Source organism: Pavona decussata, unplaced genomic scaffold, assembly GCF_977016875.1.
Source record: "Pavona decussata unplaced genomic scaffold, jaPavDecu1.1 SCAFFOLD_195, whole genome shotgun sequence".
Taxonomy (NCBI): Eukaryota; Metazoa; Cnidaria; class Anthozoa; order Scleractinia; family Agariciidae; genus Pavona; species Pavona decussata.
The window spans coordinates 2,732,945-2,854,840 of record NW_028145604.1 but is presented as its reverse complement, the minus strand read 5'-3'; the positions used below and the strand labels follow the sequence as shown (position 1 = coordinate 2,854,840).

General features: G+C 39.8%; 5 protein-coding genes across 7 annotated transcripts; 4 read left to right on the top strand and 1 right to left on the bottom strand.

Moving 5' to 3' along the window:
* The first annotated feature begins 6,764 nt into the window (after positions 1-6,764).
* On the top strand, positions 6,765-48,688 carry LOC146461769 (vacuolar protein sorting-associated protein 41 homolog). Of its 2 annotated transcripts, XM_085086678.1 has the most exons (38): positions 6,765-6,840; positions 6,945-7,103; positions 7,860-7,943; positions 8,479-8,553; positions 16,314-16,379; positions 16,478-16,543; positions 16,800-16,916; positions 17,339-17,403; positions 18,144-18,225; positions 18,315-18,378; positions 18,861-18,919; positions 19,052-19,096; positions 19,547-19,685; positions 21,011-21,058; positions 30,081-30,142; positions 30,946-30,999; positions 32,845-32,901; positions 34,787-34,848; positions 36,735-36,816; positions 37,284-37,376; positions 39,043-39,114; positions 39,190-39,245; positions 39,324-39,371; positions 40,795-40,891; positions 41,208-41,249; positions 42,397-42,447; positions 42,539-42,598; positions 43,056-43,133; positions 43,790-43,844; positions 43,968-44,032; positions 44,302-44,377; positions 44,519-44,580; positions 44,900-44,974; positions 45,845-45,888; positions 46,171-46,226; positions 46,453-46,497; positions 46,868-46,947; positions 47,076-48,688. In XM_085086678.1, the coding sequence occupies exons 1-38, from the start codon at positions 6,778-6,780 to the stop codon at positions 47,160-47,162; spliced, it is 2,691 nt and encodes an 896-aa protein (XP_084942804.1). In that variant the 5' UTR covers positions 6,765-6,777; the 3' UTR covers positions 47,163-48,688. The 2 variants fall into 2 exon arrangements, with proteins under 2 accessions (XP_084942804.1, XP_084942805.1); XM_085086679.1 differs by lacking the exon at positions 21,011-21,058.
* On the top strand, positions 21,199-24,274 carry LOC146461770 (uncharacterized). The gene has a single exon (XM_085086682.1). It carries the CDS (start codon positions 22,564-22,566, stop codon positions 24,265-24,267), a length of 1,704 nt encoding a protein of 567 aa, XP_084942808.1. The 5' UTR covers positions 21,199-22,563; the 3' UTR covers positions 24,268-24,274.
* Positions 48,241-58,637, bottom strand: LOC146461768 (enhancer of polycomb homolog 1-like). Its single transcript, XM_085086680.1, has 15 exons — positions 58,255-58,637; positions 56,676-56,835; positions 55,981-56,063; positions 55,756-55,821; positions 55,449-55,547; positions 54,898-55,014; positions 54,577-54,725; positions 53,894-54,071; positions 53,569-53,612; positions 53,331-53,442; positions 52,341-52,430; positions 52,114-52,262; positions 51,568-51,711; positions 50,520-50,999; positions 48,241-49,840 (listed from the first exon to the last, which is right to left on the bottom strand). Exons 1-15 carry the CDS (start codon positions 58,405-58,407, stop codon positions 49,750-49,752), a joined length of 2,115 nt encoding a protein of 704 aa, XP_084942806.1. The 5' UTR covers positions 58,408-58,637; the 3' UTR covers positions 48,241-49,749.
* Positions 58,638-62,513: 3,876 nt separating this feature from the next.
* LOC146461767 (uncharacterized) lies at positions 62,514-67,300 on the top strand. 2 transcript variants are annotated; one of them, XM_085086576.1, is made up of 5 exons: positions 62,514-62,645; positions 63,612-63,960; positions 65,405-65,505; positions 66,161-66,262; positions 66,813-67,300. In XM_085086576.1, the coding sequence occupies exons 2-5, from the start codon at positions 63,614-63,616 to the stop codon at positions 66,899-66,901; spliced, it is 639 nt and encodes a 212-aa protein (XP_084942702.1). In that variant the 5' UTR covers positions 62,514-62,645; positions 63,612-63,613; the 3' UTR covers positions 66,902-67,300. The 2 variants fall into 2 exon arrangements, with proteins under 2 accessions (XP_084942702.1, XP_084942703.1); XM_085086577.1 differs by having other exon boundaries at positions 62,535-62,645; positions 63,609-63,960; positions 66,813-67,013.
* A 1,737-nt stretch (positions 67,301-69,037) lies between these two features.
* LOC146461766 (uncharacterized) lies at positions 69,038-84,113 on the top strand. The gene is made up of 9 exons (XM_085086677.1): positions 69,038-69,558; positions 71,267-71,565; positions 72,388-75,747; positions 76,472-76,588; positions 77,818-78,041; positions 79,062-79,177; positions 80,578-80,641; positions 81,512-81,536; positions 81,977-84,113. Exons 1-9 carry the CDS (start codon positions 69,452-69,454, stop codon positions 82,012-82,014), a joined length of 4,350 nt encoding a protein of 1,449 aa, XP_084942803.1. The 5' UTR covers positions 69,038-69,451; the 3' UTR covers positions 82,015-84,113.
* The last annotated feature ends 37,783 nt before the right edge of the window (positions 84,114-121,896 follow it).

The following is a 121,896-nucleotide window of genomic DNA, read 5'->3' as shown; positions in this document are numbered from 1 at the left end:
TTAACTCAGATCTTGGTTTATGAACGAAAGTGAGTGCTGTTCTCGACTGTTCGATTCGCAAAGTTGAAAGTCACCAGTGAATCCATCGCGTTCACCGGCCTTCCGTGATCCAGTATATCAAAGAAAGATAAGTAGTTTTTCTGTTGTTGTTGTTGTTGTTTTATCCAGTTTTATAGGATATATCTTGAGTATGTTATAATGTCGTTGCAGGCTAACGATCTTGGTTTCCTTGGATTTCGCTCAGCATCCCTTGCAAGTGTCCTTCTTCTAGACCAGGCAGCCACACCGATAGACACTCTACATTCACCAAAACATTTGATACTGGAATCTGTTGTGGAATTACATGATTCGTGTCGATCCTACCGTCCCAGTGAAGTGTTAACAGCCAACTCTGCGAGAGCAGTTGTGATGTTTGCTGCGGACTCGATTAACGCGGCACATGACGTGGTTTCCGGCTGGATCCTCAGTTGCAAAGAGAACAGAAGAACGGTTCTCTAAATAATAAAACATACTGGAAACGTGCAGCCCGTGGGCTGCCTCAGGTCTCTTCATTTGTCTACAGGAATCGCCAGCAGATCTCATGTGACAGCCTCGAGAGTGATGCACAATGGCAGGTTTTCCTTAAAGAGTTTCTATAAAAAAAGTGTGTTTTTGTTCGATCTTGTGCTGATTCAGGTGCATGGCCAAATTCTTAACTTGTTGATGGTTTTAATTGGATATTCTTTGCTCGTGTGAACAGTGACTAAGTTTTCCTTGTGGCATACAAAACGAAAACAAAACAGACAGAACAATAATTCAGAGCTAAAACATGCTGTTGTGCATCACATTGAAAAGAACGAATATACTATGGAGTAGGTACAGGAAAAAATGGCAAATTAGACGCGCTTTCCATTTGTCCGAACTGGCTGGCCAAAAACTGGTTATGCCGCTGAATTAAAGCACAGTTTTCAAGGACTGGCTCTTGTGCTAGACCTTCAAGCTCCTTCAAATTGGTGCAAACCATTTCCAAAATGTGCATTATGTAGAATCTTTAGAGCTAACTTTTCAAGATTTCTTGTTCTATTTTCAAATTGATTGGCCGAGCTGGCCAGTTCTGGCAAATGGAAAGCACTCTAGTATACAAGGAAAAATCAGCGCTTTAATAACAATAAAAAAAGATTGGGAAGAAAGAGTACTCGGAGATATTAGTGACGGGGAGGTGCAAAGACCTTCATGGGAGTTTGAAATAGGCGATAAGGAACTATTTTGGTGTTAGAAATTTTCTAACGAACTAGTTTTTGGACAAAACATTTATATAGTGACCTCTATCAAGGGCTTTATGCAGAAAATTATGAACCCTATTCCGTTAAGTATTGGGAAGTTGGACGTTTTGGGGATTCCCTTTTAGTACGTTTGCAACAAGCTGCCCGTCACTAATATACCTGAGTACCCACTCAAAAACAGCCAACATTGCTCCATGGTGACCCTAACTGGCAATTGTCGACCCTACAATATGGGTACTCATGGACCAGTATTGGCATATATGGGTACGTATGGACCAATATTGGCCAATATGGGTATCTATGAACTAATATTGGTCAATAAAGGCACCCATAAAACATTATTGGTCAATATGGGTACCCAGACATCAATAATGGCCAATATCGGTTGCCATACAACAATATTGACCAATATGGGAAGCCATCCACCAATATTGGCCAATATGAGTACCCAGGGACCAATATTGGCCAATATGGGTACCAAGGGTCCAATATGGGTAACCATGGACAATTATTGGCCAATATAGATCCCTAGGTAACTATACTGGCCAATATGGGTCCCTGGGTACCTATATTGGCCAATACGCGTACCAAGGGACCAATATTGGCCAATATGGGTAACCATGGATCAATATTGGCCAATATTGGTCAATGGGTACCAATATTGGCCAATATTGGTACCCATTGACCATATTAGCCAATATTGGTCCATGGTTACCCATATCGGCCAATATGGGTACCCAGGGACCAATATTGGCCAATATGGGTCCCTCGGTACCTATATTGGCCAATAATGGTACCAGGGACCAATATTGGCCAATATAGGTACCCAGGAACCAATATTGGCCAATATGGGTACCCAGGAACCAATATTGGCCAGTATAGGTACCCAGGGACCAATATTGGTCAATATGGGTACCCAGGGACCCATGTTGACCAGTATAGATATCCAGGGATTAATATTGGCTAATATAGGTACCCAGAGACCCATATTGACCAATATTGGTGCCTAGGGACCCATATTGGCCAGTAGAGGTACCCTGGGACCAATATTGGCCAATATGGGTACCCAAGGACCTATATTGGCCAATATTGGTGCCTGGGGACCAATATTGGCCGATATGGGTCCCTGAGTACTTACATTGGCCAATATTGGTCTCTGGTACCCATATTGGCCAATGTGGGTACCTAGGGACCAATATTGGCCAATATTGTTCCCTGGCTACCTATACTGGCCAATATGGGTCCCTGGGTACCCATATTGGCCAACATGGGTCCCTGGGTATCCATATTGGCCAATATTGTTCCTTAGGTACCTATACTAGCCAATATGGGTCTCTGGGTACCCATATTGGCCAATATTGTTCCCTGGGTACCTATACTGACCAACATGGGTCTCTGGGTACCTATATTGGCCAATATGGTTTCCTGGAGACCCATATTGGCCAATATTGATCCCTGGGTACCTATATTGGCCAATATGGGTATCCAGGGACCACTATTGGCCAATATGGGAACCCAGCGACCGATATTGGCCAATATTGGTCCCTAGGTACCCATAATTGCCAACATTGGTCTCTGGGTACCTATCTTGGCCAATATAGGTCCCTGGTACCCATATAGGCCAATATGGGTCCATTCGTACCTATATTGGCCAATATTATTCTTTGGCCACTCATATTGGCCTATATTGGTCCCTGGGTACCTATATTGGCCAATATTAGTGTATGGCAACCGATACTGGCCAATATTGGTGTCTGGGTACCCATATTGGCCAATACGTTTCGATGGGTGCCTCTACTGACCAATATTAGTTTATGGGTTCCCATATTGGCCAATGTTGGTCCATGCCTACCCACATATGCCAATATTGGTTCATTCGTGCCTATGTTGGTTAATATTGGTCCATGGGTACCCATACTGTAGGGTCAATAATTGTCAGTATGGGTCACCATGGAGCAATGTTGGCTCTTCTTGAGTGGGTACTCAGGTATATTAGTGACGGGTGGCTTGTTGCAAACGTACTAAAAGTGAATCCCCTAAACGTCCAACTTCCCAATACTTAACCGGAAAAGGGTTCATAATTTTCCGCATAAAGCCCTTGATAGAGGTCACTATTATAATGTTTTTCCAAAAAACTAGTTCGTTAGAAAATTTTTAACACCAAAATAGTTTTTCTTATCGCCAATTTCAAACTCCCATGAAGGTCTTTCAGGCACCTCCCCGTCACTAATATCTCCGAGTACTCTTTCTTCCCAATCTTTTTTATTATTATTAAAGCGCTGATTTTTCCTTGTATACTAGAGTGCTTTCCATTTGCCAGAACTGACCAGCTCGGCCAATCAGTTTGAAAATATAACGAGAAATTTTGAAGAGTTAGCTCTAAAGATTCTTCATAATGTAGAATTTGGAAATGGTCTGCCCCATTTTGAAGGAGCTTGAAGGTCTAGCACCAGAGCAAGTTGTCGAAAACTGTGCTTTTATTCAGCGGAATAACCAGTTTTTGGCCAGCCAGTTCGGACAAATGGAAAGCGCCTCTAGTTTTACATTCTTTCCTGTACCTACTCCATAGTATATTCTTTCTTTTCAACGTGATGCACAACAGCATGTTTTAGCTCTGTTTTATTGTTCTGTCTGTTTTCGTTTCGTTTGTATGCCACAAGGAACACTTAGTCACTGTTCACACAAGCAAAGAAGATCCAATTAAAACTATCAACAAGAATTTGGCCATGCACCTGAATCAGCACAAAATCGAACAAAAACACACTTTTTAATAGAAACTTTTCAGTAAAGGAAAACCTGCCGTTGTGCATCACTCTCGAGCCTGTCACATGAGATCTGCTGGCGATTCCTGTAGACAAATGAAGAGACCTGAGGCAGCCCACGGGCTGCACGTTTCCAGTATGTTTTATTATTTAGAGAAACGTCGTTCTGTTCTTTTTGCTACTCAGGATCGAGCCCGAAACCACGTCATGTGCTGCGTTAATCGAGTCCACAGCAAACATCACAACTGCTCCTGCGGAGTTGGCTGTTAACGTAGGACGCGAATCATGTAATTCCACCACAGATTCCGCGGTTTAAAACTTTTGATGCAGAGTGTCATTTACGTCTACCGGTGTGCCTGCCTGGTCAAGAATAAGGAGACTTGGAAGTGACGCCAAACGAAATCCAAGTAAACCAAGACCGTTAGCCTGCAATGTACATCGTAACATACTCAAGATTAAACCTATAAAACTGGATAACGACAACACAAAAATACTTATCTTCCTTTGATGTATTGAATCACGGAAACTGAACGCAATGGATTCACTGATGACTTTCAACTTTGCGAATCGAACAGCACTCACGTTCGATCGTAAACCAAGATCTAAGTTAACCGTCAATCTGAATGAATAACTTTTCAAATTCGAATACTGGTAAATTTGAATATATAATATGCTAAAAACTTCATGTTTCGTGCATTCCGACACGCCATGCAGGCTAATTTGCCTTTTTATTGATACTGTTACGTCGAACGATTAGTGTGAACAAAGTTTGTCAAATGATTAGTAATAATTCGATAACCTTTACAAAGGAAACTTACGGAATGACAGGTATGATTAGGGTTGGTTGCAATTGAAAGAAACGAATAAAAACAAAAGGCGACAAGTGAACACAAAAGAAACGATTCTATTGAGAAAACGAAAAGGATGGTGTATACGAATGTGCTTTTACACCGCCTTTTTTCCGCCACCCTTTTTTAATTAAAGTGGCGCTGAATGGATACTCGTCCCCAGAGCTCTTTCCTGACTCGCAGGATAACTCCAGAGAACTACAGTTCATGGAAATACCTTACTCCGATGTTGGAATGTTAACGGCCCAGCTGGAAATTTTGAAAGTGCTACTAGAGGAAGGTGACTTTTTATGTTTTGACGACATCGTAGTTAAAATCAAAGAGTTGCCTACCCCAGGAAGAAAAATGATAAACGAAGTTATTTCATCGTGCAAACTTTATTGGAAAATCCGGCAACAAGTGCATCTGGTGAAAGATCGTTTTCCACTGCCCGAAGATTGAAAACATGGCTCCGCTCCGCAATGACACAAGAGCACTTTAGCAACCTAACAATATTAAACAGTCATAAAGAAAGAACGTTAACAGAGAGACTTTCTCTTGTAGATATTGGTAACGAATTTGCCGACCGTAACGATAACAGAAAGAGAAATTTTGGTATTCTTAAGAAATCTGATACACAGTAAACATCAGCTGCTTCCTCAGTTTTTTTTTTTTTTTTTTGCTTTGTTTTCATTCTGATTGATGCACCATTTATACATCGTTGTGTTGAATGCAGTGGAAGTTAAATCGTTTGGATTCCTGGGTTATTTTAGAGTTGGTGCCAGTAAAGGAGATATCATTGTATGATGGTGAATTTAAAGATCGGAGAAAATAAAGTTATATCAGTTGAGGTAACAGTATAGTAATTAAGGAATTCATTGATTGATTTAAAATGCATTTCTCGGCATTTTAGAGGAGTTAAAATCAAAATTATCCGGGGAAGCATGCCCCCCCCCCCTTTCCTGTAGTTGGCCCATTTACTCGTTACCTTTCAAGCCCCCCCCCCCCCCTTCCCCCCCTCACTTCAAAACTTGCTGCGCGGGCCCTGTGTTATCAGGGAATATTTTCTATTTAACAAATCGACGGCGGTTTTCTATGGTCTATACTCTTTTAGCATACCTCAGCGACCGACTATCGCGTAACGCGCAATCTGATTGGCTACACAGGTGCCGTCTATCGATCGATAGACGGCAGTTTGTCAGAGAGCGCGCGATTTAGCGTGCATCATTGCACAAATATATCAAAATTAATGAAATAAAAAGATTTTTTTTGCTTGATAGATCGATCACTGAGGTATGCTAAAACAATTAGACGGCTCGCTCTCGGTTTCTATCGCCTTTGATAGTTGGCTCGGGGCTTTGCCCCTCGCCAACTATCAGCCGATAGAAACCTCGAGCTCGCCGTCTAATTGTTAAATAGACCATAAAATGACGTCAAAACATGTTCAAAACTCAAGTGGAACCACGAGCCGCAGGCGAGTGGTTTCACTGCCAAGTTTTGGACATTTTATGGCGTCATTTTATGGTCTATAAGAGTATAAACCATAGAAAACTGCTGTCTATTTGTTTTTTACAATAACATGGAAAAAGTACGAGCGGAATTGGCTATTTTTTTCGTTGAGAAAACGCGGGCGTTACATCTGACGTCATTTTTTATTGCCTGTACTCTTATAGACAATAGCTACGAACCAATCAGCGCGCGGGAATTTGGACAGTTGTTGTAGAATTTATTTGTGTTGAAGGAAAAAGCCCTCTTCTTAAATTAAATTGCAAATATAGTGCTTTTACAAAGCAAAACCCTTTTCTTCCTCCCAAGGGGTACCCTGACGTAAGTAACTCTATGATTGCTTGACATGAAGTACTTACCCGAGGATTGCTCGTGAGCCCTGCCCATGAGCCTTTGTGGACAGGACAGAAGAGAAACAAAATGTCGGACAAACAAGATTCGAGGGAGCAGGAAAAAAACATGAAATCCGAGACAAATAGCCCGGTAATTTTAACTGAAACACTTGCTTAGGGTTTGTTAACAATGTAAAGCTTTGTTTGAGATAAGAAATTGTCTCTGTTTGACACAGTTTGGTGATTAATTTTTAGGAAGCTGATGAAGATGACGACGACGATGAAGACGACGAAGGATCTGAAGAAGACGAAGACGAGGACGAACCCAAATTAAAATACGAAAGAATCGGAAATGCTATGAACACTATTCTTAATGGAGAAGAATGTGCTAGTTGTATGGCTGTGCACACGAAGGTATCAAAAATCTGCAAAAATCGGTTGTGACGCTTTCAGAATTCCGAACTCAAAACGTATTACAAAGCTCACGCTTATTGCCGTAGGTCTTTGAAATGGGCTTTATAAAGTGATCAAAATCCGCTTATGTGTTGGGGCACAATCCATATAGATGTTTGGAAAGCTTTTCAAGAGTTTTTTGATAACATGTAGGTATGCCCCGCCCTCTCCCCCCCCCCCCCCTCTCCTGGGTGGAAGGAAGTACTTCTTGGTAAACACTGGGGCAGGGGCTCTCCCCTACATGGCTTATACAAGGACGTTCCACGGTTTTTGGCCCCACTGCCCTGAACAGGGTACAGTATATAATTTCAAGCTAGTCTACTCTAATCAGGGTCTGTATCCGTCCTAGACAGGATATGGCTGAAAGACTGTTGTCGATTTCACACAAAGTGGAAGGAGAAAATACAATGGAGAAACATTGGAGGGTGTTCAGAGCTTCTTATATTAACTGAAATAGTAAACTTGGAAAGGTAAAAACTAACCAGAATCCAGGTCTCCATGGGGCATTGGTCATTACATTATCATAAGCAACTTTTGGTATGACGTCGAGTAGTGTAACGGAAGGTCAGCAAAACAATATCATGCTATCTTTCTGACTTAAACCTTTCGTTGAGCTCAATCGCACTGGGAGAAAAAGTTTAAAAGTTTTACAAGGGGTACAGTCGGAATAAATGAGGCTGCTTATTTAGCCTATCAGTTACTTCTTGTCTTTTTTAGTTTCTTGCTCTGGGGACTCACTATGGAGTTGTTCATATACTGGATCACCAAGGAAACCCAAGCAGTAGCAAAAAATACCCATCAGTAAGTACAGTGGACAGAACAAAATATTAATAACAATATAATAATAACAACTTAATTCATCCACGGAATCCTTATCACTAAAAAGTGGTCTTCTAAAGAGAGAGATCATCTATGGGAGATCATTTATGTACAGTAAGAATAGCAGGGGGGCAAGAATTGAACCTATAGGCACCCCACAACCAATGGAGCTAGTTTCAGAATTTAAGTCGTTTATAACTGTAACCTGAGTTCTATCAGAGAGGTAGTCTCGGAAAAGATTGAGACTTGCACCTTTAAACCCAGACAGGTCCAATTTTGATAGGAGGATCTCATGGTCAATATTATCAAATGCCTTTTTAAGTCAATAAACAGAATGGCATTTGTCAAACCGTCGTCGATGTTACAATACCAATAATCTGTGATATCAATAAGAGCTGTAAGAGTAGAGTGCGTAAGTCTAAAGCCAGTTCATCCAGTTGTAGTTAATGTATGAGCTTTAAACTGGAATGGCAGAAGGCAAAAACATCAAAATGTCTTTTAACCTTTTGTTTTTCAGCACACTACAGCCATAAATCAGATTAGTATTGACCAAAGTGGAGACTACATAGCCAGCTGTTCAGATGATGGTCGTGTAAGTAATGATTGAAGGCCTTGCTCAAAAATTGTGACATGGAAATCTGGCCTCAAAATCCACATTATTCTAATTAGTTCCAGTTTGGCATACAGATTGGTTCATGGTTTTGTGTTCATTTTCACCTTTACATGTAGGTTTAAATTCCAAGAAACAGCCTATGTCATATCAAAAAGTCGAGTAACTGAAAACAAAAGAGGACCTGATGCTTGGTTGATTCCTCTTGTTTCAGTTCAACAGAAAACAAAAATAAATCATCCATGCTTTACTTCACTGTTTCAAGTCCAGGGATAATTCTTTTAATTTAACCCTCGTGATAACAGAATAGACATGGAACTAATGTCTTATACCATAACAAGTTTGTGTGCCAAATTAGAGCTTACAGATTTGGACAAATTTGGATTTCACATTCAAATTTCCAACTTACTTATTGAAGGTGGAGGAAAAAACAAATTCTTAAGAACATGTTTTTTTCAACCCCTACAATTAGTAAGGTCATTATCTTGAACAATAACAAGGTTTGAAATGAACATTCATGATCAGAACCACCTTGTACAGGACAATAAACAGTACAATGTACCACAGAAAAGTACTGCTCAGTAGCTTTCATTTGAATGGTCACACATTGGGATTTCACACGCAGACTGAAAAGTTAGAACCACCTTGTACAGCATACTAAACAGCACCACAGGAAAGTACTGCTCAGTAGCTTTCATTTGAATGGTCACACGTTGGGATTTCATACACAGACTGAAAAGTTAGAACCACCTTGTACAGCTCAATAAACAACACCACAGGAAAGTGCTGCTCAGTGCTTTTATTTGAATGGTCACACTTAAGCATTTCATCTACAGTCTCAAAACTCAGAATGAGCCTGTTTTCTACAGCATAATAAACAGCACCACAGCAAGTCTTGATTTGAGTGACCTCATGTTAGAATCTTATCCTTAGACTACGTGTATGTTCAGTTCATGATGTGTAAATCTATCACAATAGTTAGTTTTACCAACTTATTTACAGCTGTAGTTTTTACTGACTTTAATTTTTATAAACAACAACTGCAACAACTTTATTGAATAAATAATAAAATTACAATCAAGGACTTGAGAACCCACGGGTACCTAACAAGCTTATTCAAGGTGGGCTCAAGGAGAGGAAGAAAGAAAGAACAAGAAATACAAAAGCATTGATCCTAAGACTCCTAGACACACTCTAGTGTTTAGCATGGTCACATATCTATATTTATATTTATATGCAATAGTTCAAACTTGTTTGCGTTAGTATCTGGATCTCACTGTTTCAGTGTTGTTTATACCTGCCCTTATAATAATTTGAGTACATTTTTATTAATTTACCCAAGTTATTATAAGGAGGCAGGTATAAATATACTTTATACACACTTTATGTATACTTTATATAAGCGTTATATACACTTTATGTATACTTTATATACACTTTATATATAGTTTATATACACTTTATGCATACTTTATATACACTTTATATATACTTTACATACACTTTATGAATACTTTATATATACTTTATATACACTTTATGTATACTTTATGTACACTTTATATATACTTTATTTATACTTTTATGTGCCAAATTAGAGCTTACAGATTTGGACAAATTTGAATTTCACATTCAAATTTCCACCTTACTAATTGAAGGTTGAGGAAAAAACAAATTCTTAAGAATTTGTTTTTTTCAACCCCTACAATTAGTAAGGTTATTATCTTGAACAACGACAAGGTTTGAAATGAACATAGATACAAATTCATGATCAGAACCACCTTGTACAGGACAATAAACAGTACAATGTACCACAGAAAAGTACTGCGAGTAGCTTTCATATGAATGGTCACACATTGGGATTTCACACACAGACTGAAAAGTTAGAACCACCTTGGACAGCATACTAAACAGCACCACAGGAAAGTACTGCTCAGTAGTTTTCATTTGAATGGTCACACGTTGGGATTTCACACACAGACTGAAAAGTTAGAACCACCTTGTACAGCTTAATAAACAACACCACAGGAAAGTACTGCTCAGTAGCTTTCATTTGAATGGTCACACGTTGGGATTTCACACACAGACTGAAAAGTTAAAACCACCTTGTACAGCTTAATAAGCAACACCACAGGAAAGTGCTGCTCAGTGCTTTTATTTGAATGGTCACACTTAAGCATTCCATCATAATAAACAGCTCTACAGGAAGTTTTGATTTGAGTCACCTCACGTTAGAACCTTATCCTTAGACTACATGTATGTTCAGGTCATGACGTGTAAATATATCACAATAGTTAGTTTTACCAACTAATTTACAGCTGTAGTTTTAACTGACTGTAGCCATGAATTTGACTGTTTGTTATAAACAACAACAGCAACAACTTTATTGAATAAATAATAAATTACAATCAAGGACTTGAGAACCCACGGGTACCTATCGAGCTTATTCAAAGTGGGCTCAAGGAAAGGAAGAAAGAAAGAACAAGAAATACAAAAGCATTGATCCTAAGACTCCTAGACACACTCTAGTGCTTAGCATAGTCACATATCTATATTTATATTTATATGCAATAGTTCAAACTTGTTTGCGTTAGTATCTGGATCTCACTGTTTCAGTGTTGTTTATACCTGCCCTTATAATAATTTGAGTACATTTTTATTAATTTACCCAAGTTATTATAAGGAGGCAGGTATAAATATGCTTTATATGCACTTTATGTATACTTTTTATAAACTTTATATATACTTTATTACAGTTTATATATACTTTATTATATATTATTTCCACCTTACTAATTGAAGGTGGAAGAAAAAACAAATTCTTAAGAATATGTTTTTTTCAACCCCTACAATTAGTAATGTTATTATCTTGAACAACAACAAGGTTTGAAATGAGCATAGATGCAAATTCATGATCAGAACCACCTTGTACAGGACAATAAACAGTACAATGTACCACAGAAAAGTACTGCTCAGTAGCTTTCATTTGAATGGTCACATGTTGGGATTTTATTATATATACTTTATTTATGGGTTAGAGACTGTTGTGAGTGTTTTGTTTCCAAATACACGCACGCGCTGACTGTACAATGAACGAGAAATTTTCAATACTGCACGAGGCCTTCTTAGGCCGAGTGCAGTATTGAAAATTTCGAGTTCATTGTACAGCCAGCAAGTGCGTAAATTTGTAAACAAAACACGAACTAACAGTCTCTAACCCTTTTAATATACAATCTGAGTTCACTGCACGCGATTTACATTAAAGGGAAAACATAAAACGATAACAATTATTATGACAAGACAATTTTAATATATAAAGAATCCGTGTATTTCAATAATAAGCAAATTACAATTCACAAATACCCTGTACACAAGTCACTGATGATTTGAGGGATTTCCTCTTCTCCAACCTGTGCAACCTCGAAGCCATTTGCAATAACGCACGATTTTGACGAGTTATCGCCAACACTGCACTTTTTGAATGTGGTGTCGTGACGTAAATTAAAATCACGTGATTGATTTTAAGCAATGGGCGCGCGCATATTTTTATAGAGAACTCAGATGGTATATTAATATGTATTTACAGTCTGATGATCGCTTAGTGCGTGAAACGCGAGTAACTGTGTTGCATTTTCTATCTTAAATTTATATATACTTTATATATAGTTTATATACACTTTATGTATACTTTATATACACTTCATATATAGTTTATATACACTTTATTTATACTTTATGTTTTAACCCATTATGCACCAGCCGTTTCCAGAGGTTTTCCAAAATTCATCAAAATTGACAAAGTGGTTATTTCCTACCCCATGTGCAGTAAAAATACATAACTTACAGGGCAAAAAAAAAACAACACCCCTTTAGTCTAAGATAGTTAAAATTACTAATTATGGAATAAAATACACTAGTTGCTAATTAAAATTTTTCCAGAAAACAAACTTTCCGAAATTGGGGAGAAATTTGATCCGTCTCGAGAGCATGTGTTTGTTTACGCAAGATTACACAGTTTTCACGTTTTGTCAATGAAAATAGAAAGAAAAACACACAGAAAGCTTTCCTATTTATTCAGAAAAGTCTTTGTTTGCACCTTAGAAAGAAACGCGTATAGTTATAAATGTGAGATGAGAGATGCGCAAGCGTTTTGAAGGAACTACAAGTCCATTGCGAAGCGAATTTATCAACCCGTGTGGGGCGCGTTTTTCAAAAATTTCACAAAAGAATCAGTCAATTAGAATAGTATTTTAGAATAGTATTTTAGTACAAATTTACAATCAAAACAGTCCTGTAATTTTTTGGCTGTTGAATTCCCAGAGGTACTCAAAAATTTTGCAGGAAGTCTGTGGCATGAATAATGATTTGAGCTGTCTGCTCGCTCGTCGCCTGGATAAAACAACAATTTGTACTTGAAGCGCAATTTCTTCGCTGTTATTTCTCGTATTTCCGCTGTCGAAACTGTTGAGTATTCCTTAGTAGTTCTTCTTTCGATTTACCATTTCAAAAAGGTGTGTTTTCCTTTGGAAAATGCGAAAATCGGCGACTAAAAATTTAGCCGCGTGGCCCTCAAGGCAACAAAAATTGAAATTTGACTCGGCTTACTATAGATAAAAAGCTCTTTTGTCTAGGTCCCCCTAAGACCTAAAAATATATGCACAGTAAGTGGATTCTGATCAATTGGTCAGTCTTTTCTGAAGACAATGAGAACAATAGGGGACAAAAAATCTCTTCCAGGGAGGGGTAGGACCTGAACACGAGGCGAGCGCGATCTTGCCCAAAATCACGGCGGGTTTTGGCCGGCACGGTGCATGCCGGGTTAATATACTTTATATACAGTTTATGAATACTTTATATATACTTTATATACACTTTATGTATACTTTATAATTATATACTGTTATATATATTTTATTTTCCTCATGAATAAATATTATGTTATGTTATGTTATGTTACAGCGAACAATAATTGTTCACCATGTAATATTTTTAATAATCTCTTTCCTGTTTAAGTCAATCTTATTCTTTTTTGCATTTCGCTGTAATGTTATTTGCAAGAATGTCAGCAATGTTTAGGGGTGGCCTGCACTGTTTTTATAACAACCTGTGCCGAGGCTATTGTGAGCATTTTAAAATTACTCATCATAGCCATCGACAATGTTGCTATAAACATGTACACTGAGAAATAGTTCTGTCAATAAAATACCTTAACCTTAAAACAAATGTGAAAACATACATTATGTAGACATGATTTCCAATACTGGTGAAAAGGTATTCATGAGACATTTTTCGATTAAACAACCATAAAATTAAATCACTAATTTACGTGGTCTGGGATCTTAATGTAGTATCAGAGGAGCAAAGGAATGCAAGAGCCATTTAAAGAGTTGTTAAAAGCTCCCTCCTGGCACAACACTCAATGCATAACACTAATGAATTTGATGTTGACAATGTGAAAAATACATTTATCTATTTCCAGTGGTCATGTAGTTTGTTTGGGAAGCATAATAATAATGCTATTCCTGGACTGAGTTCTTTCAATGACTAAGTTATACACATTTTGAACATTTATGAGGTTTTATCCAATGCTGAGTAGGTTTTATGTTCTCATCAACATCTGGATGCCGTGTCACTGTTACAGAAGAAGGTTGCATTTACAATGTAACTGAAACATCTTACTGTTTACATATTTCAACAGTTATTTCCCATTCAGCCCTCTTGTGTAATAAGTAGTTCAAAATTTAGCTATGATTCAATAAGAAAGAGCATAGTATATTTATACCACGGTTATCACAGTTTGGGAGAATTTTACTCATTCCCCAAGTTGTTATAACTGTTGCTATGGATGTGCTTATCAACAACAAAAATAGACCGTAAATGTTGGTATGTGTGAACTTGTTTACTGGAAAAAATGTTCAACAGTTGTGTTATTTCAATAGTGATTCAGTGACCTTGATGCAAATAATATTTATATATATCAAGCTTAGCATACTAATTTAGGAATAGTGTTTAAATATCATTGGGCAATTCCAGAAAATATCCATACCCAACAACGGACGGCTTCCATGTTTTAACCCCCCCTTGCCTTTGGAAATTCCAAAATGCGTAACCCCCCCCCCCCCCATGCCCTCAGAATTCCATAATCGTGAACCCCCCCTCCCCTTCAGAATTTCCGGTTTTTCTGGGAAGTACGTTTTCGACTTTAGCAACGCCTATATGAACAAACGAACATGAATATATGCCTCCTCAGGGCTGTGATCTAGCGGCACTAGGCAACTAGCTTTACTCTTCAGCAACAAGAAGAACCTACCACTAGTGGCCAGGCTGTGAAAACTTCTTTTTAAGTCCGAATTTGGCTATAATAATAAACACCATTAATGGCAGTTTCACTCCTCTTTGTTTTCTTGTGCTGTTTTGTTGTTACAAAGCAGAATAGCTCAAATTCAGACAGTTAAAATCTTTCAGTGATCAAATATACCGTCGAGTCTTGTTGCGTCCTTTTATATGTCATGTAGTGTGCACGAAAAGTGTTCTCAACCCATATGCGTCATGTAATGTACATGACATGTATCATGATCTATTGATGCTTGTTTTCTGCTTCCGCGGTCATACGTTCGTGGATAATTTTATTTACAAACTACAAAAAACCACTACAACAGCGTTTTCAAGGAACTCACTCTACACTTTCTACTCCAGAAATCCCACCTGTGGAATTCACCAGTGCCTTCGGATATCCAATTGTAAATACCTCCCATGCCCTCAGAATTCCATAATCGTGAACCCCCCCTCCCCTTTGGAAATCCTAAAAGCTGTCTGTGGTATGGTATGGATATTTTCTGGAATCGCCCATTACACTTGTAGGTCAAGGCTAGACTGGACTAAATTGAATGTGGATATAACTACCAAAAAAAAATATTAAGCTACTATTTTAATGACTTGAACATAAGTTCTTGATAAAGTATGTATTATATTTTGTTAAAATATTAGTCCATAGGCTGATATTCAGGAAGGCTTATTATCAGAACCATGTTGATATCTGAGATTTGAGGTCTTATCTTTGGAATGGCTTTTTATCTAGAAGTATTTTATGTCAATTTTCATTTGATTGAACTTTAACTTCTGTGTGCTTGTACTAAAGCAAGGAGCCTGTACATCATTTTGCTGTCTGCTCTGGGATTTATACCAGGGTCTACTAAGATTTTGATTGAATATTTGTATTCAGTCATGTCACAGTAGACTGTGGTATGAATACATTCATTCTTTGGTCAACAAATATATAGCTAAGATTGATATTAATTTCATCCCTAAGTTGCAAGTAAATATGTATTCTTACATAAAAAAGTCCTTAAATTTTTAACCTCTTAACCTTGTAACAGTAAGATTTCATGTTTACCAAATATAATTATGTAAAGGTGGGCTGTTCTTTGAAATGCTTGGGAAGGTATTTTAGGACAGAAGTAAGGATGTGATGTGCAAATCAGATTTTTATTATTATTTAAACATATTTGTTGGCAAATTTTGCCCCAAGAGTGAAAACATTCATTGAGAGGTCTCACTGAAGTATGGTGGTAGAAGTATAATTGAACTTGTTCTGTGAACTTTCTCATTATCAAACAACACTTGTAGAACAAATACAATTGGTAGTACTGAGGTTATTCATTATAATAATATTTTTTGAGTTAACTCCATACCACTAAAATTGTTGACAACAGGGAATCTATTGCTTCTCTTCCCTCATCAAGGTTGTAATAAATGGCCTTTACAGTTCAGAGAATAATGTCCAAGCCAGTTTTGACTCCCCAGTGAAGGTAAGTACCATTGTATAATGTAATTTTTCAATTGGCAATTTTTATTTAATAATGAAATAGTTAATAAATATTTCTTACTTTAATGCTTCTTGTCACAGTCAGTTGCTTTAGATCCCGAGTTTTCCAAGAAAAGAACAAAGATGTATGTTACTGGAGGAACAAAGGTTTGTTAGTTTTTCTTAGGCATTGTAAAAGACTGGAACCTACTCTCCTTGCATGGAAAAACATAGGCATATAATACTTTCTGTTCTTTATTTGTTATACGTTCTGTCTGAAGGGGTTTGCTCTCTTGTTGTAGTCACTGGTAGGGGATAATAATATAAAGTATTTTACTATTTATATTTCATTAATTTTTATTAACATTTGGTATTGGGGTAAACTAGGGTGTTTTAATTTCAAGCACTGTTTTTGTGTCCTTAGTTAATTCTGACAGAGAGAGGCTGGTTCAGAAACAAGGCTACTGTCTTACATGAAGGGGAAGGAAGCATCAGAACAATCAAATGGAGATCAAGTCTCATAGCATGGGCAAATGATACTGTAAGATGAAATGATGTAGCATTAACCTTTTAACCCCTAATATCAAGGAACAAATTCTCCTTTCTCGTCCCCATACCTTTCTTATAAAAGTACTGGGGAGACATTATTAGAATATCAAAAAATGGTCATGTCAAAAAACCTGATCATATCCTTAATTCTCATGTCCTTAAGGTTTGAACAAGCATTGATATTACAAGGAGAAATTTCATGCTGATCACTGTTAGGGCTTTCATGCTCCCTGGGTTTTAAAGACTGTGATCCATTAATCTTGCACATAAGTGTTCTTTGCAACAAAGTAAACATTCGCAATGATTTTGAGTTTAGTACCTAGGTACTGCTCTTTTGGTCTTAATAGGTTCAAGAGACAATATTCAAAGAAACTCTGCAAATGATAAGTGTTCTTTTCTTGTTCTCTTTTTCAGGAAGTGAAGGTGTTTGATATGAATTCCCAGCGAGTAATAACCCACATTAAAAGAGAATCTGGAAAGTAGGTGTACATAATTTCCTGTGGATCGTATAGTTACAGAACTAATCCTCCACCCCTCCCCCACCCTAAAGAAGAGATTGGAAGTTGCAGAGGTGGGAGGTTCTTTCAAAGGCCCAAAAATTTAAAGGGAAGTATGAAGCTAAATTGAAAATTTCCAGAAGGGTAATGGAGTCATAGAAGAGAAAGAAGCTGTTCTGTTGAAGAGGGGAGGGTGGGGTGGGAGGATGCATGGATATTTTCTGGAACTGCACATTAAGGTTACAGTGTATGTTTTGATGAAACAAGAAACTATCTCACTCTCTCTCCCCCACTACAGAATCGGACAGGAGTAATCTAACAGGGAACACTTAGGAAACGCAAAGAGGAACGCTTAGAGAACGCTTAAGGAACACAAAGGGAAAGCTAAGAGAATGCTGGAAATTAAGCATTCCATTTTAAGGGGAACATGTTCTTGGGAATACATTCTCAAGGCCCACAAAATCCAGTGGAACGAAGCAAAAGATGATACGTAAAAATGGCGCACGATAATCCATACGCGCGGCAAAAAAATTATCAAAAAAAAAGTACCAAGTACCAAAAAAGTGTCAAGTACAATACAGTGAATCAGACCAAAGTGCTAAATCCTCCTTTTGTGAGGTGGCTTATTTATTCTGTACGTTCTAATACAAGGTTTGCTCTGAGATGCAATCTTTAGATAGCGTTTTTGTCAATTTATTGAACATGCCCAATTTTTTTTCCAGGTATAGACCTGAGCTTTATCGTTGCTGTTTATGTTGGAAAGATGACATAACCCTTCTGATAGGCTGGGCAGACATGGTTCAGGTATGATCGCGTACCATGATCATTCAGTAACTCCTTAAACTTACCATGAGTACTGTTGGTTTTATTTATTTACGGAATTTTTCTTTCAGATTTGTGTTGTGAAGGAAAGGTTGGTTCAAAGATCAGACCTTCCACCTCTGGTTGTGGAAATAGGTTAGTCTGTGTTTCCATGACAATTATTTGTAGCCCCCTTTTTCCCCTTGTGATCACAAAGATCCTATGCTTTGATCAAACACCTGCCATCTTGGTCTTAAAATAATATTTGCACTCACGCCAGGTCGCACTTGCCATTAGAAATTACCAAGATGGTGAGTGTACAATCTCAGTAATCACACAGATGACAGGACTGTAAACAGTTTCATGTTACAATCTATTTGAAGGACTTGGTGGAGAAACATCATCAGTAATGATTTGGCCTTGAACTCCTCATTTCTCTAAATAGTGTTTAATATTAGAAACATAGTTCCATATTTAGTTTTTGGCCTTGTGGCCAAAAATTTGGACAATTTGCATACAGTATTTTTACCAAAAATCTGAACCAGCTAATTCAGAGACTATTGTTACTGAACCTTTCCAATGTTTTTGATGGAAACAATTATTGTTACTCAACTTCCATGTCTTTATTCATTTTGCAGTTGCTAGATTTAAGACAGATTATTACATTTCTGGAATTGCATACCTTAAAAATGACTTGGTAAGCTCTTTTGATGTTATTGTTTTAGGCCTTAAGAGCTAGTAAACTTAACATATTTTCCATAGGATGTCAGATCAAGTTCACTTTAAGAAAATACAGAATGTATTAAATTCAACTTGGGTCTATTTACAGGTGATTCTGTCTTACATGACTAATATTGAAGCTGGCACAAGTAAGGTAATCTTTTAGAGTAATTGTAAGTTGTTGTTAGGGAGGTGAATAAATCACTAAGATTACAATGACTATTTTGAATTTGACATGGTTACTCTTCATAAATTTGGCAATTAGAAAACAAAGTTAAGCTGACTGTTTGTGACACTTTCCAAGGTTGCATTCATTGACAATTTAATTAAAAGAAATCTTCTCCATGAATCTTTCAAAATATATGTCCAATCTGTTTATGGGATTATTATTTTGTCTTACTGCTTTCAAACCAAATCAGATGGCAGAAGGTTGCCTTGACTCCTGATACTCTGCCCGACATCCTTCTATCAACTTGTCTCTGCCTATTCTCTACTCCCCACCTGCAGTTTCTTTAGAAACTAACCCCCTTTTTTCTATCCTTTCTTACCATGCAAGACATTTTCTTTTTGTCATTCTAATTTATCATTCTGTTTGATCAAACAGAAGGGTCAGCAAGTAGTTGCAAACAGACCACAGCTGAGGATTGTCACACCACGTGGCCTTGACGAACCTGAGGAAATATCTGCTGATGCTCTGTCAGTCAGAGGCTTTGAGCAATACCGTTGTGATGACTATCATTTGGGTAGGGCTTTGTTGTCTTGGTGATCCACTTGGATGACTGATTAATGGAGTAACTGGCTGCTTTGACTGGCTGACTGACTGAATAACTACCTGACTGGTTTGCTGACTGACTAACTGACTGACTGACTGACTGACTGGTTGACTGACTTACTGACTGACTGACTCACTGACTGACTTACTGACTGACTCACTGACTGACTGATTGATTGACTGACTGACTGACTGACTGACTGTCTGGCTTACTGACCGGCTGCGATTGACTGGATGACTGACTGACTGTCTGGCTGACTAACTGACTGTCTGGCTAACTGACTGACTGACTGCCAAATGAGTGGCTGACTGCCCCCCCCCCCCCCCCCCCTTCCCCCAACCCAAATTCAATAATGATCACATGCAAAGCAAAATACACCATTTTTCCATCATGGAAATGTGGGGAGGGGTGGTCTTAGTCCAAGATTGTAGCTGCTTGACTGACTTACTGACTGACTAATATTATTAACTGGGTGATCCTTATTATCTTAATTTCCCTCTAAAATTAATATAAAATACATAAACCTGTCTGATTCAGTTGCCAAAGGTTAGTGCTACAGATAACTTGTTTTGTTAAGGACCACTAACAAGAAAAGGAATGGACAAAATTATCACCAAAGTCTGTTATAAAGCAAAATAAAAATGGTCTCACCATAATGTACTAAATGTTACTTAATAAATAATATAGACTTAAATCCCAGGCAAAAAGTAAAAGAAAACACAAAAAAGTTTAAGTTGCCCAATGTAAAATTATCCTAATAGATTTAAGTAAAACTGGAAAACCTGAGTTACAAGTGCTGTTAAGTGCAGAAGTTAAAATTAATCACAGCTTGAGTTATCAGCAAAAGTTTATTTATCCACTGACAATAATATTATAAAAGTTAATCGTTGCTTCATATGTTTTTGTTTCTTTGTAATAATCTGAACTACATTCTTGCTGATTTGCTAATTGTTTCAATAAACTTTTGAATATTTATTTGGTTGTGTTTATTCAACAATCAACACATCTTTCCTGAGAGGGACACTTTCAAAAGCTCGCTTTTGATTCAAAGGTGAATTTTTTCTGAGAAACTTGGGTCTTGGCTTATATCAGAGAGTTTTCCAGATTTTTTTAACAAGCTTAAGCCCATTACCAGGTCTCTCAAGTTTGGCGTCCCGGCTTATAGGCAAATAAATGTAGTTTATGTCAATTGTTATTCTTCCTTCAAGACAGTAACAAGTTAAACAATAGCATAAATTGAGTGCAATAAACTGACCCATTAATGATTGATAACTGAATTATTGCACCTCTATCAGCATTTCTTCACGATGATCTTGACTGTCAAGCTTCTCCCTTTAATCAGGGTAGGTAACGCCCATTCCAAGTGTGTGTTTTATAGTAGGTCTACATCAACCCTTTGGCTGCCTTTTGTAAAACATTCTTATCAGATAAAGTGTGATGATGATGATGATGATGATGATTGCAATGATGACGGCGCTGATGATCATCATCATCATTATTGTTACAGCGAGTTATAGCTTTTTCTGCGCGGCTAATTTTTCACTTACTTTTGTTTTATTTGTGTGTGCTACATCTTTCATACCTTTCGCCCCCACACCTTTATAGTTCATTATGTATGTAAATAGCCTTTCTGTCACTCCTTTTTACCCTTTTTTAGCCAGTTTTCTTTGCATAAGTTTTCAGTGTACGCATCATTTTCAGTATTGTATAGTTGTGTCTCGCCGTTCTTCCCGTCTTGGTTAATTTTCTGTAGAATCACCGATAAGGTACGTTCTTGTGTTAGTCGTTCGTTTTCTATTGTTTCTCAGTTGCTTATTCCATGTCGTTTACTTGTAGTATTATTTTTAACATCTTTTATTTAATCTTTGTATTTCAAGAACCGTTCTGGTACGGATTTGTTTACCGTCGGGATGAGTTTGCAATGGTGAAGATATCAAATAAAGTGTTAAAGTAGAGCTGAGTGTAATTAGCAGCGGCTACATGGTTCTTATCGATACGACGGATTATTAGCGGAGTTTCCCTTCCTTGCTGAATCAAGTTCCATTATGGCAGAGGGCGGGTCAGGATTTACGCGGCGAACGTCGAGTTGCGCGTTGTTGGATGAGGGTCAGATTAATCAACTTAGACGATCGTTATCAGCCTACAGAGGTCACTTAACGAGGTCATACAAAGAATTGGAGTGGTTGTTTTCGAATAGTGGAGGTCTTGTGGAAGTTTTAGACAAGAAATGTACGCTGGACGGTTTATTTATGAGGTATAACGCGAAGGCAAAAGATTTGTTACAGTTATTGACAGTTTCAGACGAACACGAACGGGCGTTGCAAGATCATATGCGTGAAATAGAAACGAAAGGCCTTTTTGACGAGGAATTTGCTCGGTGGTTTAGTAAGTCGTGCGAATCAGCAACTTCACGTCCCGAATTGGATCCCGCTCCGCGCGAGAGCCCACGCGTGGTTCATCGTGACAGTGTGTTCGTGGGAAATCAGCCACACCCACACCCTTCTTCGTGCGAGAGTCCTCGCGGGGGATACCCACGGGAGGGTATCCCACGCCCTTCCCTCGAGATGCAGCACCACAGAGTTCACGCAATATTGCGCATGATACGTTTCCAGATGACGATTCAGTTTGGCTTACCCGTTCTTTCACCGGGGATTCACGTGGTAGCTCGAGAGTTAGCAAAGCTTCGCAGTCGTCCAAGGTAAAGCTTGCGAAGGCCAGACTTCAAGTGAAGAAAGTTGAAGAGGAACTGAGGCTCCTAAGTCGTCTGCAACAGTTAGAGCACGAGAGGCAGCGTCTAGACAAGGAAAAGGAGCTGTTTAAGGCTAGATTTGAGGCTGACCAGGCACAGATGGAGGTGGATTTTTGCAGTGATTCCGAGCGCGTATTTGAGTCCTTTAATCAATTGCCAAAACAGACGCCTGATGAGGCCATTGGAAAATATCTTCAGTCTTGTGAAAGGGATCCTGGACAAGCTCATGAATTCTCGTCTGGTTTTCTAACTAAGTCATGCGAGCTACCAGCAGTCGTACCAAATAAAGAGTCCAGAGATCATAAGAAAAACGAAGCAGTTATTGAAGCCTCAGACCTTCAGCGCCTTTTGAGCCAACAGCAGGAAAAAACAGTCCGCTACTTGTCCTCTGGCCTCGAAAGGCTCGAAATGCCGAAAAGAGAAGTTATCTCCTTTGATGGCGATCCTAGGAAGTATCCTCGATTTATAAAGAGCTTTGAAATCAATGTGGAACGTAGAGTTAACGCGGACGATGAAAGACTGTCCTACCTGATCCAGTTTTGCTCAGGTGTCGCAAAAGATGCCATCGAGAACTGTGTTATCTTGCCTCCGGGGCAAGGATACCGCGAAGCAAAAGATATCTTGCAAAAGAATTTTGGCCAGAAACACATCATTGTGCGTGCGTTTATTGAAAGAGTTGTTATGGGACCTCAAATCCGAGTGTCGGATGCCGAGAAGCTGTCACAGCTAGCGAGAGACATGAGAAATTGCGTTATGAGCTCTGAGCATATGCGATACAAAGCAGATATAAATTCGATGGACACTCTCAGAAAGGTTGTAATGCGCCTGCCACCTCACATCCAGGCGAAGTGGGCAGAAGTGTCAAGCAAGTTGATTGAAGCTGATATCGAACCTGAGTTCTCTCACCTAACAGATTTCGTGGAAAAGAGAGCCGCTGTAGCCAATACTGCCTTCGGAAAATTGGTTGGTACTAGACCGAATGAAGACAAAGGGATTACACAAAGAGCAAGAAGAAAATCAGACGATGCCCCTGCGGTGAAAGTAACAACTCTCGCGACTCAAGGTTCAAATGGTACCTCGTCTATCCCGAGTCCACAGAAAGCTCTTGGCTCGAAGCAGCATGCAAACAAGCAAGCTCCTGTGACTACGTGTTTGTTCTGCAATGGCAATCATGATCTCGAGAGATGCTTCAAATTTAGAGACAAATCCTATGAAGAACGTAGAAAGTTTGTGTTGGACAAAAGATTATGCATCAACTGCCTGAGAAGCAACCACTTTGTAAGGCGCTGCAGGCAATTTAGGGCTTGCCTCTTCAGTGGATGTGGGAAACGTCACCACTCGTTGCTGCATCCTCCTGGCGACATAGTCCTTGAAGAAACGAACCAACCCGCTGACAGGGCCACAGTGGATACCCCTGAGAAGGTAAACGTTGATAGAGCTAGTGATGAAGGCCAGTGTGCAGCCATTGGTACCGGAAAACCTCGTGTGAGCCTGCGTATAGTTCCCGTGAGAGTCAGTGGTGCGGATGGCGGTCCCGAGGTAGAGACATACGCTTTCCTAGATGATGGCTCGGATATCACTCTCTGCTCCAATAGTTTGGCAGAAACCCTGGGCTTGTCAGGGAAACCTATGACGTTCTCTCTTACAACCGTAAACGAGAAAGACCGATCCAGAAGCGGTTTTGAGGTGGAATTGAACGTCAAGGCTCTCAAGTCAGATGACAGTATACATTTGAACAAAGTGTGGACAGTGGAGCATCTCCTGGTTTCAAGACGGAGCATACCAACCGATGAAGATGTTTGAGGATGGTCTCATTTACACGGCATTGAGTTTCCAAAGCTTGAAGACCAAAAGGTGGAGATCCTGATCGGTAATGACAACCCTGAAGCCCATTGGGTATTTGAACAAAGATGCGGTAAAAGAAAGCAGCCTTATGCAGCCCGTACGCTACTTGGCTGGACACTCATTGGTCCTTTAGAACATAGCAAGAGTTCAGAAGTGCATGTCAACTTTATTAGTGGCGGCCAAGAGATGATCTCAAGCCAGCTTAAGAGGTTATATGACGCAGACTTCAATGAGTCCTTATCTAGTGTGAAGCAAGCCGTGTCAATTGAAGACCAACGAGCCCTGGCCATTCTGGAGAGTTCCGCCTGCCTTAGAAATGGTCACTATCAGGTACCTCTCCCATGGCGCTTCAAGTCTCCTTGCCTACCGAATAACCGAGATGTTGCTGTACGAAGAATGAGGTTCCTAGAAAGACGTTTCCAAAAGGACACCCCCCCTTTTGAAAAGTACAGATCGACTGTTGAAGACTACATCTCAAGGGGCCTCGCCAGGAGAGTTCCTGAAGACCAAGTCTACGTTGATGACAAACCACTGTGGTACTTGCCTCATCATCCAGTTTTTCATCCCCAAAAACCTGGGAAAGTAAGAGTTGTTTTCGATTGCGCAACAAGATTCCGTGATACTTCTTTGAACGATCAACTCCTCCAAGGTCCGGATCTTACGAATAATCTCGCAGGTGTTCTACTCAGATTCCGGCAAGAACCCATAGCACTAATGTCGGACATAGAGCGGATGTTCCACCAGGTACTTGTGGCACCGGACGACTGTCATGCCCTGCGGTTTCTTTGGTGGGAAGATGGCAATCCTTCAAACAACCTTGTTGATCATCAGATGTTAGTACATCTATTTGGCACCAAATCATCGCCATGTTGTGCCAGTTTCGCCCTCAGGAAAACGGCACGTGATAATCAAAGTGAATTTGACGTCCAGACCGTTGACACAGTTTATCGCAACTTCTACGTCGATGATTGCTTGAAGTCGGTGGTCTCAGTTCCTGATGCGAAAAGATTGGTGCACGAATTGACGGACTTGCTTTCCAAAGGCGGGTTTCATCTTACAAAGTGGATAAGCAATTGCCGAGAAGTTCTTGAGTTTATACCGGCTTCAGAGCGGGCACCGTCTGTGATGACTCTAGATTTTGAAGATTTGCCTATTGATCGAGCCTTGGGAACCCAGTGAAATGTCGAGAAGGACACATTAAGCTTCCGTGTCTCCGAGAAAGAAGTCGCTGATACTAGAAGGGGGATATTGTCCTTGGTTTCTGGTGTGTATGATCTGCTAGGATTCGGAGCCCCTCTTGTATTGCCGGCCAAGATGATCCTTCAAGAACTGTGCAAGCAAGACTTCGGCTGGGACGATCAAATTCCTGATGAGAAGCTAACGGAGTGGCGTGGTTGGGTTGATAATCTTCCAAAACTGAAGCTTGTTAGCTGGCCACGTTGTATGAAGCCTCGAGGGTTTGGCAACCTCCTTAATGTTCAACTGCACCACTTCAGCGATGCATCGGAGAAAGGATACGGTGCAGCATCGTATATCCGGCTTGTAGATGTTTCAGGTCATATTCACAGTGGATTACTCCTTGGAAAGGCACGGGTAGCACCCTTGAAAACTATCACAATTCCTCGAATGGAGCTGACCGCTGCAACCGTAGCTGTGAAATTGCATAAGTTCCTCGAAGACGAGTTTGACCTTCAAGTTCACAAAACTGTGTTCTGGACAGACTCTACTATAGTCCTTCAGTACATCCGTAACGAGGCAAGGAGGTTCCAGACTTTTGTGGCTAACAGATTGTCGATAATTCACGATGCGCCCTCACCATGTCAGTGGCGGTACGTGGACTCGCAGTCCAATCCTGCAGACTACGCTTCCCGTGGTTTGTCAATTCTAGAGACAGAGAAGTTTGAAAGTTGGCTTAATGGTCCAGCCTTCCTCCGCAGACATGAGAGTGAATGGCCACAATCCCCTTTCCAGATACTTGATTGTTGTGAAGAGGATCCAGAATTGAAAAGGAAAAAGCCACAAATCCACTTAGTGTTAAGAGAAGACATCCTCGAGCGCCTACCTCAGACACACTCCTCCTTTAACAAGCTTCAGGCATCCGTCGCCTGGTTGTTACGTTTCCGAGAATACCTTCAGTCACGTGTGTCCCAGAAAGCACCACGAGCGGGCAATTTGACGGTTGGAGAAATTTCCCGTGCGACAAGACAAATAGTTCAAGTCATTCAAGCCCAATCTTTCCCGAAAGAGATAGAAATTCTGTCCAAGGAGCGTTCAGCAAGTTCTCTAGATTCAAGCCTCTCACGTCCATCCAGAAAGAGATTCGCATGCGTGGGTTACCTCAGTCCTCTACGTAAGCTGAGTCCGTTCATCCATAATGGTATCACATGCGTCGGAGGACGTCTTGTAAGGGCACCTATTAGTTTCGACGCCAAACACCCAATGATTCTGCCTGGCAAGAATTACGTCACCGACCTAATTGTTAAAGAGTATCACGAAGCAGAAGGCCATGTGGGTGCAAACCAAGTCCTCTCCAGCATTAGACGAAAATTTTGGATCCTTCAGGGGCATTCAGCTGTTCGTCGTGTTTTTGGGAAGTGTTTGAAATGTCGTCAATGGAATGCTCCTCCATGTCAGCAAGTAATGGCACCTCTTCCCAGAGCAAGGGTAACCCCACAGTCGCCTCCGTTCTCTTCAGTGGGAGTGGATTACTTCGGCCCAATTCTTGTCAAGTTAAAACGAAGTCATGTGAAGAGATACGGGTGTCTGTTCACGTGTTTAGCTGTCCGAGCAGTACATATCGAGATTGCACACGACCTTACCAGCGATGCCTTTATACAAGCGTTCTCTAGATTCGTCAGCAGACGCGGTTCACCAGTTGAAGTCTTTAGTGACAATGGACCAACTTCAGAGGAGCAGAAGTAGAAATTAAGACCGCCTTGGAGAAATGGAACATCGACCGAATTGACAATTGTCTCAGAAGACGAGGTGTTACTTGGCACTTCAATGCACCATTAGCAAGTCATGCTGGCGGAGTCTGGGAAAGAATAATCCGTTCCATACGCAAGATTTTCCGCTCACTCTTAGGCGTTCAACTGGTCGTTGACGAGACTCTCCTTACTTTCATGGCAGAAGTTGAGAAGATCCTTAACGATCGCCCTCTCACGCCACCGTCTAGTGACCCGCAGGACCTCGAACCCTTGACCCCGAGCAAGTTGCTATTGCTTCGTCCAAATGTCTGTCAGTCTCCAACAGAAACCAGTGATGTCGTGTCTTATGCATCTAAGCGTTGGAAATAAGCACATTATTTAGCTGATGTGCTTTGGAAGCGTTGGATACGCGAATACATACCGGCTCTTCAGCTAAAACAGAAATGGCTCCGTCCACGCCCAAGCTTGGCTGTTGGTGACTTGGTTCTAGTCGTTGACGAAGCTTCGCCTCGCGGATTTTGGCCGAAGGGTATTGTTCAAGAAGTATTTCCTGACAAGCACGGTTTCGTGAGACAGGTCTTTGTCAGGACGGCCTCCTCGGTTCTACGACGCGACGTGCGGAAACTTTGCCTTTTAGAAGGGGCTTTATTTGAAAGAGACTAACCTGGACAGTGATGTTAAATAACTGAACTCAGACAATATGAACACCTTAGTTTTTTTGGAAAGGGCTTTCTTATATGCGCCTTTCGGGGGCCGGTGTGTTACAGCGAGTTATAGCTTTTTCTGCGCGGCTAATTTTTCACTTACTTTTGTTTTATTTGTGTGTGCTACATCTTTCATACCTTTCGCCCCCACACCTTTATAGTTCATTATGTATGTAAATAGCCTTTCTGTCACTCCTTTTTACCCTTTTTTAGCCAGTTTTCTTTGCATAAGTTTTCAGTGTACGCATCATTTTCAGTATTGTATAGTTGTGTCTCGCCGTTCTTCCCGTCTTGGTTAATTTTCTGTAGAATCACCGATAAGGTACGTTCTTGTGTTAGTCGTTCGTTTTCTATTGTTTCTCAGTTGCTTATTCCATGTCGTTTACTTGTAGTATTATTTTTAACATCTTTTATTTAATCTTTGTATTTCAAGAACCGTTCTGGTACGGATTTGTTTACCGTCGGGATGAGTTTGCAATGGTGAAGATATCAAGTAAAGTGTTAAAGTAGAGCTGAGTGTAATTAGCAGCGGCTACAATTATACTTGTACATTATTGTACAGGAATATTCTTTAAAACAGAAAACTTTTGAAAATGCCCTCTGGGGTGGAATCCTTTGAAAGCACAAACGTCTGAAAACAGTTCTAACTGTTTGAAAACTCCTCCTCGTAATCAGCCAGAAATGAAAACAGCAAACTGAAAAAGGAACCTTTTCTCTGCATGTTTGTGTTCCATCCATATGAATGTGCTTTGAAGACATAACCTTTGGAAAATCGTCTCCATTCAAAGTTTTTAAAATTGTATCCATACCGACTGGATGCGCAAACATTTGAAAATGCATCCATGTGGATGGGGCCTAAAACTCACTAAAACGTATTCACTTTGTCGCAAGCATTGGGCTCAAAAATAAAGTTCTTGGTGAGAGTCAAACTTCAGACTGCCCACATTGACTTGTTTTTCAGTACTCCCTTGCTCTAACCTTATTGCCCTTGCCCTTATTACCTTGCCTTAACCTTATAATAATAATAATAATAATAATAATAATAATAATAATAATAATAATAATAATAGAGTTGAAAATATTAATAATAATAATAATAATTGTCTGCTTATATTTTGATGTTTGTTGTTGTCTCTGCTGTTGCTGCTGATGATGTGTTGTCCTTTTCCTTTCCTTTTGTTTGTTGTTGTTGTTTGTATGTTGCTTGCTTTTTTGTGTGTGTGCTCTTTTTTTTGTTTTTATTTATTTTTCGCTTTGTTCTTCTTTTATTAAGCTTGTCCTGGTTAGATCTCTTGCTCGGTTCAGTATATCTTTAACATACCTTAATTTACACAAATGTAATTCTCTCCTGTACATTAATCCTAGGCTCTAAAAACATCTCCTACGTCTTCTAATATTCAATAAAGCTCAGTGTCATTCCCTTGTTTACTTTAAAGTAGGTGGTGGTGAACTGGAAAGCCTTTGCTACTTTGACCACCACACACATTTTATAATCTGTAGTGTATTTATTTTTATCTTGTAATTATCTGTTGCAATACTTTACTTTCTATGTTAATGTTGTGTAAATAGTGTGAAATAAATGAACCTTGAACCTTAAATGAACCTTGAACCTAACAGACTGAATAATGTTTACTAATATTTACTACTAACATGACTAAGCTTAACATAAACTTTTTACCGTCTTTTTTGCCTGGTCTTTATACTAATAGTCTTTTATAATCAGTTTTCTAAGGGTTTTAAATTTGTATAACTTCTGAGGTACACCATTCACAATGCACGGTGCACTAAAACAAATATAAATTTCATAAAAACAATAACATCATAAAAAATAAATTGTTCACTTATTGTAAATTTTTTCACAAATAGTACTGAAAGTCTTTCAACTATTAAAAATGGTTTTGTTGTCCAGTTAATAAATTGGTCTTTTCAACTGCAGAATTTTACTACTTTTCCATCCAAGATGAGTGTTTTGAAAATACAAAATCCACAGTGGATACTAAAACAGGGCAACTGGAACATTTTTCTACCTATTGGGCCAAAAATAGTGGTATACGCTCCTTTTTGCAGGAAACCTTACAAGAGACATCTTACACTTGCAAGATTTCGAGTTGATAGAAGTGTTTTCTGTTCCTTTCTACAGAAAATGTTGCAGAGGAGAACTTGTTTTACATTGTTAGTCCTAAAGACCTTGTGCTGGCCAAGGTTTGTTTTTAAAAATAAATGATGGGAGATTCTAAAACGGTATTGTAATATTGTGGCTTCAAGTCACACTGCGTCATGATGTGCATTGTGCATGGAGAGACCAGGCTTTTTAAAAACTTCCTCATCAACTGCAGCATTTCTGTATCGTTAGTTTGGAGGTGGTGTGGCCCAATCGTTACGGCGGCGGACTTGCAGTCTGGAGTCCCAGTCAACTGGTCTGCCTCCCACCAGTTGGCATCTTGTTTACTTCCATGCTTTCAAATTCTGTCTTAAATCTGTTTTGTTTGTGAAATCATTCTGTTAACTTAATTTTTTGTCTTTTTATTTTAAGCCATCGACATCAACAACATGCAACTTACAAGGGATTTTTATTACAATTGTTAGCAAAATTTTGATATCTTGCCTTCAAAAACCTCGATCTTAGCTGCATCTTTAGTGCCTTTCGGAATTGCACTTTCTTTCATCCTATTTACTTCTTCCTCAGAAACATCAACAAATCACTAAGCGGCCATTTTGAAAATTAGTGCTCCCGCTATAATCACCTCGGGCTAGGTGATTATAGTAGGACATGAGGCAATCCTCAACCAATCAGATCAACAGAATCTATATAATCACCTGAGCAATAATTACTCAGGTGATTATATAGATTCTGTACTAACAAAATAATATTAAGGGCAATTTTTATATTTTTTCACAGATTTATATAATATGTCCCTTATTGTCCCCAACTTGCACTGCAGCGCCAAATACTGTGACACTCAAGTACAGTTTTTTTTAAGTACTCACTGGGACAATTTTTTTAGCCTAGGAACATTGACGATCACATCAAGTGGCTTATTGACCATGGCCAATATGAGGTAACTACAGCAATATACTATTGTAGAGAATTTGTTTTCATGAAAAAACCCTTGTTTGTTGTGGCTTTGGGCATTTTTAGGAGTAAAGGATTTGTGTGGTATTTAGGGCAAAAATAGTGGAGGCGCGGTGGTGTACTGGTTAGCGCGTCGGACTTTCGATCGGACGGTCTGAGGGTCGTTGGTTTGAGGCCAGGTTGGTCTCTTCATTGCTGTGTTGTTTCCTTAGACAAAAAACTTTGCTCCACATTGTCTCTCTTCACCCAGGTGTATAAATGGGTACCGGCGACATACTGCTGGGGGTAACCCTGCGATGGACTAGCATCTCATCCTGGGGGGAGTAGCAATACTCCTAGTTGCTTCATGCTACAGAAACCAGGCTAAGCTCCGGCAGTGTGGGCCACTTAGGCTCTTGTGCGACTTTACCTTTACCTTTTAGGGCAAAAATATAGAAGCATTGTTGTGAAGTGGTTTGGACACTGGAAAAGATTTTAGTTGTGGAAGTTACCCCTTGAATTCCCAAACGTGACCAGGAGCTCATTTCTCTTTAAAATATAGTCTGTGTAACAGCCGTTTATTTAGCCAAGTGCAAGGCGCAAGACTTCAAGCACGAAGTAGAGCACTGCACCAGTATCGCTGAGGTAATGGGTTCGAATCCCATTCAAGCTTGAACTTTTTTCAGGCTTCCTTTTCGCAACTGCTTTAGTTGCGTACACAACTGCAATGGTAATAATGAGAAAGTTTTTCTTGCAGATGGCCTGTCACATAATGTGGTTTTCAATAGGGCACTGCACAAAAAAAAATTACAAAATTTTAAAAATGGATGAACTAAGAAATGTCACACTAAGGGAAAACTTATGGAGATTTAAAATTTTCAAGTAATGAAATTTTAAAAGCATCAAAAGGTAAACATCTCATGTCTTCTGGAAGGGAATTTCAGTCTGGCAATGCACTATTAAAGAGTCTGAGTAGTCCGCAGTTCGTATTTGATCTAATATTTCTCAAACTCATTAATAATTCATCAAGAGAAAACACAGAAAATCACTACCGTGACCGTGGTTTGGATATGTGATCCTAATTACCATAAAATTTTGCCAACTTTAGCCTTGAATTTCTCCAAGAATTATTGATCATTTGAGAAGCCATATCAAACACTCGAAAGTGTGTTTCATCAGATATCCAAACACCTCGAAGTCGCTTAAAAAAACTCGGCTGCGCCTAGTTTTTTCAACCTACTTCTCAGTATTTGGAAATCGGATGAAACACGCTTCCTCGTGTTTGATATATTACATCTACTAGTTTCCTTGGAGCGGGTGTTATGGCTGTGATAGTTATTCACTTATTCATTAAAAATAGCTTTATAGTCCCTATAAGAAAGATCTTCACCTGTCAAAATGCTGGAGGCAATGCAACCCTTTATTGGAACAGAAACTCATCTGGGGAGGGAGAGAGGGTATTGATACTCCTTGCTGCTCTGTGTTACGGAAGCTGTTTAATGCCCTGGGGCCCGTTTCTCAAAGGTCCCGGTAACTTACCGGGCCCGATAAGTTTATTTTTAAATGTTTTTTTCGCCGGTTACACAATGATTACAGACATGGTACTTGGCCAATGTTTTCACAGAATTATAAGATTTTAAAATTTAGTATTCAAAGCTAACAAAAATTGACTTCTTTTAAGAAACATTTATCACTAAAATCACTTATCGGGCCCGGAAGTTACCGGGTCTTTCGAGAAACGGGCCCCTGGTCACATGGATCGGGTGTCGGACATTTGTCTCTAGTGGCCTCCACCAGAAGCCGTACACTTGTGAAGAGTGTTGAGTTGATTTTGTTTTTGCTTGTTCCGTAGGATGCCCTGGTTGCAGCGGAGACCAACAGTAAAGAAGTCAAGAAACACAACCCACAGGTTCGTCTTACAGACTTTATTATTTTCAAAACAGTTTTAAGGAAAAATAGAGTTACGTGCCGGGGGTAAGTAATGCCAAAATTTATTTGAGTTGTTTACGAGTGAAAAACACTGCACTGTTACCGTAAAGTTCCGATAGTAACGACCCTTCGAAAATAACGTTAAAACTTTGTGGCTATCAAAAAATCCCGAAAATAGCGAGCCCCCGAAAGTAGCGAGTCCCCAAAAAGTAAGCGAGACCATGCAAGTTTTTTTTAATTATTTTATATAAATACCGAATGCCTCTATTGTTTTCCAATCCATAGTCAAATTTTTAATGTACAATACTAATATCTTCGTGCATTGACAAATTGATCACGATAAGGCACTTTACAACAACGGAAAGCCTTAAGCCATCATTCGTCCTTGATATCAGTTCACTGATGGCGTAATGTGAAAACTAAACTGGTAGAATTTCGTATTAATCAACAACAGGAACGTTTCTTCAAATTAAAACTGAAAACTCTCTATATACTGCAGTATAAAACCTATTGGTGTGTCATGGACTAAAAGCACTGAGTTTATCTTTCCTCCCCTGAGTCAGAGAAGAATTCGATTTTACATCGGCTGATTCATTCATGCGGTAGTCCGGTAGACCATCGATGTTTATTTCACTGTCCCTGCTACCAGAAATGGGTAGTGGTCTTAATTCTGTCTGTTATTTGAGCTCTGCGCGAATCATATAATTTTTCATTTCGGAGAAAAGAGCTAACGCTAGCTTGTTTCATGGTTTTTGTTCCCCGAAAATAACGACCCCCCGAAAGTAACGAGCCCCAAACGCTGCTAATTCCGGAAGTAACGAGGGTCGCTATTATCGGAACTTTACGGTATCACTTTAGTAGCGGTTGACTGTGAAAATATCAACAACTCCCCATCAAAACTGAAATTTAGTATTTTCGTTCACATTTGGTTTGAAGAAATCTTTCGCATTGGTGGATTATTTACGACAATTACAATCAAACTTTCCAAACAGTTTTTGTTATCGAGAATTCCGGCACAAGGTGACAAACCGTGTTCCCACCGTCTGACCGTAGCCTCCATTAAATTTTGCCGAGCTTTAGCACATTTTCCAACAGCTTGGGATCACAGACGGTAAACGATCTTTTTAGTTAAGTTGGGTATCGTTGTGAGAGCACAGGTGGTAAAAAAAAAGATCGCAGGAAGATGCATTTTATTATGTCGTTTTAAGAGCCCCAAGATTCCCATTATTAGCACTTTGGGAAACACTTGAAAATGTGTAACTTTGCTGGTGAAAATTTTGTCCTTGATGCGTCGGAATTTACCATAAAAATAATGTTATAGCAAAGTCTGTAATTGAGCTGTAATACATAATAAAACTCACTTGGATAATTTAAAAGCAACGGGTTAACGGATTAAACTTCTAGGGAATTTTTCGTATATTTTTGTTCCAAAATTACAGTTAGCTTTACAACGGTCATGCAAGTAAATTGGGTTAACATCTTCAAATGCATTTATTGTTTAAAACGTGTTAGCTCGTACTTGCTTTCATTTGCCTTTCCGAGCGATTAGAAAATGCACCAAATATTGGCAAAATTTAATGGTGGCTGCAACATGAGCATGGTATTTCACGTTGTACCGGGAGTTACGAAAACGAAACCTCGTGGGAAAGTTTGATTGTAATTTTCGTAAATAATTCACTAAAGAGTTGCTTCGGACCAAAAATGAAGAATTCCCAAAATTTCAGTTTGAGGCGAGTTGTTGAGATTTACAGGTAGCTGCGGCTTTTGCCACACATCAATTACATGCCTTCAAATGATGTGTTGATTCTTTCAAGTGGCATGTTGATACTTGTGTTGATACTTTTGGTGTGTTTCACGCATCTTAGGATATTGGAAGAGCTTATCTGAAATCTCTGATGGAAGAAGGAAAGTACGAGACAGCGGCCAGGTTTGTTTCAAATGACGGTTTCTTCTTAGTTTCACAAACTTTTACTAAGATAGATAAAGTCATCATCACATATTAGGGAGCTTAAGCAACGACGACGGCGACGACAACGACAACGCCGCAAAACAATAGGTTTAATAAGCAAAAACAATCGCTCTGCACGTGCGTTTACATTTTGGTACATTTCTTTGCCGTCCTCTGCAAAACAACAGCATGTAGCTCAGTGGTAGAGCATCCGAACTAGTAATCGGAAGGTCTTAGGTTCGACTCGGGGCACTCGGATTTCTTTTTTTTTTTAGTATGCCTGCGTCACTTTCTAGAATAAACATCATTCTCATCCATTCACCAGGCTGGAAATATACCATCACCTTTCTTTCATACAACAGCATGAAATGACCACATTTGAGGTTTTGTGGAGAACGTAAACGCACGACGGTGAATTTTTCATTTTCTTTCTTAACTTGTACCCCACTCCGACCAATTTGGTTCCTGGATAGTTCGCCATTTTTGTAAAAGTTGAGCGAGTTGAAATACTCGCGAAGTAGCGAAAATGAAATAAAGATATATTTTCAGGTGACGTTTTCGTTGCCGTTGCCGTCGTCTTTGCTTAAGCTCCCTATTATCACGTCACCTCCTTTGGCACAATTTTGCTTGAGTTGTAAGCACTTTGTTTTGTCCATGGCTTGCTCCCGTCAGGCCTCGTAACTAGGGAGCTTTAGCAACGACGACGGCGACGGCAACGAGAACGTCAAAAAAAAAAAAAAAAAAAAAAAAAAGCAGGCTTAATAACCAAAACAATGACTTTGCACGTGCATTACACTTGTTTGTAAATTTCTTTGACGTCACTGCACGACTAGCACGTGAAATTTCCTGATGAGACGTTTAATGGAGGACGTAAATTCACGACAACGAATTTTTCTTTCTCTTTCTAAACTTGGGTGCGGTCTCCAAAAATTCAACTCCAGGAAATTTCACCTACATTTGACATTTAAAGCGAGTTGGAATAATCGCGACGACGTTTGAGAAAACGCGAATTCGTTTTAATAGTGAAGTTTTCGCCGTCGTCGTTGCTTAAGCTACCTGCTCAGTCGGTAGACGGCAACGGACAATCAAATCCGAGCTCGTGGGTTCAATTTAACAAATCGACGGCAGTTTTCTATGGTCTATACTCTCATAGACCATAAAATGACGTCAGAAAATGTTCAAAACTCAAGTGGAACCACGAGCCGCAGGCGAGTGGTTTCACTGCCAAGTTTTGAACATTTTATGGCGTCATTTTATGGTCTATAAGAGTATAGACCATAGAAAACTGCTGTCGATTTGTTTTTTACAATAACATGGAAAAAGTACGAGCGGAATTGGCTATTTTTTTCGTTGAGAAAGCGCGCGCGTTACATCTGACGTCATTTTTATCGTCTGTACTCTTATAGACAATAGCTATCAGCCAATCAACGCGCCGGAATTTGGACAGTTATTGTAAAAAGCCCATTTTACAGTTGTGTGCTTAGTGACCTGGCCTTAGATTGGAAGCGAGGCTGGGGGTGACCTTGTCTTGATACAAACCTCACTTCTTTTCATATGTAGATCATGCTGTTCTTATGCTAACTAGTTGCATTAACATATAAAAAGCAGTGAGGTCTGTATCAAAACAAGGTCACCCCCAGCCTCGCCTCCAGTGCAAGGCCAGTTCACTAAGCACACAACTGTAAAATGGCCTATTCCCATTAAGGTCAAAGATGTTTTTCTTTGTCTCATGCGGTCTCCCATTCCCTTACTAAGGCTAACGCTCAGTGGGAAATTCATGGCTTCACTTTGACATACACTCAGAGTTATTTCTCTGATGCGTCACTGTTTTGTCCGTTGAGTTGTGTTCTTTCAAATTCTCACAGGGTGTGCGTGAAGGTTTTGGGTGATGATAAGAAACTTTGGGAAGATGAAGTGTACAAGTTTGCCAGAAAACACCAGTTAGAGGTAGGTTATATACAATAATTCCCTCGTTTGTTAGCGTTCTCCTTAGAGCGCTGGTTTTAGTTTCCTACGCACGTTGCTTCATGTTTTACTTTCAGAGAAGCACGTTGCATTGCTGCTATAAAAAGACCCCCCGTAATATTTCCATAAGAGCATTCCACGATCTTTCGGCGTAGCTTTACATACACAATACACAATTATGTAGGAAAAACACTTGATATTTCTCGTGTGGCGTTTCTAGAAAAGCGCTGCACGATTTCGGAGGAAAGCTTTATTGCATCTTTTAGAGAAAGCGTTGAATGACATTCATGACATTGAACTCACTTGAAAAGAACTTCTCTTCAAAGCCGTTCTAAATATTGTTTGGTATTTAGAAGCATTTCACTGCCCAAAGTCTGTGATCCTTTTTTTTGTGTGATGTAACGTGGTGTGTTTGATGACTCTTTGACTTTTTTATCCTTACCTATCAGGCTATTGCACCTTACATTCCAACAAGCACTGTGAAGCTGAGTTCGGCAATTTATGAAATGGTCCTGTATGACTTCCTAAAGAAGGATTACAAGGTAAGTACACCCGGTCTGATCCATAATACATACTCTTTGGAAAACGGGCCTTGAAAAATCAGTTGTACTGAAAGAGTATTAGGCCCTAAATAGCCACTATTTTGTGCTATAGGCCTGTATCTGCAAATTGCTCTTCAAAACGCGCTTGTAATGAACGGCTCGGCCCCACTAGCACTTGTGCTTTAAACACTGCCGAGGGTAAATAAAGGTTTTTTATTTATTTATTTATTTTTTTATGGATGATGTTTTAGCACAAATACTTTTATTAACAAAACTACGAAGCAAAGATTTCTTTCACTGTTCTTTTACCTACAACTTTTCAGCCCTAAAATTGTAGTCAAGGTGCTGTTCATTACAAAGTAGATCCTTTTTGTTCTGCCTTCAGCAAATTGAGGCTAAAAGCACGCTGCTCCTCGGTATAGAGAGTGACGGAATTTACTAACGCAGTCGATGAAAGTTTTCGTAGCAGTGGGCGTCGCACAAGTGGATTTTTTACGCCCTTAATTGACATTTTCGTCTGCCTCTTGTGCTCTTGTATGTATACACCCTAAATACTCTCATTCTCGCTGTACAAAAATTTGTCAAAAGCAGTTCTAAATATTTCAAATAAACCATCATGTATTCTTCTCACACAACCCAACACCACCAGTATGTGATGACATCACTTTGTGCGTGTCATCTGATTGGCTGTGGACAGTGTGTCACGTGATATCAGCTGGTGTTTTATTGGCTGATACTGCAGGGCACATTTTGTTCACTGCGGATGTGATAACACAGGCAGTCTGATACTGGTTCTTCCCTTTCAATCTCCTGATCAGTTGTTATTGGACTGTTAATTTATAGCAAGTTCTTTCTTTGTTTCAAGATGAAGTAATCTTCACAAACGTAACTAAGCCGATCATAATTCAAAGCATGCACCCGGTGCCAAGCGCGGGAAAATAAAAGGGAACTTAAGCAACGACGACCGCAACGGCAACGAAAACGCCACAAAGCAATAGGTTTAATGAGCAAAAACAATCGTTCTGCACGTGCGTTATATGTTTTTGTACATTTCTTTGCCGTCATCAGCAAAACAGCAACGTGAAATGACCAAATTCAAGGTTTTGTGAAGAACGTGAGCACACGACGGCGAATTTTTCATTTTCCTTCCTTACTTGAACGCCGTTCCTATCAATTTAGCTCCAGGATACTTCGCCCACCTTGTAGAAGGTGAATCAATTGGAATAATCGCGAAGTAATAGAAGTAACGTAAAGTTATATTTTCAAGTGACGTTTCAGTCGTTGCCGCTGCCGTCGTCGTTGCTTAAGTTCCCTAAAGGCAACGAAAAGGCAACCGGTGCCAAGCGCGGGAAAACATGCAGCTGCTGCCAAGCGCGGGAAAATAAACGCAACCGGTGCCAAGCGCGGGAAGACTAAAGCTGCTGCCGAGCGTGGGAAAACATCTAGCAGGCGCCAAGCGTGGGATGATTAACAATTTTACAATAACTGTCCAAATTCCCGCGCGCTGATTGGCTCGTAGCTATTGTCTATAAGAGTACAGACAATAAAAATGACGTCAGATGTAACGCACGCGCTTTCTCAACGAAAAAAAAAGCCAATTCCGCTCGCACTTTTTCCATGTTATTGTAAATATGCTTTAAACATTTTTTCCCTGTTTGTGTTGTAGAAATTTCAAGCACTTATCAAGGATTGGCCTGCAGATTTGTACAGTGTTCAGCCGATCATCAGTGCCGTGCAGGTGAGTGTATTAAAAACACCAACAGTTGTAATAATTCTTCTGTTGTAATCCGGCTGACCTTTCCCGTCTTTGTAGGATCAACTGCAAAAAGATCCAGATAACCGTGTTCTGCTGGAAACACTTGGAGAGCTGTAAGTCAACCGTGTTTGTTATTTTTCGTCCTCACGTATTGTATTAACTGACGTTTCCTCCTTCTTATTCCATTGCAGTTATACTCGACTGACAAGATACGACAAGGGACTCGCGATATATTTGAAGTAAGTTGTTAGTAATGACTTTTAATCTTGGGCCATCGTAGCTTGATCAGAAATAAAATACAAACAGCGGGATAAACATAATAAACTTGCGCATTTTATATAACTTGACGTTTCGTATGCTAGTCAACATACATTTTCAAAAAGTTGACTAGCATACGAAACGTCAAGTTATTTAAAATGCGCAAGTTTATTATGTTTATCACCGCTGTTTGCATTTTATTTTTGTTAGTAATGGTTGATGTAAATGCAACATTTCGGTAGTTGTTTTGAATGTAATTCCAGTGCCAGACAGCTCTTTGAGTCAGAATCACGGCACAAACAGCAGGTAAAACAACTCGCTTTCATCAAGCTTCTCCAGTCTTGCAAAGTTGTTAAATTGTAGATTAACTTTAAGGCCTTACGTTTCATAAAATGTTGTAGACTGTTTGAATTTAGTCACGTTACCCCGAAGTCTTTGAAGAACGAAAGAACCAAACTACAGGCGCCTTCCATTTGTGAAAACTCTCATCCAGACCGTTCAGTTCACAAACGGAACATGTCAGTTAGAAAGGCTTCTTATCACATTTCTCCAAAATCATGAATAGTTTTTTTTTTCACGATGTACCATTTTGAAGAATTCTATAACCATTTACAAAATGACCCGCACTATGGATAGCCTCCCACGCAGTCGTTTTTAGGGGACTCGTATTACCTCCTCCCTAATACGAGTCGCCTAAAAACGACTGCGTGGGAGGCTACACTATGGATGGCCAGTTCTGGCAAATGGAAGGCGAGCTAAAACAAACATCCTGGGTGGACTGTATCACAGTTGTTTATTCTCTTGAAATTCACGGAAGGAGACGGGAAATTAACGAAAGTGCGAACTCGCGAGACGTGGAAAGCGTGGATTCTCGCGCGCTCCATTCTTATCTTTCAAACATTGCGCGCTTTCGTATGACGGACGGTGCTTTCGTAAGAGGGTCGGGGACACTTTTAACGCTACCCAATTTTAATCTAGAATGGCGCCATAAGTCATTCTCATTTCCAGCCACAAAACTTTGGAATTCGTTGCCTACGTATGTTAGAAATGCCAAGGATATTTCTACGTTTAAATGTCTTTTGAAGAAGCAGGTTTTTAGATAGATTTAAGATTTAAGTACTTTAAGTAATTTTTAAATTATTTCTTTTCTTTTTGATGCTTTTCGTTTCACGCACATGTTTTAACGAGTTTTTATCACTCCTAGATGTAGCGTGGGTAAATAAAGTATTGTTGTTGTTGTTGTTGTTGTTGGACTTACGCAAACGATACAGACTGTTGTATACACCAACTGAACCCGAAAACATGATTCGCTCTCCTACTTGAAATCTTAAATCTCGCTTAGATTATCTCGAACTTACATCAGTTAGGTTTAAAATCAGTTGTTGCCGTATTTGTATTTTACAGACTAGGCCATAGTGATGTGTTTAACTTGATCCATAAACATAACTTGTTCAATTCCATCCAAGACAAGATCATCATGCTCATGGAGTTCGATAAAGAGGTATGTATGGTCTGAAATCTTTCTTGGTTTGCTTGAAGAACGGGCTACATTGAGGATTAACAAATGTTTCGAGTTCAGTCCAACAAATGTTGCGCAGTATACAATTGCGCCATGTTAATGTTTAAGCAGGCCATTCAATGAATGTGAACGGAATAAAGCAACGATTTTTTTCTCGTAATGTTCAGCAACGTTCAACATGTTGATGAAGAAATGAAAACGTTGAGCATTTTGTTGTGGTGCCAAAAACAAAATGTTCATCCAACCGTGTGCCATTGTTATTCGCTTTATAATGCGTTACGTACCGTTTGTTTTTCAGAAAGCCGTGAAGATGTTGATTGACAACGTAGACAAAGTTCCCGTAAGTATAGTTACTATTTGATCGTACACTCAACTAATAAACGTTTTATCAGCAAACTGGTAATTACGTTTACTTGAAGTGTGTTATATTTGAGAGCATTGTTAAAGTTTCACGAAAATAAAGCCCTCAGCCAGTATACAGAAAAGAAAAGTAAAGGTATTCTTATTGAGGACAGGCGATAAAGATTTCCTTTTCGCAATCGCGCCACTTTCTCAACTAAAAATTAATGAAGTAAATTCAGAACTAATTGTGAAGTGCTTTGCATTCGTTTTTCCCGCACTTGACGCGGTTTACTTGAATCTGCTTCCAGTTCCTATTGGTCCATTCTGTTGTATACGTTTGTTGTGATTGGCCAGGATGATTATCATTATCATCATCATCATCATCTTTATTTAATCACGGTATCACAATCTTGTACAAAAAGTGGCCTTCCTACGAGCCGTGCTAACTACCTTAATAATATGACTTAAAATTACAATGTTTTCAAAATATACCCGAAAATTATAATAATTTACTGAAAAATATTAATTTGTTTAAAACTCCTCTACTGACAAATGCTAGACCCGGCGAAATAAGGGCATGTACACTCAGGGTTTTTAACTGTTTTGTAAAGTGGCGAACATACTTCTGAAAGCACCGGACGTGAATGTTTTCTTGGCGCCGTAAGGCGTCTCGCGAGCGCCGAAGGCGCAAGGACCTTGGGGGGTCTGGGGCATGCTCCCCTAGGAAATTTTTAAAATAGAATACTCAGAAACGCCATTTCCAGCGTTTCTGGAACGAAATAGTCACTTCAATTCCGTTTAAATGAAGAGGGGAAACCAATAAAATATCCCGCCGCTCAATAAGCAAAGAAAAAAGAGTTATATGGCCGTTTTGAAGGATGTAATTGATTATTCTGTTATCTTCTAGTCAGTATGTTCATGAGATGCCTTAGTAAGAAAAATATATAATACAATAGTAAAAAAAAATCGCCAATATTGATCTCAAAGTACCGGACGTGGAATGGCAAACGACCGGACGAAACGTCCGGCCTCCGGCCTCAAATGAAAACCCTGTACACTGCTTTGCTCCTACTCTCTATTTCCCTCATAGCCTTTCAGTTTTTACCACCCAATAATTGTTCATGTTTTATCTGTGTTTGTTCCAGGTGGAAGACGTTGTGCGACAGCTGAACAAAAGATCAGAACTCCTACATGTGGTAAGTACTGAAGCAAAGTTGAGACATATTTTGTAAAATTCATACATGGCTTTTGATGTTGTCTTGATGTCATTGTTTGTCCTTGAATCAGTATCTGGACGCGCTATTTATCAAGGATCCACAAGCTGGAATGGATTACCACGAACTTCAGGTACAAAACTAGTTAAAGATACCTTGTTTGCGTCGGTTCTTTCTGTTTAACTCTATTTCGTCGTCACTGAGTATTTATGTTTTGTTATCATTGTTGGTTTGGTTTTTGCACGCGTCTCTGGTCGGTTGGAATACGAACATTTTACACTGTTACCAAGCGCGGGAAACCATGCAACCAGCGCCACACTAAGCGCGGGAAAACAATCAACCGGCGCCACATCCCAATAGCAGTAAAAGATGCAACCGCTACTAAGCGCCGGAAAACATGTACCCTTTGCCAAGTGCCATACTCCTGACCTGATTGGTTGATGAACGAAAATCATGTCTGTTTTGATTGGTAAGAGCACTTTGTACGAATGCGTTTTCATGCCAAATATGGGGCTCGCAGAATCAAGATAAAAGTAAACTGATGGGAACTTTCTACGCTTCATCAATCACTTCCCTTATCTTCTTTCCAGATTCCTCTTTATGCCGAATATGACCGTCCAAAGCTTCTTACATTTCTGCGAAACAGCAACTATTATCCTCTACAAAAGGTAACAGTAGACGTTCATTTGGTACACTTCTCCAAACAAAGAAACCGAGCACATTGCGTGAATTTCTGTAATATATTGTGTGTCCACCCTTGAAAATTTTAATCGTAATAATTCCGAAGAGAAAACTGGTGAAGTAGAATTGTCACATTATCTTGTGTCAGGACCTTAACCCTTTTAGCTACAGTATCAAAATGTATCTTCTTCTTACTCTGCTCCTATATTTTTAATGATATTTGTTGGGAGAATTTGTATGAACTTCAAAACTTTTGGTGATCATTTTCGTTGATCTCATAACCGTCCTGTTTGATTAAGCAGATGTACATTTAAGGAGAAATTGGATGGTGGTCAATAAGCGTAACGGAGACATGTCTCTGGTATTGGATGAAGGAAGCTTTTTACTAGTAATAGCTATTTCTAGTATGCCAACCAGCAAAGTAGGGGGATGTTGCTTCGTATTTTTCTGCCTTTTTCGCCAAAATGGCTCATTGGCAATAATTTAACCAACTTCTACATCAGTTCTGCTCGATTTTATTAAACCGTTAGTTTTAATCGTCTAAAGAAACCTTCACAGGTGTAGAGTTTTATTTGTCGTTGGTATTTATTATTAGACTTGCCCACGTTTCCACTGATTTGCAATTTTATCCATTTCTCTTTAGGCTTTAAACGAATGTGAACAGAGACATTTGGTGCCAGAGATGGTTTTCCTGCTTAGTGAGTACTCGGTCACGATACAGTGACGGTGTTTTATGAAGTAATGCGAGTTGTGTAATTGTGAATTGTTTGTGATTGCTAGATACTTCTGTTTTAATGTTTATTTTCCCTTGGATTTGCCAGGTCGTATGGGCAACAACAAGCAAGCGTTGCAGCTGATCATTGAAGAGGAAAAGGACGTTGAAAAGGTCAGTAACGTGTAATGCGTTATTACAGTTAACCAAAGTTAGCTACTAGCTGTTACGGACGGGGGTTAAGGGACACGCGTGTGTTTTCGATCACTTTTGTTTGAGAACGGTGGAGAGGTACAGAATAATCAAGATCACTGAAAGACAAAATCACTTGATACTTCTTTTCGATTTAACGTTTGGTCGCATCATTTGCAACGAGAATGGATAGTGCAAAGTGTTCGGACATGATTGGCAATTGATGACTGACGTTCTTTTTTTATCGATAGGCGATTGAATTCGCTAAGGACCAAGATGACGAGGAATTGTGGGACGACCTTATCAATTATTCTCTGGACAAACCAGGTATTTAACTTATTAATTCACCTTACATTGGTTTTAAACGCCCGCCCCGTGGACCTTTGGTAATCAATCGTTTTGTCGTAGACGACGCTTTTATCATCATGTACTGTAACAATCTATTTCTTTTCGTCTTTCTCCTTTTAGAGTTTATCACAGGTCTCTTGCAAAATATCGGCACCCATGTCGATCCCATCAAACTCATCCAGGTATGGAGGCATCGATGAGGTTCATAGCAAAGCGCAAAGTAGCAACAGGAAAGTTTATGCTCTTAAGCTCTTCTCGAGTAATCATAGCGCGCATTTCTTCGAACATCTTATAAATGGTTTAATGCAGTAGATTCGCTCAACGTTAACAAACATTTACCAAAAAAAAAAAAAACGAAAGTTCAAGATAGCCAGTAGTAAATTACTGTAAATATTGTCTAATGAACTGAAAATGAATTTGTGTTCGAGTGAGATAGCGGTAGTCAACTGTCAAAGCAAATCTTGGCTCGATTTCTAAGTTACGGCTCTTTTTCTTCCACAGAGGATACCAGAAGGAATGAAGATTCCTGGTCTGAGAGACTCCTTGGTGAAAATTCTTCATGATTTCAATTTGCAGGTTAATGTTCACTCTCGTCGTTGTAGTTTGTCTTTGTTAAAGTGAAACCACTTCGTTCTTCAGCCATCGTTAGTAATTCTCACTTCCTGGTTAGTGGTAGCATCGTTTCATTGTTGTTATATAGGTCCTTTCCGAGTACGCCTGTGTTATTTACTGATTAATACATCATTTTCATTTATTCACCAGGCCCCAGTTCAAAGGCCGGATAACTTTATCCGCTGGACAAGGCACTATTCGGGGTCTAAAATATACTTCACGTTAAACGTTGTCCAAGGTTTTCGTACACTCCTAAACTAGACTGTGGTTAGAGTGTGCATATTCGCTTGTACACGATGAAATACTGAAATCTTTGCACAGATTGAAACCGTCGGATAGTGACTTATCCACTGGATAAAGTTATCCGGCCTTTGAACAACTGGGGCCAGGCTTAAGATATTCCATCACATTATTTCCATTGCGCATATGCCACATATGACGTTCCAATCCTCCAATCCTAGCAGTGTGCAGGATGTTTGTCAAATGAACCTAGTTTAATGGCCTTAGCTCCCGCGAGTCTCCTGTAGCTCAGTGGTTAAGAGCATCCGAACTAGTAATCGGAAGGTCTTAGGTTCGACTCCTGGTAGGAGCACTCGGATTTTTTTCCGAGTATGCCTGTGTCATTTACTGATTAATACATCATTCTCAGGTCCTTTCATGTTTTTGAAATTGAGTAGTTACGGCAATCTATATTTGTGGTACTTTTATTTATAGCAGCAAGGTTTTGACTGAAATGTGTAGTTTTTTCCCTTGTCCAGATCTGGGATGATGGTCATGTCGTCCTTTTATCTTTCCTGAAAGCTCTGAATTTAAGTATTTTTTTTCTCGTGTCAGATCTCTCTTCGAGAAGGCTGTAAAAAGATTCTTGTCAAAGACAGGTAAGAGACCAAAGAGCAAAATTATCTACCTCATCCCTATATCTCATCGGAAGTCTTTGGTGATTTGCGTAATCTTCGGAAATGTCCCAAGTTTTCGGGGGAGCTTCGGAAATTTTCGGATGTGTTCGAGTAATCGTGGGAGATTGAAGTTTTCGGTTGTTTCCTGGTAAATGTGTAAAGATGTTGGGTATTTTAAGATCTGTTCGCTGTAACTGGCCCTCAAATACACTCCATTTTGGCCAATCGGAATTGAGTAGCGTTAATTCTTTTTGTTTTCTGTAGTGTCTCGTTGCTGCAACGGCTGAGCAAGGTTCAGCAAAAAGGAGTGTCTATAGATGGTACGTATTTAAGAAGTAGAGCTTTTATGCAGCATATTACTTACATTGAAAGATGAACACCTGAAGTGCACAATATGCATACCACTGGTAACAGCTAATAAAGCTGTTAATAAAGAGACCAAGATGATAAGAGACGATGGTGATAGGAGAAGAATTTCGATTTGAGAGGGTGGAGAGGGTGGGGTGTCTGTCTGGAGTTACCTATTGTTTTTTTTTTTTTTTGCAGACGAAACCAAGTGTCCCGTGTGTCAGGGAACCGTCATCGCTGAAGGTTTGTGTTAAGTCACGCCGGCAACCTTTTTGGTAGTCAGGAAATCTTTTAGTGATGTCCCAATCTTTTCGGTATCGAGTCCTGAAATCTTTTTTTGTAGACAAGGAATGCTTAAGTTACCATTAGCGAACATGGGGGAGGCGGGGGGAATGCATGACGAGTCCAAAGAGCGTCTCTTGTTGGAGGCTGAAGTCTTCATATGACGAAATCGTTTGAGTAGTCACACAAGCTTTCAGTAATCGTGTAATATTTCTTGGTAGTCACGCAATCTTTTAGTCATGTAATCGCTGCCCCTAAGGGAGTAATGCCGTTCTCTTCATTCGGCTGTTTGCTGCTTCCCACTAACTTATCTCTTTCGTTGTTTTATTAGATGCAAGAAGAGCCTCTCATGTTGTCGTGTTCTTCTGTAAACATGTTTATCATGAAGACTGCCTTCCGGCGCGTGATGTGGTGAGTGATCAATCCACTGCTTCATATTCCCTTCTTTACCCTAGCCTGAGAAAACGGTAATTTTTACTACGAAATAGCCAATACTTTTGTCCGCAGCTGAAACGTAATTTTTCTGTTTTCCTTTACAGGAACCATTTTGCCACATCTGCACGGCACACAGCCAGGTAAAGAGACTGCGGTCTCGACACGTGGAAAGAACTGAAACACGTCCATAACAACTAAATAGTAACAGCAAACAAACAGGACGAGGGAAGAATCAAATAGTTGCCTCAAAAGAGGCCACCCTCTCTCCTTCTGTTTAATTAAAAAATCACAAGAAATCACAATTGTACGATTCAGAAATTCAGTGGTGATGAACAGAATGAGTTCCGACAAGGAACGTATGGGAAATGAATGAAAACCTTCATGGCAATTTAATGAATCGAGTAGCAGAGTTGTGCTCTATGAAACTACAGAGAGGACTGGTGTACGAAGCCGACATTCTGACCGGAAATTAAGGTAGATGCTTCGGGCGGATGGTCGCCAGCAACGCAACGCACCAATCACATCTGGAAAGTGGGACAGAGGCGACAGGAAGTGAAAGCAATAGCACATTGTGTAAAAAAATACCAAACTTCCAGAGGCAGTGGCCGCCAAGGAAGAGAGGAATCTGAGTAAAAGTTATACCAAGAGGGAGGTCTGGACCCCCTTAAAACAGTGCGGGAAATGCGACGCGAGCTGGTTTTATTAACTCGGGCCAAACTTAGCAAGTCTCCCATTTCCAAGCAGGAAAATAGAAGACGTTTGCGCACAGGCGTCTAGAGTCGGCGAGTTCATTTAATAGACTGTCTCGTTCGTTAATGAATTAAAATTTACTTAGATTTTCATTCTCTTTCGTTCTGTTTGGCCTTGCGGCTGATTAGCTGAGGTAACTTACCCCTGGTTGGTTGGAACTGCAGCATGTTGCATCATGCAAGCTTACTGAATCATTTGCAGAGTTTTGTTAATCGAAAACATAAATTGCAATTCTTTTGTCAAAAAAAGAAAAGTTTGTCTCACCGGATTGTGCAGCAGAAAGGTGATCGCGACGTTTCGACTGCTATACAGCTGGTCTTCATCAGAGATGATGTCGACTGGCTGTGTAAGCAGTGAATGCAAGTGGCACCGTGGCAGGTGGTGATTGGTGCATTTTGATGCTGGCATTTCCAGTAACTAACCCCAAAGCGAGGATCCAAATGTACCAATCACCACCAGCCCCCCTCCTGAAAGCCGCGAGATGACTGGGACGAGTCACATGAAAACAGAAAACTGGAGAATTGTTATGTCGTCGGCGATTTATTGTACACAAATACGTTAGAAGGAAATATGAAAGTCACTTGTACAAAGAGTGTATTGGTTCCACATTGATTGCTATATAAAATATAGGCCTTTGTTTCATCTAAGGAGAACAATTCAATTAAAACTTTGCCATGTACTGAGTACGCTGGACAAAGAGCGCTGCCTCGATTTAATTAGCTTAGCAGCTATTCATAAACGATGTAATCTCCTTGGCAGGTGTTGCGTTACTTGGCTTGTCACGTAACGTTCCTCACAAAGCGCGATTCGTGACGAGCCGAGTAACGCAACTTCTGCCAAGGAGAATACAGTACTCAACAACGCTGCCTCTGGTAATTATCGCATCGTGGTTATCACGGGAAAGAGGTGAGATGCGCGAATAATCTTCCTATAATTTGTAACAATAAATAATGTCTTAAAAACGGAACGCAGATCGTTTATTTACTTTGTACAATGATCGGTCCCGTTGGCAATAACACAAAGCGATCGCACTTTTCTTCTTGTGGAAAGACTGGTCACTGCCGACCTTTTACCTCGGAAGATCACGGAAGAGGCACGAAGCGCCGAAGTGCTGCGAGGATTCCCGAACAACAAAGCAAGAAACTTCGGCGCTTTACGAAGAACACAAAAAGCCGAAGCGTTCCAAACTTTCCAGAAAAGCCAAGTAGGCAACCTGGACGATTCACGACTTTTCCATGATCTTCTTGATTCAAGAATGGCAGTCTGACAAAACATTTCACTGCGATTTTGTGTTCCTATTTTACTTTTCTAGGGTTACGAATGAATCTGGTCGCTCTCCATAACTACAGCCTTTTTAAAAGTTAATGTTATCGGTAGAAAAAACAAACGGCAAGATAACTTGGATAATATACAAACCTATACGAAAAACGTTCGGAAAAAAGGAACTCGATATACATAAAAAAAAAACCAAAGTTGTTTCTGTACAGCGATAATTGAGAAGGGATACCCATTAAAATTTAAGTATACATGTTAACTTGTTCATGGCTGCAGTTACAGAGAACGGACAGCAAACCTCGTTCAGATTTATTAACCAGTTTAATTTCCATGACTAAAATTATTCTAAAGAGGAAACGTCTGCATTGGTGAGTGATTGCTGCTGGACATGTCCTAGAAGCCAAGAAATTCGGTATACCGCGCCGTGATCTACAAACCCACAACTACCTCTCGGAAAAGCCAAGACTCTCCTTTACGATGATAACATTGTGACAAATTTTCAAAGGTCTCCTTGTTGGTTGTTCTCATAGCTCCAGCTTTGCTATCTATCGTGGAGTCAAGACTTCCCAGTTGACAAATTCTTAAAATCCACGGCAGTTTTTGCTACTTCAATTCATTTTTCTCACGGAATCGCACCATATTCTCAATCACTGATCCTTCGCCCTTTACTGGCATCTTGCAACGGACCAGACTGCTTGCTCTACGGAGAAATTCCCCATTAAATATTATATCCATTTGTTTTCACAGCCGATATCACGTGGCGTTAGGTACGCTACTGAGTGAAGTTCCTAACCCATCGAGTGTGCTTAGGATACCATCAGATCTATTGACTACATCTAAATCCCTACCGAAAAAAAAAAGAAGACGCATAAGAGACAGAATAACTTCGTCGTTTGCAAAAATACACAGAATAATAATAACACTAATAATGATGATAATAATAAAAGTAGTAGCCTCTGTGTTTCCGTTGGCGTTTTTGTGCGGTTTTTCGTTGTTTGAACGCGCGGTCAAAAATCGAAAAACGCACAAATCCTCAACGGAATCGCTTGCTACACAAGCTATCAAAGTGGTTGTAATATCTAAAAAAATGTTAAATTTGTACAAAAAATTTTGGTTGAAAAGAGCTGGAAACGAACAGAACTAAGGGTAAACCCGAGGAAGTATCTTGCTTTTTAAATCATTTAACGACAAATTTTATAGCACGTCAAAACAACGACAGGGCGCGAATTAAGGAACACGCAAGGAGTGCGCAGGCCCTCGACCCAGGCACGACCCTGAAAACTAGAAGCCGATAACAACTATTGCGATTGCAACGGGGAACACGACATGCACCGAGGAACAATTTTTGTGAGCGTTCGCGCTTTTTGGCCCCTCGTCTCGCTCCACTGTCCTTGAGCCGAGAGGGTCCGCAAGCATTTGTCATAGGTACAACTCGCGCGTGTAGCCGCGACAAAACGCAACTAACAAAAACAGCGAGTCTTGTCTGACTGACATCACATTAGCGAACATCAAAACTCACTTACATTTGTTCCACTCCCGAACTCTCAACAGCGTTTGCCCTCAACGCAGCACTTGCCGACGATGATGAACTCAGCGCAGTAGGTGAAAACGGCGCGCTGCCCCGTGCCAACGCGTGCCCAGAAATGTTCGAGTTTACCGGAAAGTTCATTGCGTACACTGCCTTCATGGGTGCTGTAGAGTACGCGGAGTTCTTAGTGAGAATTGTTCCTGTGGTGTAACCACCTTGATTTGATAACGGTCCGTTTGATAACGAGCTCCGGCTCATGTTTGTGTGCGTAAAGTTCGGCCCCACTACCCCATTTGTTGGGGTGGGGTTAAGCGAGAATTTCGATCTTGGTTGCGTAGAGAAGCTTCTGTGAAGGCGTGGTCTGGGCTCCCCACTCTGTTTACTGGCAGACTGGGGTTCGTTTAATGATACTGGAGAGGATGAATGTGACGAGAGCGATATTTGCGTGGGTGGAGATTTCGGTCTGTAATGCGGCCTGGTGAAGAAAAAAAAAAGATGGAAATGTAACAAAAGAACACTGAAGAGAACTGTGAGAAAATAGACTATAGCGGTTTTAGTTTGGGGAGGGTTTACAACAGGAAGGACGTTTGCGCCTGAAAGTTGCTGAGGTTCAGTTGTTTTTGAAAGGGGCTTCTTTTCTTGGACGGGGTTGAATCTACTCGTGACCAATGGATCCAGTGCACTCCGATGGACGACATTTTAATGGTCTCCCCCACAACATGCATGGGATTTTTTCTACTGAAGTCTCTCACGGATAGACTTCCGGTGAGTCCACTGGACTCCCACGAGTCTCCTTACATGCTATTTTTAACACTAGACTTCGGGTAATTCAGTCGATCAGGGAGATACATGACTGGACTCTATTCGTCTATATTGGACAACCCTCGCGGTCCGTACAAGCTTTGAGACAAATCTCATTTTGCAATGAAGGTAGTCAAAGGTACGAAGAACTAACACTAGCAGTAGAAAGTAATACTCGATGCTTTCATAAGAATTTAAGGTTTATCCACAGACATAAAAGGTACATGTACAGCCTGACTTACAGTAAGGGTTTCTTCCAGCCTGTGAGGTGATCGTACGGGAATAAACCATTCGGTAACGAGAAGGAAGAGGTTGAGGAGTTGAGGCGAGTATCTAATTCATCCAAATCTTCAGATAAAGGACTATAGGCTCGATCCATGTATATTCTGTTGAGAAAGAAGTGAGACACTCACATTAATTTTAGTATATTTACCACAAACCACTACACTCCGACAAGCTACCAAACTTAACTCTAGAAGTGTTTGTTTCTTCCCTCACCGTAAACACGCGAAAGTTGTTAATTTTGGATTTACTTCCAACAGGTCGCTACTTTCGCGGGATAAACGTGTACGCAGAGCGCGTGAAGTGAAGTGAGATGAACACGCGAATACACACAAACTCGATTGCTGCGTGGAAACGCGACGCGCGGGTGGGAAGACGTCGCATTTTTCACACGCGCGCGGAAGGAGGGACTCCCACGGCTCGTAGAATATTAAACGTTTGTTCCTTCTAGGATTTCACTGTACTTTATCATAACGACAAGACACAAGACAATTTCTCTGTTTTACCTTCCTCCTCGTCCGACTCTTCTCCGCGCAAACCCTATCACTCTCTGCGGCGATGATATCGACGTACAACTGAAGCGAAATCTCCTGTCACCCAGGCCTCCCTCGGCTGGATCTACCCACGGAAGAGGCTGGGGCGAATCGAATCGCGGCTAAGGAAGAATAAGAAAATTCAATTTTAAATTTAGTTGACTGATAGAAACAACTTTGGTGCTTATGAACGAACTAACCGCCAAGTATTTGACGCCAAGCTTTCTTTTGAAACCAAATCTCCCATCTGGATCTTCCTCGTCATCTTCAGGTTCTGAAGGAATATCAACCTGCAGATAGAAAATGTTGATAACATTACCCCAACAACAACAACAACAACAAAAACAGCAACATTTTAACTGATGAACCATTTCAAATCTGGCAAACGAAATTGCAACAAAATCTGCTCTGCTCAATAGTTTGATCAAGAAGGTTCCAGTGCAACCTACAGAAGAAGAAATCAGACGTTGAGCAAAAACTAAGTGTGCTTTCCATTTGTCACAACTGGCCAGCCACAATGGTCAGTTCGTAAACAGATTGTACCAATTCGAAGGATAAGTTTTATTCTAGTCTTTTGAATTGCTTCAACATAGCGCGTACCATTTTCGGAGTGATTATTCGTCAAGATTTTGCAGCACCATCCCTTCAAAATGACACATTTGATTTACAGACTGGGCAGTGTGGCCGGCCAGTTCTGACAAGGAAAGTGCCCTAAGGGGGGCTGTTTACATGTAGGGAGGAAGATCCTAGCACTACAGCTGTAGGAAGATCCTAGAGGGCAGATCATCCTAGTGCCATATGTTTTCTCTATTTGGTTTACATGCAAATAGTTGTACTTGGCCGTAGTGCTAGGATCTTCCTAGAGATAGGATCTTCCTAGCTGAGAGATAGGAAGATCCTAGGACTAGGAAGATCCTAGCACCATGTAAACTACTTTCGCTCAGAAGATCCTAGTACTAGGGACAAAATGAACAAACATGGAGGCAGCCGGGCGTTCAGCTGCTCAAGGCCGACAGTTATTCTTCTTTTCCTTCCACTTGGTAACCACTTTGGCTGAAATTTCTGCATGTAAAGAAAACGAAAAGTTTTTTTGCCTTCTCGGATCTTCCTATTGCTAGGATCTTCCTCCCTCCATGTAAACAGCCCCTGAGACATTCTATGTATTTCTTTGTATTACAAAGTTCACTTACCGGAGGTGGTGACACATGTATGAGTTCTTCATCATCACTAAACACCACTTGATCACCAGTTGGCGGAATGAGAGGAACCTTTGCATGGTGATGGAGTTTCGGTCTCTTGATGCTGTGGGAAAGTTTAACAGTTAATGATTTGCAGCTTATAAATAGTTCAAAATGTATGATACATTCTTTAGCCTGTCTTACAAATATTTAGCAGTAAAGTGTATGAAGCATAAGTATTTACACTTACCCTAATTCATTGATAAAGTCATTCTTTCCTACTCTTGGTCTTTCCTGCAAAAACAAGTTTATAAAAAGTAACATAGTTAGGTATATTATATGAATTTTTATCTTTTCAGGAACAATACTATATGATACTAATCTGAGCTTATAAAAGTTCAAGACTTTCAATCATGACTTGCTAGAAGTTTTGTTTTGAGAAAAGGCAAAATAAACAGAGAAGTGTGGAAGGTTAAATAGTTCCCACATTGCCTTCAATGCAATTAAAAAATTAAACATTGTCAGCTACAGCTGTACATAACCATTCATATCATGAATGTAAAACAAAAGCTCACTTGTAACTGTCTTCTCCACAGTTCATGCTCCCTCTCCCCTCCCGTGACTGCACCGGGTGTGGCATTTTCACCATAGCCTGCAGATGTTGGCACAGTAAGGTTCGTCGCAGGAGGCTGATATCTGATCATATCCATACACTGTTGAAGGATTTGACCTGCATAATCTCCAGCAGTATATCTGGAACATAAATGCAAGTTAGTTAACATACTTCATAGTCTTTCTTTTTTTAACATTTCCTATCTGTTTTTATTTGTCTCACAGTTATTTGACATTAAAGGGAAGTATCACGTGAATTTGATGTCACTTCAAAACCCAAAAATGTTTGTTTGTCAACAGAAACAAAAACATAATTGTCTAGTTTTCTTATAAATTATTACCCCAGTGCAATAAAACTGTCAATTAGTGCCTCTGGCCTGAGACAGAGTAGGTCGGAATGGACTGAAACTTGAAAAATATTAGGCTAACATTTTTCAAGTTCTCACATTTTTGTTTCCAAAATGCGCTAGAACAGTTCCTTTCAAGAATTGAGTTGATTTCTTTCTTCTCATTTTTGCAGCTAAGTGAAAGTCTTATTACACTATTTTTAACAAAAGAGGTAATTAAAAACCCATGATACTTAAGTTACAATCACCATACAAAAAATGTGTAACAAAGGAAATGACAATTTTGTTGCTGAACTTGCCTTTTCTCAAAAACTTCAACAGTAAGCTGAAGGTGTTCCTTCTTAGATTGCTCTCTCCTCTTAACCATGTCCAGAATTGTACAAGCCCTATTCAAGTCTCTTCGGAGTTTGAGCATCTTCTCATATGAAGCCTCGTCATTCTTGCGATTCTGGAATGAAGAAAAAAAGAGTTATGGTAGTTCATACTCAAGGTAAGCATCAGTTGCTGATGACTACAAAAGAGTCAGAGATGCCTGGCATCAAGCGGGAAACATACTGTCTTTTGTCCTGATGGCAGTCGAATTTACTGAGTTGGAAAGCTCATGCATGTAAGAACTGTACCTTTCTCGTTTGCATCTTTTCTGTTCTTCGTCTGAATGCCACATATGGATCACTAGCAGATGACCCATCCCTCTTTTCTCCTTTGAGCTGTGGGATTAGTGAAGTCACCAAATCCTTCTGTAAGGAAGACAACAGAGAAACTTCACATGTCAGGCCCTTATCTAAAGCATCAACTGCATTCAGTGTTTTTAATCCGTCAATCGAGCCAGTAGCTAATTGACTGTTTCAACCTTTCAACTGTTTTTTTGTTTTTGCTTTTCTTCCAGATGGAAGCCCCATCCATGCATAATTATCCATTCTTAATTACGTTTATTTCAAAATGTATGCTTTTATCCATAAAGGTATTCCGTCCACATGAACAAAAATGATTCAAAATGCTCCAAAGACAGTGATTTTCAAAACTCTGCACAAAAGAAAGGTATTTTACTGAAAGCAGAGATTTCACATTACAAGTGGACAGCAAAAAACAGAGATATGATGGTATACAAACACAAGAGAAATCACCAGTGAAATAACACGCGAGCCAAGTGGTTCAAACATCAATATCTCACCAGCTTTTTCCTTTTGTTAATCCAATAGTCGTAAAGAGGCTTGATGACATCAGGGCCCAATTCCTTCAATAGAGACTTTGCTTCATTTAGAGACACAGCCTGGAAAGAACAAACAAATGTTCAACTCATTTCAATTTGCAAGTTGAAGGAATTACGCCTGGTAGGTGATTCAAAGGTGCCTTAGGAAATTTAGTAAATGAATCAAGCCCAGTAGCATTGATTCTCAAACTGTTCAGCCCTCAGAACCTACAACTATTTAGACAATGTTACCAAAACAAAAAGGTAAAACTTTAGTTATTTACTTTACCTGGTTTCCCGAATTTTTCTCCAACTGGTCAAGGCACTGCTCAAATTTTAATGGGGTCAAGAGCTCCTAAAACAAAAAACAAACCATTAATCATCCTTATAAAAAAAATAACCTGCAGATATAGTTGTTCAGGATTAACCAAAAGACTCCAGTGAGAAAATTCAGTACAGCTGAGTTTCACAAAACAGCTCATCCTGCAAAAATGAGGACAGCTATTGGTCTAACCTTCTTTTTGTTGAAATTGTTCAACCAGTCCTCGTCCTCAGTGTCCAGGTCATACTCAGGCAATTCCTCCTCAAAGTTGAAAGCTTAAAGTAAAAAGGTTTCATAATTGATGTTACCAAATTCTACAAACGATAGGCATGGGATAGGGTAAAAGAGAAATGGGGCAACTCCATCAAACCTCCAGTGGGTATTCTTTTGTGAGTACCGTCAATAATTCATGCATTCAATGCATTCTATTATGTTGCTGAACTTAATTACTATACAAATCAAATGTCACTATAACACGTAAAACAAAATAACAAATTCTCAGTGATTCTAATCTATTGGTTTGCTCAAAGTGTTGAAAAAAGTAATTCTAAACTATCTTGGTTTTCAACTTTAGTAGCAAATATTGTTACGCAGTAACAGGACACAGGAGCACTCAAACAGGTTTTTTTTTCTTGTTGTTACTTTCCACTGTTTCCATCAGTGAAAATCTCAAACCTTTGAGAAAGAAAGATCACATAAATTTTATAACCTGCAATTTTAATGCCATCATTTGATAAGTTTAACTGGTAACTGGACTTTGCATGGTACAACTCAGAGTTGCATGTAAACTATTTGTAATTTCAATTGGTCCTTGCATATTTGAAATTACTCAATTACTCCCTAAATTGTCCCCTACTTTGTCCAATCACCATTACTAATCAACTCACCTTGCACATGGATGTACTGTTTAGGTTGTTTGAAGTTATCATGGTAAAGCGTTTCAACCACTTTCTCCTTAAGCTCCTCAGTATCTGGTGTTGGTATCACTAGCTGCTGAGTGTCGCCATAAACCTGCTGCGCTGAAATTGCTCTCTGGAGATGGTGTTCCTATACAGCGAAAACATGTTTAGCAATGTTTATCATCACCATACTTTTCATTAAAATCAACCTCTGGAGTTCATGTTTGTGTTTTTCAATACTGTCAATCATGGTTGTGTAAGTCTCAAAAAGCAAAAAGGTTTAGCTCAACAAAATACATGTTCTTGCACTGAAATCCACGGATTTCAATCCATTTGAACAGCTCCTGTTTTCACAATCCATTAGCTGTTATTGCAGTTATGATGAACAGCCATACAAACACAATCTTTAGTTGGGTTTTCAAGATCATGATTTGTATGATATTGAAAGATGCAAAAAAACTGAATTTCAATACCAAAACGCCTTTTACTTACATACATTTTATTTATTATCTTAACAGATCCTTAAAGGTCTGCAAGAATTAACACTAACTCAAGATGATTATGTACACAAGTTTACTTTCACACATGTTTACTTTGTTTTAGCAAGTGTTACTGGCAAAAAAAAACATCATTCTTCTGAACAAATGAGTGAATTGATCACAAACAAATTATAGGTGAAAGATTTACTACTTAAAGATCCTTGCAGGGTGTTGATTGCAAAGTCATGTTGTTATGCCCAGTTCACGCCTGGATTTTTTCAGCCTTTTTTTGAAACTGCTCATTGTGCTAACAAAAATCCAAGGGTTTTTCAATCCAAAAACCCTTGGACTTTTCTCAGAGTTTTATTCAATTGACAAATTGAGTATTGAAAAAAATTATACCTGCTTATTTTAAACAGTTTTTGCAAAGCTATGACCAAACAAAAATTAAAGGTATTAAGAAAAATGAAAATCAAATTAACAGTCACAAAGCCTACTACTGTATATACATTTACATATGTTACACATAACATCAACAAATTTCTTTTCCATCTTTACAGTTAAATTGCACTCTAACAGAAGTTTAACTCAAAACAGTAACCAACAGAATTTCAAATGCCTTTCAACCAAATAACTGAATGATAAATTCCCCACCCACCCCCTCTACCATGAGTTCTGAGAAAGGAAATGGACAACACATAAATTTCCTAAACTCGGGAAAAACTAAAAATCGCACTGGAAAACCTATAAAACTGTCGCACTTTATCCTAAAGTGGGGAAAAAGTCACAAAAGTTTTACCACCGCGCTATTAGTTTCTAACTTCCGCCTTTCGCGGGCATTCACGATGGTTTCCCTCGCGTTCAAAAATGGCGGGTTTACGCAGACATCACGTGAACAAACTAGAAGTACATTTCACAAAGCTTGTAAACTCGATCAATCGTCCAAAAATAATTCTCACAAACGTTTCGATTTCTAAACTGATGGTCGGATTATTATGCGGCTGGAAATTATAATTGCTAGTCACACATGCCATAATTTCTAAAAGAAATGAGCATAATACTACGAGTTGACAACTTATTTTACTCACTGTTTCCTCTTCTTTCTCCATTCCAGTGGGCATTTGAGGTACAGCACGGTTTATGGTGCTGAATTCCGTCAAATCGGGTAGTTCCTCGGCCCGATACACTGGAAGAGCCTTGTTGGAATCGAGCTGCCGAGCTCTGAATGACAATTTACTCATCTTGACGCGCTGTTGAGTTTCCAAAGCGGCGCTCAAATTCAAAAATTTGAAACACTGCACAATGCGTGCAGGTTCAAGAAAATTTAAAAACAAACACTAGGGAAATCGTTTTAAAGCATTTTTAGCTTTTTGGCCTGTCAGGTTATCGTTCAAGACAGACTTGGACGAATTTTCTTCTTCGGATCCCATTTTCAGGATCCATCATGGCGGCAAAAACGCTCATAGGGGAAATATGTCCCAAAATGCAACATGAGGGACAGTGCGCGCGCATACTATTGAAAGGCGCAAGGGCGTGACAAGGCGTATGTCCTCTTTTTGCGTGCAAAATGTACATCCATTATTGGAACTTTTTAGTAACTCTGCTAATAAAATGGCGGTGTATGGACTTTTAAAAAACTTAAATACAGTTTGAACTTAATAGTTATTGCTGAAATTATTTAAAATTATTAAAAATGCTGCTATTGTACCACAGGTTACCCACGTTAACAATGAGAAGTTAAATTTGCACCTTGCTTGGAAATTTACTTTGATTATATAATTAGTACCAAATTGTACAGTTATTTTTTTTGCCATCCACTAAATGTAATTTTCTGCACCTCCGTATTGCCAGACTTCCCAGTCATGCTTGGTCATGCTAATTATCGAGAGAGTTTAAAAGAGTTTGGTTGGAGCAAAAAACTCGTGACAATTTGTAAACTGACGATGACGATATCTCTGACGAGATATCGTTGTAGCCGAATAAATGTTGCCCCCAGTCTTTCTCCAGTTAGTTTTGGTCAACAAATCTTCTGTCTTCTGTGAGAGGGGAGGGTGGGGATATTTCTTGGATGTTCTACGCGGAATTTGGGTGAAAATACGATGCGCAAAACTCAAATACCAAACCCTTCTTCTGATTTCGAGCCCACTTGCACTGACATAGGAGTTTCTTCCATAGGTCGCTCTGTTCCATAAGCATCAGTAGTTCTTTACGGGATAAAATGGAGTCAACTCAAGCTGATCGGCCTCTAGACCTTTTTTCATGTTTGCGTCTTCAGTAATGACCACAAAACTTACGTTTGCGCTCCATAAAAGTGGCTGAGGTTCGGGGAAAGGTCTTCGTAAAGGTCATATCAAATAACGACAATTCCTTTTGAGGATCACAAATGGAAAAATGTAACAGCTAATCAAATATTCAATTTTCGCAGTATTGAACGCGTTAAAAATCAGAAAGAAGAAACACAAAAAAGACCCCAAAAGAAGTATATACCATCGCATTTATTCCACTGCGCATTTTATGTCACACATTGACATTCAAATCCTAGCAGTATGATGTTTTTCACATTATCCAATTCAATTCTTTGTTCACACTATATAGAACATTGATACACAATTTCTGATATGAACCTAGTTTAGTGGCCTTAGTTCCCACAAGTCTCCTGTAGCTCAGTGGTAGAGCACGGAGGGTCTTAGGTTCGACTCCTGATAGGAGCACTCGGATTTTTTTCTGAGTATGCCTTGTTTCACTCACTGAAAAATACATCATTTTCACAATGAAAAGTGTAACGCTACTATAACGGATAGATAGGAGGGCAGATTTAATGTAGGCGATATTTCGGCTCATAGAACTAGTCTTTTACAGGGCTAGAGTAGGTGTGACAAAAATATAACGGCTCTAAAAATGTATTCTGTCACCCAAAAAGTCTTTTGAAATCATAAGGATTTTTGTGGCCGGATTCTTTCTTATGAATATCGTAAAGCCAAACCAAACTAAGTAAAATGAATCGAAATGAAGGCGTAAAGAATGAAGTGTGGCGAATGTATTAGAGTCCGTGACGTCACAAGTTATCAACGCGAGGTTTTCAGCTTTTAATCACGCGATTGTTCGGTACCTATAGCATCAGAGGTTTAATTTGGTAATTAAACACGTCAAACTGTCCTGAACCATAGACTACAGGCTAGCTCTTACCAGACTGATTTCATGGATAATAATGATGATGATGATGATGATGATGATGATGATGGTAAACTCTTTATTTAGCTATTAACTACTTACCTCTACTTTCAAATTTCAATTTTAGGAGGCATTATTTTATTGTATTGTGGCCCTGACTAGTTGTATCAGGAACCCATGACCTGGTTATATTCATTCAAATCTTGGCCTGAAATGAAAATTTCACTTTTTCCCATAGTACCAAACTTACAATAAGGTTGGTTTATTTATAAGTAAAGTGACGTCTGGTATGCACATCTCTACATAAGGAGCTGACCAGGCAGCAAAATGGAGCTGTATTGTTATTTATGCAACTAGGTGGTCCTCTGCATTTAACGTTATGGGTACTCGGCTGAGCGCAATTATTAAACCAAACTGATTGCAGGGCTGATACTACGGCCAAGGGCAATTTTTTTGGGCCAATATTTCAACTAGTACCACTGGTTTTCTAATTAAAATTATATAGTTGAAATACTGGCCCAAATAAATTGCCCTTTGCCGTAGCGTCAGCCCTGCAGTCAGTTTGGTTTATTTACACGTAAAGTGACGTCTGGCACGTGCATTTCTACTACAAGAGATCCGGCAACGAAACGTACTCAGAACAGTTTATTTGTACGTCGTGTGGTCCCCTGCATCCACTGAAAGTTTCGTAATTATTAGTCGCACATAGGTTAAGCCTTTTAAAAGCGATCAACCAGACGGAGGTAGGTGTTCACATACGTAAGTGCTCAAAAATAAAGATCACGATTTGACTGATAAAAAGGAGAAAAAATCGGAAAGACAGTGACGTTAATGATTGTCTTCAATGCAAGTACGAAAAGGTGACACCTTGAAATCGTACCTTTTTAACTTCATAAACCATGTACAAGTCTTAACGAAATGGATTAGACCACTGAAGTGGGCAAAAGGAAAGACAGAAACGTTACGTTTACTTCTGTACCATCCATCCACCTCACGGTGCACTCAATAATTTTCGCAATGTTTACAATTACAAAGTAACGAGGAAGTGTCCCGGAGATTAGGTCCATGTAATTTCACAAACCCACAACGTTTTTTCTATCAAAAGAAACCTAAAAATGATGGTCCAGGTTTACTATAGATTATCACTCGAATGTACTATAAGTCTCTATGAGTGTCTCTGGCCATAGATAGACGGGGTCGGAATAGTATACAACTTGAAAACAAAAATTAGGTTAACGTTTTTTAAGGACGGTGCCTACTATTGTTACTGCGCATACGTTCTGCGCATTTGGAGATACTCGGGTTTCCTATGGGTGGTTAGCCTCCCACGCAGACGTTCTTAGGGGCTCGTCACGCGTTCCTGCCCCACGAGCGTTCGTGGGGCAGGAACGCGTGACGAACCCATAAGAACGTCTGCGTGGGAGGCTAATGGGGTGGTGCGCACTAATACAAGGATATTTTTGCGCGGTTTAAAACTACACGGAGAAAGCAGAAATTACCAAATGCTTTTGGTATCTCAAAAGAAAATTGGGGGTAACCATGCATTTTTCAGAGATAATTAAGCTTCAATTTAGGAAAAAATCCCAAACATTGCTTCATATTTTGGCGTTTTTTAGAGATATTATTGCTTAATTATCTCTGAAAAATGCGTGGTTACCCCCAATTTTCTTTTTGGATTCAAGTAGGCCTTGGTGCCTTGCTTTTCCCGCATAGTCATAAACCACACAAAAATTCTTCGGTATTAGTAGGCACCGTCCTTAAGTTCTCACATTTTCTTTTCCAAAATGCTCTACTAAATAGATCATGAGTTGTTCTTTTCAATAATTCAGTTGATTTCTTTCCCCAGGTGTTTTTAACCAAGTGCGTTTGTTAGCCGTAGACAGGAACAGGCCACTTAAGGGTATCTAGGTGGGCCAGGGGAGGGAGGTACGCTATCTATTAAAATCAAACCTAACAAATATTTTCCCTCCAAGATTCGCATAGTATACTTTGTCTGGGCAGGAGCCCATGGTGACCATGGGAATAAAATTAAGGGAAATTCATTAAAATGTATAATTTTATTTATATCTGAAAAGTTTGAATACATTCAGCGAACCCATAGCAACGCTCAAGGGTACCCAATGGAGTTGTAATTGACTGGTTCCCAGCGCTGCTCTTCTCGTTTCTAAACATTCCACGCGAAAGGTATGATGGGTAACGAGAATCAAAACACATCTATCGCTGCTCTTTTCAACTGCAGAAAATTAGTTATTTTAACTTGATTTGGCTTCCATCTTGCTGACCAGCAAAAGAGAGACATTATTTAAAGGTACAGTTTAAAGAAATTTCTCATTCTTATATTTTTAGTGGCTTTTTCAGTGAGTTTTCATAGGGTCCCGAATTACGCACTGAATTACGTCACCTTGACCTCGTCTAAAGTAAACACAGCAAAGCTAAACGTAAGCTTGTTTTCACATCATCTCACTCTGTTATATTGCCCTTTACCTTCTAAGAACTCCTTATTATAGATAGAGAAATTATCGAACTCTTCTCCTTGCTGATATTGAATACACCAACAGCACAATTAAGAGGAATATTTCCCACTTTTTTAGCTTACAATTTATGTTAACTTGAAACAAAGTGAACTGTACCTCTTGTTGACCAAAAAAATATCTGTATCTTGTCTGGTTCATATCGTGCTTGTCCTTTTGTTTTAATCAAAATAGCTGTTACAAAGAAATTTTGGACATCTATTGTCATTATTTAGATTATGTATGCAAGTATTATTAGCCCCGCGGCCCCTGGGGGGAAGAAACTAGAATTCCCCATTATTTTGTTACATACATAACCACACTCAACTCCTTATTTTTACACAGCAGTTCACACATCATCTCAATTTTATTTATGAATATAGTCACAAACCAGTTAAATTTGCATCTGTTTGTGCATGTAAAATTTATGCGACAGTTGAATTTACATGTATGCACCTTAAGAAAGTTGTTTATTTATGTTTCAGTATAAATTGTCACAGCTGAGCTTTAAGGTGGCTGGCACTGGTTTACCAAAAAACTGCATAATTATTGGTTAACAAGTAATGGTGGTATTCTCAACATAATGAGTTACCATAGCAAGAGTATAACCTGTTAAAAACACCCCTAATTTTACCTTAAAGTGGTTACAACTCAAAATGACCTTGGTGACCCCCATTTTTTATAAATTTATGGAACTGTAATCTGAGCATATTTAGATACAGTTTTTGTTTTCAAAATTAATGCTATATGTATTGTGTCAGCAGTCATGGAGGATTTTCCAATTGGACCTCCACCTTCATATGACACAGCACAAGACAAACAAAATGTTTACAGTGTTGAAAAACAGAATGCCAGGGACATGTTAAATGAAAGTTCCAGCAATCCAGCATTTGAAGATCCTCCACCTTACAAGGAGAAGGAATCCCCTACGGAATCCATCAGCAGTTTTTATTTTCTCTTCCCAGTTGTTATGCGTCCTTGGAAAAGGTTCTTTAGTATGTGCTCCAGGTGCCACTGGAGTACTTCGGCTGAAAATTTTGGTTTCAACCTCAGTTACTATCAGATCAACTATGCCTGGATGATGTTGAGTCTTGTCATCATTGCTCTGTGGTGGTGAGAGTTTGTGAATGCTTTGAAACACAACCAATTTAAACCACTACACATATACTGATACTTAAATTCTAGGAATCTTAAGTGAAGAATTTACACTTTGTTTTTAGAAATCATGGTTGATATTGTGAAAGTCTTAATGCCCAAACCAACTTTGACCAATCAAATAATACACAGCAGTTGCAAAAACTAAATTTAAGCTTGTAGCTAATAAATGTGCAACTAGTGTCAATCATTGGAATACATGCGTGAGCAAGTCATGACTGATTTTGGTTCTACTTATCAATCAATCAATCAATCAATCAATCAATCAATCAATCAAAGGCTTTAAACAAGCAATCATTCAATTAGTCTCCCTTGCAGCCATTTTAATGTAATGTTTGGGGAGGAGCGTTGTGTGACGACACTGAAACAGCTTCAAGGGAGACTATCATTCAATCAGTTGTTTTATTTTCTTTCATAAATGATCATTTTCAGTAAAAATCTCATATGTGTTAATTATGGAGAAGAGTCTCTATTTTGACCAGACGATCATGACTATTGACTGATATCATAGATAGCGACATAGATGATTGATTTACATTTTACTAGAACACATATTTAACACCTTCCTTTTACAGCGGTTACCAATAACACGCGACCTAACGCCTCAAAAGACTCCGATAAAGTTGCGTTTTGGTGGACGTCAATCAAAGAAAAGCTGTTGAAATTGTTTTGAATTCTGAGAACATTTTAAGGCAACAGAACAAAGAATTGACAGTTTTATCCGCTGACGGATGGTAAACTTTATGAAAGTTGATTTCCAAGTCAGGTTATCTAAAAAAATGCGCATTGTTTATACGAAGCCGTATTTTTTTATGAAACATCTGAAATCGGTACACCTGACAATTAAATCAGCGATGCATGCAAGTGAGCAAATTATCACGTGCAGTGAAAATCGAAATTTATATTTAAGAAATACCTTTTATTTGCGCTTGATCTGGCTGGAGAATGAATTTAGATATAGTTTACCCCGTCTTAGCGAGCTAAAATTCTTAGTTTCTTACAGGGTTACCGTGGAATCTTGTCAGAATTCAAAATAATTTCAACGGCTTTTCTTTGATTGACGTCCACCAAAACGCAATTTTATCCGACTCTTTTGAATGCCGTAGGTCGCGTGTTATTGGTAACCGCTGTAAATATTAATTACTATAATTTAATCACTGAGGAAAATTGACACCAAAGGCAATATAAACCAAAGGAAACAGCAGTTCCCTCCAACTCCCAATGTCAATTAATCTTTATGACATGGTTACCAATTTTTAAGTTTATTATACTGGACAGCAAGTAGCAAAAGCTAATCAAGGCATGTTATCATTGTTTGAAAACTGCTCCACTCAGCCTATCAGTGTTTAGAACAACATAACACTTGGTTTACATTAAATTCTGTCATTTTTAATGTTCATAGGATTGATTCTGATGACTTCAACTTTTGCATTCTGTGGTCGAGTATCACTGTCCTTCTTGTCTATGTATTAAACACCAGCGGGTTTGCTCCGAAATTGTTAGGTAAGCTTTACAATTTTACAAAAAATTAATCACAAGTTCTGCTGTTAGGTGAAAGATGAGTTAACAGGATGCAAGTCTGCTCTCTCTCCAATAAGCCCCCTTTCACCACAATAATATATTGTATAATAATATATTTTTTCCCCCACACTTGGGTGTAAACATTAATTTTGTGATGTTTCAATAATTAGTGCTTTGAGCTCTCGCCCCACCCCTTCTTCTGGTAAAATAATAACTGAGAATTAAAATGCTAGTTGAAATTTTACAAAAATTCAAGGGCAGTTTCTTAAAACTTTGATGGCAGATGGTCAGGGCTGACTCTACAACAAAAGTAGCCATTTATACCCCCAACCCCCTGCCCCCATCCTCAAATTTCTTTTAAGCTCCCCTCTCTAATAAGTACTATTTTCTGGGGACTATTATTTAAATATCCCCACCCCTCCCCCCCCCCTCCAACCGAAGGGAGCAATGGTTATTAGCAATTATTATTAGCGACAAGATTTGACTATTTTAAATCTCTAAAAATGCATTTCTTTTAATTTCTAAACTATTCATCAGACTCTATAAATGCAATGATGGGTTAAATTTCAACTGCAGATTTTGTTTTTTATTGGAAAGTATGGATAGGTGCTTATGTCAACTTTGAACTGCCTTTCAGGTCGAAAGCTTTCCCTTTCAGAGCAGTTAACGGCAATGGTCATGTTTGAGCTGCCATTTTATGGCCTTCTTCCTGGTGCTGTCCCATTTATATATTTTGTTGGTAAGGGCTCATCTGATCTGTGTTATGGTGATCAACTGTGTTATAATTCGTCCAATTGTATTGTCATTGTCATATATTTTCAGAAAGCTTCCTTTAAAAGGTGAAAATACAGAGTTCCTAAAGCTTCCTCATCACTTTCTCCTTATTTCTTTTTCTTCTGCTCATATTTGTGTTTTTGTAACATGTGTGGTGAAATAAATGAAATGAAAGTTTGCTAGTCCTTTTGTGAGTTGGATAGTTATTAGTATGAGCTTTATAATAGTATACAAATTAATTAAAATTTTGATACATTTTTGTGGATTCTGCTATTATTCAATGATAATATGCATTTCCAGAGAATGTCCATGCTGTCCCATGGCAAGGTCATTGGAAATTCTGAGGGGTGGGGGGTGAGAAGAGTGGTTGTCTCAAAGGCCAAGTGTGAAGCTTAACTGGAAAATACAGAGGGGCGGGATCCTAACTAATAAACCTTCTGCAAGAGGGGTGTGGGTGATTTCTGCAACAACGTAATATTGTTTTGTTTTACTTATTGCAATGTTTTTCTTTTCAGCTGTCTTCAGTGGTTTTGTCATGGTTCATGCATGTTTAACACCTGTCAGTAAAGTTGCATTGGGAAACAGTGAAATTCAACACATCTGATTGGAGAGACCCCCCCCCCCCCCACCTTCCCTCCCATCCCCCACCACCACCAAAAAATGTATTTTCACTGTCTTTAGCTCTTTACAGAAATAAAACAAGGGACAATGGTTTTTAGAACATGTACAAAGTTAGTGAGTAGTTGGAGATTTCCACACTGTGTATGAACAAAAGTGTTATTAATATCACAGACGGGGGAAGACTGAGGGGGTCCTCGACTGATCCTGAGTTGGCTGGTGCTTTTGTTTCAAATGTTTGGTTTTAACAATCAGTTGAGAAGGTAAATATTTGACCACTGTACAGCACATCTGCAATACAAAGGCTCTTCTTCAGACCATGGTTTTTCTTCAAACCGTGGCAAAATAGTTTATTTTCTCATACTATGTAAAAATTATACAAAATGTCTCTTTTTGTGGTCATCATGTTTAAGAATGGATGGCATTGCAGTTTTATTTGTCTTGTGCCAATCCCAACAGATTGTTTTGGGCAGTAAGCATTCTGCTTGTATACATGTGTAACTTATTAAGAAATTCAGTAAGGATGAACTGAATTCCAAAAAGATAATTTAAGCCTCATGTACAAGACTATAAAAGGGAAAATTGTATTTCCTGTTCAAGGCGGGAAGACCCTTATAACCCAAATCAAATTCAGGAGCATGTTGTCATGGCACCAAATCAGGGAGTGTGTACTGCCCTCCCCCAAATTCTCCAGTTATTTCAAAGCATCAGTGTAGTAGGTGGAGTTAATTTTATATAAATTATACAGTAAATGTAAATAAAAGGCCCTGAGTATAAAATATATCTGGGGTATTGCTGTAATCAAGGAAGTAATTCAAAATGACATTGTAAATAAGGCCTTTGGAATAGAGAACCTTAATGTAACTTCATTTGTACATAGAGCAAAATAAAAGTAGAATTGAGATAAAAACATTGTTTTTACATTTGACTCTCTTTTGATGGGTGCTTCTCAAAACCAGACATCATATTTATATGCCTGTTTAGTTTTCTGTATTGCGCATGAGTGTGTTATGTCTTACAAATCAGATCAAAACATGTCTGGATGACATGCATGTCAATTTCTCACACCTGACTAACAATTTCTGAGACTAGCAGTTTCTCATCAAGCATCATTCAGATTTGAATCTTTTTTTTTTTTTCAAAAGATTTTTCCAAGAAATGATGCTGCATTTGTTGCTTGAGACTCTGCGTATTAACTCGAACCCAATCTGCAGAAATCTTTCGCAACTTTTGAAAAATAATTATTGTCAGAACATCAGAAGTCAGGAAATCTTTGGACATATTTGGCAAGTACTTTCCACTACAGGACATTTGTCGGTAGTCAAAACAGTCGCTTAATGATATTGAAATGACATTGTAAATTAGGGTCTTTAAGGGTCTTAAGGTCTTTAAATAACTAAGGAGAAAGTGCTGCCTCTGTAATGACATCTGCAAACGGTTAGACTTTCTAGTCTTCTCGGATAAGGACGATAAATCGTAGGTCCCATCTCACAACCCTTGTTCATGATTACTTTGTGGGACGTTAAAGAACCCACACACTGTTCGCAAGAGTAGGGGACGTAGTTCCTGGTGTTGTGGTCTGGCCTTCTATCTTTCACACTCATGCTTGGGTTAAGTGGGTGGGTGGGTGAGATCGAATATGGACCGATAGCGGCTGCCAGAGGCGCCTTCACATGCTGACGTCTGATCTCACCCCACAGAAATGTAGACCGCCATGAGACTTGGTGATATGTGCGGTATATAAGAATTCATTCATTCATTCATTCATTTAGAAAGTCCACTAAAATCCCAAGATCGGTAGACCTTAATGTAAGCTATACATACAGGCATTTGTGGCCAGAATAGGGTTTACTTCTTAGGCCACTGTAGTGCGAAGTCTGAAAAGACTTCAGAGGTCAGCCCTGAATTTTAGTGGCTGGGTCTGAAAATGTTTATCATATTTTAATCTGAAGTTTGGAGGACTGGGCAGCACACCAAAATTCAATGGAGTAACCCCGCCTCCTGTATTAAAAATGGTCAAAAGTCCTCTTTGTAGGCAGATAATTGCAGAAAAGTTCTAATTATCGGGAGATAATTTCCCCCACCCAACCCCTCACCTAACTGCAGCAGGAAGTACCATGTACCACGGCTTGGTTTGCCTGTGGACCAGTCATTCATCTCAGAGGGAAACGGTCAGCGGATGTCTTCATGAGAATAGAATGCGACACGCATATCCAATATGGCGGTCTTTTTCTAGTGGAGAATTGTCTTTTCACATGTAAATACAAGCTTCTAAGCATCGCTCATTGGGAGTTTTTCCGGCGTACCGACTGAAAATATCTCTAACTTTATCTTCTCTGATGAACTATGCGCTATATATGGTCAAGCTGAGTGTGTGAACTCGCATCAAGGACAGCGTTTTAATTGTGTTTGAATAATCCTCGGATGGATGTCCACGACGGACAAGTCCATTGTTCATGTTATGTCACGTTGTGAATATTTTCGAGCCTTGGCTCGGATGTTCGATTAAGAAGACAACCAATTTTCATGGATTATCATGAGTAATTCAGACGCAAGCGAACAACCGATTAATGGACCGAAATGCATTGAAATTCCACGAGGTTGGAATCGCATCCTTGAAAATGGTGCTATTTTATACATAAGGTAAGGCGACATAACCTTTATTCTCACAGTATTTATACACGAATTAAGGGAAGATTACCCTCAAGCGTGCAGTGGTAAATCACTGGGTTGTTTTCTATTTTATAACTGTGTAGGAACCGATACTATACAAAATTATTATCGCTTAGCTTATTTGCATTCGATTCGGCGATTTCGTGGTAAATAAATTTTAAGATTATAAAGTGTGGCGGTGAAAAAATACTTTCTCTCTGGCCTTGCCAACCTTCGTTTCTTAAATTTTGCGGTTTTGCGTGGAACTTTCTTGTTTCTTTTTTAACAGGAAACTACACTTGATTTGTAAAGAAAAAGTTTCATTTATAAGGTTTCCGTGCTTACAATAACATTTTCATTTTGGTTACATGTGCTCTCTGTATCCCCTAGAGGCTATTTTAGACAAACCTTCCTGGTTTTTGATGCAACGCATTTAATTAAATAGAAAAATGTCATAGATCATAAGCTAGAGTAAAATTTAATAAATTTGATAGTCTGTGAAACCTTGAATTTACCAAGACTGGATGGATGACAGGAAATTTCTCTGTTATGAATGTTTGGTTTATCAACAGAGTTGATAACTAAAGATAAATTGGCCACCATAAACTCGACATAAAGAGATTCGAGTGCTGACGTTTCAAATGTTAGCCCTTCGTCAGAGTGAATTTCTCTGTCGGTTATGTTGTTATGGTGATGCGATGGTTAATACTTCACTTGTACATTTGCTCTGAAGTTTAGCTTTTTCAAGCATAAGCTGCCAGACATATCTAATCTATGACAGCAATGGCATCAGTGAATAATTGATGAGTAATCAGGGCCCAGTTGTTCAAAGCCCGATTAAGCTAATCCTGGATTAATGTGAATTTTCATTCAAGTTTAATCACTAATCGGTAAAGATTCTTTCAAAGATTTTTGCCCCCCAGTTTTGACTTAGACTTTTCTTTACCTTTAGCTTGCAATTAGGCTTTAAAACCACTTTTAAATAGCGAGATGAAAGCCTCGGTTAACTTTTAATCGTAGATTAGCGTTAATCGGCTTTCGAACAACCTGGCCCAGGTGATTGGTCATTGATTGCTACTGATGATCAGTGAGTAATTGAAAATGAGCTACACCGTATGCTTTTGTACCTACATGTGAATGCAGTATTTAATCCAGTAACTTCTTATATTGCTTACAGATAATAGAGAGACTTAGAATGGTGTTTACAGCAAACCGGAGATTCATTTTTGTGTTTTCGTAAAAAAATAAGTACGTAGATGAGAATAGTGACCGGGAAATACTCAATTTTACTAAGAAACTGGAAACAGCAAATGGCAAATATAGTTCACGTGTTTTTTTTCTGCCGTTTTCTGGCATGAACACAATTCTAAATCTCTCTAATATAACTGGAACTGGACTACTCTCATGTTTTCAGTTGTTGCCACCATCATTTTGTACTAGCATGCAGCTCCTCTTTCCTACTTTTCCTCGTTCTCAGGCCTCAAGGCTTAATTTTATCAATTTATGCTTGAAAATGGCTTACTTTGCCTGTATTCTAACAGAATTGAAGTTTCTGCCCCTGAAGTCCCATTTTACTCAAAATCCTGCCAGCATAATGTACCTAAACCTATAAATGGCCCACAAGTTGGTGTGTTATGAAGCACATGTTGCAGGAAACAGTAACATTAATTAACAATGTATTTTATTGTCTTTTTCTCAGTCCAAATAACAGCCGACTTAGGTCTCTGGAGCATGTGATTGAGTATCTCAAGACAGAGGGGACCTGTAAATGTGGATTGGAATGCCCCCTCTTTGTTCAAAACATTTTCAACTTTGATGCCAGAATACCTAGCAAGCTGATTCCTGTTGGAACCAGGCCAGAATCATCAAAATCTGGATGTAAACATTGTGTTACTGATTATCCGGATGTCTTGAACCCAAAGCAATCAGTGGATATCACAGCAAAGCAATCTAATGACGCCAAGTTGCCGTCCATCTCGACTCTAGGGACAAAAAGAGGTAACTCGTAGTTGGAAAACAAATGAAAGTTAATAATGTTAGCTGCCAAATGGTTTCTAACTTGATAAAACACCACAAAACTCTATTAAGCAGCATTCTTGTTAATTTAAATTAAGTATTGCATTCACAACACATTTTTCTCTGGAGAGTCAAGTACCAAGTAGAGTTTTGATTCCTTTGAGAAACATGTAAGTGGATTTTCAGTTCTGGATAATCCCATTTGGATTGAAAAAAGACTGTGAATTTTTGTTTGACTGGTATTGTACTAAACCCAAGGTCTAATTCCAGGAGTGACAACCCTTTAAGCCCTAATATAACACTGTCTTTTTTTGATTTAGTGAGATTGTAAGGAGAATTAGATGATAGTCTCTATGGGGGCTTAAAAGGTTAACTGTAAAGTACATTTGTAGGGGAGCAGGGATGGTGCTGTGCTGAGAGCACTTGCCTCCCACCAATGCGGCCCGGGTTTGATTCCCAGATTCGGCCTCATATATGTGGGCTGAGTATGTTGTTGGTTCTCGTCCTTGCTTGGAGGGTTTTTCTCCAGCTACTCCTGCTTTCCTCCCTCCACAAAAACCAACATTTCAAACTTCCAATTCAACCTGGAATGCACAGTCACCTTTGAACAAGTTCATAGGGAGCTCTTTGGTGCTCAGTGTGTAAACAAAATTTCATTTACATCTACACTTTCAATTCTCCCTTGATATTGTTTGGCTTCAGGTGTATATGTTACAAATAATGAAGTATCTTGCTCTTGGAAATGAAATGGTTAAAATATGCAAAACCCCTAAAGTTGTTTTTGGTGGTTTGTTTATCTTTCAGGCCCAGGGAGACCAAGGAATCCCTTGTCAAAGTCAAGAAGAGTGGGTGTTCGAAAACCAGACCTTGATAGGCCAATGTCACCACTTCACAACCTACCGTTGCCTGTTCCCAGTTCGGTGCTTAACAGTCCTGTTCAGAGTGTACCAACTAATATTGCTCTTGAGCAAAGGTCTTTGCCAAGCTTTGCAACAATTGTAAGTAGTTCTAAACTCTTTAATCCTGGCACTAGTTTGGGAAGTAACACCATATTGGGCAGCAGTGTGGTAACAACAGCAACAAACAGCTCCCCTTTGACTGCAACATCCTTATATTCGTCAAAATCGGCCATCACCACAAGCGGCGTTGTTGTCAGCTCATCAAGTTCTTCAACCAATCCAGCAGTAACAGCATCAACCGGGCTTGTAATCACACAGGCTTCAAAAACAACAGCCCCTGTTACAAGCACTGTGACTGCAAGCCAGCAGCATGCTGCAACAGTTACGACACAGTTACCATCTAGAACTTTACCAGAAAAAACCTTGGCCAAATCAGCCTGTCTTGCAGGTCTTGGCCTGAAAGGTACCTCATTGGCTGCTTCAGCCAGCAGCCAAGGACAAGGCAAAGAGACAAAAGTATCAAGTTCTACAACATTGGTTGTCACAACGAGTACCACAACAATTCCTGCTGTAAAACAAGATGCGAGACCAACTGCCAGTGTTAGTAAGGCTCCTGACGTCAAAGTAACTCCAAAAGCTGCAGCCCCTCGGAGCAACAAGTCATCAAAACCTTACACTGCCCGGAAAACAGTTGCAGCCACACTTAAGGCCGCGGCTGCTGCGGCGGCAGCTGCGGGTGTTAAGGTGTCTAATTCCTCTGATGTTGCAAGGACGGGATCTGATAACTCCGTCCTGCAAACTCAAGCTGTGACTACCACTAGCACTAGTCTGGGTGCAACTAAAACTGTCAGCAAACAACTTCCTCAAGTATTACCTACAGGCACACCGGGTAACTCTACCACAACTGTTCAAGCTCCCGCTTTATTTCATAGTGTTTTGAAAGATGCCATAATAAAGGAGCAGAGTCAATTGAATCGTGCTGTTTCATCTCCAAGTACAAACACCCCAGTGCCCGCCATAACCCAAGCAGTGCCCATTCATATACCCAGAGCGGCTCAAACAATCAGCACCTCCTCTCAAAGCAAGTCTGCAACTTCCAAAGAAACAGTTCAATCTACAGCTGCGATGGTTCAAGGTGTCCATGTCCCACCAGCTGTTCCACAGCATACACAAGCTCACAGGCCTCAGCCTCAAGGAACAGGACACCCACTTGTGAACACTGCAAGCAGTTTTTATAGCGCAGTATCCTTAGCTTCCAGTGTCAGTCAGCAGCCGAATGTCCAGGCATCTACAGTGGCTCAAAGCACTGCCTACGTGGCACCAACTACGGCGAGTGTTTTTGGACAGGTGCATAACACAGTTGCGCCAACGCAAATACCATCATTGCAGCTCACTGCTTCTCAAGGCCAGGGTGGTGTGTTCTTCCAAGGAAGTGGAAACCAGGTATTCCAGATGAATGTGGATTCTAACCAGTTGAAAGGTACCTATCAACTTCATGGTGTTTACCAAGGTGCCATACCAGCGACCTTTCTTGCCACGGCTAATGCAAGCAAGGCTCCGACTTCTAATGCTCCTGGAGGTGTCCCTCAAGCTTTGTACCAAACCAATCCTTATATGCTTGGTATTGTGATGCCTACTGCAATAACACAATCAGCGTCGACTCAGCCAGCTCAGACAGTAGCAACAACAGCAACATCCCCATCAGCGACAGCAGTGGCTGCTGCTTCTGTGGCGTCATATCCCTATAATAATCAAAATGCAGCAATTGCTGCTGCGTTTGAATCATTCGTACCCATTGCTCCGGCTGCAGCCCCCAGGTTCTCGCAGACCTTGGCTCATTTGGCGAGTGCTTACACACCATTCATGCCGAGGGGTGCAGTTCAAGGAACCGCCCCAGTGCAGTTTGCTGCTCAGCGGATGGTGCCAATGAGTGCTATGCACTCTCAAGCTGGCGGAAATGGACAAATGGGTCCAGCCATATTGAACCTTGCTGACTACACTGTTAAATACCCAATCAACACAGTGAAGCCTGGCTCATACACCACTCAGGCATCTACTGTTAGTAATGTTGGGTCAGCCAATACGCATCCTCAGACAGCTGTTGTCGCTGCAATGCCATATGTTGCATTTGGACAAATCAACAGTCCCCGATTTCCATTTTCTGTGAATTTTGCAGCTCCTGGTACAAGTACAAATCCTTCGGCTACAACGTCTTCCACCTCACCATCCTTGAGTTTTGTTACCTCAGTGACAACATCTCACCAGCACACCCCGGTGTCGAATGCTGATTCCCATGGGGGAGGTGCTGTGCTGGGTTATGTATCAATGCCAGTGCCATTCGGAACCAACACCAGTGGGGTAAGTCATTCACAGAGTGCCCCTACCCCCCACCCTGGAAGTGCCTTCTCCCCACCCTCAAGCCATGTGAGTGCAAGTCGCAGTAATAAGCATATGGATTCATCAGGGGTGGCTCAACACCTTCCGTCATGGTCCAGTGGAACCAAAAATGGATCTGGCACCACAGCTGCTAGTCAAAGAAGATGCAGCACTCCAGAAAGCAGTAGCAGCAGCGGTAGCAACAACAGCAGCAATGGCAGTACCAACTTAGGATATTGTAGTGTAACAGCAAATTCATGTACCACAGGATCAGCTGTACCCATCAGAAGCAGTTGTATGGAGTCAAGCTCTTCAGGGACGATGTTAAAAACATCTAGTTCAAACTGCAATCAGTCACCAAGGCATCCAGGTGTGTCATCACCATTGAACTCACCATTGCCACTGCCTAATCAGACACTCTCTGCTTGTCAAGGATCTATAAAATGCAGTTCACCTCTAGCAACTGTGAAAAGCAGTGTAGAAACTATGCCTGTGCATAGCCAAACATTTAGTACTTTTGAAAGCCATCAAGCAAAGACTTCGTCTGAAATGGCAAGTACTTTAAAAAGACCTTATAATGACATCGGTGAACCTGCAAAGAAGGCAAAATACGATGAGTCAGCGTATTATGAAGCCAATCCCCTTTTGGGCCTGAAAAGGTCTTGTGAAGCCATAGAGGCCTACTGCAGTCCTGAGCGCGTGGCGGAGAATGACCATGATGATGATGATGATGATGAGGATGAGGAAGATGATTATGATTTACATGATTCTGCGGTTCCAAAAAACGATCAATCTTCCCCTGTTAATAAACAAGCAGGGGAAGGAATTTTAAACAGTGAAACTTGTAGCAAGTTTAAAAACTGTGATCAAAAGGATGAATGCACCAGAGGTAAGCAAGCTCTTTCGTAAATACCTTTCTATTGTTTAACTCATTGCCTACTGAGTGATCCAAAGAAAGAATTGGAAAAATATTGAAAAGCAAATAGCGTGTGATAAAAGTATTGCTCAGTAGCTTTCATTCACAGACTGAAAAGTAAGAACCACCTTGTACAGGATAACCAACCCTAACCCTAACCCAACCCTCCAGTAAAGTACTACTCAGTAGCTTTCATTTAAATGATCATACATGTATTATGGAATGAAAGTAGATCCAGCTTGTACAGCTTGGTAAACGATTAAACAGGACCACCGAAAGGCACTCCTCAAAGGTTTTCAATTCAGTTGCACAGAATTTAATGCCAAAGCTAGCACCACCTTGTACAACATAGTAAACAGTACCTCAGTAGCTTTCATTTGAACCATCACACTTTAGGATTTCAACCCTTCAGCATAATAAAAAGCAGCACACGAAAGTACTGCGCAGTAGCTTTCATTTGAATGGTCACACACTAGGATTTCATCCACAGGATAAAGAGTTTTACTACAGGAAAGAATTGGCCTGTAGCTTCTGTTTGAACACCGCCACACTTTAGGGTTTATCTCACAAGGAGTGCAAACTTAGTGAGGTTTGTTTGCCGTGCTCAGCTGTACCAATGAGTTATTCGGTGAAAGTTATCAAACCTTGACATTTTAGGAAATGTTTGTGGTGTGATTTGCGTACTTTACATCGACAGCTAACCCCAGTGAGAGCCGATCAACACCTGCTGAAGTCCAACCAATCAGAGACAAGCGCCAGTCTCACTCGGTTTATAATGGAGATGTTTCGGGCAACCAGAATGAAGGTGTACATGGTAAGAAATCAATTAACGGGGTTAAAAGAAAAGACAGCGCTGCTACTAACGCTGTCAAAGTTGACAAGCTACCGTAAAGTCGATGTTATAAGTTTTGATTAGCACGTAACGACTCTTTTTTCCAACAACGATAACCTTAAAGGGAGGGGTTCACATTTCAGCGCATGTGCATGAATGTTGATACTTTTTTCTCTTTCTTATCACTTTTATGGCCTTAAAAATCCCACTCACATGTACTTCAGTAATCACATTCTATAATTAGTCCAAGCAAAATGACTGATGACCAAAATTCGCAGAAAATGCTTGTGGATTGTACTGATATTGTCGATATTGAATTTAGCGTTGACCCGTGGCATTTATTCCACGGTTGATGTGTTTACAGTTATCTGCATGCGAAATAACGCAATTATAGGGAAAAAAATTACCACCCGACTTACCCATTCCCTTCCGAATGGTTCATAAACAACGAATTAGATTAAACAGGCTTGGGTCATACCAAGCAAAGGCGAAAAAGTATTTTGATTCATGGACGTTTGCAGAACCGTGAACCCCTCCCTTTAAAAAACAATCTTGCACATGATCGACATTCAGCTCTCCACAAGTCTGCCAGTTGCTCGGTGTAGTTTGTGGCATCTGACTGGTATTCGGATAAGGTCATGGGTTAGTCTTGTGTTAAAGATTCAACTTTTTTTCGTCACTCTCATCACAAACAGAGGCTGTCGCATGACCAAGTTCCACATTTCACTGGCCCGTCTTTCTTTCACAGTGGTTTCGAAATATTTCCTAAGTTTTCCATTTTCCTCTGTTTTCGCGTCGTTTGGAGATTAAACTGAATATTATCAAATATACATCACTGAAGATTTCCGAAGATGTCACGAAGGTCACGAAGCACTTGCGAATTTAACCGAACGACGATCATTCGACTATTGACCCTTAAAAAGAAAATTTAGCGATTCCCATAATTTTAGAAATTTGCAAATCTGGAAACTTGGTTGTACAATTATAATAATAATAACTGTTTATTCAGAATTTTATGTAAAAGTGAAAAGGAGATAAAAGAGGTTATCCCTTTCTAGTTTATTTCCTTCCTTACAATAATAACAAAAACATAAACAAGTAATACGTTTCAAAATACAACATTTGCAACTTGCTTATTCATAAAATCGCCTAAAGCAAAGCGTAACAAAGCAACTAGTTTTTATTAAACGATTTTGTTTTACACTTTTCAGGACAAATGGTGACTCAGGAGCCGTATCGACCAGTCAAGACAAATCCAATATCACGCAATACAGGTGGGCAGCAGGGGTACCTGGACAAGCCTCATATACCGAACATCAGGCCACAGTTTGAGATCGGTGATATTGTGTGGGCCCAAGCACGCGGCCTTCCCTCCTGGCCTGGCAAAGTGGTGGACGCAAGCGAAGTAGGAAAAGGGAGACCGGATGATGGAAAGGTAAGGAGTGAGCTCTATATTGAGCGAAAGTCTGTAGAAACGAGTACTCTATAAAGCCTTGTTTTCACTAGGACATAAGCGTAAGCATAAGCACAAACGCCGCTTAAGCAAGTGAGAACACCTGCAACATACGCATAAGCACAAGAAGAACGAACACGTTGCTTCTTCTTGTGCTTATGCTTATACTTATGTCACAGTTTTCACTAATGAGAACGGGTTTGACATAAGGACAAGCATAAGGCAGTCAACCGTCTCGTCTGCCATCTAGATTAACATCAAGGGGAATTCCGTCAAGAAATGGTTTTCTGCGCGTGCGTCTGTCCTTATGCTTATGTTGCCAGTGTTCTCACTTGCTTATCTTTATGATTATGCTTATGTCCTTTTGAAAAGGACATAAGCAGTTCCTGTTCTTGGTAATTTTCTAGAGGACCCCTCTGTAAACCACTTTTGTGATGTTGGCATCCTCATTAAAGATTACCTTCAAAACCAGGCTTAAGTATTCGACTGTGAAAGGCTCAGCAGACTCGCTTCTCTGTGCAGGGTACATGTAAGCAGGGCTCTAATGTACAGGAATAGCTGCCTCTTTTACAGCTTCTGTAACAGTAATAATAATAATAACTCTCATGACCTCAGGGGTTGAATAAGAATTGATATCACAAGGAGAAAATTGATGCTACTCAGTGTTAGGGCTTAAAGGGTTATTTTAGTCGCGGTTTTAAAGGGCGACTTCACGTCGCCTATGTTAACCATCGGCAATTTTCGGTGCGATTCAACGGCGATCAAAGTTTCTTTGAAGCAGCCTTTCTGCTGCGTGTGCTAGCGTGCTCTCAGCTAAGTTGCATGAAATCGCCGTCCTATTTGGGTAAATTAATTTTGGTCAACTGTATTCCGCTTTCAAAATACTGTATTGTTTTGTTTATTCGGAAACCAGAGTAGTGCCCAACGTGTTCTCCCTTTTAATCTTTTTTTTATGTTTTCCTAATTGACCTAAACAATATTTGTTGTCTTTTGTTTTTACAGCGCTGGGTGATGTGGTTTGGTGATCATACGTTCAGCCAAGTGGAAGTAGACAGATTAAAAACACTGTCTGAGGGACTCCGAACACTCGACGATAAAGCCCGCAAGAAAAAATACAAGTAAGACTTTGACGTAACAGAAATTACTGGATTATTGTATGATGCAATTCAAGGGATTCGTTTGGCTTAGCGGCCATTGTACATGAGCCATTATACCATGCCCGAGAAATAGTGACCATTAAATTGTCTTCTGATTGTTCTTGCAAGCGAAATCAGCAAGATCTGGCAATATTTGTTGATTGCTTTTAATAAATCAATTATTCCACTATGGCTTGTTGGATATGAGATGATTATAGCCAACGAGGCGCGTCTATCGTCTCATTTCCAACGTGCGCTCGTGGAGCAATTGTTAAATATAGATAATAAGTAGATGTGATCCCTCCTCCCCGTTCTCTTTGCGACTTTTAAGTTTGTTGGCGTGACTCTGCCGGCAAAGCTTTGCCACCGCGTAAACAATCAGTCCAGTTACGCGAACACTTCATTGAAAAGAAAGCTATCTTCGCTTCGTCTAGCCTCCCTCGCAGACACTCTTTTGGCTCGTCACGCAATCTTTCCTTCCCAATGAACGTTGGGGAGGAAAGATTGCGTGACGAGCCAAAAGAGTGTCTACGAGAGAGGCTACGCTTAGTCAGGAGTACTCTGGCTAACGAACCTACTCTGTGGTGGGGCGCATGACTGTAGAGCGCGAGCTCGCGGGATCGAATCCAAGTGCGACAAACACACATACTTAAATGACTGGGGATACCCCCAAAGGCTGCCTTTCATCTGGCATCTACATGTAAGTGTGGTAAGACCTTCACCCGGCTCAGATGACTACGTAGAAATAGCCTGCGTTGTAGTCATTTCCTATCCAAAAACGCAGGAGGCTCGTGAAGGTATGGAGCGCGAAAAGGAGCAAAAATGTACCCCCCCCCCCCCCCATGCTCCAGTGTTTTTGCTTCTTCTTCTCCCCGGAAATTTTCGTTCGCTTCTCCCGGTCGCTAGGCAAGGAAACGGCTGCTACGAAGGCTACGTAGAAATAGTGGAATCTGCGATGATTCTCTAAAAACAAGGCGACAGAAGGTCCGCAACGACGAGCACCAAAGCAAGACAAATGCAGTGATAGTCAAAAGGCATGACGCTTGCCCCTGGCAGAGACCACCCCGCAGATGACATGCGCCATCTGAGATGACCGCTGACTGCATTAGCTCGAGATTAACTTTACCTAAATTACATTTAGCCGTATTTAAATAACCTGTAAGAACGTCTTGAACTCTGGCTGTGACCAACCTCGGTACCAGCTTATGATCGGCTTGTTGCGAGAAAGTTCCTGAATAAATGCAACTACAGCTTCATAGATAGTCAGATGTCAATGGAAATTTGCTGATTGGAAATTAAACCATGAACGTCTACCTATTCTCGTCTGATCGAAAAAAGCGTTTGAGTTGTGGAGTCTGACAAGACTTGCTATTTTGTTGTAGGGCCAAGAAAGCGAGGATTGGTTTAGAGCAAGCGATAAGCGAAGCCCTGGAAGCTCTTGATATGGTATGTATTAAAATGGCAGCAAATTAAATCAGTTTTGGTTGATCAACAGTTTCAACCGACTTTTTAATACATTAAAGACAATCATACTTATCAACATAACTTAACTGAGTAGCCACAAAAAGAAAGTTTTCAAAAAGAGAATCAGTCAAGGCTTGAACGGGATTCGAACCCATGACTCTGCTAGCTGGTCATTTTGCGTTCGTAATTTACCCGTTAAAGATGAACGAATATGAATGAAAGTGAATATGTGAGACATCCTATATTAACTGCAGATAAAAACCATCTTCACATCCACATCGAACTGAGTCAGATCGGAAAAGCAACCAAAATGGTGGTGGTTGATCCCCCCCCCCCCCCCCCCCAAAAAAAAAAAAACAAGACACCACTTTAGGCTCCGTTCACACTAATGCGTTTTCAAAACCCCCCGTTTTCATTTTGCTAAGAGAGCATCAAAATCTTCGTGTCCACACTATCGTTTCAGCAGCCTCTTTTCCCTGTCCACACTAGAACGCTGGAATACGCTGATTCGCTTTGAGGAAACGTTACAACAGCCATCTGCGCATGCGAGAAATAGACGCGCTTGCGGTGTTTGTGGCATTTCCCGTGTCAGTGATTTCGAAAGCCTCCGTTGTCCATATCGTGTTCCCCGTTCACGTGGATACGATAGGGTCCCATTTTCAAATGTCTACACTTCGTGCAGGTGTTTTCGATGTAAACGATATCGTTTTCGATCATTATTTTTAGTGTGGAAGTAAGACCACAATGCATAGAAATGAACACGTTTTCGTATTAGTCTATTGTTGTCGATTTTTGCATTATTCGTGATAAATAAAACTTACATTTTGCTTCCTTTGTGTTGTTTTGTTTCAGAGAGAACGCCTCCGAGGGAGACAAGGTGAGCTCTTCTTTATTTGGTTGTTGTTGTTGTTGTAAAACTTAAACGCTTACAGAATGTTACATTCATTTCGAGTCTATGTAACTTTGCTTTTTCTTTTCTCTAGTTAAAACAAAAAATAGCCTAATGGCTTTTATATCCGCGAGCTTAAGAATTCGCGAAAATTTTGCCGGTAGAATTTTCATGGTAAAAAGAACGGGAAAGTATTCAAAAGTGTCTTGTACCCTTAACAAAAAGGAGAATTTATCGCCGGTCTATATTTGTGCATGTGCTTTGGCAAGCGAGCGAGTAATCTTCGGTATTTCCCTCTCGTGGGCTAAGTTTGGCAGTTTCTGTTTTTGCAAATATGTTCGAAGCTAAAGAAAATAAACGCTACTAAGACGGTTTGTACCGTACAGTTAAAGCGTTGCCTAAAATATTTTTTTCTTGCTGTTTTATAGCGGCAAGGTCTAAAACAAAGAAGAAGAGGATTAGATGACGCCTCCCCAACAACAGAAAACTAGCGCGAACATTGAAGGAATCTGTGACTGTATTTTATCAAAGTACTAATATATTCATCAATTAATGCTAAGCTCAGTAGGGGGTTTAGGAATAGTGTATATATTTTAGGATGAAAAACTGTTTTTGTCCTGTCGTTTTCTGGGTTGGGAGGGTTACACTCATCTTTTTTGCATGCATTTCGTAACCTAAAATTGTTACCTTTTTGCTAACGGTGAAACAGCAGCTTGTTTTTTACAGCCTGCTAATAGATGATAGCGATTTTTTTTTCTTTCTGTGTTTGGTGTCCAGCGAAATCTAATCGTACACCAAGGTGAACTCGATACACAACAGCATCGTTCCCGGGCCTAATCTTGCCCTTAATGCGCTTATTGAGCGAGCTGTGTTGGCCTATCCGAGGTTTGGGACCGAACTCGATAGCGCAAGGCGTCCTGGGTTCCTCTCGAAGAAAAATGTGCAATGGGCGCCAAGCGCGGGAAATTATTTTAATCTGTACCAAGCGCGGGAAAACATGCAGCCCGCTCATAGAGCGACAAAACAGGCAACCGGTGCCAAGCGCGGGAAAACAGGCAACCGGTGCCAAGCGCGGGAAAACATGTCACTGGAACCAGTGTCAAGTGCGGAAAAGCCGCTTACACCAAATCACAGTTACATGGCTTTGCTTTACCTGTCATATGAAAAGAGAGACAGATTCAAACAAAGGTTTTTAGTACTAGAGAGTGCCTTCCCCTAACTAAGTTATTCCTTTTGTAAGGCGATTGAACATTGTCAAATGTTTACGCCTCTGGGATTTAAGTATCAGTTTTTCCCATCGTTTCAACCTGTTGTTTAGTAGGATTTTCATTCCAACTTTTCCTACTTTGTGGATGAACGCCAAACGGAATTTCCTAAACATTTTTTTATTCTTTGTTGAGTGACTTCAAAACAAAGGCTTGAAGTTTGTAGCTTTCTATGAAGGTGTAGAGAGGACTTCGAAGTAGCCATGTATGTCGCATCTCAATGGCCGAGCCCGTTTAAGAGGCCAATCTCCGTACAACTTTGCAGCTTGTCTTGGAAAGCGTCACAAGACGTGCTTAATGAAAACGCACCGTATAACGAACAAAATTAATGCTGGAGTGGTTTGCAGTTATTATAACTAACTTCTCCTTTCTCAAACCCGTGACTCGTCTCCAATGACGGAACTGTTCAAGGCTTCTTGGGGGCTCTCCCCTCCCGCCATTTTCTTGATCGGCAACTTCCCGTGTTTCGGGATCTGTCGCCGATTAGTGTTCAAGTTAAGATGATTTTGCCTATTGTGCCGTTATGTAACGTAACCCTTTTTTTCACGAAACCATCCGATTCAATTTGTACGGAGATTGTACCGCTGAAAACAATAGTCTATACATTTTTTTTAGAAAAATATCGAAAAACAGTCAGATATTTGGGGTCCGTTTCTGAAAAGCAAGGTTAAGCTAACCCATGATTAGTATCGGTTCTGGTTTGCACGTAAACGATTTGGCTTCATGTAAACTATTTTTTGTTAGCGCGCCTTTTGACTTTGGCTGCCTTCCAAATTAGCGGTGAAAACATTAGTCTCCTATACGGCGGTTATCTAGGTCGTCACGCAACGCCATTTCGTTGAGGAACGTTGCGTGACTCGTGACCCAAAAAACGGGTAGAAGACTGGAAACAGAGACCATGTTTAACTTTAATCTACGGGTTAGAATTAACTGGCTTTTGAAAACCGGCCCCGGTTCATGAATTTGTAGATTAGTAAGGAGAAGTTATTCTCATCTTTTACTAGTGAAGCAAAATTATTCAGATCTTTTAACAACTTCTCCCATCGAATGCTCTGAGAATTGCACCAATACAAGTTAGGAGAATTAATGCATTGACATCAGAGCAAAAAGATGTGTAAATTAGGAGGGATTATTTTTGTAAGGGAAACAGTGTACATAGTTGTAAAATTTTTCCACCTTCATTAAGTTTTCGTCGATTTGGGTGTTGCAAATCCCAACTGAATTCAACATTCTACTAGGTTGTTTTCCTCAGAGTTGGTTATCAACATTTTAATCACTAAATTAAACGCTTTAGAATTCATTTCATTGATGTCTTTTATCTTGTCATTCGAATGTGTATTGACCGGGGAGCAGGGATGGCGCAGTGGTGAGAGCACTTGCCTTCCAACAATGTGGCCCGAGTTAGATTTCCGGACTCGTTGACACTGATAATTTTTTTAACTGGTATTTGCGGTAGGTTGGTATAAGATTGTAACTCTCCAAAACAGTTTGAACACAAATTCCACAACTATTTGACAATTTTTCCCTTCTCCTGATTAATATATCATCTCCGTCCAAAGTCCGAGGTAATTGTTTTTTAATTTTCTCATGGTCTTTCATCTCCCCACCCTCGCTCCCTCTGGGGTAATACGTTTAGAGATCGCCCAATACCTTTTCAATTTGTTTGCCATCAATATGTATATAAGAATTCCTTTAAGTTATCTTTCTTAACATTATTATTGTTGCAATGACCATTTGTTATAAGTAATATGGGGTGTACTTAAGGCTTGTGGGACACTGCGAGAGAGATGTTTATCGCCATGCGCCAATAAAGATACGACGTCTAAAACGTAAGGATCTGGGAATGATTTTCCAAATTCCAATTCGACCTGGAATGCACGGACACCTTTGAATCAAGTTTCTCAGTGGAGAGCTCTTTGGGGCTGCGTGGGTAAACAAATTGTGTTTAAGTTGTTGTTGTTTATGAAATCCTCGATCATTACCATTCAGATGAAACGAGTTCCTCTTCTGAACCGAGTTCTTAGGAGAGCGTTCTTTGGTGCTCCATGGGTAAGCAAATTATGTTAAAGTTGTTGTTGTTTATGGAACCTCGATCATTACCATTCAGATGAAACTGAGCTCCTTGATTCTATTGCTTACTGTTCTTTTGAGTCGGAGAGCGTCTGTGTGAACTATCTGTGTTCCCAAGCGGTGTAAGGTGGCGGCGGCGTCTCTCTCTTCACATCGTCTTTCACACACTGCTGTTGTTCCTTCCCCTTACCGAACGGGTCTGTAGTTGAATACGGAGGGAGATACGGACGGGGCTGACCAGGGGAAGATAAAGTCACAGTTGTGAGAGCAGCCGATGTGCGGTATGCCGGGGAGAGAGCGCCACTGCTTGAATGTTGTCCTGGAGAACGGCACTTATAACACGGACATCGTGGATGAGTAAAACAAAGAATGATGACTAATACCACAGCGATTGCAATAAACGCACCCATGACAATGTAGCCGGTGAGAGAGTCTGTTTTAAATGGTCTCACACAGCGGTCTTTTTTCTTAGCCGTGGAATCGGTTACACACATGCCATGACAGCAGAACTGGTCAAGACTGAGCCGATGACAATCAGCGTGTTTCAAACATGACTCAGCCATGGAAACCAAGATAGGAACGGAGACGAAGACGAAGACGCTTCCTAGTATCTTTGCCATATCCGAGGTGAATTTCCTGTGGTTTACGAAAGCAAAAACTTCAGAGGCTATTTGCAGCACAATTGAATAGAGTTTCTTGTCAGATTATTAATAATTCATTTCGTTGGAACATGAAAATCAAACCCGTGACGCACGCTTAGATACTCGATCGTACAGTAGTTCTATTTCTTTGTTTGTTGCCCTTCGCCCTGTCGCTTCTTTGAAAATATATCACATGGTTCAAGACTGAGTGTTTTGTCAGGCTATCTAGAAACTCAGTTTTCCATATAACATCTCTCTACGCTTCTTTCTTCAACTATTTTTTGCGGGCTTTCAATATCCCGATAAACACATACGCACGTTTTTGATTTATCACTTCCGCACATTTGTCACTCTTCAAAGCTTCTTTTCAAAATGGAGTTACATGGGTCAGTAATGTTCATCAAGTCACCGACTAAATTCATATCATGAACGAACAAACGAAGGAATGTTTTTACCTTCTACTACCTTTTACTTTCTCGAAAATAAACTTCTTAAAACTAAAAAAATGAACCGTTTTCTGTTTGAATATTTTTTAACACTTTGTTGAATGTAAAACAGCACAATACAATACAGTGAACTATACCTCGAAATATCGACGAAAAAATGTCCCTTTTTAACAACAGAATTCACATTAGGAGTCATCAGTTGTCATTATACAGAAACTGACAACGTTGGCGCGATGACTCGGCAATATACAAGTGTTTGTGCGTTTTCTTTAAAATGTTAAAATAGTACAGAATTTGAGGATTTGAGTCTTGAACTCGAGTTCTTGAATGACAAAAATCAAGGGTGACCATGCAGCTTGCCATGCCAAAAGTTCTGTTTCGTTTAATGTTTGTTTGAAATATTCCTCTCGGATACTAAAAATAAATTCTGATAAAAACTGACCAGTTTGTTCTCTAGCAACTATCATTTCGAGGTTTTCGCAACAGGATGGATATATATATATATATATATATGTCGCCTTGGGTACGGAGAAGGCAGTCAGCCAGCATTTTCGTGAAAGGCAACAGTACCTCCGGTAACGTCGAAGAATACAGTTTGTTCCCTAAACTGTCCAGGATACTTAATTATTAAACCGCAGAATTAAAAAAGAAAAAAACGTAACATCCTGTTACTTTTATATCCTTTGCTATCAGTGACAATGCACCTTGGACGTCAGTCCGCGTTTAAAAATAAGATCTATTTATCCACATGCATTAAAATGCCTATCACCCTTTTCCAATTCCTTTTTTTTTAATTCACAAGAGTAGACATGGAAAGTAATCCTAAACAAGCAGAAAAAATAGCCGCTTTTTAAGTTATTCTCGATTTTTACAACGCGATCATTAGTTAAAACCTCGCTTTTTAACTGGACTGGACTGGCACTAGAACAGGGATTTCGCTCAAAATGGAAGGAGAAAATAGGATGGAGAAACGCCTGACTGTGTTTCCTGCTCATTCGCGTATTCTTGTTTGGCGGTCCGAAGTAATTTGACCGTTTAAATCGTAGTGCCACAGGTGCGACATTGTTCGAAACCCCCAACAACTTATAAATACAAAAATTAACCTCTCCTTAAGAAGTCCTGAACATCTTATCTAGTGCACGTGGAATAGTGCGTTGACTTAGAAATAAAGGGTCCAGCGTTCGATTCCCGAGACCATCATAGGCTATGGGTATTGCCCTAATTTGCATCCTAATACTATGGACTATAGATTTTAGCCTAAGTTGTATGCATTTTGACCAAATTTTCATGGTAATGCTATAGACTATTGATTTCTGCCTAATTTTCATCGTGATGTCATACACTCTGGGTTTTTTTGCATGGTAATACTATAGGTTATGGATGTTGGCCTAATTTTCATCCCAACATCATGGACTTTATACATGGCCTAATTTTCATGGTAATAATATAAACAATAGATTTTCCCCCAAGTTTCATCCTAATACTATACACTGTGGATTTTGACCTAAATTTCAAGGGATATCGACGAGTCAAAAACGCCGACTTCAAAATTTGGTCAATTATGACCAAAAACCCTGGACTAACCGCTTGGAAAATAGTCGATTTTTGGACGCAAGACAAATATTCTTTTAAAAGTTTCCAATCGAATCAGTGTCTCCAAAAACGTTCCCCTGAGAAACTTTTTAGGCCTCCCTGAAAGTTATACAGCCAATTCTTTGTCAGGGCGTTATTTGCACTTAAAAATGGTTCCCAACAGACTTTTTAGACAGGCGGAGATCCCTAGGGACATAAACCAGTGAAACATGCGAACTTCAAAAATTTGGTCATTTTTCACCAAACACCCTTGACTTACCCCTTGGAAGAATCAGTGTGTCCGAAAACGTCCCCTGAGACACTTTTTAGGCAGGGACCAGGGACAAAGAAATCGCCCACAAAAGATGAAGTCAGAGAGAGGGTTACCGGTTAACCCTTTGAATCCTGGGTGTGTGTTATTTTTTTTCTATGACGTTTTGGTAATAAAAAGTCTGAACCACTTAATTTCTCCATAAATGGAGCTAAATAAAAGTATCTGCGGTCTTAAGAAACTGTGGGCTCAGGCTAAATTGTCACGTGACGCAAGTGACGGTTGTTGTTTGTTCGAGCGAGTGCACGAACACGAATCTGGCAAAAATTATCCCTTTATAAGTGTTTTGCGAGCCATTTTCCACTGCAGAAGCCCCCATTCTGGCATCATTAAGCTGGAATGTAGGTAAAGGCAAGCCTCTGAAAGAAAACAGAGGTGAGAGGTGGTTTCATGCTGACTGAGTCGCCAGACGTGGAGGCCCACGAGTAAAGTTGTCTCTCTGGCCGTTTTGCAGATGGATTCCAGTACCTACCAAAGCAATTTGGATGAGTTTGGAGTAATTAAATATTCAATAGATTCAAAATTTTGCTGGTAGTACAGGGTGGCTCGACACTTATAAGAAAAACTATCAAGTAAAAAGAGCAGAAGTTCTACGCTCGCGCTATAGCTGATTTACCCAGAATTCAATTCGAGCGTAAGCAAGTCAACGTCAGATACGCAAGACTGGGTCTCATTAAATATCGATAGTTAAATACATAAACGACTAAAAAATGCCCACTTCAAAATTTGGTCATTTTAAACCCTTGGAAAAAAGTCGATTTTTGGACCCTCGACAAATATTCTTTAAAAAGCTTCCAAATGAATCAGTGTGTCCGAAAATGTCCCCTGAGACAATTTTAAGGCCTCCCAAGGGAGCAGGGATAAAGAAATAGCCCACAAAAGATCAAGTCAGAGTGAGGGTTAAACAGAAAATTCTTTGTCAGGGCGTTATTTGCACTTAAAAATGATTCCCAATGGATTTTTTTCGACACGCAGAGATCCCTAGGGACATAAACGAGTGAAAAATGCCCACTTCAAAATTTGGTCATTTTTGACCAAAAACCCTGGACTAACCCCTTGGAAAAAAGTCGATTTTTGGACCCTCGACAAATATTCTTTAAAAAGCTTCCAAATGAATCAGTGTGTCCGAAAATGTCCCCTGAGACAATTTTAAGGCCTCCCAAGGGAGCAGGGATAAAGAAATAGCCCACAAAAGATCAAGTCAGAGTGAGGGTTAAACAGAAAATTCTTTGTCAGGGCGTTATTTGCACTTAAAAATGATTGCCAATGGATTTTTTTCGACACGCAGAGATCCCTAGGGACATAAACGAGTGAAAAATGCCCACTTCAAAATTTGGTCATTTTTGACCAAAAACCCTGGACTAACCCCTTGGAAAAAAGTCGATTTTTGGACCCTCGACAAATATTCTTTAAAAAGCTTCCAAATGAATCAGTGTGTCCGAAAATGTCCCCTGAGACAATTTTAAGGCCTCCCAAGGGAGCAGGGATAAAGAAATAGCCCACAAAAGATCAAGTCAGAGTGAGGGTTAAACAGAAAATTCTTTGTCAGGGCGTTATTTGCACTTAAAAATGATTCCCAATGGATTTTTTTCGACACGCAGAGATCCCTAGGGACATAAACGAGTGAAAAATGCCCACTTCAAAATTTGGTCATTTTTGACCAAAAACCCTGGACTAACCCCTTGGAAAAAAGTCGATTTTTGGACCCTCGACAAATATTCTTTAAAAAGCTTCCAAATGAATCAGTGTGTCCGAAAATGTCCCCTGAGACAATTTTAAGGCCTCCCAAGGGAGCAGGGATAAAGAAATAGCCCACAAAAGATCAAGTCAGAGTGAGGGTTAAACAGAAAATTCTTTGTCAGGGCGTTATTTGCACTTAAAAATGATTCCCAATGGATTTTTTTCGACACGCAGAGATCCCTAGGGACATAAACGAGTGAAAAATGCCCACTTCAAAATTTGGTCATTTTTGACCAAAAACCCTGGACTAACCCCTTGGAAAAAAGTCGATTTTTGGACCCTCGACAAATATTCTTTAAAAAGCTTCCAAATGAATCAGTGTGTCCGAAAATGTCCCCTGAGACAATTTTAAGGCCTCCCAAGGGAGCAGGGATAAAGAAATAGCCCACAAAAGATCAAGTCAGAGTGAGGGTTAAACAGAAAATTCTTTGTCAGGGCGTTATTTGCACTTAAAAATGATTGCCAATGGATTTTTTTCGACACGCAGAGATCCCTAGGGACATAAACGAGTGAAAAATGCCCACTTCAAAATTTGGTCATTTTTGACCAAAAACCCTGGACTAACCCCTTGGAAAAAAGTCGATTTTTGGACCCTCGACAAATATTCTTTAAAAAGCTTCCAAATGAATCAGTGTGTCCGAAAATGTCCCCTGAGACAATTTTAAGGCCTCCCAAGGGAGCAGGGATAAAGAAATAGCCCACAAAAGATCAAGTCAGAGTGAGGGTTAAACAGAAAATTCTTTGTCAGGGCGTTATTTGCACTTAAAAATGATTGCCAATGGATTTTTTTCGACACGCAGAGATCCCTAGGGACATAAACGAGTGAAAAATGCCCACTTCAAAATTTGGTCATTTTTGACCAAAAACCCTGGACTAACCCCTTGGAAAAAAGTCGATTTTTGGACCCTCGACAAATATTCTTTAAAAAGCTTCCAAATGAATCAGTGTGTCCGAAAATGTCCCCTGAGACAATTTTAAGGCCTCCCAAGGGAGCAGGGATAAAGAAATAGCCCACAAAAGATCAAGTCAGAGTGAGGGTTAAACAGAAAATTCTTTGTCAGGGCGTTATTTGCACTTAAAAATGATTCCCAATGGATTTTTTTCGACACGCAGAGATCCCTAGGGACATAAACGAGTGAAAAATGCCCACTTCAAAATTTGGTCATTTTTGACCAAAAACCCTGGACTAACCCCTTGGAAAAAAGTCGATTTTTGGACCCTCGACAAATATTCTTTAAAAAGCTTCCAAATGAATCAGTGTGTCCGAAAATGTCCCCTGAGACAATTTTAAGGCCTCCCAAGGGAGCAGGGATAAAGAAATAGCCCACAAAAGATCAAGTCAGAGTGAGGGTTAAACAGAAAATTCTTTGTCAGGGCGTTATTTGCACTTAAAAATGATTCCCAATGGATTTTTTTCGACACGCAGAGATCCCTAGGGACATAAACGAGTGAAAAATGCCCACTTCAAAATTTGGTCATTTTTGACCAAAAACCCTGGACTAACCCCTTGGAAAAAAGTCGATTTTTGGACCCTCGACAAATATTCTTTAAAAAGCTTCCAAATGAATCAGTGTGTCCGAAAATGTCCCCTGAGACAATTTTAAGGCCTCCCAAGGGAGCAGGGATAAAGAAATAGCCCACAAAAGATCAAGTCAGAGTGAGGGTTAAACAGAAAATTCTTTGTCAGGGCGTTATTTGCACTTAAAAATGATTGCCAATGGATTTTTTTCGACACGCAGAGATCCCTAGGGACATAAACGAGTGAAAAATGCCCACTTCAAAATTTGGTCATTTTTGACCAAAAACCCTGGACTAACCCCTTGGAAAAAAGTCGATTTTTGGACCCTCGACAAATATTCTTTAAAAAGCTTCCAAATGAATCAGTGTGTCCGAAAATGTCCCCTGAGACAATTTTAAGGCCTCCCAAGGGAGCAGGGATAAAGAAATAGCCCACAAAAGATCAAGTCAGAGTGAGGGTTAAACAGAAAATTCTTTGTCAGGGCGTTATTTGCACTTAAAAATGATTCCCAATGGATTTTTTTCGACACGCAGAGATCCCTAGGGACATAAACGAGTGAAAAATGCCCACTTCAAAATTTGGTCATTTTTGACCAAAAACCCTGGACTAACCCCTTGGAAAAAAGTCGATTTTTGGACCCTCGACAAATATTCTTTAAAAAGCTTCCAAGTGAATCAGTGTGTCCGAAAATGTCCCCTGAGACAATTTTAAGGCCTCCCAAGGGAGCAGGGATAAAGAAATAGCCCACAAAAGATCAAGTCAGAGTGAGGGTTAAACAGAAAATTCTTTGTCAGGGCGTTATTTGCACTTAAAAATGATTCCCAATGGATTTTTTTCGACACGCAGAGATCCCTAGGGACATAAACGAGTGAAAAATGCCCACTTCAAAATTTGGTCATTTTTGACCAAAAACCCTGGACTAACCCCTTGGAAAAAAGTCGATTTTTGGACCCTCGACAAATATTCTTTAAAAAGCTTCCAAATGAATCAGTGTGTCCGAAAATGTCCCCTGAGACAATTTTAAGGCCTCCCAAGGGAGCAGGGATAAAGAAATAGCCCACAAAAGATCAAGTCAGAGTGAGGGTTAAACAGAAAATTCTTTGTCAGGGCGTTATTTGCACTTAAAAATGATTCCCAATGGATTTTTTTCGACACGCAGAGATCCCTAGGGACATAAACGAGTGAAAAATGCCCACTTCAAAATTTGGTCATTTTTGACCAAAAACCCTGGACTAACCCCTTGGAAAAAAGTCGATTTTTGGACCCTCGACAAATATTCTTTAAAAAGCTTCCAAATGAATCAGTGTGTCCGAAAATGTCCCCTGAGACAATTTTAAGGCCTCCCAAGGGAGCAGGGATAAAGAAATAGCCCACAAAAGATCAAGTCAGAGTGAGGGTTAAACAGAAAATTCTTTGTCAGGGCGTTATTTGCACTTAAAAATGATTCCCAATGGATTTTTTTCGACACGCAGAGATCCCTAGGGACATAAACGAGTGAAAAATGCCCACTTCAAAATTTGGTCATTTTTGACCAAAAACCCTGGACTAACCCCTTGGAAAAAAGTCGATTTTTGGACCCTCGACAAATATTCTTTAAAAAGCTTCCAAATGAATCAGTGTGTCCGAAAATGTCCCCTGAGACAATTTTAAGGCCTCCCAAGGGAGCAGGGATAAAGAAATAGCCCACAAAAGATCAAGTCAGAGTGAGGGTTAAACAGAAAATTCTTTGTCAGGGCGTTATTTGCACTTAAAAATGATTGCCAATGGATTTTTTTCGACACGCAGAGATCCCTAGGGACATAAACGAGTGAAAAATGCCCACTTCAAAATTTGGTCATTTTTGACCAAGAACCCTGGACTAACCCCTTGGAAAAAAGTCGATTTTTGGACCCTCGACAAATATTCTTTAAAAAGCTTCCAAATGAATCAGTGTGTCCGAAAATGTCCCCTGAGACAATTTTAAGGCCTCCCAAGGGAGCAGGGATAAAGAAATAGCCCACAAAAGATCAAGTCAGAGTGAGGGTTAAACAGAAAATTCTTTGTCAGGGCGTTATTTGCACTTAAAAATGATTCCCAATGGATTTTTTTCGACACGCAGAGATCCCTAGGGACATAAACGAGTGAAAAATGCCCACTTCAAAATTTGGTCATTTTTGACCAAAAACCCTGGACTAACCCCTTGGAAAAAAGTCGATTTTTGGACCCTCGACAAATATTCTTTAAAAAGCTTCCAAATGAATCAGTGTGTCCGAAAATGTCCCCTGAGACAATTTTAAGGCCTCCCAAGGGAGCAGGGATAAAGAAATAGCCCACAAAAGATCAAGTCAGAGTGAGGGTTAAACAGAAAATTCTTTGTCAGGGCGTTATTTGCACTTAAAAATGATTCCCAATGGATTTTTTTCGACACGCAGAGATCCCTAGGGACATAAACGAGTGAAAAATGCCCACTTCAAAATTTGGTCATTTTTGACCAAAAACCCTGGACTAACCCCTTGGAAAAAAGTCGATTTTTGGACCCTCGACAAATATTCTTTAAAAAGCTTCCAAATGAATCAGTGTGTCCGAAAATGTCCCCTGAGACAATTTTAAGGCCTCCCAAGGGAGCAGGGATAAAGAAATAGCCCACAAAAGATCAAGTCAGAGTGAGGGTTAAACAGAAAATTCTTTGTCAGGGCGTTATTTGCACTTAAAAATGATTCCCAATGGATTTTTTTCGACACGCAGAGATCCCTAGGGACATAAACGAGTGAAAAATGCCCACTTCAAAATTTGGTCATTTTTGACCAAAAACCCTGGACTAACCCCTTGGAAAAAAGTCGATTTTTGGACCCTCGACAAATATTCTTTAAAAAGCTTCCAAATGAATCAGTGTGTCCGAAAATGTCCCCTGAGACAATTTTAAGGCCTCCCAAGGGAGCAGGGATAAAGAAATAGCCCACAAAAGATCAAGTCAGAGTGAGGGTTAAACAGAAAATTCTTTGTCAGGGCGTTATTTGCACTTAAAAATGATTGCCAATGGATTTTTTTCGACACGCAGAGATCCCTAGGGACATAAACGAGTGAAAAATGCCCACTTCAAAATTTGGTCATTTTTGACCAAAAACCCTGGACTAACCCCTTGGAAAAAAGTCGATTTTTGGACCCTCGACAAATATTCTTTAAAAAGCTTCCAAATGAATCAGTGTGTCCGAAAATGTCCCCTGAGACAATTTTAAGGCCTCCCAAGGGAGCAGGGATAAAGAAATAGCCCACAAAAGATCAAGTCAGAGTGAGGGTTAAACAGAAAATTCTTTGTCAGGGCGTTATTTGCACTTAAAAATGATTGCCAATGGATTTTTTTCGACACGCAGAGATCCCTAGGGACATAAACGAGTGAAAAATGCCCACTTCAAAATTTGGTCATTTTTGACCAAAAACCCTGGACTAACCCCTTGGAAAAAAGTCGATTTTTGGACCCTCGACAAATATTCTTTAAAAAGCTTCCAAGTGAATCAGTGTGTCCGAAAATGTCCCCTGAGACAATTTTAAGGCCTCCCAAGGGAGCAGGGATAAAGAAATAGCCCACAAAAGATCAAGTCAGAGTGAGGGTTAAACAGAAAATTCTTTGTCAGGGCGTTATTTGCACTTAAAAATGATTCCCAATGGATTTTTTTCGACACGCAGAGATCCCTAGGGACATAAACGAGTGAAAAATGCCCACTTCAAAATTTGGTCATTTTTGACCAAAAACCCTGGACTAACCCCTTGGAAAAAAGTCGATTTTTGGACCCTCGACAAATATTCTTTAAAAAGCTTCCAAATGAATCAGTGTGTCCGAAAATGTCCCCTGAGACAATTTTAAGGCCTCCCAAGGGAGCAGGGATAAAGAAATAGCCCACAAAAGATCAAGTCAGAGTGAGGGTTAAACAGAAAATTCTTTGTCAGGGCGTTATTTGCACTTAAAAATGATTCCCAATGGATTTTTTTCGACACGCAGAGATCCCTAGGGACATAAACGAGTGAAAAATGCCCACTTCAAAATTTGGTCATTTTTGACCAAAAACCCTGGACTAACCCCTTGGAAAAAAGTCGATTTTTGGACCCTCGACAAATATTCTTTAAAAAGCTTCCAAATGAATCAGTGTGTCCGAAAATGTCCCCTGAGACAATTTTAAGGCCTCCCAAGGGAGCAGGGATAAAGAAATAGCCCACAAAAGATCAAGTCAGAGTGAGGGTTAAACAGAAAATTCTTTGTCAGGGCGTTATTTGCACTTAAAAATGATTCCCAATGGATTTTTTTCGACACGCAGAGATCCCTAGGGACATAAACGAGTGAAAAATGCCCACTTCAAAATTTGGTCATTTTTGACCAAAAACCCTGGACTAACCCCTTGGAAAAAAGTCGATTTTTGGACCCTCGACAAATATTCTTTAAAAAGCTTCCAAATGAATCAGTGTGTCCGAAAATGTCCCCTGAGACAATTTTAAGGCCTCCCAAGGGAGCAGGGATAAAGAAATAGCCCACAAAAGATCAAGTCAGAGTGAGGGTTAAACAGAAAATTCTTTGTCAGGGCGTTATTTGCACTTAAAAATGATTGCCAATGGATTTTTTTCGACACGCAGAGATCCCTAGGGACATAAACGAGTGAAAAATGCCCACTTCAAAATTTGGTCATTTTTGACCAAAAACCCTGGACTAACCCCTTGGAAAAAAGTCGATTTTTGGACCCTCGACAAATATTCTTTAAAAAGCTTCCAAATGAATCAGTGTGTCCGAAAATGTCCCCTGAGACAATTTTAAGGCCTCCCAAGGGAGCAGGGATAAAGAAATAGCCCACAAAAGATCAAGTCAGAGTGAGGGTTAAACAGAAAATTCTTTGTCAGGGCGTTATTTGCACTTAAAAATGATTCCCAATGGATTTTTTTCGACACGCAGAGATCCCTAGGGACATAAACGAGTGAAAAATGCCCACTTCAAAATTTGGTCATTTTTGACCAAAAACCCTGGACTAACCCCTTGGAAAAAAGTCGATTTTTGGACCCTCGACAAATATTCTTTAAAAAGCTTCCAAATGAATCAGTGTGTCCGAAAATGTCCCCTGAGACAATTTTAAGGCCTCCCAAGGGAGCAGGGATAAAGAAATAGCCCACAAAAGATCAAGTCAGAGTGAGGGTTAAACAGAAAATTCTTTGTCAGGGCGTTATTTGCACTTAAAAATGATTCCCAATGGATTTTTTTCGACACGCAGAGATCCCTAGGGACATAAACGAGTGAAAAATGCCCACGTCAAAATTTGGTCATTTTTGACCAAAAACCCTGGACTAACCCCTTGGAAAAAAGTCGATTTTTGGACCCTCGACAAATATTCTTTAAAAAGCTTCCAAATGAATCAGTGTGTCCGAAAATGTCCCCTGAGACAATTTTAAGGCCTCCCAAGGGAGCAGGGATAAAGAAATACCCCACAAAAGATCAGGTCAGAGTGAGGGTTAAACAGAAAATTCTTTGTCAGGGCGTTATTTGCACTTAAAAATGATTCCCAATGGATTTTTTTCGACACGCAGATATCCCTAGGGACATAAACGAGTGAAAAATGCCCACTTCAAAATTTGGTCATTTTTGACCAAAAACCCTGGACTAACCCCTTGGAAAAAAGTCGATTTTTGGACCCTCGACAAATATTCTTTAAAAAGCTTCCAAATGAATCAGTGTGTCCGAAAATGTCCCCTGAGACAATTTTAAGGCCTCCCAAGGGAGCAGGGATAAAGAAATAGCCCACAAAAGATCAGGTCAGAGTGAGGGTTAAACAGAAAATTCTTTGTCAGGGCGTTATTTGCACTTAAAAATGATTCCCAATGGATTTTTTTCGACACGCAGAGATCCCTAGGGACATAAACGAGTGAAAAATGCCCACTTCAAAATTTGGTCATTTTTGACCAAAAACCCTGGACTAACCCCTTGGAAAAAAGTCGATTTTTGGACCCTCGACAAATATTCTTTAAAAAGCTTCCAAATGAATCAGTGTGTCCGAAAATGTCCCCTGAGACAATTTTAAGGCCTCCCAAGGGAGCAGGGATAAAGAAATAGCCCACAAAAGATCAAGTCAGAGTGAGGGTTAAACAGAAAATTCTTTGTCAGGGCGTTATTTGCACTTAAAAATGATTGCCAATGGATTTTTTTCGACACGCAGAGATCCCTAGGGACATAAACGAGTGAAAAATGCCCACTTCAAAATTTGGTCATTTTTGACCAAAAACCCTGGACTAACCCCTTGGAAAAAAGTCGATTTTTGGACCCTCGACAAATATTCTTTAAAAAGCTTCCAAATGAATCAGTGTGTCCGAAAATGTCCCCTGAGACAATTTTAAGGCCTCCCAAGGGAGCAGGGATAAAGAAATAGCCCACAAAAGATCAAGTCAGAGTGAGGGTTAAACAGAAAATTCTTTGTCAGGGCGTTATTTGCACTTAAAAATGATTCCCAATGGATTTTTTTCGACACGCAGAGATCCCTAGGGACATAAACGAGTGAAAAATGCCCACTTCAAAATTTGGTCATTTTTGACCAAAAACCCTGGACTAACCCCTTGGAAAAAAGTCGATTTTTGGACCCTCGACAAATATTCTTTAAAAAGCTTCCAAATGAATCAGTGTGTCCGAAAATGTCCCCTGAGACAATTTTAAGGCCTTCCAAGGGAGCAGGGATAAAGAAATAGCCCACAAAAGATCAAGTCAGAGTGAGGGTTAAACAGAAAATTCTTTGTCAGGGCGTTATTTGCACTTAAAAATGATTCCCAATGGATTTTTTTCGACACGCAGAGATCCCTAGGGACATAAACGAGTGAAAAATGCCCACTTCAAAATTTGGTCATTTTTGACCAAAAACCCTGGACTAACCCCTTGGAAAAAAGTCGATTTTTGGACCCTCGACAAATATTCTTTAAAAAGCTTCCAAATGAATCAGTGTGTCCGAAAATGTCCCCTGAGACAATTTTAAGGCCTCCCAAGGGAGCAGGGATAAAGAAATAGCCCACAAAAGATCAAGTCAGAGTGAGGGTTAAACAGAAAATTCTTTGTCAGGGCGTTATTTGCACTTAAAAATGATTCCCAATGGATTTTTTTCGACACGCAGAGATCCCTAGGGACATAAACGAGTGAAAAATGCCCACGTCAAAATTTGGTCATTTTTGACCAAAAACCCTGGACTAACCCCTTGGAAAAAAGTCGATTTTTGGACCCTCGACAAATATTCTTTAAAAAGCTTCCAAATGAATCAGTGTGTCCGAAAATGTCCCCTGAGACAATTTTAAGGCCTCCCAAGGGAGCAGGGATAAAGAAATAGCCCACAAAAGATCAAGTCAGAGTGAGGGTTAAACAGAAAATTCTTTGTCAGGGCGTTATTTGCACTTAAAAATGATTCCCAATGGATTTTTTTCGACACGCAGAGATCCCTAGGGACATAAACGAGTGAAAAATGCCCACTTCAAAATTTGGTCATTTTTGACCAAAAACCCTGGACTAACCCCTTGGAAAAAAGTCGATTTTTGGACCCTCGACAAATATTCTTTAAAAAGCTTCCAAGTGAATCAGTGTGTCCGAAAATGTCCCCTGAGACAATTTTAAGGCCTCCCAAGGGAGCAGGGATAAAGAAATAGCCCACAAAAGATCAAGTCAGAGTGAGGGTTAAACAGAAAATTCTTTGTCAGGGCGTTATTTGCACTTAAAAATGATTCCCAATGGATTTTTTTCGACACGCAGAGATCCCTAGGGACATAAACGAGTGAAAAATGCCCACGTCAAAATTTGGTCATTTTTGACCAAAAACCCTGGACTAACCCCTTGGAAAAAAGTCGATTTTTGGACCCTCGACAAATATTCTTTAAAAAGCTTCCAAATGAATCAGTGTGTCCGAAAATGTCCCCTGAGACAATTTTAAGGCCTCCCAAGGGAGCAGGGATAAAGAAATAGCCCACAAAAGATCAAGTCAGAGTGAGGGTTAAACAGAAAATTCTTTGTCAGGGCGTTATTTGCACTTAAAAATGATTGCCAATGGATTTTTTTCGACACGCAGAGATCCCTAGGGACATAAACGAGTGAAAAATGCCCACTTCAAAATTTGGTCATTTTTGACCAAAAACCCTGGACTAACCCCTTGGAAAAAAGTCGATTTTTGGACCCTCGACAAATATTCTTTAAAAAGCTTCCAAGTGAATCAGTGTGTCCGAAAATGTCCCCTGAGACAATTTTAAGGCCTCCCAAGGGAGCAGGGATAAAGAAATAGCCCACAAAAGATCAAGTCAGAGTGAGGGTTAAACAGAAAATTCTTTGTCAGGGCGTTATTTGCACTTAAAAATGATTCCCAATGGATTTTTTTCGACACGCAGAGATCCCTAGGGACATAAACGAGTGAAAAATGCCCACTTCAAAATTTGGTCATTTTTGACCAAAAACCCTGGACTAACCCCTTGGAAAAAAGTCGATTTTTGGACCCTCGACAAATATTCTTTAAAAAGCTTCCAAATGAATCAGTGTGTCCGAAAATGTCCCCTGAGACAATTTTAAGGCCTCCCAAGGGAGCAGGGATAAAGAAATAGCCCACAAAAGATCAAGTCAGAGTGAGGGTTAAACAGAAAATTCTTTGTCAGGGCGTTATTTGCACTTAAAAATGATTCCCAATGGATTTTTTTCGACACGCAGAGATCCCTAGGGACATAAACGAGTGAAAAATGCCCACTTCAAAATTTGGTCATTTTTGACCAAAAACCCTGGACTAACCCCTTGGAAAAAAGTCGATTTTTGGACCCTCGACAAATATTCTTTAAAAAGCTTCCAAATGAATCAGTGTGTCCGAAAATGTCCCCTGAGACAATTTTAAGGCCTCCCAAGGGAGCAGGGATAAAGAAATAGCCCACAAAAGATCAAGTCAGAGTGAGGGTTAAACAGAAAATTCTTTGTCAGGGCGTTATTTGCACTTAAAAATGATTCCCAATGGATTTTTTTCGACACGCAGAGATCCCTAGGGACATAAACGAGTGAAAAATGCCCACTTCAAAATTTGGTCATTTTTGACCAAAAACCCTGGACTAACCCCTTGGAAAAAAGTCGATTTTTGGACCCTCGACAAATATTCTTTAAAAAGCTTCCAAATGAATCAGTGTGTCCGAAAATGTCCCCTGAGACAATTTTAAGGCCTCCCAAGGGAGCAGGGATAAAGAAATAGCCCACAAAAGATCAAGTCAGAGTGAAGGTTAAACAGAAAATTCTTTGTCAGGGCGTTATTTGCACTTAAAAATGATTCCCAATGGATTTTTTTCGACACGCAGAGATCCCTAGGGACATAAACGAGTGAAAAATGCCCACTTCAAAATTTGGTCATTTTTGACCAAAAACCCTGGACTAACCCCTTGGAAAAAAGTCGATTTTTGGACCCTCGACAAATATTCTTTAAAAAGCTTCCAAATGAATCAGTGTGTCCGAAAATGTCCCCTGAGACAATTTTAAGGCCTCCCAAGGGAGCAGGGATAAGGAAATAGCCCACAAAAGATCAAGTCAGAGTGAGGGTTAAACAGAAAATTCTTTGTCAGGGCGTTATTTGCACTTAAAAATGATTCCCAATGGATTTTTTTCGACACGCAGAGATCCCTAGGGACATAAACGAGTGAAAAATGCCCACTTCAAAATTTGGTCATTTTTGACCAAAAACCCTGGACTAACCCCTTGGAAAAAAGTCGATTTTTGGACCCTCGACAAATATTCTTTAAAAAGCTTCCAAATGAATCAGTGTGTCCGAAAATGTCCCCTGAGACAATTTTAAGGCCTCCCAAGGGAGCAGGGATAAAGAAATAGCCCACAAAAGATCAAGTCAGAGTGAGGGTTAAACAGAAAATTCTTTGTCAGGGCGTTATTTGCACTTAAAAATGATTCCCAATGGATTTTTTCGACACGCAGAGATCCCTAGGGACATAAACGAGTGAAAAATGCCCACTTCAAAATTTGGTCATTTTTGACCAAAAACCCTGGACTAACCCCTTGGAAAAAAGTCGATTTTTGGACCCTCGACAAATATTCGTTTAAAAGCTTCCAAATGAATCAGTGTGTCCGAAAATGTCCCCTGAGACAATTTTAAGGCCTCCCAAGGGAGCAGGGATAAAGAAATAGCCCACAAAAGATCAAGTCAGAGTGAGGGTTAAACAGAAAATTCTTTGTCAGGGCGTTATTTGCACTTAAAAATGATTCCCAATGGATTTTTTTCGACACGCAGAGATCCCTAGGGACATAAACGAGTGAAAAATGCCCACTTCAAAATTTGGTCATTTTTGACCAAAAACCCTGGACTAACCCCTTGGAAAAAAGTCGATTTTTGGACCCTCGACAAATATTCTTTAAAAAGCTTCCAAATGAATCAGTGTGTCCGAAAATGTCCCCTGAGACAATTTTAAGGCCTCCCAAGGGAGCAGGGATAAAGAAATAGCCCACAAAAGATCAAGTCAGAGTGAAGGTTAAACAGAAAATTCTTTGTCAGGGCGTTATTTGCACTTAAAAATGATTCCCAATGGATTTTTTTCGACACGCAGAGATCCCTAGGGACATAAACGAGTGAAAAATGCCCACTTCAAAATTTGGTCATTTTTGACCAAAAACCCTGGACTAACCCCTTGGAAAAAAGTCGATTTTTGGACCCTCGACAAATATTCTTTAAAAAGCTTCCAAATGAATCAGTGTGTCCGAAAATGTCCCCTGAGACAATTTTAAGGCCTCCCAAGGGAGAAGGGATAAAGAAATAGCCCACAAAAGATCAAGTCAGAGTGAGGGTTAAACAGAAAATTCTTTGTCAGGGCGTTATTTGCACTTAAAAATGATTCCCAATGGATTTTTTTCGACACGCAGAGATCCCTAGGGACATAAACGAGTGAAAAATGCCCACTTCAAAATTTGGTCATTTTTGACCAAAAACCCTGGACTAACCCCTTGGAAAAAAGTCGATTTTTGGACCCTCGACAAATATTCTTTAAAAAGCTTCCAAATGAATCAGTGTGTCCGAAAATGTCCCCTGAGACAATTTTAAGGCCTCCCAAGGGAGCAGGGATAAAGAAATAGCCCACAAAAGATCAAGTCAGAGTGAGGATTAAACAGAAAATTCTTTGTCAGGGCGTTATTTGCACTTAAAAATGATTCCCAATGGATTTTTTTCGACACGCAGAGATCCCTAGGGACATAAACGAGTGAAAAATGCCCACTTCAAAATTTGGTCATTTTTGACCAAAAACCCTGGACTAACCCCTTGGAAAAAAGTCGATTTTTGGACCCTCGACAAATATTCTTTAAAAAGCTTCCAAATGAATCAGTGTGTCCGAAAATGTCCCCTGAGACAATTTTAAGGCCTCCCAAGGGAGCAGGGATAAAGAAATAGCCCACAAAAGATCAAGTCAGAGTGAGGGTTAAACAGAAAATTCTTTGTCAGGGCGTTATTTGCACTTAAAAATGATTCCCAATGGATTTTTTCGACACGCAGAGATCCCTAGGGACATAAACGAGTGAAAAATGCCCACTTCAAAATTTGGTCATTTTTGACCAAAAACCCTGGACTAACCCCTTGGAAAAAAGTCGATTTTTGGACCCTCGACAAATATTCGTTTAAAAGCTTCCAAATGAATCAGTGTGTCCGAAAATGTCCCCTGAGACAATTTTAAGGCCTCCCAAGGGAGCAGGGATAAAGAAATAGCCCACAAAAGATCAAGTCAGAGTGAGGGTTAAACAGAAAATTCTTTGTCAGGGCGTTATTTGCACTTAAAAATGATTGCCAATGGATTTTTTTCGACACGCAGAGATCCCTAGGGACATAAACGAGTGAAAAATGCCCACTTCAAAATTTGGTCATTTTTGACCAAAAACCCTGGACTAACCCCTTGGAAAAAAGTCGATTTTTGGACCCTCGACAAATATTCTTTAAAAAGCTTCCAAATGAATCAGTGTGTCCGAAAATGTCCCCTGAGACAATTTTAAGGCCTCCCAAGGGAGCAGGGATAAAGAAATAGCCCACAAAAGATCAAGTCAGAGTGAGGGTTAAACAGAAAATTCTTTGTCAGGGCGTTATTTGCACTTAAAAATGATTCCCAATGGATTTTTTTCGACACGCAGAGATCCCTAGGGACATAAACGAGTGAAAAATGCCCACTTCAAAATTTGGTCATTTTTGACCAAAAACCCTGGACTAACCCCTTGAAAAAAAGTCGATTTTTGGACCCTCGACAAATATTCTTTAAAAAGCTTCCAAATGAATCAGTGTGTCCGAAAATGTCCCCTGAGACAATTTTAAGGCCTCCCAAGGGAGCAGGGATAAAGAAATAGCCCACAAAAGATCAAGTCAGAGTGAGGGTTAAACAGAAAATTCTTTGTCAGGGCGTTATTTGCACTTAAAAATGATTCCCAATGGATTTTTTTCGACACGCAGAGATCCCTAGGGACATAAACGAGTGAAAAATGCCCACTTCAAAATTTGGTCATTTTTGACCAAAAACCCTGGACTAACCCCTTGGAAAAAAGTCGATTTTTGGACCCTCGACAAATATTCTTTAAAAAGCTTCCAAATGAATCAGTGTGTCCGAAAATGTCCCCTGAGACAATTTTAAGGCCTCCCAAGGGAGCAGGGATAAAGAAATAGCCCACAAAAGATCAAGTCAGAGTGAGGGTTAAACAGAAAATTCTTTGTCAGGGCGTTATTTGCACTTAAAAATGATTCCCAATGGATTTTTTCGACACGCAGAGATCCCTAGGGACATAAACGAGTGAAAAATGCCCACTTCAAAATTTGGTCATTTTTGACCAAAAACCCTGGACTAACCCCTTGGAAAAAAGTCGATTTTTGGACCCTCGACAAATATTCGTTTAAAAGCTTCCAAATGAATCAGTGTGTCCGAAAATGTCCCCTGAGACAATTTTAAGGCCTCCCAAGGGAGCAGGGATAAAGAAATAGCCCACAAAAGATCAAGTCAGAGTGAGGGTTAAACAGAAAATTCTTTGTCAGGGCGTTATTTGCACTTAAAAATGATTCCCAATGGATTTTTTTCGACACGCAGAGATCCCTAGGGACATAAACGAGTGAAAAATGCCCACTTCAAAATTTGGTCATTTTTGACCAAAAACCCTGGACTAACCCCTTGGAAAAAAGTCGATTTTTGGACCCTCGACAAATATTCTTTAAAAAGCTTCCAAATGAATCAGTGTGTCCGAAAATGTCCCCTGAGACAATTTTAAGGCCTCCCAAGGGAGCAGGGATAAAGAAATAGCCCACAAAAGATCAAGTCAGAGTGAGGGTTAAACAGAAAATTCTTTGTCAGGGCGTTATTTGCACTTAAAAATGATTCCCAATGGATTTTTTTCGACACGCAGAGATCCCTAGGGACATAAACGAGTGAAAAATGCCCACTTCAAAATTTGGTCATTTTTGACCAAAAACCCTGGACTAACCCCTTGAAAAAAAGTCGATTTTTGGACCCTCGACAAATATTCTTTAAAAAGCTTCCAAATGAATCAGTGTGTCCGAAAATGTCCCCTGAGACAATTTTAAGGCCTCCCAAGGGAGCAGGGATAAAGAAATAGCCCACAAAAGATCAAGTCAGAGTGAGGGTTAAACAGAAAATTCTTTGTCAGGGCGTTATTTGCACTTAAAAATGATTCCCAATGGATTTTTTTCGACACGCAGAGATCCCTAGGGACATAAACGAGTGAAAAATGCCCACTTCAAAATTTGGTCATTTTTGACCAAAAACCCTGGACTAACCCCTTGGAAAAAAGTCGATTTTTGGACCCTCGACAAATATTCTTTAAAAAGCTTCCAAATGAATCAGTGTGTCCGAAAATGTCCCCTGAGACAATTTTAAGGCCTCCCAAGGGAGCAGGGATAAAGAAATAGCCCACAAAAGATCAAGTCAGAGTGAGGGTTAAACAGAAAATTCTTTGTCAGGGCGTTATTTGCACTTAAAAATGATTCCCAATGGATTTTTTCGACACGCAGAGATCCCTAGGGACATAAACGAGTGAAAAATGCCCACTTCAAAATTTGGTCATTTTTGACCAAAAACCCTGGACTAACCCCTTGGAAAAAAGTCGATTTTTGGACCCTCGACAAATATTCGTTTAAAAGCTTCCAAATGAATCAGTGTGTCCGAAAATGTCCCCTGAGACAATTTTAAGGCCTCCCAAGGGAGCAGGGATAAAGAAATAGCCCACAAAAGATCAAGTCAGAGTGAGGGTTAAACAGAAAATTCTTTGTCAGGGCGTTATTTGCACTTAAAAATGATTCCCAATGGATTTTTTTCGACACGCAGAGATCCCTAGGGACATAAACGAGTGAAAAATGCCCACTTCAAAATTTGGTCATTTTTGACCAAAAACCCTGGACTAACCCCTTGGAAAAAAGTCGATTTTTGGACCCTCGACAAATATTCTTTAAAAAGCTTCCAAATGAATCAGTGTGTCCGAAAATGTCCCCTGAGACAATTTTAAGGCCTCCCAAGGGAGCAGGGATAAAGAAATAGCCCACAAAAGATCAAGTCAGAGTGAGGGTTAAACAGAAAATTCTTTGTCAGGGCGTTATTTGCACTTAAAAATGATTCCCAATGGATTTTTTTCGACACGCAGAGATCCCTAGGGACATAAACGAGTGAAAAATGCCCACTTCAAAATTTGGTCATTTTTGACCAAAAACCCTGGACTAACCCCTTGAAAAAAAGTCGATTTTTGGACCCTCGACAAATATTCTTTAAAAAGCTTCCAAATGAATCAGTGTGTCCGAAAATGTCCCCTGAGACAATTTTAAGGCCTCCCAAGGGAGCAGGGATAAAGAAATAGCCCACAAAAGATCAAGTCAGAGTGAGGGTTAAACAGAAAATTCTTTGTCAGGGCGTTATTTGCACTTAAAAATGATTCCCAATGGATTTTTTTCGACACGCAGAGATCCCTAGGGACATAAACGAGTGAAAAATGCCCACTTCAAAATTTGGTCATTTTTGACCAAAAACCCTGGACTAACCCCTTGGAAAAAAGTCGATTTTTGGACCCTCGACAAATATTCTTTAAAAAGCTTCCAAATGAATCAGTGTGTCCGAAAATGTCCCCTGAGACAATTTTAAGGCCTCCCAAGGGAGCAGGGATTAAGAAATAGCCCACAAAAGATCAAGTCAGAGTGAGGGTTAAACAGAAAATTCTTTGTCAGGGCGTTATTTGCACTTAAAAATGATTCCCAATGGATTTTTTTCGACACGCAGAGATCCCTAGGGACATAAACGAGTGAAAAATGCCCACTTCAAAATTTGGTCATTTTTGACCAAAAACCCTGGACTAACCCCTTGGAAAAAAGTCGATTTTTGGACCCTCGACAAATATTCTTTAAAAAGCTTCCAAATGAATCAGTGTGTCCGAAAATGTCCCCTGAGACAATTTTAAGGCCTCCCAAGGGAGCAGGGATAAAGAAATAGCCCACAAAAGATCAAGTCAGAGTGAGGGTTAAACAGAAAATTCTTTGTCAGGGCGTTATTTGCACTTAAAAATGATTCCCAATGGATTTTTTTCGACACGCAGAGATCCCTAGGGACATAAACGAGTGAAAAATGCCCACTTCAAAATTTGGTCATTTTTGACCAAAAACCCTGGACTAACCCCTTGGAAAAAAGTCGATTTTTGGACCCTCGACAAATATTCTTTAAAAAGCTTCCAAATGAATCAGTGTGTCCGAAAATGTCCCCTGAGACAATTTTAAGGCCTCCCAAGGGAGCAGGGATAAAGAAATAGCCCACAAAAGATCAAGTCAGAGTGAGGGTTAAACAGAAAATTCTTTGTCAGGGCGTTATTTGCACTTAAAATGATTCCCAATGGATTTTTTTCGACACGCAGAGATCCCTAGGGACATAAACGAGTGAAAAATGCCCACTTCAAAATTTGGTCATTTTTGACCAAAAACCCTGGACTAACCCCTTGGAAAAAAGTCGATTTCTGGACCCTCGACAAATATTCTTTAAAAAGCTTCCAAATGAATCAGTGTGTCCGAAAATGTCCCCTGAGACAATTTTAAGGCCTCCCAAGGGAGCAGGGATAAAGAAATAGCCCACAAAAGATCAAGTCAGAGTGAGGGTTAAACAGAAAATTCTTTGTCAGGGCGTTATTTGCACTTAAAAATGATTCCCAATGGATTTTTTTCGACACGCATAGATCCCTAGGGACATAAACGGGTGAAAAATGCCCACTTCAAAATTTGGTCATTTTTGACCAAAAACCCTGGACTAACCCCTTGGAAAAAAGTCGATTTCTGGACCCTCGACAAATATTCTTTAAAAAGCTTCCAAATGAATCAGTGTGTCCGAAAATGTCCCCTGAGACAATTTTAAGGCCTCCCAAGGGAGCAGGGATAAAGAAATAGCCCACAAAAGATCAAGTCAGAGTGAGGGTTAAACAGAAAATTCTTTGTCAGGGCGTTATTTGCACTTAAAAATGATTCCCAATGGATTTTTTTCGACACGCAGAGATCCCTAGGGACATAAACGAGTGAAAAATGCCCACTTCAAAATTTGGTCATTTTTGACCAAAAACCCTGGACTAACCCCTTGGAAAAAAGTCGATTTTTGGACCCTCGACAAATATTCTTTAAAAAGCTTCCAAATGAATCAGTGTGTCCGAAAATGTCTCCTGAGACAATTTTAAGGCCTCCCAAGGGAGCAGGGATAAAGAAATAGCCCACAAAAGATCAAGTCAGACTGAGTGTTAAACAGAAAATTCTTTGTCAGGGCGTTATTTGCACTTAAAAATGATTCCCAATGGATTTTTTCGACACGCAGAGATCCCTAGGGACATAAACGAGTGAAAAATGCCCACTTCAAAATTTGGTCATTTTTGACCAAAAACCCTGGACTAACCCCTTGGAAAAAAGTCGATTTTTGGACCCTCGACAAATATTCTTTAAAAAGCTTCCAAATGAATCAGTGTGTCTAAAAATGTCCCCTGAGACAATTTTAAGGCCTCCCAAGGGAGCAGGGATAAAGAAATAGCCCACAAAAGATCAAGTCAGAGTGAGGGTTAAACAGAAAATTCTTTGTCAGGGCGTTATTTGCACTTAAAAATGATTGCCAATGGATTTTTTTCGACACGCAGAGATCCCTAGGGACATAAACGAGTGAAAAATGCCCACTTCAAAATTTGGTCATTTTTGACCAAAAACCCTGGACTAACCCCTTGGAAAAAAGTCGATTTTTGGACCCTCGACAAATATTCTTTAAAAAGCTTCCAAATGAATCAGTGTGTCCGAAAATGTCCCCTGAGACAATTTTAAGGCCTCCCAAGGGAGCAGGGATAAAGAAATAGCCCACAAAAGATCAAGTCAGAGTGAGGGTTAAACAGAAAATTCTTTGTCAGGGCGTTATTTGCACTTAAAAATGATTCCCAATGGATTTTTTTCGACACGCAGAGATCCCTAGGGACATAAACGAGTGAAAAATGCCCACTTCAAAATTTGGTCATTTTTGACCAAAAACCCTGGACTAACCCCTTGGAAAAAAGTCGATTTTTGGACCCTCGACAAATATTCTTTAAAAAGCTTCCAAATGAATCAGTGTGTCCGAAAATGTCCCCTGAGACAATTTTAAGGCCTCCCAAGGGAGCAGGGATAAAGAAATAGCCCACAAAAGATCAAGTCAGAGTGAGGGTTAAACAGAAAATTCTTTGTCAGGGCGTTATTTGCACTTAAAAATGATTCCCAATGGATTTTTTTCGACACGCAGAGATCCCTAGGGACATAAACGAGTGAAAAATGCCCACTTCAAAATTTGGTCATTTTTGACCAAAAACCCTGGACTAACCCTTTGGAAAAAAGTCGACTTTTGGACCCTTGACAAATATTCTTTAAAAAGCTTCCAAATGAATCAGTGTGTCCGAAAATGTCCCCTGAGACAATTTTAAGGCCTCCCAAGGGAGCAGGGATAAAGAAATAGCCCACAAAAGATCAAGTCAGAGTGAGGGTTAAACAGAAAATTCTTTGTCAGGGCGTTATTTGCACTTAAAATGATTCCCAATGGATTTTTTTCGACACGCAGAGATCCCTAGGGACATAAACGAGTGAAAAATGCCCACTTCAAAATTTGGTCATTTTTGACCAAAAACCTTGGACTAACCCCTTGGAAAAAAGTCGATTTTTGGACCCTCGACAAATATTCTTTAAAAAGCTTCCAAATGAATCAGTGTGTCCGAAAATGTCCCCTGAGACAATTTTAAGGCCTCCCAAGGGAGCAGGGATAAAGAAATAGCCCACAAAAGATCAAGTCAGAGTGAGGGTTAAACAGAAAATTCTTTGTCAGGGCGTTATTTGCACTTAAAAATGATTCCCAATGGATTTTTTTCGACACGCATAGATCCCTAGGGACATAAACGGGTGAAAAATGCCCACTTCAAAATTTGGTCATTTTTGACCAAAAACCCTGGACTAACCCCTTGGAAAAAAGTCGATTTCTGGACCCTCGACAAATATTCTTTAAAAAGCTTCCAAATGAATCAGTGTGTCCGAAAATGTCCCCTGAGACAATTTTAAGGCCTCCCAAGGGAGCAGGGATAAAGAAATAGCCCACAAAAGATCAAGTCAGAGTGAGGGTTAAACAGAAAATTCTTTGTCAGGGCGTTATTTGCACTTAAAAATGATTCCCAATGGATTTTTTTCGACACGCAGAGATCCCTAGGGACATAAACGAGTGAAAAATGCCCACTTCAAAATTTGGTCATTTTTGACCAAAAACCCTGGACTAACCCCTTGGAAAAAAGTCGATTTTTGGACCCTCGACAAATATTCTTTAAAAAGCTTCCAAATGAATCAGTGTGTCCGAAAATGTCCCCTGAGACAATTTTAAGGCCTCCCAAGGGAGCAGGGATAAAGAAATAGCCCACAAAAGATCAAGTCAGAGTGAGGGTTAAACAGAAAATTCTTTGTCAGGGCGTTATTTGCACTTAAAAATGATTCCCAATGGATTTTTTTCGACACGCAGAGATCCCTAGGGACATAAACGAGTGAAAAATGCCCACTTCAAAATTTGGTCATTTTTGACCAAAAACCCTGGACTAACCCCTTGGAAAAAAGTTGATTTTTGGACCCTCGACAAATATTCTTTAAAAAGCTTCCAAATGAATCAGTGTGTCCGAAAATGTCCCCTGAGACAATTTTAAGGCCTCCCAAGGGAGCAGGGATAAAGAAATAGCCCACAAAAGATCAAGTCAGAGTGAGGGTTAAACAGAAAATTCTTTGTCAGGGCGTTATTTGCACTTAAAAATGATTCCCAATGGATTTTTTTCGACACGCAGAGATCCCTAGGGACATAAACGAGTGAAAAATGCCCACTTCAAAATTTGGTCATTTTTGACCAAAAACCCTGGACTAACCCCTTGGAAAAAAGTCGATTTTTGGACCCTCGACAAATATTCTTTAAAAAGCTTCCAAATGAATCAGTGTGTCCGAAAATGTCTCCTGAGACAATTTTAAGGCCTCCCAAGGGAGCAGGGATAAAGAAATAGCCCACAAAAGATCAAGTCAGAGTGAGGGTTAAACAGAAAATTCTTTGTCAGGGCGTTATTTGCACTTAAAAATGATTCCCAATGGATTTTTTCGACACGCAGAGATCCCTAGGGACATAAACGAGTGAAAAATGCCCACTTCAAAATTTGGTCATTTTTGACCAAAAACCCTGGACTAACCCCTTGGAAAAAAGTCGATTTTTGGACCCTCGACAAATATTCTTTAAAAAGCTTCCAAATGAATCAGTGTGTCTCAAAATGTCCCCTGAGACAATTTTAAGGCCTCCCAAGGGAGCAGGGATAAAGAAATAGCCCACAAAAGATCAAGTCAGAGTGAGGGTTAAACAGAAAATTCTTTGTCAGGGCGTTATTTGCACTTAAAAATGATTGCCAATGGATTTTTTTCGACACGCAGAGATCCCTAGGGACATAAACGAGTGAAAAATGCCCACTTGAAAATTTGGTCATTTTTGACCAAAAACCCTGGACTAACCCCTTGGAAAAAAGTCGATTTTTGGACCCTCGACAAATATTCTTTAAAAAGCTTCCAAATGAATCAGTGTGTCCGAAAATGTCCCCTGAGACAATTTTAAGGCCTCCCAAGGGAGCAGGGATAAAGAAATAGCCCACAAAAGATCAAGTCAGAGTGAGGGTTAAACAGAAAATTCTTTGTCAGGGCGTTATTTGCACTTAAAAATGATTCCCAATGGATTTTTTTCGACACGCAGAGATCCCTAGGGACATAAACGAGTGAAAAATGCCCACTTCAAAATTTGGTCATTTTTGACCAAAAACCCTGGACTAACCCCTTGGAAAAAAGTCGATTTTTGGACCCTCGACAAATATTCTTTAAAAAGCTTCCAAATGAATCAGTGTGTCCGAAAATGTCCCCTGAGACAATTTTAAGGCCTCCCAAGGGAGCAGGGATAAAGAAATAGCCCACAAAAGATCAAGTCAGAGTGAGGGTTAAACAGAAAATTCTTTGTCAGGGCGTTATTTGCACTTAAAAATGATTCCCAATGGATTTTTTTCGACACGCAGAGATCCCTAGGGACATAAACGAGTGAAAAATGCCCACTTCAAAATTTGGTCATTTTTGACCAAAAACCCTGGACTAACCCTTTGGAAAAAAGTCGATTTTTGGACCCTTGACAAATATTCTTTAAAAAGCTTCCAAATGAATCAGTGTGTCCGAAAATGTCCCCTGAGACAATTTTAAGGCCTCCCAAGGGAGCAGGGATAAAGAAATAGCCCACAAAAGATCAAGTCAGAGTGAGGGTTAAACAGAAAATTCTTTGTCAGGGCGTTATTTGCACTTAAAAATGATTCCCAATGGATTTTTTTCGACACGCAGAGATCCCTAGGGACATAAACGAGTGAAAAATGCCCACTTCAAAATTTGGTCATTTTTGACCAAAAACCCTGGACTAACCCCTTGGAAAAAAGTCGATTTTTGGACCCTCGACAAATATTCTTTAAAAAGCTTCCAAATGAATCAGTGTGTCCGAAAATGTCCCCTGAGACAATTTTAAGGCCTCCCAAGGGAGCAGGGATAAAGAAATAGCCCACAAAAGATCAAGTCAGAGTGAGGGTTAAACAGAAAATTCTTTGTCAGGGCGTTATTTGCACTTAAAAATGATTCCCAATGGATTTTTTTCGACACGCAGAGATCCCTAGGGACATAAACGAGTGAAAAATGCCCACTTCAAAATTTGGTCATTTTTGACCAAAAACCCTGGACTAACCCCTTGGAAAAAAGTCGATTTTTGGACCCTCGACAAATATTCTTTAAAAAGCTTCCAAATGAATCAGTGTGTCCGAAAATGTCCCCTGAGACAATTTTAAGGCCTCCCAAGGGAGCAGGGATAAAGAAATAGCCCACAAAAGATCAAGTCAGAGTGAGGGTTAAACAGAAAATTCTTTGTCAGGGCGTTATTTGCACTTAAAAATGATTCCCAATGGATTTTTTTCGACACGCAGAGATTCCTAGGGACATAAACAAGTGAAAAATGCCCACTTCAAAATTTGGTCATTTTTGACCAAAAACCCTGGACTAACCCCTTGGAAAAAAGTCGATTTTTGGACCCTCGACAAATATTCTTTAAAAAGCTTCCAAATGAATCAGTGTGTCCGAAAATGTCCCCTGAGACAATTTTAAGGCCTCCCAAGGGAGCAGGGATAAAGAAATAGCCCACAAAAGATCAAGTCAGAGTGAGGGTTAAACAGAAAATTCTTTGTCAGGGCGTTATTTGCACTTAAAAATGATTGCCAATGGATTTTTTCGACACGCAGAGATCCCTAGGGACATAAACGAGTGAAAAATGCCCACTTCAAAATTTGGTCATTTTTGACCAAAAACCCTGGACTAACCCCTTGGAAAAAAGTCGATTTTTGGACCCTCGACAAATATTCTTTAAAAAGCTTCCAAATGAATCAGTGTGTCCGAAAATGTCCCCTGAGACAATTTTAAGGCCTCCCAAGGGAGCAGGGATAAAGAAATAGCCCACAAAAGATCAAGTCAGAGTGAGGGTTAAACAGAAAATTCTTTGTCAGGGCGTTATTTGCACTTAAAAATGATTCCCAATGGATTTTTTTCGACACGCAGAGATTCCTAGGGACATAAACAAGTGAAAAATGCCCACTTCAAAATTTGGTCATTTTTGACCAAAAACCCTGGACTAACCCCTTGGAAAAAAGTCGATTTTTGGACCCTCGACAAATATTCTTTAAAAAGCTTCCAAATGAATCAGTGTGTCCGAAAATGTCCCCTGAGACAGTTTTAAGGCCTCCCAAGGGAGCAGGGATAAAGAAATAGCCCACAAGAGATCAAGTCAGAGTGAGGGTTAAACAGAAAATTCTTTGTCAGGGCGTTATTTGCACTTAAAAATGATTCCCAATGGATTATTTTCGACACGCAGAGATCCCTAGGGACATAAACGAGTGAAAAATGCCCACTTCAAAATTTGGTCATTTTTGACCAAAAACCCTGGACTAACCCCTTAAAAAAAAGTCGATTTTTGGACCCTCGACAAATATTCTTTAAAAAGCTTCCAAATGAATCAGTGTGTCCGAAAATGTCCCCTGAGACAATTTTAAGGCCTCCCAAGGGAGCAGGGATAAAGAAATAGCCCACAAAAGATCAAGTCAGAGTGAGGGTTAAACAGAAAATTCTTTGTCAGGGCGTTATTTGCACTTAAAAATGATTCCCAATGGATTTTTTTCGACACGCAGAGATCCCTAGGGACATAAACGAGTGAAAAATGCCCACTTCAAAATTTGGTCATTTTTGACCAAAAACCCTGGACTAACCCCTTGGAAAAAAGTCGATTTTTGGACCCTCGACAAATATTCTTTAAAAAGCTTCCAAATGAATCAGTGTGTCCGAAAATGTCCCCTGAGACAATTTTAAGGCCTCCCAAGGGAGAAGGGATAAAGAAATAGCCCACAAAAGATCAAGTCAGAGTGAGGGTTAAACAGAAAATTCTTTGTCAGGGCGTTATTTGCACTTAAAAATGATTCCCAATGGATTTTTTTCGACACGCAGAGATCCCTAGGGACATAAACGAGTGAAAAATGCCCACTTCAAAATTTGGTCATTTTTGACCAAAAACCCTGGACTAACCCCTTGGAAAAAAGTCGATTTTTGGACCCTCGACAAATATTCTTTAAAAAGCTTCCAAATGAATCAGTGTGTCCGAAAATGTCCCCTGAGACAATTTTAAGGCCTCCCAAGGGAGCAGGGATAAAGAAATAGCCCACAAAAGATCAAGTCAGAGTGAGGGTTAAACAGAAAATTCTTTGTCAGGGCGTTATTTGCACTTAAAAATGATTCCCAATGGATTTTTTTCGACACGCAGAGATCCCTAGGGACATAAACGAGTGAAAAATGCCCACTTCAAAATTTGGTCATTTTTGACCAAAAACCCTGGACTAACCCCTTGGAAAAAAGTCGATTTTTGGACCCTCGACAAATATTCTTTAAAAAGCTTCCAAATGAATCAGTGTGTCCGAAAATGTCCCCTGAGACAATTTTAAGGCCTCCCAAGGAGAAGGGATAAAGAAATAGCCCACAAAAGATCAAGTCAGAGTGAGGGTTAAACAGAAAATTCTTTGTCAGGGCGTTATTTGCACTTAAAAATGATTCCCAATGGATTTTTTTCGACACGCAGAGATCCCTAGGGACATAAACGAGTGAAAAATGCCCACTTCAAAATTTGGTCATTTTTGACCAAAAACCCTGGACTAACCCCTTGGAAAAAAGTCGATTTTTGGACCCTCGACAAATATTCTTTAAAAAGCTTCCAAATGAATCAGTGTGTCCGAAAATGTCCCCTGAGACAATTTTAAGGCCTCCCAAGGGAGCAGGGATAAAGAAATAGCCCACAAAAGATCAAGTCAGAGTGAGGGTTAAACAGAAAATTCTTTGTCAGGGCGTTATTTGCACTTAAAAATGATTGCCAATGGATTTTTTCGACACGCAGAGATCCCTAGGGACATAAACGAGTGAAAAATGCCCACTTCAAAATTTGGTCATTTTTGACCAAAAACCCTGGACTAACCCCTTGGAAAAAAGTCGATTTTTGGACCCTCGACAAATATTCTTTAAAAAGCTTCCAAATGAATCAGTGTGTCCGAAAATGTCCCCTGAGACAATTTTAAGGCCTCCCAAGGGAGCAGGGATAAAGAAATAGCCCACAAAAGATCAAGTCAGAGTGAGGGTTAAACAGAAAATTCTTTGTCAGGGCGTTATTTGCACTTAAAAATGATTGCCAATGGATTTTTTCGACACGCAGAGATCCCTAGGGACATAAACGAGTGAAAAATGCCCACTTCAAAATTTGGTCATTTTTGACCAAAAACCCTGGACTAACCCCTTGGAAAAAAGTCGATTTTTGGACCCTCGACAAATATTCTTTAAAAAGCTTCCAAATGAATCAGTGTGTCCGAAAATGTCCCCTGAGACAATTTTAAGGCCTCCCAAGGGAGCAGGGATAAAGAAATAGCCCACAAAAGATCAAGTCAGAGTGAGGGTTAAACAGAAAATTCTTTGTCAGGGCGTTATTTGCACTTAAAAATGATTCCCAATGGATTATTTTCGACACGCAGAGATCCTTAGGGACATAAACGAGTGAAAAATGCCCACTTCAAAATTTGGTCATTTTTGACCAAAAACCCTGGACTAACCCCTTGGAAAAAAGTCGATTTTTGGACCCTCGACAAATATTCTTTAAAAAGCTTCCAAATGAATCAGTGTGTCCGAAAATGTCCCCTGAGACAATTTTAAGGCCTCCCAAGGGAGCAGGGATAAAGAAATAGCCCACAAAAGATCAAGTCAGAGTGAGGGTTAAACAGAAAATTCTTTGTCAGGGCGTTATTTGCACTTAAAAATGATTCCCAATGGATTTTTTTCGACACGCAGAGATCCCTAGGGACATAAACGAGTGAAAAATGCCCACTTCAAAATTTGGTCATTTTTGACCAAAAACCCTGGACTAACCCCTTGGAAAAAAGTCGATTTTTGGACCCTCGACAAATATTCTTTAAAAAGCTTCCAAATGAATCAGTGTGTCCGAAAATGTCCCCTGAGACAATTTTAAGGCCTCCCAAGGGAGAAGGGATAAAGAAATAGCCCACAAAAGATCAAGTCAGAGTGAGGGTTAAACAGAAAATTCTTTGTCAGGGCGTTATTTGCACTTAAAAATGATTCCCAATGGATTTTTTTCGACACGCAGAGATCCCTAGGGACATAAACGAGTGAAAAATGCCCACTTCAAAATTTGGTCATTTTTGACCAAAAACCCTGGACTAACCCCTTGGAAAAAAGTCGATTTTTGGACCCTCGACAAATATTCTTTAAAAAGCTTCCAAATGAATCAGTGTGTCCGAAAATGTCCCCTGAGACAATTTTAAGGCCTCCCAAGGGAGCAGGGATAAAGAAATAGCCCACAAAAGATCAAGTCAGAGTGAGGGTTAAACAGAAAATTCTTTGTCAGGGCGTTATTTGCACTTAAAAATGATTCCCAATGGATTTTTTTCGACACGCAGAGATCCCTAGGGACATAAACGAGTGAAAAATGCCCACTTCAAAATTTGGTCATTTTTGACCAAAAACCCTGGACTAACCCCTTGGAAAAAAGTCGATTTTTGGACCCTCGACAAATATTCTTTAAAAAGCTTCCAAATGAATCAGTGTGTCCGAAAATGTCCCCTGAGACAATTTTAAGGCCTCCCAAGGGAGAAGGGATAAAGAAATAGCCCACAAAAGATCAAGTCAGAGTGAGGGTTAAACAGAAAATTCTTTGTCAGGGCGTTATTTGCACTTAAAAATGATTCCCAATGGATTTTTTTCGACACGCAGAGATCCCTAGGGACATAAACGAGTGAAAAATGCCCACTTCAAAATTTGGTCATTTTTGACCAAAAACCCTGGACTAACCCCTTGGAAAAAAGTCGATTTTTGGACCCTCGACAAATATTCTTTAAAAAGCTTCCAAATGAATCAGTGTGTCCGAAAATGTCCCCTGAGACAATTTTAAGGCCTCCCAAGGGAGCAGGGATAAAGAAATAGCCCACAAAAGATCAAGTCAGAGTGAGGGTTAAACAGAAAATTCTTTGTCAGGGCGTTATTTGCACTTAAAAATGATTCCCAATGGATTTTTTCGACACGCAGAGATCCCTAGGGACATAAACGAGTGAAAAATGCCCACTTCAAAATTTGGTCATTTTTGACCAAAAACCATGGACTAACCCCTTGGAAAAAAGTCGATTTTTGGACCCTCGACAAATATTCTTTAAAAAGCTTCCAAATGAATCAGTGTGTCCGAAAATGTCCCCTGAGACAATTTTAAGGCCTCCCAAGGGAGCAGGGATAAAGAAATAGCCCACAAAAGATCAAGTCAGAGTGAGGGTTAAACAGAAAATTCTTTGTCAGGGCGTTATTTGCACTTAAAAATGATTCCCAATGGATTTTTTCGACACGCAGAGATCCCTAGGGACATAAACGAGTGAAAAATGCCCACTTCAAAATTTGGTCATTTTTGACCAAAAACCCTGGACTAACCCCTTGGAAAAAAGTCGATTTTTGGACCCTCGACAAATATTCTTTAAAAAGCTTCCAAATGAATCAGTGTGTCCGAAAATGTCCCCTGAGACAATTTTAAGGCCTCCCAAGGGAGCAGGGATAAAGAAATAGCCCACAAAAGATCAAGTCAGAGTGAGGGTTAAACAGAAAATTCTTTGTCAGAACGTTATTTGCACTTAAAAATGAATCCCAATGGATTTTTTTTGACACGCAGAGATCCCTAGGGACATAAACGAGTGAAAAATGCCCACTTCAAAATTTGGTCATTTTTGACCAAAAACCCTGGACTAACCCCTTGGAAAAAAGTCGATTTCTGGACCCTCGACAAATATTCTTTAAAAAGCTTCCAAATGAATCAGTGTGTCCGAAAATGTCCCCTGAGACAATTTTAAGGCCTCCCAAGGGAGCAGGGATAAAGAAATAGCCCACAAAAGATCAAGTCAGAGTGAGGGTTAAACAGAAAATTCTTTGTCAGGGCGTTATTTGCACTTAAAAATGATTCCCAATGGATTTTTTTCGACACGCAGAGATCCCTAGGGACATAAACGAGTGAAAAATGCCCACTTCAAAATTTGGTCATTTTTGACCAAAAACCCTGGACTAACCCCTTGGAAAAAAGTCGATTTTTGGACCCTCGACAAATATTCTTTAAAAAGCTTCCAAATGAATCAGTGTGTCCGAAAATGTCCCCTGAGACAATTTTAAGGCCTCCCAAGGGAGCAGGGATAAAGAAATAGCCCACAAAAGATCAAGTCAGAGTGAGGGTTAAACAGAAAATTCTTTGTCAGGGCGTTATTTGCACTTAAAAATGATTCCCAATGGATTTTTTTCGACACGCAGAGATCCCTAGGGACATAAACGAGTGAAAAATGCCCACTTCAAAATTTGGTCATTTTTGACCAAAAACCCTGGACTAACCCCTTGGAAAAAAGTCGATTTTTGGACCCTCGACAAATATTCTTTAAAAAGCTTCCAAATGAATCAGTGTGTCCGAAAATGTCCCCTGAGACAATTTTAAGGCCTCCCAAGGGAGAAGGGATAAAGAAATAGCCCACAAAAGATCAAGTCAGAGTGAGGGTTAAACAGAAAATTCTTTGTCAGGGCGTTATTTGCACTTAAAAATGATTCCCAATGGATTTTTTTCGACACGCAGAGATCCCTAGGGACATAAACGAGTGAAAAATGCCCACTTCAAAATTTGGTCATTTTTGACCAAAAACCCTGGACTAACCCCTTGGAAAAAAGTCGATTTTTGGACCCTCGACAAATATTCTTTAAAAAGCTTCCAAATGAATCAGTGTGTCCGAAAATGTCCCCTGAGACAATTTTAAGGCCTCCCAAGGGAGCAGGGATAAAGAAATAGCCCACAAAAGATCAAGTCAGAGTGAGGGTTAAACAGAAAATTCTTTGTCAGGGCGTTATTTGCACTTAAAAATGATTCCCAATGGATTTTTTCGACACGCAGAGATCCCTAGGGACATAAACGAGTGAAAAATGCCCACTTCAAAATTTGGTCATTTTTGACCAAAAACCCTGGACTAACCCCTTGGAAAAAAGTCGATTTTTGGACCCTCGACAAATATTCTTTAAAAAGCTTCCAAATGAATCAGTGTGTCCGAAAATGTCCCCTGAGACAATTTTAAGGCCTCCCAAGGGAGCAGGGATAAAGAAATAGCCCACAAAAGATCAAGTCAGAGTGAGGGTTAAACAGAAAATTCTTTGTCAGGGCGTTATTTGCACTTAAAAATGATTGCCAATGGATTTTTTCGACACGCAGAGATCCCTAGGGACATAAACGAGTGAAAAATGCCCACTTCAAAATTTGGTCATTTTTGACCAAAAACCCTGGACAACCCCTTGGAAAAAAGTCGATTTTTGGACCCTCGACAAATATTCTTTAAAAAGCTTCCAAATGAATCAGTGTGTCCGAAAATGTCCCCTGAGACAATTTTAAGGCCTCCCAAGGGAGCAGGGATAAAGAAATAGCCCACAAAAGATCAAGTCAGAGTGAGGGTTAAACAGAAAATTCTTTGTCAAGACGTTATTTGCACTTAAAAATGAATCCCAATGGATTTTTTTTGACACGCAGAGATCCCTAGGGACATAAACGAGTGAAAAATGCCCACTTCAAAATTTGGTCATTTTTGACCAAAAACCCTGGACTAACCCCTTGGAAAAAAGTCGATTTTTGGACCCTCGACAAATATTCTTTAAAAAGCTTTCAAATGAATCAGTGTGTCCGAAAATGTCCCCTGAGACAATTTTAAGGCCTCCCAAGGGAGCAGGGATAAAGAAATAGCCCACAAAAGATCAAGTCAGAGTGAGGGTTAAACAGAAAATTCTTTGTCAGGGCGTTATTTGCACTTAAAAATGATTCCCAATGGATTTTTTTGACACGCAGAGATCCCTAGGGACATAAACGAGTGAAAAATGCCCACTTCAAAATTTGGTCATTTTTGACCAAAAACCCTGGACTAACCCCTTGGAAAAAAGTCGATTTTTGGACCCTCGACAAATATTCTTTAAAAAGCTTCCAAATGAATCAGTGTGTCCGAAAATGTCCCCTGAGACAATTTTAAGGCCTCCCAAGGGAGCAGGGATAAAGAAATAGCCCACAAAAGATCAAGTCAGAGTGAGGGTTAAACAGAAAATTCTTTGTCAGGGCGTTATTTGCACTTAAAAATGATTCCCAATGGATTTTTTTCGACACGCAGAGATCCCTAGGGACATAAACGAGTGAAAAATGCCCACTTCAAAATTTGGTCATTTTTGACCAAAAACCCTGGACTAACCCCTTGGAAAAAAGTCGATTTTTGGACCCTCGACAAATATTCTTTAAAAAGCTTCCAAATGAATCAGTGTGTCCGAAAATGTCCCCTGAGACAATTTTAAGGCCTCCCAAGGGAGCAGGGATAAAGAAATAGCCCACAAAAGATCAAGTCAGAGTGAGGGTTAAACAGAAAATTCTTTGTCAGGGCGTTATTTGCACTTAAAAATGATTCCCAATGGATTTTTTTCGACACGCAGAGATCCCTAGGGACATAAACGAGTGAAAAATGCCCACTTCAAAATTTGGTCATTTTTGACCAAAAACCCTGGACTAACCCCTTGGAAAAAAGTCGATTTTTGGACCCTCGACAAATATTCTTTAAAAAGCTTCCAAATGAATCAGTGTGTCCGAAAATGTCCCCTGAGACAATTTTAAGGCCTCCCAAGGGAGCAGGGATAAAGAAATAGCCCACAAAAGATCAAGTCAGAGTGAGGGTTAAACAGAAAATTCTTTGTCAGGGCGTTATTTGCACTTAAAAATGATTCCCAATGGATTTTTTTCGACACGCAGAGATCCCTAGGGACATAAACGAGTGAAAAATGCCCACTTCAAAATTTGGTCATTTTTGACCAAAAACCCTGGACTAACCCCTTGGAAAAAAGTCGATTTTTGGACCCTCGACAAATATTCTTTAAAAAGCTTCCAAATGAATCAGTGTGTCCGAAAATGTCCCCTGAGACAATTTTAAGGCCTCCCAAGGGAGCAGGGATAAAGAAATAGCCCACAAAAGATCAAGTCAGAGTGAGGGTTAAACAGAAAATTCTTTGTCAGGACGTTATTTGCACTTAAAAATGAATCCCAATGGATTTTTTTTGACACGCAGAGATCCCTAGGGACATAAACGAGTGAAAAATGCCCACTTCAAAATTTGGTCATTTTTGACCAAAAACCCTGGACTAACCCCTTGGAAAAAAGTCGATTTTTGGACCCTCGACAAATATTCTTTAAAAAGCTTCCAAATGAATCAGTGTGTCCGAAAATGTCCCCTGAGACAATTTTAAGGCCTCCCAAGGGAGCAGGGATAAAGAAATAGCCCACAAAAGATCAAGTCAGAGTGAGGGTTAAACAGAAAATTCTTTGTCAGGGCGTTATTTGCACTTAAAAATGATTCCCAATGGATTTTTTTCGACACGCAGAGATCCCTAGGGACATAAACGAGTGAAAAATGCCCACTTCAAAATTTGGTCATTTTTGACCAAAAACCCTGGACTAACCCCTTGGAAAAAAGTCGATTTTTGGACCCTCGACAAATATTCTTTAAAAAGCTTCCAAATGAATCAGTGTGTCCGAAAATGTCCCCTGAGACAATTTTAAGGCCTCCCAAGGGAGCAGGGATA

Coding starts and splice junctions, on each gene's coding strand:
- LOC146461769 (XM_085086678.1), top strand. CDS start 6,778: ATGTCGGACAAACAAGATTCGAGGGAGCAGGAAAAAAACATGAAATCC. Junction 8,554..16,313: donor GCTGTTCAGATGATGGTCGT/GTAAGTAATGAT, acceptor TCCCTCATCAAG/GTTGTAATAAATGGCCTTTA. Junction 43,134..43,789: donor ACTATTATCCTCTACAAAAG/GTAACAGTAGAC, acceptor ATTTCTCTTTAG/GCTTTAAACGAATGTGAACA.
- LOC146461770 (XM_085086682.1), top strand. CDS start 22,564: ATGGAGGTGGATTTTTGCAGTGATTCCGAGCGCGTATTTGAGTCCTTT.
- LOC146461768 (XM_085086680.1), bottom strand. CDS start 58,407: ATGAGTAAATTGTCATTCAGAGCTCGGCAGCTCGATTCCAACAAGGCT. Junction 54,072..54,576: donor GTTGAAGTTTTTGAGAAAAG/GCAAGTTCAGCA, acceptor TTTATGTTCCAG/ATATACTGCTGGAGATTATG. Junction 51,712..52,113: donor AGAGTCGGACGAGGAGGAAG/GTAAAACAGAGA, acceptor CTTTCTCAACAG/AATATACATGGATCGAGCCT.
- LOC146461767 (XM_085086576.1), top strand. CDS start 63,614: ATGGAGGATTTTCCAATTGGACCTCCACCTTCATATGACACAGCACAA. Junction 63,961..65,404: donor GTCATCATTGCTCTGTGGTG/GTGAGAGTTTGT, acceptor TAATGTTCATAG/GATTGATTCTGATGACTTCA. Junction 66,263..66,812: donor CCCATTTATATATTTTGTTG/GTAAGGGCTCAT, acceptor TTTTCTTTTCAG/CTGTCTTCAGTGGTTTTGTC.
- LOC146461766 (XM_085086677.1), top strand. CDS start 69,452: ATGAGTAATTCAGACGCAAGCGAACAACCGATTAATGGACCGAAATGC. Junction 71,566..72,387: donor GACTCTAGGGACAAAAAGAG/GTAACTCGTAGT, acceptor TTTATCTTTCAG/GCCCAGGGAGACCAAGGAAT. Junction 79,178..80,577: donor GCCCGCAAGAAAAAATACAA/GTAAGACTTTGA, acceptor ATTTTGTTGTAG/GGCCAAGAAAGCGAGGATTG.